The sequence below is a fragment of the Malania oleifera genome, chromosome 7 (genome assembly GCF_029873635.1).
Source record: "Malania oleifera isolate guangnan ecotype guangnan chromosome 7, ASM2987363v1, whole genome shotgun sequence".
Classification (NCBI taxonomy): domain Eukaryota; kingdom Viridiplantae; phylum Streptophyta; class Magnoliopsida; order Santalales; family Ximeniaceae; genus Malania; species Malania oleifera.
This window is the reverse complement of record NC_080423.1, coordinates 98,280,333-98,403,497: the sequence shown is the minus strand read 5'-3', so window position 1 is coordinate 98,403,497 and position 123,165 is coordinate 98,280,333. Positions and strand designations below refer to the sequence as shown.

The 123,165-nt window shown below is 35.2% G+C and overlaps 4 protein-coding genes across 5 annotated transcripts; 3 read left to right on the top strand and 1 right to left on the bottom strand.

Annotated features, from left to right (window-relative positions):
* Window positions 1-24,589: 24,589 nt before the first annotated feature.
* Window positions 24,590-33,382, bottom strand: LOC131159296 (uncharacterized). The gene is made up of 2 exons (XM_058114062.1): window positions 33,065-33,382; window positions 24,590-24,890 (listed from the first exon to the last, which is right to left on the bottom strand). The coding sequence occupies exons 1-2, from the start codon at window positions 33,217-33,219 to the stop codon at window positions 24,770-24,772; spliced, it is 276 nt and encodes a 91-aa protein (XP_057970045.1). The 5' UTR covers window positions 33,220-33,382; the 3' UTR covers window positions 24,590-24,769.
* Window positions 33,383-35,439: 2,057 nt separating this feature from the next.
* Window positions 35,440-53,276, top strand: LOC131159295 (protein XAP5 CIRCADIAN TIMEKEEPER). 2 transcript variants are annotated; one of them, XM_058114061.1, is made up of 13 exons: window positions 35,440-35,571; window positions 35,668-35,924; window positions 36,021-36,086; window positions 36,184-36,248; window positions 36,380-36,492; window positions 45,753-45,831; window positions 45,946-46,022; window positions 46,106-46,167; window positions 46,259-46,390; window positions 46,485-46,538; window positions 47,344-47,409; window positions 52,688-52,762; window positions 53,023-53,276. In XM_058114061.1, the coding sequence occupies exons 2-13, from the start codon at window positions 35,754-35,756 to the stop codon at window positions 53,071-53,073; spliced, it is 1,011 nt and encodes a 336-aa protein (XP_057970044.1). In that variant the 5' UTR covers window positions 35,440-35,571; window positions 35,668-35,753; the 3' UTR covers window positions 53,074-53,276. The 2 variants fall into 2 exon arrangements, with proteins under 2 accessions (XP_057970044.1, XP_057970043.1); XM_058114060.1 differs by having other exon boundaries at window positions 52,688-53,276.
* Window positions 53,277-56,513: 3,237 nt separating this feature from the next.
* On the top strand, window positions 56,514-57,672 carry LOC131159294 (E3 ubiquitin-protein ligase SGR9, amyloplastic). Its single transcript, XM_058114059.1, has one exon. The coding sequence runs from the start codon at window positions 56,583-56,585 to the stop codon at window positions 57,426-57,428; it is 846 nt and encodes a 281-aa protein (XP_057970042.1). The 5' UTR covers window positions 56,514-56,582; the 3' UTR covers window positions 57,429-57,672.
* A 16,079-nt stretch (window positions 57,673-73,751) lies between these two features.
* On the top strand, window positions 73,752-89,883 carry LOC131159293 (2-methoxy-6-polyprenyl-1,4-benzoquinol methylase, mitochondrial). Its single transcript, XM_058114058.1, has 9 exons — window positions 73,752-74,163; window positions 76,523-76,631; window positions 79,497-79,623; window positions 79,718-79,779; window positions 80,470-80,625; window positions 80,776-80,920; window positions 86,180-86,251; window positions 86,962-87,070; window positions 89,439-89,883. Exons 2-9 carry the CDS (start codon window positions 76,538-76,540, stop codon window positions 89,538-89,540), a joined length of 867 nt encoding a protein of 288 aa, XP_057970041.1. The 5' UTR covers window positions 73,752-74,163; window positions 76,523-76,537; the 3' UTR covers window positions 89,541-89,883.
* The last annotated feature ends 33,282 nt before the right edge of the window (window positions 89,884-123,165 follow it).

Genomic DNA, 123,165 nt, shown 5'->3' with positions numbered 1-123,165 from the left:
AAATTATTTTTTTCATAAATTATTACATTATCATACAACTTTCATTATGTTTAATTACATGTCATCCTATTTTTAGATTTTTAGTAAAATAAACATTACCTTATCATTCTTTTGCATTTTCTCTTATTTACCCTTCTTTTGGGAGATCAGTGGAGAAATGATAAGAGAAAATGAAATAATTAAATAGATTTCTTTTCACTATCCTCCTTTGATTGATATAAAGTAGATAGTAAAAGAAAAATAAAAAGAATCAAAAGGGTCATTTTTTCTCTCAATGTTTGGCAGATTTGAGATGGATGGAGAAATTATTGGAAAAGGTAGAAATAGTACCTTTACTTTATATTTATTATTAGGAGAATTTATAATTTGTTTGGCATGCAATAACGGAATAAAATAAGACATTAGCTACGTAAATTTTCATTCTATTACGCTCCTAATCGATTCTATTCTAACATATCAAATATTCAGTTAAAGTTCTAAATTTAAATTTGAATATGTGAGAAGTGGAACAAAATGTAACATAAATTCAATATTTTGAATTTTTGTAAAATTTATGATTGTATTAAGTACATGGGCATCGAATATATTCGATGTTTTTCATCATTATGAAATTTATCAAATGAATGATAGTGATATACGTAGTACAGGCATGCCCAATGCTAAAAAAAATTATTTAAAAAGAAAAAAAAAAGGGTTAAGAGATTGTCCTTTTGGGACTATAGTTGTAGTGAATAATAAGAGAGAGAGAGAGAGAGAGAGAGAGAGAGAGAGGGTAAGGGGCATATATCATTCATGGGGTTTACCAGGTGATGGCATGTATAAAACATGGCTGAATCCCATTGGAGACGTATGCATGGTGGAAGACAAGACCTTTGGTGGGAAGCTGACTCCCAACCAACAAGAAGGGCTGCCTTTTCTTTCTTTCCTTCCTCTTGAGGCAAGTTCAAAAATTATGAGGTTGCAATGTTAATTAGGTGAAGAGAACTCTCTACTTCATTCAATTGGGTTAGTAACAGCTCAGCTCTGTGATGATATGATATTCTTAATTATATTCTTACTTGACATGACTTTTGCCCTAATTGTTGAGAGACTAGCTAGAATCACCCAATCATTTGAATCGCATAATTGAGAAAAGGATACTTGTATATATATAGAATGAGGGATCAACACCCTAGCTTAAAAGGGCCAATAGAGTTATTTTCCAAATTTTCAATATAGAAAATTTACAAAAAAGATAGAATTTTAGTAATTATACAAGCATTGATGCTATGCCCTAATTTAAAATCATGTATTACATGGTACTGTATTGCAGGCGCTATTGGGTTTTCCTATTGGGTAGGTTTCATGCATGTATCCAAGTAGAGTGGAGCATAATTTCGATTAAAAACCAAATTAAGGACCAGTGGTTCGATTAATATATGTAATTCAATCTGTTGGTTTTTATTGTCCTAAAAAATCGATTAAATCGTTTAACTAATTTAATCAAAGAATTAATCAGTGGGTTATTGATTTAATTAGTTAAAATGCTAATTCAATTCAGTTTGGATAATTCAATTTCTTAATCTATAATTTTTAATTAATTCGGTTAATTACCAAACTGAACGTACTAATCGAATGTTCACCCTTACATCCAAGCCTCCCTCGACCGATTCACGCAAAACCTCTCACTTATTAACAAATTTCAAGCAGACAAATCTTTCAAAATATGAAAGGCCACTCAAGAGAATTACAGAATTTTTATTCTATTTGAAACTTAAAAATTATAGAAGAAAGTAAAGGAAATTAATTATGAGAAGAAATTAAATCACTGTTTGGGGCTTGAATATCAAGATAAATGGAAAAGAAAATAAAATGAATAATAAACCAACAAATAAATTTTTATTTTACACATCCTTAATTTTTAACTTTTATAAAAATTTTAATCATATTATTTATTAAATTTTCATTCTAAATAATATTTGCAATAAAAAGAAAAAACATAGTCATATATTTTATTTTCTCTCTCATTTTTTATTTTCTTTCCTCCCACAAAATTCTTCGGTTATATTTGACAACATAAATTTCAAGTCTTGAATTTAGATCTGTATAATCCAGAAATGTATATATATATATTTGTCTAAAAAATTTAACTTCAAATATACTTGGACTTGATTAAAATTTCCAAACATAAAACTAGTATGCATAATAGGTACTATTTCGGAACATAAATTGATTTGAAACTCTAAATTTGAATTTTTGAAAATTAAAATAAAATTTATATAATTTTATTATATATTTTATTTAAATTTACTCTAATCTAAATTCAAATTCAAACCTTAAAACTCAAAGGCTAAAAATTTCCTAGCCAATATTTTTTTTTTTTATTACATAGGAACTCCAGCCACCAACAAGCCTTTTGGACCCCCTAGTGCAGTACCAAATTTACGGATTAGCGTCCTCCCCCTAAGTCTTGCTGATCTGGTAAAGTCCGGAATGCGGACACTGTTTCCGTGCATCAATTGAACGTTCGGCCAACCGACCTCCGGACACATCTCCATTACCATCCACGGTCTCCCATGCTCACAGAGAACTCTCACCATCCATGGTCTCCACTGGCTCACAGAGCGAACTCTCATCATCCACGGTCTCTGCTGGTTCACAGAGTAAATTTTCACTAACCACAAGTATCGCTAGTTCTGTTAGTGTATCTACCTGAAATTGAACTCTTGATACTCCTTTTTACGTATTAATGTCTTTCTACCGCGCCATGCCCATGGGGGCTCTTAGCTAATATTTCTTTCACTAAATTTATGGGGACATCTTAAAAGTAGCAAGGAGGTAGATTACACTTGGATATGATGCCTAGCATGCACCTACCTTTGCAGCCTACCTATTTTGTATTTACTTCCATATACATATATTCATGTATATCATATGAATCCTAGCTAGGGAGTACATATATTAATTAATATTATTTCCTCCTACCTAGCCCCACTACTTCCAATGGTTGAAATAAATTGATTGTCCTGTTTTGCTACAAGCCAATAATTGTTTTGAATTTGAGTTATGGATTAAAGCTGAATAGAAAAATTACTAATCTAAAAAATGTTTTCTAAAAAATATTTATTTTAAAAAGTATTTATTATAAATAATCTAACACAATTTCTCAGAAAATATTTATTTTTCTTAAAAATAATTAATTAAAAAATTTTAAATAAGTACTTCTCAAAATACATACTTATTTTTTTTAAGACATTCTAAATGAAGGGTAAGCATGTAACTGCATTAGATTATAAAAAAGTGAGAAAGAAAATAAAGCATATATATATATATATAATATTAATAAATAAAAATACTTTTTTTTATTTTACATGCCATTATCTTTTTTTTTCATTTAAAAAATTTTAATTATATTTGAAATTTTTTAGCCCTTGATTGCCCAAATTAATTATTAAGACCCTTCATCAGCAAACTTAATATATACACCGCTAGACCTAAAAATCTAAATCATTAACTTTTGAATTCAATTGAATACATAAGCATCAATTATCCACTTAATTATTTTTAATATGGAACAAACTCAGAATTTGAATTTTGAACAGTACTAAATTATTTATTTATTTATAATTCAGGAACTTCAGTCATCATCGTACCACTTTAGATAATATGGTGCGGCATCGGAAATAAAAGTCGTCTATCCATTGACACACTTCTGATAATTTATTGGGATAAACTTTCAAAAAAGAAATGAATCTGTGATCTTAAGATCATCAAAGTTATAAGTCTGGACAATATTAAGGCACCCTTGATCCAACCTGAAAAATATTAAATTATTATGAAGGAGGAAATGGGAAATTGATGTACGCACGCAATCTGCACATAGAATGCGGAGGCAATTAATTAAGAAGCCTCCAAGCTTGCTGAGTGAGAAGGATTAGGTTAAGAAGATGTAGCGGCACTTGCGGTGGGGTTCCAATTGAAGACAAAATTAAGGGGGGGGGGGGGGGGATTGGAAATGAAGAACAGACAACCCAAACAGCCCCTTAAAGAGCATCCAAAAAAAAAGCCAATTCACATGGGCTGTTTGTTTCCTCTGAAAATGTGGACGGGAAAGTGCAGAGAAACCCAATTCAAGAGTAGTGCAGCAGTAGCTTGCTAGGGAGGAATGGAAATGAAGAACAGACAACCCAAACAGCCCCTTAAAGAGCATCCAAAAAAAAAGCCAATTCACATGGGCTGTTTGTTTCCTCTGAAAATGTGGACGGGAAAGTGCAGAGAAACCCAATTCAAGAGTAGTGCAGCAGTAGCTTGCTAGTAGGGCCAAAACCCCCCAACCAGATATTGTTCCAGCACTCATTTTATGTTGGAGCCATAGCCCTCTCTCTCTCTCTCTCTAGATATATATATATATATATATATATATATATTAATGATTATTCATTCTTCTGAGTACACCCCCAAAGGAGAAGGGATAATAATGGATTGAACGAATTATTATTATTGAGGAGAGGAGGAATTGAAGGACAGAAGGAGCGTGCGTGGCTTAAATTCTCACTCCAATTACGCCAGTGGCGGGGAGCCTGGGATATACCTACAGCCTTTAGGGTTTATACGCCTACTGCCCTTTTGTTATTTTGTCCCGTTAACCCCCATTTGTCAGTAAAAATATGGTACGCGGTTTCATGCATGACCCTAAAATTAAGGGTGGGTAAGAAAAATTAAAATAATTAAATTGTAAAATCAAGCCAACCCGATTTGAAAAACTGATTAATTGTTTTTTCGGTACGTGTTTTGATTTAAAATGATTTGGTTTCGGTTTGTACTTTCTGTCAAATCGATACTTTAGCACAACCAATGGTTTGGTTGTTAGTGCTAAATTAATTTTTTTAGTTTGGGTTTTAATTTAAAATGATTTAGTTTGAGTTTATATTTTCTATCAAATCCAAACTTTAGTTCAACTAATGGTTTGGGAGGTACATGGTTTGGCTGCCCATTGCTAATCATAATGGTGGAACTAACCTAAAAAATAAACAAATAATACTGACTTTAGATTAAGAAAGAAATAATCTAAGGGAATCAAAGTGATCACTTTTTTTTGTTGGATCAAAATTTAACTATGGATATATATGTGAAATAATTATGTATTGTGCACTGTCTAATAAGGAAATATCATATTTAAAAATGATTGGTTATTTTGGATTATAACGGGCTTTAATGTATTCGAAACGGTTATGGACTTTTAATGTATAGATACTTTAATGGTTTTTTCCGTTTATTATGATGGGCAAAAACAAAAATATATATGTATGGTCAACGGTTATATATATAGTGGTTATAGTCCTCGGATCACACGAACGGTTATATAATTTCTCTTTTGTCATCCCATCTCCAAAAAGAAAATACAGAGAACGCAGAGGAATTCTCTAGACATTATGTGTTGATCTGAAAGGTCATTTGCACGGCTCAACACATCTTGGAACACTATGGATTTAGGTACGCATCCGCATTCAGTTTAATATTCTTAATGATTTGACATGGCTGATTCTGGCATGATGATGGTTCTCATCAATTAAAAAAATACTCTTTAAGTTCTTACAAGTGGTATAGAGCGGCTTCATGTTGAATCATTGGGAAATAGTTTCTCAATTTTGGGTTGATTTGAATAAATCTTCATTTTTTTTATCTGAAAATTTGGATAAAAAAATAATAATAAGAACATTTTTTTGGAAATTTTGTTCTTTGCGGGGATCGTGAGATATTTAGTTGCGATTTAAATTTAGTTATTATATTTTTGAGATAAACATTTGGTTTGAATTTTTATTTTATCTTTTAGTAAATTCGAATCAAATTAAAATATTGCCCCAACAACTTTTTAACGTAATGAAATTCATTTTGGGTTTGGGTCCAAATCTATTTTTTTTTTTTTTTAAAGGGAGGATAGTCAAAGAAAGATAAATTTTTGACAGAATTGCATGCGCACTTGTGGTAATAAATGCATGATAATTTTTTTGTCTATTTACATGTGAATAATAATTCGGTCCAAAGGAAGATTTATTATACGATATATTCTTATTATCAACATTTGATTACTGCACCAAGATATCACTTACAAATTAATATATTTGTCCAAAGATAAAATATTAACGAAGTACACGATATCTTGAGATGAGAATTACTTGTTTTTTGGAATTTAACGAAGAAATCCTGAAACCCTAGCAGAGCCCAAGATGAGAGAAATTTGAAATTTCCAAGAAAAATGAGCTCACTTCTATTTATAAGTGGGCAACCCAAGAGAAAACCGTCGATGGTTTTCCCTATATCCACAAAACCGTTTGCGATTTTATGGTTGACTCGCCCAATTGACCCAAAATCGGCATCGATTTTTCTCTTGCTTTCTAAAACCGTCGACGGTTTTGGCCCTACCAAACCCAACTCGTTCATTTTCTTTTATTTTTCCTTATTTCTCCCTTTTATACATATTTTCTTTTATTTTATAGGTTCGAGTTCCTACAATGGTGGTGAATACTATGGTAGATATGATGGTTCAGGTGAACAACGTCTAGTGCCATTTGCTATTTCCTAGAGGAATGTGGTATTGTCCCTCAGTACATTATGTTGGGTCTACCCACTATGAATGGTGTTGCTGAGAGATGAAATAGGACGCTTAAGGATATGGTGAGGAGTATGATTAGTCATTCCACTTTGCCATAATCACTCTAAGGAGAAGCACTTAAGACTACAACATATATACTTAACAGAGTCCTAACTAAAGCGACTACCAAAACCCCTTATGAACTTTGGACAGGTAAAAAACCTAGTCTAAACCACTTTCATATTTTGGGATGTCCAGTTGAGGCAAGACCTTATAGGCCTAATGAAAAGAAACTAGATTCAAAGACAGTTAGTTGTTATTTTATTGGGTACTCTGAAAGATCCAGGGGGTACAGATTTTATGATCTCAGAACTAAGTCATTTTTTGAGTCAAGAAGTGCTCGGTTCTTTAAGCCATTTTGAACTAAGTCCAGTACATATACAAAATACTTAGATAAGCTATAAGTAGTACTAAGCTTCGACGCCCGTCTAAAAGCCTAGGACCAGTTTCCTGAAGGACTTGAAACAAAGGTTGTATGTTGGGGTGAGACACTTCTCAGTAAGGTGGAAGATATTACATCAGTGCGTGACAACATGTGTTTATTTCAGTTGAAAGCAGTTACATATAAAGCATATTCTCAATACTGTAATATAGGAGATATTTATATATATATTTCCTGCAATAGATAATTCAGCATTGTTGCAAGTGAGAGTTCCCAAGGTTAGGGTAGGGTACAGGCCCATACACTTTACAATCCCTCCGCCCAGTACTCAAACCTATGACTTTACTTATTTTAATTTTTAAATCATGTATATGCATATTTAGAACACCGTCTAGCTTAAAAACTTCATAACTAATGCCAACACTACCCCGTGGCATGGGTTATGCGATGATAAAGCACTGCTCAAGCCCTACCTTGCGCAGGCACTTGCCAATATTCACCGTTATTATAGCCGACTGAACCTTCTCCATCTGGTCCATTAATTCACCAGTGGCCCTTCTTACTCAACCAACTATCTTGATACCCACACTGAAAAATAGGTGTGTGATTGCACTGTACCTGAATGTAGCAATGGAACCGCGCTTAAGCTTTTTTAGGCTTTATATAACGTTGAGCTTTTTAAGGCTCTTAGAGTAACAGGCTGCGGTCCCAATATCATATATATAATTTACAATAAAAAAACTTAACTTGTTTCCAATTCACAAATCACCTTTACAATTCCAGTATTTTCACAAACTCATTCATTCATATTGTGGTATAAACCGACACACACCCTCTCAGTTTAACCCTTTTTGCATATAAAGCTCGGTATATAACCGACACCTGTTTTTCCACATTTTCAGATAGCAAAATGGAACTACAGTTCCTATAGTTCATATACGTATTTAAACAAATTCACATATTCCATCTCATATCATATGTCACACTCATTTGGTAAAAAATCTGCTATATATAGTATATAACTCGAAAAATAACATTTAAATGGAAAATAAGGGGTTCAAGCATCTCCTACGTTAATATTAATGCAAATAAAGAAGTTTTGAAAAGTTTGGAGATCATACGCCAAAACTCTCATTTTTAGAAAAATTGTAAAATCGTAAAACTGTCATTTTTAACTGGTGAAATTTTGCAAATAAGCAATCAATACATGCATAAAAACATAAACTAACTTTCTAGCGGTTTAATTTTCTAAAGAGAGACTGATGTAAACAAATCCCATTACCTTTCCCCGAACTCTGAAACACGAACTATACGGCTCGAAAATAGCGAACCGAGTTCTCCTAACCTATAAACCGAAGAACAGTACTTCAACACAATCCTATTTACTACAGATCTATCGCACCAAAAACGAACATAAACCCTTACCTCAATTTTGGGATAAAACTCGAAAATCCTCAAAATGAAGATCTAATCCGCTATAATCGTAGAGGTTTTCCTCTGATCCACGTAGTAACGTCAGATTGTGGATTCGGGTGACGAATAGCGAATGATCGAAGAGAGAGAGTAAAATGACCCCAAAAATTGTATGTATGGAAATGTAAAAAAAAAAAATGTTATTAATTAATTACTTATTATTAAATTAAATTAAATAAATAAATAAAAATAAATAATAATTAATTAATAATTAAATAATATAATATAATATAATAATATATCAATATAATATTTTATTTATATATATATATCTGTGTTTGTGTGTGTGTGTGTGTGTATGTATGTAGTTGTAACTTGAAGCTTCAAAAAGAAGCTTCAGGATTTTAGGAAATCCAGAGAAGGATGCGCCCTTCCCCCCTTGAATCTCACTCTTGTCTCCTTCGTTCTCTCTCCCACTCACCTCAATTTCTCAATAGATATTCAATCGATCGGGAAACAGAATGTGTCGTTGAATTCCTAGTTTCACCACCTACATTTTTATTGGAGCGTATTTGTCGTGGGAGCGACGTGGACACCACTCAAGGGAAAAGGTATATTTCCTTTAAATCCTTAATTTTTCCTTAAATCTGCCGTTAAATCGACTATCAGGTACCACTACGGCGTCCTAGTCGTAATTGTCATCATTTTGATGTGAGTAAACTTCCAATTGAAATTTTCTAGGCCCCACTCCAAAGTGAGAGTGAGATTTGGAAAATTAGGTAAATTAGTTATATTTGAGAGTATAATTATTTATTTAGACTTTATGGGCCTAGAAAATATTAAAATAGTATTTTATTTAGGATTGATTTAATGGAATTAAGATTCTTTTTTTTTTTTCTTGATTCAGGGTCAGGGTGAGCGCCGCAGGCATCAGTTTGGGATTTCTGTTGACGTAGTTCAAGAAACTAAGTAAGGGAATAAATTAAGTTAGAATTTTCATGGAAAATACTTATTATTTTACAACATTTTATTTCAAAAATTATGTACAATATGAAATTATGTTTGGAAAAATTACTGTTGTTTATAAGGAATGTTTATATATATATTATTAGGGAAAATGGTTTAATTTGTGTGGCATGGGTATAAAATCTTATGATTTATGTGATGACAAAATGTTATGTTTTTGGAACCTTCATGCTATTATTGTTTTCGGGAAATGGTTAAAACAGTACATGAATAATATTTTTCATAATTTATGTGAAATGACATAAAAGTCGTAATTTATGAAACGGCGCAAGGGCCGTAATTTATGTGAAATGGCGCAATGACCATTGTTTATATAAAATGACGTAAGGGTCATTAATTTATATGGTATGATATGAAATGTCGGCGCAAGGACCGTAATGAAAGATATGTTATTTTTATGAAAATATTATTATGCTACATATTATGGTGAAACGGTTATGTTCAACATATGAAACATAGTATATGATATCAAAACCCGGATGGTTTAGTTTAGTTCAGTTTTCAGGAGCACGGTACTTGTAACGACCTGCTACTTTACACCATTTTTTTCCTCTTTTTTTTTTTCTTCTTTTAATATACGTATATAAAACATATAAAAAATCTATTTGTAATACTATTGAAGACATCCTAGGCCCAAAGGAGCACTGAGAAAACTCTGTACACAATACATTCCTAAACAGCGGTAACCATGAAACTATAAACAATTATATACAATACTAGAAATCTAAAAATCCCAAAATATATATCATAAAAATACTCATTGACGTCATCAAAATCCTGGGATCTACCCCAAACCACTGACACTATAGAAACACCTACCCTTCTAGTAAGGGCAGTGTAAGAAATCCTCTACCTGCGAGCTTGATCCGCTCACCTAACTGGATCACCTGAAAAATGGTAAGTCACTGGGATGAGACAATGCTCAATAAGAGGAAAAATGTTATTACTAGTGTGTGGCGACTGAGTTACACATTTAATATACAAGTATAATACTGATACTATAAAAAAGGTAGGCTAGTATACCGTACAAATCACATTTATTATAGTTTAAAATACAACTGTGTATCTGAGTTTTCTAATCACACATACTTCTAATATTATAATAAAATTTTTGCTGCATGATATATCTGTATATATATACAAAAACAAATGTGATAATACCCTGGGAACTGAATGTCATGATTTAACCCCTCATGACAGGGTTGTGCGGCCCTTAGGCAGGGCTTACTCTGGTTGGCCTATAGAGCAAGTCAATCCATATCTCTATCAACCATCTAGCCCACTGCAGTCTCTCCGGGCATACTCCTACTCTATCTCATCTAACCGGCCACCTCAACCCAGCTTTCTGGGGAGACTCTAATCTTTTCTGGCACGATTAGACGAAATCCACATACTATCTGAGATATGTGGTTGCACTCTATCTGAAATAGCAACGGTACCGTGCTATTTCTTCAAGTACTACATTTTCTATAACTGTAGGAAAGGAAAATATTGAATAAAAAGCCTTACCTTGAATTTGAGATGAAATCCAAGTTAACCCCACTGACGATCCACTCCAGCAGACTTGAAGAGAACTTTCCCAAGAGTGTCATGGTGGCCTCAGATCATTGAACCGGTAAGATACCAACCTGAAATCTTAGAGAGAAGGGGGGAGGGGACGAACAGGAGAGAGAGAGAGAGAAGGATTTTCGCATGAAAAATCTGCAAAAAATTCTAGTTTAAGCTATTTATACACTGGTCTTTGTCGATGAGGTCAAGAAGAAAGTTCGTCAAAGAATGCTTACTCCTCGTAGACGAAATTCAAAACTGAAATATAACCTCTCGGTATCTTCTCGTCGACAAGACACGTGTCTTCGTTGATGATCCCCTCAAGCGTGTTTGTAACGACCCAAAAAATAATAATAATATTTAAATATTAAGAGAGAGAGAAAGAGAGAGATGAAAGCAAAAATAGAAGGAAGCTGCCAAGCTTCGTCGATGAACACAGGGTTTCGTCGACGAAGGCTTTAAGAATTTCGTCGACGAACACAGGGCTTCATTGACGAGAAAATACCAAGAGGGATTCTAAAGCAGCCTGAATTTCGTCGATGAATACAAGGTCTCGTCGATGAAATTTGTGTAGTACTCATCGACGAATACAGGGTCTTGTCGACGAAATCCCCTGTTATATATATAAACGGAATTCGGGATTCATTTCAATTTAAAAAGGTCTCTCTCTCTCTCCTCTCTCTCTCTCTCTCTCTCTCTCTCTCTCTCCTCTCTCTCTCTCTCTCTCTCTCTCTCCCTACTACTTCCTCTCCCTTCTCTCTTCGTTTCCGGCCCCACCAGTTACCGGATCGACGATCTGAGGCTACCACGACGCTCCTGGTGAAATTCCTTACAAGTTTGCTAGAGCGGATCGTCGAGAAAACGAAATTAGATTTCATCCCAAATTCTAGGTAAGGTCTTCTAATGAGTTTTTGACTTTATGGTAGTTATAAGAAATGACATAGGCAGAAAAATAATAATATTTTGTTCTGGGATATTGTGTTTTCAGGAGGTTGATCTAAGAATCCTGCGAGTATAGAGCCAAATTTTTATAGGGGCTTTTCAAAGTTGAGGTAAGGGAAATATGCTTTGCTAGGAGTTTTAATAGAGTTAATAGAGATTTTATAAGCATATTTTTATGTCAGTTTATTATACAGTTTTTATAGAAAATGAGCATAAATGTTTGTGTGGCCTAAGTAGACTTTTCGTGTGAAGAATGAATTTATACAGTTGTTATGAAACATCATACTATACTAAATACAAAGATATAGATAGTATATACATTTGATATGATTTTCCAGCATATGAGATTATACAGAGATAGATTTATATTCGCAGAGAAATGTACATGCATATACAGTTTTACATGAATAGTTCATGAAACGGTTATATACATATATCCAAATACATGTATACAGATGCTCAGATCAGTATTTTATATTACAGTTTATTACAGAACAGTATATACATATATACAGTGTTATAACATGCCATGTTTTTCCTATTACCATAACATACAGTACACATACAGAGTATATATATACATAATACACAGATAGATATATAGAGGTAGCATCAAGATGCTACAAATACAGTGTTTATAGTACAGAAAGACAGAATTATGATAATTTTTGAAACACGATGAAAACAGTAAAAAAGTATATATATATATATATGTATATATGTATATAGTATCAGACCCTTGAGGAAAGTTACACAGACAGATACAGATTACAGAGCACGGTACCGTTGTTAGATACAAATAGAGTGCAACCACATAGCTCAGATAGTATGTGGTGTAAAGACCTAGAAATTTAAAAGGATTAAAATAATTTAGAAAAAAATAAATAAATAAAATAACAGATAAATAAATAAAAGGAATGGCGTGGGAAAAGAAAAGAAAATTAAAATTAAAGAAATTAAATTAAGATAAATTAAATAATTAAATAATTAGTAATTAAATGAAACGTTATTACATTGGAAAAAAAAAACTAAAAACTAAATGAAATAAGATATATATAAAATATATATCTGTAAAGTTAAAAAGTAAAGAAGAAGAAAGAAAAAGGAAGAAGAAGAACAAAAGCAGCAGGTAGCATGCCCCCCCCTCTGAAAAATTTCCTACGTGTTCGTCTCCGTCTCTCTCCTTCTCTCAATTACTTAGCGAGTTTGCGACGGATCGGGAAATGGAAGGTGCCGTTGGATTTTTGGTTTCGCTGCCGACATTTCTACTGGAGCAGATTTTTCATAGGAACAGCTTAAGTACTGCTCATGGGGAAAGGTAATTTTTTCTCATTTTCTCAATTTCGCCGTTAATATGTGGTTAAATCGACTAACGGACACCACCACGGGGTCCTAGTCGTCGTTATCATCATTTTGACGTAGGTAATTTTTCAATTGGGGTTTTCTAAACCCTACTCCAAAGCGAGAGTGGGATTTGAGGAATTTGGCAATTTGGCTAAATTTAAGGATATTAATATTTATTTAGGAATTATGGCCCTAGGAAATATTAAATTAATATTTTATTCATAAATAATTTATTGGAACTAGGAATTTAATTTCAGGGTCCGGGTGAGCGCCGCAGGTATTTTTCGGAATCCCTATTGGCGTAGTTCAAGAAACCAGGTAAGGGAAAAATATATATATTAAATCAAAATTTTTATGAATTTAATGGAAAAAAATAAATTGTGTTATATGTACGTGTAATTTTTTAGTATAGGTAAAATGTCAGCCATTTTAATTATATTTTTTTCCGAGTTTATGGCTGTTTATTAGACATGTATATGTGAAAATGAACTGATGAAAGTGGAAACATATTTTCAGAGTATTTATGTATGAAATAAAAGATATTTTTAGTATATAAACATTAAATGTTGGTTGGCTTATTTTAGAGACAGTGTATGAATTTTATTGCTAAATTGTGTAGCATGAGTAAAATAGAATTTTGTGTGAAATTATGTTATATATATACAAGATGCAAGATATATAGAAAATGAAATGAGCATGAAAATGATATATGAAATATGCTGCATGTGAGTGTTAATACAATCATGGAAACAACCACGATTGAAAAGATACTGACCACGGCTGAAAGGATATCGAAGCTAACCAATCACGGCTGAAAAGATGCCGACCACAGCTGAAAGGATGCCGAAACTAACCAACCACGGCTGAAAAGATGCCGACCAGGGTTAAAAGGATGCCGAAGCTAACCAATCACGGCTGAAAAGATGCCGACTACGGCTAAAAGGATGCCAAAGCTAACCAATCACGGTTGAAAAGATGCCGACCACGGCTGAAAGGATGCCGAAGTTAACCAATCACGGCTGAAAAGATGCCGACCACGGCTAAAAGGATGCCGAAGCTAACCAACCACAGCTAGAAAGATGCCAAGTATTTATGAATTAAAATAAAAATGAGTATGAAATGAAAATGAAATGAAAAAGGGAATGAATGGAATGGAAATGAAATGTGAAATGTGAATGATACAAATGGGAAAGAGTCACTTAAAGTGAAACACAAGGAAATGTTAAGTTATGAACATGAAAGAATGCGAATGATTGAATAACGATGGAAATAATGATGTATTATGATATTAGAAGTATCCATGTACGTAGAACATGTTATGATTGGGCGAGCCGTACCTTTCACCGAAGGGCTTGCTGAGTAAGGCGAGTGCACTAGTAGCTACAGATGTGACAGTAGCCGCATAACGTACTAGGGCAGAGGGAACCTACTTGTATAGGCAGGTAGATTTCCCTATCCTTATTGCCTTCGCCGATAAACTTTTGTATGAACTGTATGAGTACGAGATCAATTTAACACTTAAGGGCTTACTGAGTAAGGTGAGTGTCCTGGTATGCTTAAATTGTGACCTTTGGGTTGCCAAATGTATCAGAGCAAAGGGGTGCTACTTGTATGGGTGGGTAATCACCCCTATCCTCGGAAAATCTCGTGGGTAAACATTTGCATTTGTTTGATTAGGTTCAGGGAATGATTGTGAAAATTAGGTTAAGGATTTTCAAATGTTAAATAATATGTCATTTATAAACTTATGTTGGTCACACACTGTTTTAATATATTGTTTCTTCTCTTATTGAGATGTGTCTCACCCGAATATGAATTTATCTTTTTTTCAGGATTTCCTCGAGATCGAGCTTTGAAAGCTCGAGGGTTTTTATAGCATTATCGGGAAATAGAAAAAGAAAATGGTATATTTCTATGTTAATTATGGGATGCAAATATTTATGTTTTACGTCCTTATATTTTAAGTCTGTGGAGAAAAGAAAGTTGTGAACATACTGAAATGTTTTGGAGATATATGTAATTATGGAAATGCAGGTGTTTGATGATTTATTATAGATTATAGTTAGAATTAGTAAACTCTGGTATTATGTTATATATGGAGATTATGATCATGTTTTTCACTGCGTATGTTATGGAATATGATTTATGAGGATATGATTAGGTATAATGCACCGGACCCGGGTTTAAGGGTTCGGGGTATTACATGTGGGTACCGTCAGCCGTGCTCGGAGAGTATACAGCTCCCCAGTATACTGGGTTGAGGGGGCCGGTTTGATGAGGTAGTAGCCAATCCCAAGCTTAAGAGAGGATGCAGTTTGGCCGGACTGAGGTAATGTAGAGTATGATGACCTATCTGGAGGGCCGACCAGATAGAGTCCAGCCTACGGGCCGCACAACCCTGTTATAAGGGGTTAAATCATGACGTACAGAGTCCCAAGGATAAAGTACAGATATTTATATATTTACAGTTTTACAGTATAGTATGATATTACCAGTATGAAAAGTAGAAAACAGATGATACAATATGTTTTAAATAAAGAAAGAAAGATATGCTTGAAAGATATGATTTACAGATGATTTATTACATTACAGTTCAGTCATTATTTTAAAAGTATCATTAACTTAGTTGCCACACACTAGTGATAGCATATTTCCACTTACTGAGCGTCGATTCACCCCTTTATTCTAACATTTTTCAGGTGAGTCAAATAGGCGAGCAGATCAGGCTCGTGGATAGAGAGAGTGTTTGGTCACCCTGGTTATAGGGTGAGTTTTTGGGAAAATTGTGTATGTTTTTGGGATAGATGATACTGGAGTGGCATTTTTGTATGGTCTGTATATTTTAGAATCTGGTATTGTACAATTTATATATAAATAGTTTTATGATTTGTGTTTCCGCTGCGTAGGAATGTTTATTGTATATAAAAGAAAAAACAATGGAAAATGATAAGAATTTTGAGGTCGTTACAGTGTTTGTCGACGAGACCCTGTTTAAATTCTAATTTTAATTCCTTTTTCTCTTCTTCTTCTATTACTAAATTACGATAATTATCCGGGTCTCTACATTACCGTAGCTATATATGTATTCAAATCATGTTAGTGCTACAACATGCCGCAAGGGACTATGGGAGATTGGCGGTCGATGTGGCTTCAGTGTAGAGTTGTAGACTTCCCCCTGGCAGTCCGGACCATTGTTGGGCGGGCCCATCGTACTTACAGACTTATATTGATCTAGCATGGTCGGCCAGCCAGTGCTAGGTCCAACCTTCGAGCCACACAACCCAGTCATGTGGGGGTAATACATAGCATCAGCTAGCTATCCATTTTGGGATTTATTTCACGTATTATACAGTGATATAAGATGTTTTACATATACAGATATATAGCATGATATGTATGTTACTTTCAAATATATTTATTCAGTATTTATTAGACAAATTTCTCATATATGATTTATGTACAGTATATGCTTATGACACGTGAAATACTCATGTTACCACACACTGATAATAGTTTATTTCCCTTACTGAGAGGTGTCTCACCCCAGCTCTAAAACATTTCAAGGAATCTAGGTAGAGGAGCGGATAGAGCTCCGCGACGTTAGTGGTTGCTTGATCTACCCTGGCAGAAGGGTAAGTCGCTATGCTAGGGTCAGATAGGTTTTTGGGTAGTGACCCTAGGGAACTTTATGATTGTTTGTGGATGTGTGTACATTTATATGACTTGTTGTAAAATTCTGGTATTGTATTTGGACGATTGGTTTGTTATGTATATGATGTATGTTTTCCGCTGCTAGGGTGTCAGTGATATATGACAGGTATATTCCCTAGTACCCAGAGGTCTGGGTGGATTATGTTTATTGTTATTATGATTATTGGCATGCTATTATATGAAGAAAAAATATATATATGGTAATTTAGGCAGGTCATTACAGAGAGAGAGAAAGTTTGCCGATTCTAGAGAGAGAGAGAGAGATCTTTTGTGATTTTTTAACCATTAAGCAACTAAAAATGATATTTATAGACCCCTTAACTTGGCCAAATTCGTCGACGAGTGGTGCCTTCGTCGACAAGCCATGGAAGGCTCTTCGTCGACGACCCTCTTCATTCGTCGACAAACCCTAGTATGATATTTTTCCCTGTCAGTTGGGATCTATTCATTGTCGAGGCTCTGAATTTCGGTGACAAACCTTATAGGGCATTCCTCGACGAGAACCTTGGCTACGTCAATGAGGCCTGTCAAAATTTCCTTTTTACCCTTTTTGATTTATTTCCTTATTTTATGGGTTCGGGTCTCTACAAATGTTGTTGGCATTGATCAAGATTTTATTCCTGACCTTGTTCATGGCACATTAATTCAAGGCAATGTCGTAGAACCTCCCACCCAAGAAATTATTCCAGGAGAACAAACTCTTACTCCTCAAAAAACCTATGCCATTAATTAAGAAGATCCACTAGAAAGAGAAGAAGTACAGTGTCAGATGATTACATTGTATTTCTTCAAGAACATGGGGTAGACATTGAAGTGATGGTAGATGATCCTATTAACTTCTGTCAAGCAATGGAAAGTTCTAATTCTCAGAAGTGGATTGATGTCATGAATGAGGAGATTAAGTCCATAAAGGACAATGACGCGTGGGATCTTGTCCCATTGCCAGAAGGTACGAAACCCATTGGTTGTAAATGGATATTTAAGACCAAGAGGTATTCAAAAGGCAATGTGGAAAGGTACAAGGCTCGTCTTGTTGCGAAGGGCTTTACATAAAAAGAAGGCATTGATTATAAAAAAGACTTTCTCTCCGATTTCTTCGAAAGACTCTTTTAGGATTATAATGGCATTAGTGGCACATTTCAATTTTGAGTTACATCAGATGGATGTAAAGACAACGTTTCTCAATGGTAACATTGATGAGACCATCTATATGGTGCAACCAAGAAACTTTGTGTCACAAGACTCAAAGATAATGGTTTGTAAACTAAAGAAATCCATCTATGGACTCAAACAGGCATCTCGACAATGGTTTATTAAGTTTCATAAGGTAATTATCTCATTTGGTTTTGAGATGAATTCAATTGATGACTATGTATATCATAAGTTCAGTGGGAGCAAGTATATTTTTTTGGTTTTGTACATTGATGACATCTTGCTTGACAGCAGCGATATAGACTTACTGCACGAAACTAAGAGATTTCTAGCTAAGAATTTTGAGATGAAAGATCTTGGTGAAACCTCTTTTGTGTTAGGGCTACAAATACACCAGGATCGTTCCCGAGGTACTTTAGGACTATCGCAAAAGAGCTATATTGAAAAGGTTCTTAAAAGATATGACATGCAAGATTGTAAACCAGGTGATACCCATGTGGCTAAGGGAGACAAATTTAGTCTCAATCAGTACCCTAAGAATGATTTTGAGGTAAAGGAAATGTAGAAGATGCCCTATGCTTCGGCTATAGGTAGTCTAATGTATGCTCATGTTTGTATGCGTCCGGATATTGCATATGTTACTAGGATGTTGGGCAGGTATTTAAGTAATCGAGGAGCAGACCATTGGAAAGCAGCTAAATGGGTCTTGCGGTACTTACAGAGAACAAAAGAATGCATGCTCACATATCGGAAGTCAAATCAGCTTGAGATCATCGGGTATACTAACTCTGATTTTGCCGGATGCCGAGATAGTATGAAATCTACATCGAACTATATTTTTTTACTTACTGGAGGTGCCATCTCCTGGAAGAGTGCTAAATAGTCTCTTATAACCTCTTCCACCATGGCAGCAGAGTATATAGCGTGTTATGAGGCGTTTAATCATGGAGTATGGCTGCGAAATTTTGTCACAGGGCTGCGCATAGTGGATAGTATTGATAAACCACTTAAGTTATTTTGTGACTATAAATCTGCAGTTTTATATTCCAACAACAATAGGAGCTCGACGAAGTCAAAGCATATAGACATCAAGTTCCTAGTTGTTAAAGAAAGAATTCAGAGTGGTCAGTTGTCTATAGAGCACATTAGTACAAACTCCATGGTTGCGAATCCGCTTACTAAGGGATTGCCACCCAGATAGTTTCATGAGCACACTACTCAGATGGGTGTCATATTTCTAGATGATGTTCAGTTTTAGTGGGAGTTTGTAATTGATGAATTTTTTTTTTAGATATAGACATGGTTTTTAGTAATTCCAGTTTATAGATTATTTTGAGGTTATTTTCTGCAAAAATAAAGTTTGGTTTTCACACTTTAATTTATGTTATGGTTTGATCTCACTAAGGTTTAAGGTGGACCAATTGGAAATAAGCATGTTAAGATCGCATTGCATGAAATTTCCATACTACACGTCCACATCATAATCTATGTCATTCAGTTGTATTGGCATATGTGACTATTGATGGGTCGAGTTACGAATATTGTAACAAAGGCCACTTTGATCCTATGTTAGTATAATTGATGGACCGGATTGGTTATAGATACATTTTGGTATGACAGCAAAATTGAGCTCATTTGGTTATTTTTTTGCAATACATAATTATAAGATTACACATATAGTCCAAGTGGGAGATTGTTGAATCAAAATTCAATTATGGGCATATATGTGAAACAATTATGTGTTGTGTACTATCTAATAAGGAAAGACCCTATTTAAAAGTGATCGGTTATTTTGAATTATAATGGGCTTTAATGTATCCGAAACTGTTGTCGACCTTTAATATGTAGATACTTTAATAATTCTTTTCGTTTATTATGTAGGGCGAAAATGAAAATACTCATATATGACCAACGATTATATATATATATATAGTGGTTATGGTCCCTGGATCACACGTACGGTTATATAATTTCTCTTTTGTCATCTCATCGCCAAAAAGAGAATACAGAGAACGCAGAAGGAATTCTCTAAACATTACATGTTGATCTGGGAGGTCATCCACACAGCTCGACAAATCTTGGAATGCTATGGATTCAGGTACGCTTCCACATTTAGTTTAATGTTGATAATTTGACATGACAGATTATGACATGATGATGGTTCTCGTCAATTAAAGAAATACTCTTTAAGTTCTTACATTTTTTTCATATTTTTTATTCAAATTTTTATTGTATTGTATTCTTAATTTCATTGCGCATACCAAACATGACATAAAAGAAAACTATGAAAAGTGTAACATAAGATTGAAGTTTATTTTATGATAAGATAGTCAAAATCTTGTAGGTATGGCTAATACTGGTTTTTGTTCAAGTTTTCCTTTTAAAGTACATAATTTTGCATAACATGTTTGTTTAGACTTTGTTTAGGACTTAGAAAATATTAAGTAAAGGAAAGAAAAATATCAAGGAATTCATCATTTCATATTTGGCTATTAAGAAAAGTGATAAATTTTTTTTAAAAAAAATACCAAATCCATGAACAAAAATTCAATTTTAAGCATCATTAATATTTAACTTTTCTTAAGTTTTAATTATATTAAAACAAACTTTCATTTATGATAATATTTAATAGAGAAGGAAAATGTAAGGAAAAATGAGTTTTCTCCTTATTTTCCTTTCCTTTCTTTTCCTTTTATTAAGTAAAACCCTTGACCCAAACAGACCCTTAATTTTTCCATTTTTGAAAGAAATTTTTGACAGTTTGAAACAATTTTTGAAATCATGAACTTGAATCTTCTAAAAGCTAAAATCTATAGTCCTGTTTTGTTATAGAAAATAGTTTTGCTTTCTACTTTTACGATCCATTTGAATTAAAGATTTTGATTAAGAAAAAGAAAAGGAAAAGAAAATAAGAAGGAAACTCATTTTCCCTTATATTTTTTTTTTTATTAAATACTACAAGAAATGAAAGTTTATTTTAATATGAGTACTAAAAGTTAGAAATAATGAAATATTAATAATGTGTAAAATCAAGATTTTGTTCATAAATTTGATATATTTTTTATTTTTTTCTCACTTTTCTTGATAACCAAACAAGAAAATGTGAATTCCTTAATATTTTCCTTTCTTTTCCCTAATATTTTCTGAATTTGAAACAGGACCTTAGTTTTTTTTAAAGAATTATAAAAATTAAGAAAAGGAAAGGAAAATAAGGAGGAAACTAATTTTCCCTTATATTTTTCTTCTCTATTAAATACTATAAAAAATGAAAATTTATTTTAATATGAGTACTAAAAGTTAGAAATAACGAAATATTAATAATGTGTAAAATCAAGATTTTGTTCATTAATTTGATTTTTTTTTATTTTTTTTCTCACTTTTCTTGATAACCAAACAAGAAAATGTGAATTTATTTGTCTGAATTTCAAACTGGACCTTAGTTTTTTTAAAGAATTATAGAAATCTCACCTTATTTATTAATTTTGCAAGATTTATATTAAAAATATAGAAAATTAAGACAACTTATTTTTTAAATAAGAAATTGGAAATGTGGAAAACAGTAAAAGGTATTTTCTAACTTCCTATTCAAATTTAGAAAATTAAAAAGTACGGTGGCATTTTTGTAATTATTTAAAAAATTAGCAATGGAAAATAAAATTAACTTTTTAAACTATTTTCATCAAGAGAATAACACCAAACAAAAATGATTTTGTTTTATTTTATTTTTATACAAATATTGTAAAACTAAAAAGGTAAAATGGATGAGTGCTTAATTCATTCGTGCAGTGTAATCGTAGTCATGCTTTACGAACCCGAAACTAAAAAGATAAAATGGAAGAATGCTTAATTCATGTGCGCGTTTCGTATTCATAGGATACCTTAAAAGGAAAGTTTTATAAGATAACGACAATGTTAATCATGCTCTACGGATCAAAATGTTAGGCAATTTGAAAATAACATTCACAAAAAAATAAAAGTTTTTAGAATATGAATGTTAAGATGGATGAGTGGTACGATATTAAAAAAATAAATTAAAGAGGAACATATTCCCATTAAGAGGGCTAATTATATGGAGAAAGGGCATGTTTGTTTTATGATTGAAAATTTATCATTAATAAAATTTTATTTTTTTATTTTCAAATAATTAAATTATTTTTTAAAAGAAATTAGATAAGGGAGGTAAGATATTGGTGTCTTGTTGAGAGTTTGCATGCCTTGCAAAATCATAAGCTGGACCAATTTGATTTGGGCCACAATCTTTGCTTGCAATCCAATAAAACATGGAAAAAAAGCTTACTTTAAATTTATATATCTATTTTTTAAAAACTATTACATAATTCAAAGCTATTTTTCGATCGCTTGAAGAAATTGTTACGTTACAATTTCACTTTCAAATTTCATCACTTGTGTAACCATACAGAAATTTCAAGAATTTACATGAAATAGATGTTAAGATAGAACAAAATAAAATTTTAAATATAAAGCATGAAAAAATTAAATGATATATAATTTTAATTTGATTTCATCCAATTTCATTTCATTTTCAAGTTATTGAATTTATCTGATTTTCTCAACAACAAAAAAAAAAAAACCCTAACTCAAACTGTATAGTATATTTAATAATCATATCTCAACTAATTGATGAATATATACCATTGAAAAACCAACTTATGGTGCCTTATTTAACAAGTCAATTGCACAAAAATGCCAACTTGGTTTCATAAAGTCAACGAATATAATACAATTACTAATGGGTTGTTGTCATATGACGTGAAGGTCCCGGATTCGAGACGTGAAAACAGTTTCTTATAAAAATTCAAAGTAAGACTGCGTACTATAAACCCATTATAGTCCATCCCTTCCCTAGACCTGCATACGCACGAGCTTTGTGTACTAGATTGTCCTTTTTCTTTTGGAGATTAAATTTATTAATGAGAGAAGTAAAACACAAATATCTTTCTCTTTGTTTTTTCTTTTAATTAAGAAAAAATAACAAAGGTGACAACTCCGTTTTTCTAATCATTCTTGTCTTCTTAGAATCTTTATCCTTTCTTTAAGTTTTTTTATTTGGGAATCACCACGCAACCCCCATTCGTAAATGCCCCTAGACATGAATCCGGTCGACGATCCCCTAAAGAACAGTGATTAAAACTTAGACTTTTATATTGAATGTATCATAAGTTCGAAATCTAATAGAAATAGCGAGTATGAAATGAGAAATGAACTACATCCTCACGTATAACTCAAGTCCAACGCAAACATTCAACTAACCCAGGAAAAAGAAAAACGAAATGGCTTTGAAAACAAGTGGAAGATATAGAGAGTGTCATTTTCAGAGAAGAAGTAATGGAGGAGACAACTTGCTCAACAAATTGGATGGGAATGGTTGGAATTGCATACAATATAGAATGTGCGGTTGTCCCCTACACATGACCCCTCAACTCTTTTAGTTCTTTTATTTTTCCAATAATCAAATAAAGAGTTGATTTTTTTCTATTTGAAAAAATGAATTTGATCAAAAAATAAAATAAAATAAAATTGTATTATATTACATTTAAATTCACACAAGTCTAAATTTAAGACATGAAATTCATCAAACTTAAATATATATATATATATATATATATTGACAAAAAGAAAAAACAATCTCTCGATGAAGACTCAACTATTTTTTCTTCCTATGAGTTTTCATTTTTTGATGTGACGTATGGTCTATATTTTTACGAGGGACGAAACATGTTTTGAGAACTAAACCATGTGTTGTCACATTGGAAAGAAAAAGATATGTTTTAATATGCCTCCATCTTTCATAAATCTAATTAGTACTTAAAAAATGGTTGAAAGGGAAATGGTACTAAACATTTCCCAAAGAGGTCATTTTTATTTATGTATTACTCAAATAGTCATGATGTTCTTCACATTTGGTTGAGCTGCCTAGATTAAGGTTGCTTTCTCATGCATTAGTCATCCAACAGACATTTTTTTTATTCATTTAAAAAATTTTATTTTTATTTTTATGGTTGTATATTTTATAATTTAATTATTTTTTACTGTCTCTAACAATGCCAATACTCTCTATTCCACCACTAAATTCTTGTTAAGTTTTCCTAAATAAATTTTTTAAAACTTTGGTATTTATAAATAGGTATTTAATACATCAAAAAATAAACACCAAAAGAGAATTGCTGTTCTAAATTAATCATTAATTGTTAATAACTATGGGGGTTGATTATGATATACTTAGTATTTTTTTATATTATATTATTCCCCTATGCAGTTGTACTCTAGGAGAAAAAAAGACACTAAAGTGGAGAATCCCCCTTTCTATATAATATAGAGTAGGCCAATTGGGACATGTATATATATATATATATATATAAAAGTTACACATGTCATGTGATTTTTTCCTCTCCAATTCTCAAGCTAAGCTTCTATCAGTATTTTATGAAAGCTTAACAACCATTCCAAACTGTATATTATGATATGGAAAATTGAAAAAGAAGACAACCAAACCTCCCATTATGATATGGAAAATTGAAAGAGCCACTCAGAAGGAAAATCAAATTATACAGAGGCAGGATGAAATCTCTGCACACTTTTATCTATAGAAAAACGATACATTATTCATCATAGGAAACATGGAAGCTGGTGGTGCACCCTGATGCATTGGGGTCCTCCGCCCCGCAACAGTCGTAGAACTTGGCAGCATACAGAGGGTCATCCGGTCCCAGTTCATAGTACCTTTAATGAAATAAATGCATGCAAAAGAATTATTAAATTATTAGCGATCCGACTATTCTTTCCTTCAAAGAATCATGAATAACATATGAGAGAATGAAACAAATAACTATGTGCAATGAACTGGACAAGATAGAGACTTATGGTGGTGGTGGGGTGATGGTTTTGTGAAATCTAAACAGGAAGGAAGTATATGGTTCATAAATTTCGTATGGTTGAATCTCTTTAGGCCAGAGGTATTAAATCAATATATTTTCCTCATTCCTCTTTTTGGAAGGCAGTTCTTGGTCAAAACCCTTCTCAGAGATGGAGGAGTTCATTGTTTGGGAAGAATCAATCGAGGAAAGGAGAATGTTTTCAGGTAAGAGCACGTGATCATGTTGATATATGGGAAATTCCTTGGACCGCTGACCTCAAGGAGTTTAAAATTAAAACACCTAAACCCAGTAATGTTGATTGTTCAAAGGTTGCAAATCTAAAAACAAGAGGCGGTTTATCTTGGGATCAAAGGAAGCTATAAACTTCTTTCGATCAACAAGAGCTGGAGGCTATTTTGAAAACTTCCATTGCTAGAGAAGGGGGAGTAAATGGATGGATTTGGTTAATTAGAAAGAAAGGGTTGTTCTCTACCAAATCAGCCTATAGACTCGGGCAGACTGGAAAGTAGGGGAATCCAATGCAAAACAATTTGTACAAGTTATATGCTGTTATGGAACTGAATTTGGAACTAAAGGTTCCACCAAAGGCCCAAATGTTTTTGTGGAAATGTGTCGTGGGTATAATTTCAAAATAGAAAACCTAACGAGGAAGGAGCTTGCCATTGCTTAGTTTGTTCCTATGTGAATAAGCAAATGAATCAGTTTATCATCCACAGTTATACTGAGCAATGATTCAGAGAATATGGTTTGCTTCCTATTACAATGCTCGTTTCTAAATCACTTAAGTTCCGGTTTGCCCCAATTTTGCCCCCTTTTTCTTGAACTGTTGAATGGAAGTTGACCTATGTAGACAGAACGATTCTTCTTTCTGATGTGAAAGTTATTTGGTCCATTTGGAAAGCCAACAAAGAATTTAGTCTTAGGGGCAGAAGTTTGTATAGCCTATTATACCACAAATTAACGACTGTTAGATTACCACTTTACCTAAAAGCTTTAAGTTGTTAAGTTGTGGACAAACAATGTATATCAAGCTTTAACTACCCCACACATGCAGCTCGATAGCAAGTGGAAAAATAAACACACGATAAATAACACCCATTACAAAGAATAAAATTTTTTTTAAACAACACACAATAAACGCGGGCAAGGAGACTATAACCTAAGACCTCCTAACAACCAGCTCTAATACCATGTTAGATTACCACTTTACCTAAAAGCTTAAGTTGTTAAGTTGTGGCTGCCAACAATTTCTTTTAAATAGTAAAAGAAGAATTTCATTAATAGAATAAGAATATGCAGCCCGGAGATTAAGATATCTCCTCAATGTGAATTAGAAAATCAAGATAGAAAACACAAAGAAACAACTTGAAAACCAAAAATACAAGAAAAAAACCAACATGAATCTAACACTCCGACACATAACGCCAATTGCACTGAATGTCAGAAAAGCTCACTCACTTAAAATTCCCAAGCCCCAAACACCAAAGAGAAGCCCAATAATTTATCTTTTACCAAACCAGAAAAGAAGATGATTTCTTCCCTAGAAAAATACGCGCATTACGCTCCATCCACAGCCACCAAAAGGCTGGAAAAACACACACACACACATTTCCAGAGCGCTGCCCTTTCTTTTTCTTGCCAAAACCAGCAAAAGAAACAGCTAGAAGGTCCTCCACTGCCCCAGAACTCACCCAACATTCGCCTAAATACCAAACTCCATTCCCTCAAAGCATAATCACAATGAATGAACAAACGGAATGCAGATTCAGAACAATTAAAACAAAGAACACAGATGTCTGGAGATATAACCTTCAAAGGTCTTCTAACCTGCAGCAAACTATTGGCGTTAATTCTATTAAGTGCAACCAACTAGATAAAAGCTTGATTTTAAAGGGGACTTTGGCCTTCCAAATAGATCTATAGAGAGGAAAAGGTAAATTAGACCTATTCAGAAAATTACAAAAATATTTGCGAGAATAAACCCCCGAAGGATCTAAAGACCAAGACCAATAAAGACCAAGACCAATTATCCTCCACTAAAGAAAAATGACAGTTATTGAACAAGACTAGGAAAGAGGATAGCTCTGACATCTCCCTATCATTTAATAAATTTCGAAAGTGGAAATCCCAAGAAGGCAAAGGACCACCTCGATCAACAACAAGAGAAGAAATGGAATCATCCTGTCCTAAGCTCAAGCAAAAAAGTCGTGGGAAAGAGGTGTACAAAAATGCATTCCCCAACCAAGGATCTTTCCAAAAATGAATATTACTACCTCTTCCCACCAGGATTTTAATATGGGGAGTGAAGAGGGGATAACTTTGAGAGATAGCTTTCCATGGACTCTCTAAAGAACACCTAAGTCTCAAATTTCTCCGAGAACATCTAAATCTGAAATTAGTACCCAACCCACTCTTGTTTAATCCATACTTACTTTTAACAACTAAATGCCATAAGGAAGAATCTCTAGCAGAAACCGCCAAAGCCATTTAACCAAAAGAACTGTGTTTTTAGATGCCAAAGTACCAATGCCCAAACCACCCTCCTGTATAGACCTACCCACCACTCCCCAACTAAACAAATGATCCCTAAAACCCCCTACCCCAGACCACAAGAAGTCCCTCGTTATCTTCTCAATCTTACTAGCAACCCCCACCAGAATCTTGAAAATAGAAAGAAAATATAAAGAGATACTAGAAAGACAAGCCTGGATAAGTGTTATTCTACCACCAAGAGAAAAAAGAGCACCTTTCCACCCATCCAGCCTCTTAGAAGCCCTTTCCACAATAGGATCCCAAAATCTAGCAGATCTAGGGTTTTGTGGACGCCAACAATGTATATCAAGCTTTAACGATTGGCCTTCTATTCCTTCATGGGAAGTTATTGATGGAAGAGCACACAGCAGCATTTTCAGTCAGATTGATGGTCAAAAAGAGGAAGTTGTGACGGAAGGAAACTCTCATGTTATTAGGTACAATGCTGCATGGACAAGGGGTTTCACAATGGGCATCATTCCATCATAGGATTGATATGATTGCTAGCTTGTACAAGGAATTGAAAAGGTGATGAGATCTACTTAATCAGAAGGCTAGACAATTAGAGAAGTAGTTGGGGGCAAGAAAGAATGGCCGAGAATGAATTACCATTCTTGGAGATTCCAAAGCAATTGGGGAGGATGTTACTCACCAAATTTCCCCACAATGGGAACTGTTTTCTGTTTTATCCGATAATTGGATGTACTCTAAAAGTTTCAATGCCTGCTATTTTTATTTGTTGGCCGGGCCTGTAATCCTTTAGCTGATTCTGACATTCCATAGCTAAAAGTGTTTTGTTTTGCCAGTAGGCCTTTGAGAAGGGACTAGTTGCTACTTACTAGTCCTTCTATGGAAGGATGCTGTATTTTCAAAACCCATATGGAAGGAGTGATGTAACAACGGAATCTTTCTGCATTTGGAAATGCAAATCTACACCAAAGAAGATTCCTATATCATCCCCTTTTCTTTTGAACAAAGCTTGAAATAAACCAGCACGAATTGATCTTTCCTACATGCTTAGAGTGACCACTAGCAAATCCTATTTAATTACTGTGCGCCGAAAACAAATGTAGCCTAGATATGAGTACACAAATTAAATAAACCTATAAATTTATCTTGAAGAAGTTTTCTTCAAGGCTTTGCCTGTTTTCATTGGAAAACTTTTTCAGAGTGAAAAAAAAGTTCCTTCTCTAATTTTTTTTTTGTGGTTTGGGAGGGTGGGGGGTCAAGATACTGTTTTCTGTAGAGAAATCTTGAAGCCTTGAACCTCTAAGAAGAAGGATTAAGATTCTGTGTCCCCTCAACAAAACAAAGGTTTTAGTTTATTGTGTCTGACAAAGAGGCAAGAAGTTGAATACAGCCATAAAGGAAGGATCAATTTTCCAAGTCCTGCAATTTAAAACTTTTAGGGCTCTCTTCTGACTGGAGTGGGTTCTTCAATCACAACACAAATGACTGAAAAATTCAGAAACAGTGACATTTTTTAATACAAACCTAAACAATGGAGATTTTTTATCAGATTTGCCGCCACAACAACCTTTAAACTGAAAATTGCAACTGGTACATGTCAAGGAATTTTATGGGTGAGAAATTAGTTCAAACTACAACGTGGAAGCAAGCAAACAAGGTGTAATGTGGCTCCTGCATCAAACACTGATGGAGTGCTTCATAAAATTGGTGAAATATATATTGGCTTATTTTATAAGTAACATCACTATGTAAATGAAATGGAATGGCTACATTTTTATGGGATGCTCAAAATGTCTCCCTGGCTCCACAAATTTAGTTACATATCAAAAATTAGAAACTATAAATAGTAAATTGCAAGGACACTGCTTGGTTGAGCTATTCGGCAGGACCTTCAACTTTCAAAAAAGTAAGAGAAGCAAATTAATCCAAAGGTGGCATAATAGAAAATAACCTTCATGTATTTGAAGCAAGCAAGGAAGGCGCACACATCATGTTTGGTAATGGAGTTTAGCAGTGCTTTCATAGAAAAAAAAACAAGTTTCTACTCAAATCAAAAAGTTACATTTCTGTAACAAAAAAGTTATGATCAATCATCACTGCAAACACACACACAAACACACACTCCACTACGTCCCCCTACATCCACCATCACACCACCATTGCTTATGTTTTTCTGCAAATACTTCAATGGTTCAACCAACAACACAAACACATTGCAGCTAGCCTGCTACACCATCACTGTAGGTTTTATCAACCATAAAAATTAATCCCGCTCCAATTGAAGCACCCTCCAATATGGTTTGCACAATGCTCAAGGTTTCCTCTTGCTCCATAACAATTATAAGTAGCAACTTCATAAGCAAGGACCGTTACATCATACAGATAGTAACAGCTAGACATGTGCAGCATCTATTTTTTAGCACAACAATCTTCCATTACTTTTGGAAGGCATATAATGATTTAATATGGGTTTCATATCATTTTATGACGTCATTTTTCATTTAGTCAATAAAGAGTTATAAACTTATAGCTGTTTTCGACGTTTTTCAAGTTCTAATCATAATCATTGTAACTCTAGCCGATCATATACCCTGAGGATGGATATAATTGCTAATTGAATGCCAAAAACAGTGACACAACCACCAGAACCATCTCATTCAGTGTTACACCATGACAGCAGCAACCCCCCCACCCCCCCGCAGATACTGCACAATAGTTGCTATATCAAGATCACAACAACAATACTTTCCTTTTTCTAATGGGATAAGTTTTCATCATGGTATTCTACCAACACATACCTTTGACTTTGACTTAATTCAAAAGGCACAGTGTCTGTTTTTCTTATAAAAGGTACATTAAGGAAGTTTGACAGAACACTTTGCATTGTAATATTCACATAAAAATCAAAGTATGAAAAAGTACTATGGGTTGTTATTGAAAAAAGAAGCAATCTAGCAAGAGAATATGGTGATGACATTCCAGTGAAAGACAGGACCATTGACTGATAAGAGCAGTCGCCTGCATCCTAAGCTTTTTTACTTTTTTCTTTTTTTTGGTAATGTGAAATCCTTGAAAGTATTTGTTGTTCTTAAATGTTATCAGAACATCAATTTAGCAATCACACTTGAGTTATCAAATTTAAAACATAAATTTTGGGATATAAATACTTCTACTACAATCAGGACCATTGACTAGTAAAGGGAAGGGCAGTCACTTACATCTTAAGTTTTTGAATTTTTACCTTTTTTTTGCTTTTTTTTTTATAATATGAAACGCTTGAAAGTATTTGTTACTCTCAGACATTATCAGAACATCAATTTAGCCATCACACTTGAGTTATTGAATTTAAAAAACATAAACTTTGGGATAAAAATATTTTTACTACATTCATTTCAAAACCATACAAATATCTTAAGTATTTTTAACAGAAAATTTCCAAGATAAATGAATACAGCTTAAATATTTTTACAGTAATAATTTCAAAGCAATTGAATCTTATCTTGCAATCATCCTCAACAAGTTTTCATGTTTTGGGATTGTTCCATAATTAACTCCACTTCAAACCAAGAAAAATATATGCATCTCTCTCCATATATGCGACCAAATAATCATCATCACATTCAACCATGCAGCCAATTTTTTGCAAATTTTTTTTTGAAAATGTTCTCACCATAGTTGCCGTTTTGCATCTCTAATTGGGTTCTTTCAATGTCAGTCTCAAAAATGAACAAATTTTTATAAACTTTTTAAAATCCATAAACATGAATAAAAAACTTCCAAATATTTGAATTTGAGCCCCACAGTATCAATTTGTGGGGTTTGAAGATTTAAAAAAATTACTATATATGATAATTGATAAATGTATGAAAAAAAAATTCTCATCCTAGCAGGGGCAATCACCCACATTGCGGTGAATGAGGCTCCACTCATCGTTAATACAAGATCAATAATGGCGGATGGCAACATATGGATCCTCAAACATATTGCGATTACTAAACAAACATCTTGATGTGATAAGATTTATTGGACCACTGATTGAGGAAACTCATTCTCATTTAAGCATTTCTAGGGAGTGGCTGCCTGGATAAATGTGGTGAAAAATGGAGGTCTCTAAAACAAAAAAGCCTAGTTAACTTTCCTCATGTTGTGATTCTTGTTGTCTTTCACAACGTTGATCAAGCCAAAAATCTATTATTTTGTGGCATCAACGTTTTAAAATGCAAAGGCATAATGCAAGGCATTTTAACCTTGATGAGGCAAGGCGTAAGCCTCAACTCATTAAGCATACACCTTTTACAGAATTTTTCTCCTTTTTAAAAAAAAAAATATGACACTATATAAATAAATTACATATCTTTTGATAAAAATAGGGGAAATTGGAAAATTTACAAATAATAAATCGAAAGACATTCAATTATGATTTTTAAACTACTTCTTGACCATTCTAAGCAAACAAACTTGAATATCATCCTAGTAAACCATGCTAAGAGAAAATAATAACATTATAAAATTGCCCATGATCCAATGTGCAACTCTCAATTGTTTTGGAAAGGTCTAGGTTCAAGAATTTAGAGCGTCACTCAGATTAGAGAATTCCTTAATCCTTTCACATACACGATTGCTTAAATAAAATTCTCAACCCAAAATGCACAATCCTCATCTAAAGACCCACAGTTTTTGCAGAAACTCATTAGCTTTACCGTAACATGTGTTTGCATTCAGGAGTTTGCCATTTTAGACAATGCCTTGGGGTGCTTAAGGTATGCCTTATCTTGAAGAGAGCCCCGGATGAGCCCCAATTGAGCCTTTAAAAACATTGGGTGGAATTAAACATGCAAATAAGGATATGGGAGATTTGGCATTAAAGATTGATGAGAGAGAATCACTCTTGAGATTGGTCAAAGAAGCAAATAAGGGCTGATTCATTGAGATTGATATTATTGATTGGTTTGGCATGATTGTAGGTAATTGATTAAGCTAAATTGGTGTAATTTGTCTGTAGAGAATGTGTATAAATAGGAGCCTTTGTATAGTGTAATCTTCACACCGAGAAATATACAATTCTCAATTCTCCTTCTTTCTTTGTCTTCCCTCTATGAATTTCTAGACTCTGAATTTCTACAATCAGTTCATTCTAAAAGTGCTACATGAGTTGCAAACTACATTTCAGATTTTATTCCTTACCACCACAAACACCAAGAGATCTCCATAATTTTAAAAGGGATATCAGCTCAGTATGCCTGTTTTCCTCCCATCCCAACCCTCTCGACTGCACAGACAACATCACACATATTGAAATTTATCTGGAAGTGCACAGAATCTATCGTCAATTTCACCATGAAAATTAACAAAAACTAACGTAAACGCCGGAAATTAATCAACGAACAAGCAAAACTCGAATTTCTCATTCCACACACGGAATAATCAAAATTCAACCACAAGGGTATGCGAGATCACCATCCCAGAGTAGATAAAGAAAGTTCAAAGAGAGATAGAGAGACGGGTCTGTTGGGGTACCTCTTCTGATCGTCGTGACGACGACAGACGAAGAAGGAAGGATGGAAGCGGCAAGAAGAAGAAGTATTAGAGGAGGGGCTGTATGATTGCTTGCAACGCTTGCAAACTTTCTTATGTTCTTCTTCTACTTTACCCTGTCCAGCTTCGTCTTCCATTTTTGGAAGCGAAATCAAACACAGAAGAAAATTCCCGTTTGGGAATTTCTACGCTGTCTGGTTCTCAGGCTTTGGGCTGTCCCAACTCATTAACTCAATCTGTTCTAGAGAAAAAATATAAGTGAAAAACCACACTCGCATTAAAAAATAGTAGCATTTTTCCTAAATACTTTTAGCATAGCAATAGGCTCGTTTAGTATTGTTACTATTGTTTGTTTTCTATTCCTATTTTACGCAAAAAAAAATAAATTATAAAAATACATTTATTTTTATTTAGGACTTATTCGGTATTATTATAGTTTTTAGTTTTCTATTTTATTTTTAAACAGTGAAACATAAATTATAAGGGAGAACAGTTCGTTTTAACAATGGGAGTTATTATAGTCAGGATTTGGGAAAGAGATCAAATTTTAAGAAATAGTGAATGATCTTATCAATACATAAATGAATAACTCCCCATGAATTTTAATTGCGTGAAAAGCCTCATAGCCCGGTGGTCAGCATAATAATAATGATTTTTGTCGATATGCCACGACTTGTTTACTAAGATCATAATAGATTATTAATGCGTGCATTCCATTATCATGAAAATATTCTCCCATGGCACACCTAGAATATGGGGTGGACTTTTAACCAGTTATGATGGCAGCAACACAACGTTAATATTTGACCTGAATCAGCTCGTAGTTTTTCTTGGATTGTAGTTTCAGTGAGATTGGCTTGGTTTAAAGTAGCGTATGATTCTCGATCTTCTAAAAAGGGGGCGAAGTCACTAACTAGAGGAGGGGCAACTAGAATAGAAGGTAGGGGTGAACAGGTGCCGAAGTCACAAAACTATTGATATCAAACTTTGGATTACTATGACAACCCTCCATACTCTCTCTCGAGTGATATGGTTCAGGGCCCTATGTGCAAAAGCCCTTTCGAGAGAACACAAGTAACAAGGAGCGTGAATACCCATTACCGCAAATGGACAAAAAGTACAAAAGCTAGAGAGTCCCACTTATTCCTGTAAAGGAATAGAGTAAGGGACTTCCAAACTGAGAAAGAGTCATGCTATTATTGTCAAGGAATAGAGTATGAGATTTTTGAAAAAGGATGTGCCTTGAACTATATTATCAGTGGAGTTATTTTCCATCTCTCTCTCCTTCTTCATTGTCTTGTCCAATAGGCTGTTTGTAGGAAATGCATATTTATGTCGTTAGTTTTAATTTTTATTATCAATTTTCAACCGTTTGCAAAAAAAAAAAGTTGAAAAAAAAATGATTTTAAGATGGTTGCCAAAAATTTTAATATCCAAAAATAATTTTTTAAATGAAATCATTGATTTTATACACCTTTAAATTAAAATTAAGACAAAGCAATCATATGAATTTAAATATAATTAAAATAAAAATATACATAAATTTCAAAAAAATAATAAATTAAATTAAAAAATATTTTTACTATTTTTCAATTCCCATGTCCTATATAATTTGTATTTTAAAGTAAATTATGAAAGTATAACAATTAAAAAAATAAAAAAAAAATATTTTTATTATAGTATTTTTTTTAGTGTTTATTATTTAAAATTTTATTATTTTGATCGTATTTTATAGTATTATTTAATTTAAAGATGAAAATGACTTTTTTTTAATTAATTTTTTTTATTTGTCTAGGTTTATAAATGTTAATCAAACAAGTTACTTATAATTTGTATGAAATTGGATAAAATATAATATAGAATTATATTAAATTTTTTTTAAATCAATGAAACTCTAAATTAAAATTTTGAAATCCATCCTTTCAAATCGAAAGTAAGAATATATTTTGTTTTCTAAAAAAATAGAAATACAGGTGCTTGAAAATATAAATAAATTTCTTAATAGTGGTAGAAAAAAGAAGTAACCTCAAATTGAATCAATTTGCTATTGGAACCATTTTTGTTTATGACTTTTTTCCGAAAATTCCATATTAGAAATATCCTTTAATTAATAAAAAATGTATTTATATTATATTTTGAGGAAAATTTCAAATCAGGAGCAGCTGGAGTGCTGGGTATTGGATCTCCGGCAAAGTAGTCATTTGAAAACTCGGTTTAAGGGCTAACACAACGAAATCGTGTTTCAATGATTTATTTTCTTGGGGTGAAAGTCTAAATATTTTGTTAGGTTCGGGGTGAGGTTGTTATTTTCAAAACTTGTTTGCCATTTCAGGATTTTTTTAATTTACGATTGAAGTCTGCTATTTGTAGTTCGTACTGCGAAATGGGTTTTCCTCTCCGATAGGCGGAAGCCACAAACTTGCTGTCAGCGATTACGAAGAAGAAGAAGAAGAAGATCGTGCTGTTCTGGTGCTGTCTTCAAGCTGCAGGTATGGTTCAAACCCTTACTATGTTCTTCTTCTTCTTCTTCTTCTCTCTCTCTGTGGGGGCTTATTGCCTATTTGTCTTCCTTTCGCTGTGTTTAGGGTTCCTGCACGAAGGGAAAAGGAAGGAGGGACTGAAAGAGCGGACGAAGTGAAGGAAAGGGGAGGCTGAAAGAAAAGAAAGGAAGATGTCGGGCATGGGGGACGGATACGTGGGCACAGCCCAAGACGCCGTTAGAATCCGGAGACTTGAGAAGCAGAGAGAAGCGGAGCGCAAGAAAATCCAGGAGCTCAAGCACAAGTCCGCCTCTGAAAAAGGCCAGCCCGGCCTCCTCCAATTCGGATCCAGCACCTCAGAGGTCCACATTTTCAATCAATTTCTAGGGTTTTTGAAACCTATGGTCCCAAAATCCCACGTTTAAATGTGCGATTATTTATTTTTACGTGTTCTTCAGATTCTGGAGACTGCTTTCAAGAAGGAGACTGTTGGTTTGGTGACTAGAGAGCAGTATGTTGAGAAGGTAATAAATTTTGTTTTTGTGTTATTTTGCAATTTTTGTTTATTCTGTTCGAGAATCTGATGCCTAGTGGAGGGTTTTGTTGTGGTGCTTGTTGTAGCGGGTTAACATTCGTAACAAAATTGAGGAGGAAGAGAAGGAGAAGCTTCAGAAGCTGCAACAAGAGTGAGTCATTATCTTGTTATTCCTGTGTGCTGTTTATGAAAATAAGGGCACTTTGATAGTCTTTATTTTCTTTTATTTTATTTTATTTAAATTGCTGCATGGTTATTTTTATCTGCTCCTCGACATCGTAGGGAGGAGGAGCTTCAACTGCAAAAGCGTAAAAAGAGGAGGATGAAGGGATCTTCACGTTTATCCTTTGTTGATGATCTTGGAGATGGAAGTGAAGATGAGGATGGGGAAAGCAGTGAGTTAGTGCTTTAATGCAAAGCTCAATCTCTTTCTTATAAATTAATATAATGGTATGACTTATTTTTTGTGTGTATTTAATGTAATGAACCTTTGGTTAACTAGGAAACTGAGCACCAGGAGGTGACACGGACATGACACGAATACTTAGACGATGATATGACAATTTTTGAAAAAACTAGGACACAAAACAGTAGAAATTCGTCAATTACTAAATTTAGGTTATGGAATTTGGGCTAAATAAGCCTACACATGTATAATCTTACCTTTTAGCTCACTTCAGGCTATCAACCCCAATTCAACATTATGAAATTAGCCCATCAGTGAGCCAATCCAAGCTTATTAAGTGAGCCCGCTCACGAGCCGAAATGAGCCAGCCCATTCATGCTTAGGTTTGGCTCGTTTATTAAATGAGCTTCATAATTGGGTTTGGGGTCACTTATTTATATAATGAACAAGCTTGAATGAACTCTTGCCGAGTTGAGCTCCTAAGCTGCCTGTGAGGGGCTTGGTTTTTTTGTAGCCCTACCTGAGCCCATCGGTGACTTTCCGGTGATGAAGTTTGGAGTGAAGGTAGATCAAAGAATGCCAATTGCATTGATGGTGGTGGTGTGCAGAAATAATCCCAAGAACTTAGGGATTTCAAAGGGGTGAGGCAATGGTTGAGGGGCTACTGTCCAATGCACGAGGCCATACAGCTGGCTGGAAGGTGATGAAATTTTGGGGAAGGCCTTATTAGGGTTTCATTTTTCATTTTTTTAATGGTATGGGTAGGGTGTGAAATGTTGGCTGGAAATTAGGGTTTGAATTTGAGGGAAGAAATTAATTGCAGCATGGGAAATAGAAACAAGACATAGAAGAGGCTGCAGCAGTGTAGGACAGAAACTAGAGAGAATGGAAATTAGAAGGCAGTGGAGAGTAAGAGACAGAACTGAGAAGAATAGAAAGAGAAGAAGGAAGGAGGACAGAGACGAAGAAAAAGAAAAAAGAGAATAGCGAGATGGAAATATTGGGGATTGAAAGTGGAAGAATGGTGTGATCGTGGTTGAGCTCTGATACCAAATGATACAGGACAGCATTATGGAATTTCAGCCAACACATAATTTAGGAGAGAGAGAGGAGACTGGAGTGGAGGGGAAGAAGAAATTTGAAGGAAGAAGGGGTGTGGTCATTTCTATACCATTTGGTTATTGGCAAACTGGCTACTGCATTGAACTCTTTGGTTTTAAAATTTTATAAAACTGAAACCAAGCCATACACTGTCTGTTAATAAGAAAACAAAACCCCCTGTTTGTTGATCAGTTCAGTTATTCAGTTTAAAATTTTTTTTAACTGTACTGTTGGATTGAATGGGAGGGTCGGTTATAAATTGGACTTGCAATCCATGGGCTTTGGTCTTAACTGGGCCTGCAGCTCAAACCCACAGCATGAGGTGGACCTCTGAGGAGGGTGGAGATTGTATTTGTAGGAAGGGAAATCTTTTTCCTTCCCATGCACAACTAACGTGGAATGGGAGTTTTGGGAGGTGGGGCAATTGCAGCTGGCAGGCAGGGCAGCCCTGCTTTTCTGCTGTAGAGGGGCAATTCTCCACTTGGCTATTTGTCCCACATCGAAAATTTACAAGCTGGGGGAGCCTCACCATCTGTATAAAGTGTCATGCCCCAGGGTCCTTCCCTCAGTTAAAATTTGCTTATAGTGAAGTATTTAATATTTTATTATTGAAGCGAGGGCATTATGAACTATGATAAATGATTAAATAATTATGAATATGAATATACAATAGATCTTAACATTAATATCATATAAAATTACAATGTCCATAATTATTAAATCGGATTTTGGTTTTTAGGCTTGGTTTTGGGACAGAGAATGGCTATTATTGTCTGCGCTGTTGTAGGCCCTGCTAGATAGAGAAGATTGTTTATGGGACTATCCCAACTTCAATCTGAAGATTTGAAAATTTCACATCTTTGATTTTTAGTAATTTAGGACTAATGATTTTAAAAAAATTGAAAAGTCAGATCAGCTTATTAAGACTTTTTGGCATAATTGAGTATTTAATTTTTCTTTTAAGCACACAGGTCTTGTGTTACAATCCAATCCAGTGAATCAGATCATGACGAGAATAAAAATGTTCTTCTATGAGAAATAAGATCAGCTAGGGAACAAGGACATATCTGGTATGGCCTTGAGATGCACATGCCAGCCTTTGTTGATGATATGCTCTGGAACCACTGTAGTTTATCTGGTACCTGTTTGCTTTAAATTTTTTCTTTTTTTTAAACCACTAAATGATGGTATATATTAAAGGGGCATCAAGGGGATGCCAGCCCAAGATAAACCAACCACCCCGAAGGTTGTTGCAAAAATAAAAAATTACACTGAGATCATTTGCTACAAGTTCACTATGCCAACTAGTAACTGCAGTAAACCACTGCTCTTTGCTGAACTGAAGCAATGAGATTGAATTTTCAAAAACTCTCCTGTTCCTCTCTTTCCAAACACACCAGAAAATTGTGAGAGGAATGAGAGACATAGACTTTCTCTTTTCCTTTTGTTGCTCAATTCCCTCTCCAGGCCTAAAGCTCCCCCTCCCACAGAGCTGGCGGTGACCCACAGATGTCTGATAAGGGTCAGAGTCAAATTCCAAAGATTTCTGGTCCAGGGGCAATGGAGAAGGATGTGCTAAACTAATTCTGCTGCAGCCATGCAAAGGGCACATCTATAGGCATCAGAGAACCCCCTTCTCTGCTAGTTGTCCAGGGTCAAAATCTTATTGTGAGTTGCTTCCCAAGTAAAAATCAATCTTTGTAGGGGCAGTTATCTTCCATATCTAATACCAATGGGAGTGAGTACTGTTCGACTCCAAGAGGAGAAAGGCTCCTGTAGAAGGATCTGACAGTGAAGCCCCTCTTCTTGTTTAAGGTCCAAACAAGATTTAGAGTGTTTTTTTTGTTTGGAACTTGTAATGATTACTGTAGAAATCAGTGAGCTATTGGAGTTCTAATCTTCCACATTTCTCCTCGGCCGTAGACCCTGGTGAGAGCCCATTGAAATTGTCATACAGGTTTTTGAACGAACACGAGATAGAATAAGGGTTGATGGAATGATGCAGCATCTCCATAACATTGAGAGATTGTATATAACAATGCATTACCTGCAGCACCAAGGGAAACCCAGTTGTAGGTCTCCGTCCCCAGAGTTCTTTGATTAAAAGATGGTCCAACTTTTCCACTTTGGTTTCCTGTAAGCAGACAATGATGCCTCTCCAATCCTTGAAAAAGGACCCGATTAGACTTCTTTTGGATTTATTATCTAGCCCCACATTCCGCAATATGATTTTCCTTACATGATTTAACACTGCAACCCAACTGCGACTTGCATCCACCAAATCTGTACATCCTCCCGATTTATCATAATTAACTGAATATTCCAGGCGTTTTAGCTCCCTGTTTGTATCCAATTCCCTGTTTCTGCCCAAGGGCTTTTTAAGAATTAAGTTTTGCCTCCTCTTTTCTCTTTTCCCCAAAAGCCATATAAGAGCATTACAAATGGAAAATAAGTGTCTGTAAAGCTAGCTTATATTCTAGGACTGCAGGTCTCCCTGTGTCCCCCACACACAAGTCTCTCTCTTATTCATTCTTGTGTCCTTTCTTGCTCTCTAATCCTATCCTCACCCCTAATATTAAGGGTTGGATTCAACATATAAGAGAACCTATTGTTCCTTATAAATATACGATATAAAAGGAAAAAAAAATGCAGTTGCTCTTGGTCTTTGTAATATATTAAGAGCATGAGGTTAATTTCATTAAAAAAGAGAATGAAGTGTGTGATAATACAATTTATATATAGTTGGATAGAGTATTCCTTTTTTTTTCACCCTGGGTTCATTGGGAGGAGAATTTTGGGGTGTATTGGATACATGTGCATTGTGCACATTGCTCACCCTCAAATGAAACTGGTGAAGTAAGATTGTCCCATTGGCCAAAAATATCTTCAAAACAATTAAACTTCAATTTTGTTCCAGTTTGGAGTTCTACAGCCAAATGAAATTCAACGACATCCATACATTTTAAATTTCCACACTAGACCCCATTGCTTAGTTTTTTTGGGTTGACTTTTCTAGATTCTTGCTAAGCCAAGGAAATATTATACTATGGCCTCCAAATTCTATAAGAGGGTGACTTCTGAAGTTAATTGCTTTTAAGTATTGTTTACCCTAAGTTATCAAATTGTGGGTCATATATATATATATATATATATATATATATTTGTGAAAAAAGAAGATGTATTGAATAGAGATAAGAGAAGTTACAACCTAAGGGGACTGGAAGTCTACCAATTAAGAAACAAAAAACAAACCAAAATAAAAAGAAAGAACACAAAAACAAAAAAAAAACAACGAAATAAAAACCAAACAATATTAACCAAGAAAGCCCATTTTCAATCTCTTTAATCGTAATTCACTGAGCACTTCAAATTCGCTAATCCCTCCTGTCCCTTTGTCACTTTATTTTTTACCCCCATCAAGGTGTACTTCATTTCCTCTAGGATCACACATCTTTAATTCCATTTTATCAAAAAACAAAAACAAAAACAAACCAAAATAAAAAGAATGAACACTAGAACAAAAAACAATGAAATAAAAACTAAACAATATTAACTAGGGAAACCTGTTTTCAATCCCTTTCGTCGTAATTCACTAAGCACTTCAAATTTGCTAATTCCCCCTGACCCTTCATCACTTTATTTTTTATTCCCATCAAGGTGCATTTCATTTCCTCCAGGATCATACATCTTTAATTCCATGTTATCCAATAGATCTTAAGCTTCTAAATCCTTCCTACGAATCTCCTCCATGGGTGTAGGCACAATCCCATCCTTACACTGCAGCTTATTAACCAAACCATCATCTTCAAAAATAGAAACCCCCTCCAATCCTTCCAACAGGGATGAATGTACATATGATTAATCCCCTAGTACATCAGAAGAATAAAAAGCATATCCATATTATTACCAAGTCTCATCCAAAAGCAACCCTCCATCACAATCAAACTCACCAAGATTGTACTATCATTATCTGAAATGTCCCCTTATTTCTTACCTCATTTCTTTTGCTAGCCCCATCACTAGATACACCCTTCTTCTTAGCAAGCAGATCTCCCACAATACATAACTCTCCTTTCAAATCTTATGGGAGTACTGTATCCTCTCTTCATATAACTTCCTAATTTCTGCACCCATCAAAATCACTTTCTGGCAAGCATAAATTTATGACCCTTAGATTTATCAGAACTGAACTCTAACACACCAGGTCCCCCCCCCCCCCAAAAAAAAAAAAAAGGTAAAGAAAAGAAGGGTAAAAAAACACCAACATCATCTCTAGTTTTATTGTCCATATCTTCTAGTCACTCTACGAAACCATAATCATCAACCAAATATGTAACTGTTGTTTTTATCATCTTTGTTGCCACGAACCTGCTTTCAAACCAAGCTAATAGCGTCCTGAATTTGCTCCAAAACTAGATCTGTTCCACGCATTCCTTGGGGAACTGGAGAAAGGATTTGGGCTTTGTTAACATAGTGTTAAAAATTCACCTTCCCCTTGCTCCACTTCTGTAATATAATATTAGGAATTTGGGCCTGCCCATTAACAAGGTCCAACAAGGAAGCCAGCCATGTCACCATTTTATGACTAATGGGCCTGTTTAAAAAACTTGGCCCAGTTGTGGCCCAATTGAGAATAACCAACCTTGATTCCAAAGAGTTTGTTCAGATCATTATTTCCACTACCATGGGCTTGTTCAATTAAGTGGCCCAACTAAGTTAAAAAACAAACTATACCTTTTTAATTTACGTGGCCAGGTCCTAAATGAGAAGCAAACATGCTGGCCCGGTTTTTTTAGCCTCCTCTTCACTGGATTAAGCTCTGCTAGTATCGCAGCACCTTTCGGAACCCTAAGCATGCTCACTGTGTGAACATTCAACTCCAATCGAGCTGCAGTGGTTTCTGGCAACAAACCCGAATTCCCTCAATTGCAACTCAGCCCCACACTGAAGACACAACTGTTCTTTCCCATACAACACACTCTTATTACCTGATTGGACCCGATTTCTGCAACCTTTGCCTCCACCTCTCTTCCCTTCTGTCACTGCCTGACTCCACAATCTAGGAGTTGAAGGGCTTGCTTCATCTACACCTCCAGCTTCTTGACAAAATTCCTTAGAAAATGTTTTTGTTGTTTTTAGTTTAATTTTTAGTTTCTATTTTTTCTTTCTTCTGTTTTGGAGGAGGTCTTATTCTCCTTGGTGCATTCTTCTTCTTTTGCTATCAAAAAAGAAAATTAATAAGAAAAAAAAAAAACTTCGCCATCCACCACCTTTTGCTCCACCTGGTATAAGCACTAAGATTTCTTACCTCTTCACCTCAGACCCAACTCCAAATAATTGCCTTTTTAGAGAATCCCCCTCACCTATTATGAGAAATATTATTCTTAAAAACAAACAGAAAAGGAATCTGCCCCACCTTGTCCAATCTCAGATCGAAGGTCTCTCCTTCAATCTGAATCGAACCTTTAACATCGTGATGTAACAAAGAAGAAGAATTTGGTTGGTTGGTCGCAGTTGGTACAATTTGGTTTGAAGCATGGATCTTCTAGCTGTGGCCTGCGGGAGAACAGAGAGCAGAGGGAGGGGAGGGGGGGTGGGGGGGCTGGGACGAGCACATATAATTACAAAATAACCCCAACTAAAACATGTAATTGCAAAATAGACCTAAGGTACATAAAATACACAAAAAAAAAAAAATCTAAATTAACTAAACTTCTACAATAACCAGAGTTTTCCCAAAGGATCCAAACTAAAATTTATTCGGTTGGTTGGTCGCAGTTAGTACAATTTGGTTTGGAGCATGGATCTTCTAGCTGTGGCATGTCGGAGAATAGAGAGCAGGAGAAGAACCTTGGGGGGGTGGTTAGGGGGGAAAGTACTTATACACCCAATACTACAACTAGCACGTATAATTACTAGTAACCCCAACTAAAACATTTAATTACAAAATACCCTAAAGTACATAAAATACACAATACAAATCTAAATTAACTAAAATTACCAGAGTTTTCCCAAAGGACCCAAACTATAATAATAACAAAAAACCTAGCTACTATAAACATTTAAGCTTCTCCATGAGAGAGAGAGAGAGAGAGCTAAAAATCATGGTTTTAAATCGCGGTAGCGGGTTGCGTAACGTAATGGTAACAGGTGTAACGGGAAGCGGGAGTAGCAGATGTTACATAACGGGAAGTGGGTGTAATGGCTGTGAATTTTTTTGAAGCATGCACAACCTTGTGCATATTAGCGTACTTGCATGTTTGAAGCTTTTAACCCTCCTTAGAAAGAGTTTTAGTGTATTTTGGATCCTTTAGTTCGAGTAACTAAGTTATTTGGTAAGGGCAACAAGTTTACATTTGTTTTAAACCACCATTAATAGAAAAATTACGTGTGTGTGCGTATTTATACTTCTCATTGTTCTTATCTGTGATAAATTCTTATATGTGCTAAATTAATTAATAAAACAAAATACATTAGATACTTCATTAATCTATTAGACACATAAGACATATGAATAATACAAATATAAAATAACTAGAAAAGAAAGAAGGTTGAAGTTGAAAAATATAAAACATAAATATCACATTACTAATATTATCAAAATAATTTATTTTCCTAACAAGTTAGTATTTTCAAATTGTTAAATTAATGCATCTATTGTGAGCATTTAAAGAAATATTAAATTTTGTATCATTGTCATCCTCTTTATAATCTTTTCCCCCTCTTGCCACTTGGTATATTGAGAATGATATATGAAAGAGAGGGAAAAAGTGAGAAGAAAAAGTAAATAATAAAATAATTTTTTGGTGTAATACTCCTGTATTGGTTACGTAACGGCTGTAGCAGCCTTTACATAACAGTAGGGGTCTGTAATGGCTGCTACGGCTGTGATTTTTCTTTCCACTGATTTCGCAATGTGTAACGGTATCGGTAACCCAAAAAACCGTTACGTAACGGTCGCAGCCTTTATTTAAAACCATGCTAAAAATCCAAATATATGACAACTGTTCTAAATTAACTCCTAAAATTTACACAAATTTATTTGGTTTGATTGGTTGTAGTTAGTACAATTTGGTTTGGTGCATGGATCTCCTAGCTGGAATAGGATAATGAATCTCAATTCCAATTAATTACCAAATCTTCTTCTTAGATATCCAGGCCAGATCTGGTTCAGGTGGTTGTGAACAGTGGGGTTCATGCTATACAAGAACATATATGTGGAGAAATTCACCCTTCGAATTAGTCAGTACTAGAAACAACTTAAGCTCCAAATGTTCAAACTGCACACATTTAATAGATACTCCTGTGACCAGCTGAAACATGGAAAACCACAACTTCTCCGCATTCTCACTCTGACTGTTGATCCTCCTCCACAGTACTATATCCTCATCTCAGTCCCAAACCCCATCCTTGTTGCCTATCTATGGCACCCCCAACTCAGCCAGTAGAAAGGTATTTCTGTGTGCTGGCTTTCGTCGGAGCAGGTGAGGTTGTGTGGATGGAGATTGTTCAACAGCATTGAGTGATCATATACCACCCCCCTCCCCCCAAAAAAAAAAAACAAAAAACAAAAAAAATTCCCCAAACACACACATGCACACAAAACCCAAAAAAACCTTAATTATTTATTGGGCTGTTCTTGTTGATATTAGTCTTAACTCTCAAGAAGATAACTCCATAACTTACTGAATGCATACTCCAAAATTTTGTGTGACAGCACTCATCAGATCATTGTTTTATCATTGTAGATATCTTAGGAAGAAGCAATTTTGGCAATCAGGCTGATGAATGGGTTCATATGCTGTAAAGGAAGTAGTGTCACTATCTTGAGATGATATTAAGTAAGCAGGATGACATATTTTGATAGCATAGTTTCCCTGGTCTTTAAGCTAGAGTAATGAACCCTATGTGCTAAGAACAATAAAATGGTTCAGAATTTTCATTGTTTAATAAGGCAAAATACTATGATCAATCTGAGGGTTGTTTTCACCAGAATGCCCTACGTGGACTTTTTGTGGCAATTACACAGTAACATCACTCTATTGATATTTTATTTTGATGAAAATTTGTGTATGAATAATGCCATTGTATTGTGAGATGGGTGATGGAGAATGGCTAATCCATGCGCTGCTCTTATACCTTCTGCAGAAAGCGAAGAGCCAAGCAGTTTTAAGCACGGAAAACTTGGCAAAGATCCTACAGTTGAAACAAGCTTTTTGCCAGACAGGTGTGGTGTCTTTCTCTCTCTCTCTTTTCTATCTTCCCTGCCTCCACTCTCTCTTTCTCTCGTTGGTATTAGGATTAACATTTGGACTTAGGGGTGCTGAGGATGCTGTTTCAGTGAGAGGGAAGCAGAGGAACAGGCTGAGCGGGAAAGGTTGCGGAAACGATGGCTTCATGAGCAGGAACAGATACGAAGTAATTTTGTTTTCTGACTTTGATTCATTTTCTTCTAGAAGATAAAAAGAATATCTCATCCTAAGATCTCCCCTGTATTTCAGATGAGCCTCTTGAAATCACTTACAGCTATTGGGATGGGGCAGGGCATAGACGAGTGATCCAGGCTAGTAAAAGCTACCTTTTGTTGTGTGCAGTTCATTTGGTGCTATCTTAGTTTTATGTATATCATTTATTCCCCTTGTTTTATTTTTCAGGTTCGCAAAGGTGATACAATAGGCGAGTTTCTTCGAGCTGTTCAGCAGCAACTAGCACCTGAGTTTCGCGAGATTCGAACAACTTCGGTGGAGAATCTGCTTTATGTGAAAGAAGATCTTATCATTCCTCATGTAAGAAAATTTTAAAGTCAATTTTTAGTATCAATTGTTATATTGCTATGTTGGACGTGTGTTAATTAATACTGTACTTTTTTTGCCAATTCAGCAACACAGTTTCTATGAGCTAATCATCAACAAAGCCAGGGGCAAAAGTGGACCGGTACTTCTTGTTTCTTTGAAATTTAGTTTTGTATGAAATGCGTATTTTTTTATCTATTGATTTTCATGTGCACATTATTTTGTCTATTGATTTTCATGACATGCAATTTTGTTTTGCCATCGAGAAAAAGTGAAATGTTCTACTAAACCAGGTCTTATATCACTATGCTGTTGTGAGACCAATCAAATGCTTTCTTATTTTTATTTTTATGTATTCAGATTTTCTTTCTAGTAACCCAACATTTGAATTAGTGGATTTAAATGTTTCCTAGATTAGCTGTCCAGGCATCTTTCTTCTAATGATTGCAATTCCCTTTATATTTTGAGTGATGTTATATACCTTGAACCTATGACCATCATGGGCTCACATGGTGCAAGAAAAGAGGAGGATACGAGTGGGTACCATGCTGTATGCTCCTCTCTGCTTGCGACATGCAGGCTAATGATGTCACAGGTTTGTGACACTAAAGGTTTCTCTTATATATTTGGCTTCTATTTTTTTTTTTTTTTGGGGGGGAGGGGGAGGGATATCATAACCATTCATCTCATGAATGGAATGTGCATGCTTGCATGCATGCATGCTCGTGTGTGTGTGAGAGAGAGCGAGACTTGAGAATACCATGCTGAAATTTTTGGCATAGATATGCTGTGCATGCTGAATTTTTTACATGGATACTAGATATGTTGTGCAAACAAATCTCTACTTGGTACTGCTATTGCTATCATATTAGCCCTTTATCATCCATTGAAGGTATCTGAATTTTGTGTATGTTCCTTAAGGAATGTTTTTACTTTTTGCCGTACAGCTTTTCCATTTTGACGTTCACGAAGACGTGCGTACTATTGCTGATGCAACAATAGAGAAGGATGAGGTACAATTTCTGCAAATGATGTTCAACTCCCAAATTAAGCTGAATGTTGGTAGAAGTAAAATGGTTTTGTGCAAAAATATTGACAGTAAAAACAAGCTTGACATGTCCAAATTAAATTACATAATTTTTGATCTTGCATGTAAAACATGCATTATTTAATATCGATAATATTCCCTGAACTTACTGCTTGTATTATTTGAATTGTCCAGTAACTTGTGATTTATATGCTGTCAAGGGATTTTGTAGCACATAACGAATATTGACCTGCAGTTGAGTGTCACAAAGAAATAGAAATTCTTATATACTGTAATTAGTCAGAGGGCATAATAATGGTTCACATAATATGACATCAAATCATTAGCTAATTCTCAAGTGACAAAATTCTTATCTTTGTGATGATGATAGACCACCCTGGCTTTAGATATTTTTGCACGCTTATTGCCTCACTGAATCCTTCCTCTGCTTGCATAATAGATCCAAGGTAACTTAATCTACTAGTGTTGTTGATTTCTTGATTATCAAGTCTAATCTTATCTTCAATATTCCTCCTTACATGGCTGAAATTGCAATGCATATATTTTTTCTTGTTTCTATTGATCCTAAAAGCTTTAGACTTAACATTATTTTTCAAAGTTCTAACTAAGAATCTAGCCTGCTCCTACTTTTATTAATCAAAACATCATCTGCAAACAACATACACCATGGGATCTCATTTTTGGATATTCTTAATGAGTTTGTCAATCACTAAAGCAAACAAATAGAGGCTTAAAGTAGAGCCTTGATGTACTCTTGAGATTAGAAATTCTCTAGACTCCTCCCCCTACAGCCCTAAGGCTAGTCATTACTCTATCATACATATCCATAATAATATTAATATATCTGCTGCATACTCCCTTCTTTCCTAAAACTTACCAAAGAACTTTCCTATGTACTATCATATGTTTTCTCTAAGCCAATAAAAATTATATTGAAGTTCCTCTTCTTTTCCCTGAATTTTTCCATTAATCTTCGTAGCAGATAGATAGCTTTTATTGTTGATCCCCCACGTATAAAATCAAATTAATTCTCTGAGATCCTCGTTTCTATTTTTATTCTTTGTTCACTTACTCTTTTGCATAGTAAGTTAAATTATGTGATTGTTATTATAATTTTGAATATTGACCTTTGTTTTTGTATTTGGGTAGTTGGATACTAGTGTGTTTTTCCTCTATTCTTCCGACATTTTCTTGGCTTCTAAAGTAGTGTTAAATAGACTAGTTAACTATATAATTCCTTTATCCCCTAGACATTTCCAAACTTCAATAGTATGCTATCTGGTCCTATAGATTTATTGTTTTTAATTTTTTTAAAGTCATCATATGACTCTAATTTTGCAAATAAATCTCAGATTTTTAACCTTTTTCCTCATTTGTCACTTCTAGGTTTAAGCTTTTAGTTCGGTTTTCATTAAACAACTTGTTAAAGTATCCTGGTTACTTCTTTTTTAATTTTCTTCTTCCTTTCCCTTGACATTATCATTCTCATTCTTTATACATATTACATTATCTAAATATTTGCACTTTATTTCTCTAGCATTAGATTGCTATATATATATATATATAGCAAAAGAAATTTCATTAAAAGGGAAAGAATTGACAAGGAGGGAGAATAAAATATCTCCTGAAGAAGATCTAGTTCAAACTAGAAAAAGGAACTCAAGCAAAAGAGAGAGAGAGACACCAGACCAGTCAGTTCCTCCAATCCCCATGTAAATCCTGAAAACTAGCTTCCCTAAAAATCCCAAACCTGACGCACCATAAAGAAGCCATATACTGAATCTTTTCCCACACTAATGACCAATTTAACTTCTTCCCAAAAAATATCTCTGCATTATGCTTTAGCAATTATCCCATAAGACTGCAAATATGCCACTCTTCCACAGAGCTGCCTTTCCTTTCCTTCTTCCAAAGCCAGTGGACTAGATGGCTAAAAAGTCTTCCACTGATTAGGGGCAAACCCAACTCTCTTCCATAATTCTGAACAGTTTGTTCCATATCCTCCACACAGAATCACAATGCAAAAAGAAATGGGAAGCTGTCTCAAAATTCCTGTAACAGAGCACACAAACATTTGGAGAGGGAGCCTTCAAAGGTCTCCCAATCTGCTGCAAGTTATTGGTATTAATTTTGTTAAAGCACAATTAACCAAGTAAAAGCTTTTATTTTTGGGAAACTTTGACCAATACGATAGAGGAAAAGAAGAATTGAAATTGGTCAAGAATTCATAGAATGATTTGCGAGTAAACTCCCCTTACTTCTTAAAGATAGGTTGCAATTATTCAATAAGGACAAGGAAGACAACTCCACCATCTCCTATTGTTTAGAGGTCTCCCATGATGGAGATTCTGAGAAACCAAAGGGCTTCTCAAATTTTAAAAAAAATAGTAAAAAAATAACTCTATTTGGCTCAGAGAACAATTTAAAAAGACGAGGAAAAGAACCGCAAAAAAAAAAACAAAAAAACATTCCAAGAGCTCTAATCAGATTATATGTCTCTTTATGTTTAGCTTCACTAATGACTCTTTTGGCCTCTTTTCTAGAATCTTATACTTTTCAAAGTTTTCCTCCTACCAAATTCCTTTTGTCTTTATTGCTTTTTGGATATCTTGAACCTACCATCAAGTCATTGACTTTCTTTGGTATTAGATATTCTTTGAATTCACCTAAAATCTCCTTTGTTATCTTTTTAATAGAGTTAACACACTATTCCAAAGGGTTTGAATCTACTTTATCCCCTATTGTCCAATCTTCCTCTCTAATTATTTTATCTTTAAATTTTTTTATATCTTCTCCCCCTCAATCTAGTAGAGGAAAATGTTCTTAAATAGGTGAATTGGAAGAAAAGAATTCATGACCCCACCTAGTGGGAGTTAAGGCTTGTTGTTGTTGTTGTTTCTTCTCCCCTCAGACTCCGCCACCTCATTCTCTTGCATTGATTTATGTTGTTCATTTTCTTCCATTTTTTTGTACAAATATTTAATACTAAAACTCTATTCCTCCATTTGGTTTATGGAATCAAACTTGGTATGAAATCAAATTTTAGAAATGGAATTGCATTCTTGTGTTTGGTTTGTGGAATCATAGGTGGAATAATATTCTTATCAGAATATAATTTTTGCAAATGAGGGAATTGTGATTTTAGCCGAGATCGGCTGGAATCAATCTTCATTCCATGGAATCAAACTAATTTAATAATAAAAAATATTATAAAGGCCACAACAAATACTAATATTAGAAATTATTATTTTTATTATAATAAAATAATAATTATTATTATAATAACAATGATATTTATATTATAAAAATAGTAGTAGAAAAAAAACAATACTAATAATAAAAAAGGCCAATATAATAATAATTATTTTAAAAATTATAAAAAAATAATAAAAACTAATAATAATTACAATGGCAATTATGTTTATTATTATAAAATAATAATAACAAGGACAATAATGATAAAAAGGAAAAAAATAATAACTATAAGGATAATAATTATTATAAAAATAATAATTACACTAATAATAATCATTATTATGAAAATAATAAAAATAATAATCAAACAAAAAAAAACAAAGCAATAATAATTAATAAAAAAGGAAATAATAATTATTATTTTAAGGGTAATAACTAAAATAAAAATAACTACTAATAATAATTACAATGGCAATAATATTTATTACAAACAAAAACAACAATAATAAAAAGTAAAAAATGACTTTTCTTCAATTCCATTATAGAAGCCATTGAAGAAGACTAAATGTTGGAAAGAAATTGAAACTGGATTCCTACTGTTATTTCATGTTATGAACCAATAACAACAACAACAAGCCTTAAGTACCTGTAGGTGGAGTCTACTACATGAATCCTTTTTCGCCAATTCACCTTACCTCTATTAGATTAAGGGCTATTAAATCCTTCCTCTTTCCAAATAATTTCATGTTTTGAACCAAAAGCAGGAATTGCATTCCAAAAGCAATTCCATTCCTAGATTCATTCCCCTCCTTTCTTGATTCCTTTTCTACTTTAATTTCATTTTGCAAATCAAATGGGGGATATGTTGTGAAGTCAAGCTTCCCCCTGGCATAACTTTACAATCCTTATAAATGATCTCCTTGCCTATTTAAGTTTGTTTTTATTTTGTCCACTTTTAAAAGTTATTAGGTGTTCTCTTTTCTTGAAGCAGATTTTCATTATAACAAGATCGTATGCCAAGGCAAAATCTAAAATTATATTGTCGGGCTCATTTTTTTTTTTTCTCCATATCTATGACCTCCGTGTATCCTCTGATAACCTTTATTATGCTGTTCAATTTGTCCTTCAAATCGGCTCCTATGACTGTTTTTCGTGTAATACTATTTATCGTTCCAAAATTGCCTTTCAAGGCGTTTTGCTAAGCCTAGTTGGGTATTGGATGGACTGACAAAATTTATTATCTCTCAGCCTAAGGCTATCTTGATTCTTATGATTCTATCTCCAATTTTCTTCATGTCTCACATTCTTATTTAGGTCTCTGTCTGCCATGACTCTCACCGCATTTTTATGTTTAAATCTTGATTTTATGATTTCTATAGCTTTCTTCCCTGCCCACTTAGTCTCTTACGCTAATTTTTCTCCTAATCATGCGCTTAGAGTTCAAATAGGTCGGGTAAAATGGAAAAGTGCTTCAGGTGTATTGTGCGATCGGAAAATACCATTAAAATTAAAAGGAAAGTTTTAAAGGATGATTATGAGACCAGCCATGCTATATGACTCAAAATACTGGGCTACTAAAAAATGATATGTTTAAAAAGTATAAGTGGCCGAAATGCGCATGCTAAGGTGGACGAGTGATATAATATTAAAAGATAAATTAAAGAACTAATATATTTATAATAAGTTAAGCATAGCACCAGTAGAAGACAAACAAGGGAGGGGCGACTTAGATGGTTTGGGTATTGGAAATGCAGGCCAAGTAATGCAGCAGTGAAAAGGAGTGAGCTAATTATTGTTAATAGTACTAGAAGATGGAGGAACAGAGCTAAAATAACTTGGAATTAGGTAGTGAGGAAGGATTTAATAGCTTTTACTTAGTCGATAAAAATGCTTTTGATTGAGTGAATTGGTGGAAAAGGATTTATATTGCCATTCCCACTTAATGGGACTTGAGGCTACTTCTTGTTGTAGTATCTGCATTGGAATGTACAGTCAAACATCAAAATTACTTCGATGTGCATGCTCACGTTTTCTCTACCGTGCAACAGTCCCATGCTGGAAAGGTTGTTGAAAGGCACTGGTACGAAAAGAACAAGCATATATTTCCCGCTTCAAGATGGGAGGTGCTCTCTCTCTCTCTCTCTCTCTCTCTCTCTCTCAGATTTCTTCAGTTCTCTTTTGTTTATGGCACTTGGTATGTCAACCTAGGCTCCAGACTGTTAAATGAGATTGTTTTTTGGTTCATATTTAGTGTGGGGTGATGGGTGAATATGCCTGCTTGGATGTTATTGTAATCCAGACCATGGAGATGTTTATTGCTTGTAGAGAACTTGTGGCTTTGTATGTTTCTTCACCAACTATTTTTCTGTGTTTGTTGTTGCAGATATATGATCCGACAAAGAAATGGGAGCGTTATACTATTCACGGGGACTGATTTCTTTGAAGCAAGATATTATATTTTTGCAACATTTAATTTATATGTTCTTTATAGTTACTGAAACCCTTTTTCTTCAGCTTTTATGGGTGCAAGTTTTGTGTATCTTTGTACAATTTGATTTAGGAACTTAAAAAGGATAATTGACCTGCCACTCTCCATTGAAGTGTAATGCTCATTTAAACAAACCCTGTTCCACCAAATTAGTATTATCATTTTGTTGTTGTTCTGTGTCCTCAAGGTTCCATTAGGATTTGGAATTTTGTTGGAGTAAAAGGAAGGGAATAAAAAATTTAAAAAACTTATATTTTATTGCATTTTCTCCATATTAAATATCATTAAAAATGAAAAAAAAAAAATTTTAATACAATTAAAAATGTAGAAAAAATTAGTTGTTAGTATGTATACAATTAAATTTTTGTTTTTTGATTTATTGTACGTTATTTTTTTTTAATAACCAAACATGAATTTTTGAGACCCAGGCGTTTAGTTGGCAAATTCCAAAAATTTAGCTATTTTTTCCTTTTCTTGTTTCAGCTTAGTTTTTGCTTCAAAGGAAAAAAAAAAAAAAAATTTGTATATATTCGATTGTGAAGCTTGATCTACACATTGCAGCAACAGAAACACATATCAAGGGCCAGTTTCAACTTACAAAGTATTTTTTTTTTTTTTGGATCCTTGTATTTCCTAGCGAATTCACTAAACCTTCAAATTTTAAGTAAATAAATAAATAAAAGAAGTAAAAGCAATTTACATATTTCAAGAAATAAGTAAATTGGAATTCCAGTGGATGTCGATTCTTACCATGAGTGAAATAATACACAAGTTTTTTTCACCCCACTTTTAGGTTGAGGTTAAACTTTTATTGGTCTAAACAACAAGCCTTCCAAGGAGAAGACAACAAAACAATCAAAATCTCTTGACTAAACCCAACATAACTGGCATCCTATAATGTGCAAATTTCCCTTCACAAACTATCGCAACCATTAAAAATGTTTTTAAGCACCAAAGTTACGTTCAAGATTATGAATTTCTAGTTCTAGAGTTTGATATAAAGATATGAGTGTAATTTAATTTAAGTTAATATTATTTTTTATTTAAATTCACACAAATTTAAATCTTATATTATCAAAAACTATTTAGTACTAAAATCACCGATTATATCTACATATCTATTGACCTTCAGATATTTTTTTTCTTCTACTAGATATCAACAAACACTATATCATTAGGATTGTGCTATAACTTTAAGATTTTTAAGGAGATTTATGGGGAGTTATAGTCTTATAGAGATGATAACAAGTTCTTCCTATTTTTCTATGAAATAAAATTTATTAATTTATCAATATAAACTTTTGTAAAAATTAACCTGCCAAAAAAAGGAAGATATTTTGGGAAGAATGGAGAAAGATGCATGTTGCAAAATTCTCCTCTAGTCATTAATTAATAGTAGAGATGTTCACAAAATAATAATAATAATAATAATAATAATACTAATAATGAACAATTGTTATCTTATTATTATTAATTTTTTACTTTATCTTTAAAGGGTGAAAGCAGTCTTGCATAATTGCAGATCCCACTTTTGGTTGCCCAAGCTGGGCATCACTGTGTCTATTGTGGAAAGACAGTTATGACCTTATATTCCTCAACATGTTACCTGTTCATATGCACCTATCCTGATGTTTAAAAAAAAAAAAAAAAAAAAAAGGATGAAGGCCTCGGACCTTAAGTTTCAAAAATTTTATCGACCTCCATGAAAGTTTAAAAAATACCATAAATCTCTCCAATTTCTTTTCAAAACACTTTTTTTTTCATTAAAATACAAGAGGAGATTTTTGTCTTTTTAACAAATTTCAATAGAGTTAATGTTTTTTTACCAAACCTAGAAGGTTAGTATCTTGTACCCTATTTATCTAAGGAATTTAAGAGAAGGTAATTAGTTCTTAATATGAAATTAACTTTTCATTTTTTTTTCTTAATCCTCTCTTCTTTTCTTCCCAAACGATGGCTATGAAGTTGTGGGGTAGATGGCACATTTGGGGACAATGGATTGATGCGAAAGAAATTGACTTTATGCCAATATCTTGTTATCAATCGAAAGCAATCAACAAGAAAAAGACTTTCAAGGCTCTGGATGAATTTCGAGGGATCTCTTTAATGTGTTGATCAGAAGATAATTTGTGTATTAACAAATGTTATAATTTAGGGGTAAGAATGAGTTTGGTTCTTGTTGTTTCCCCCAATTTCTTTTTTTTAAAGATAAACATTTTCAACTTTTAAAAGTTAATTTTAATTTTTTAAGATAATTTTTAAAAATTACATATTTAAAATTTTTAAAAGCTAAAAGTTAGTTTTTTCTCCAACAAAACATTCTATTTCATTCTTGTCCTTAATTTTTTCTAAATATTACAAAACTATCAGAGTATTAATAATATTCCCTAAAAGTATATATTCATTTAAGTCGTTTTACATACTTTTAGATAGTTTGTGTAACTTTTTCTACCACATACTCAGAGTCAAATTTTCTTTCAGTTCGGTCGGTTTTGAGTTTAGTTAAGTATGAAATTTCGGTCAATTTGATTAATAAATTTTTTAACAAAATTTTTTGATTAGTTCGGTTAATTGACCGAATGCTTGCCCCTACTTGGGGACGAAATGTTTTTCAAACAATATCAAACTCCCTTTCATCAACTCCTTTTTAAAAGGTCATTTTAGAAAATTGAGAAGCCAAACCAAGCCTAAGACGAATGCCTTCTTAGTATCCATCTCTTAGGTTTCAAAACTATAACTTGAGGAGGGGTAGATGCAATACTCCTAGTAAAGATAATATAGCGTAATACGATTAAAGAAGCATTTTACATGATTCATTACTATTAGGTTATGTTCAGAAACATAAATTTCAGAAATTAAATTTAAATTTTGATAAAATTCAACACAATTATGCAACTGATTTTATTCTAATCAATAAAGATCTGATTGGAGATCCAAATTGCGAATCCCCAATATGAGTAGGAATTGCCCAAACCCCAGAGGGATGGAGCTAGGAGATCCGAGATGGAAGGGAGCATAAGCATATGCAAGTATGCATGAAGGGTGACAAAATGACCTTGATAGAAGAGCAAGAGAGAGAATGAATAATATGCCTAGGGACTTGCAGTAGTGTGACTAGTTTTACTTAACTTTTATTATTTTAAAGTGGGAGATTTGGAGGAGGGCAAGAGGAAGACGCCAACTCATTCTTTCTTTTCTTTATGTGGTTGTTGTTATATGCATTGACAAGAATAGATAGGGTTATTTTGGAACGTGCATGGTCTGGACAGGTGCCCTTGTCTTGGACACCATACCCCCCAACATTTGGACCCCCTCCCCTCTCTTCCCACTATGAGAAAACAGGATGCCCAAATATATATATATATTCCCCAATCCCCATGGCAAAACCGTAACTCGCTTGAGTTGGCAAAAAGCCCAATTAAGCAATTAGCACAGCATCCCACTCCCATACAGCAATGGAAGAAGAAGAAGAGCAACAGGGTAGTGACGAGGAACAAACCATAACGGTAATAATGGCTGCACTATCCGCCCTCTCTCCTCCCCACCTCCTCCGCCTCTCCCACTCCATCTCCGCCCTCTTCCTCCGCCACCACCGCCGCCTCTCCTCCCTCCTCTCCTCCCCTTCCCTCTTCTCCCTCGCCCTCCTCCGCCTCCGCTCCCTCTCCCTCCCCTCCAAGTCCCTTCTCCTCGCCCGCCACCTCCTCTCCTCCCTTGTCCCCGTCGCAGTCGTCGCCACCGCCGCCACCCCTCCCCCCCCCTCCTCCACCCTCCTCCGCCTCCCCGACTACGACGCCGTCTTGCTCCTCCTCCTTCTCTGCGAACTCCATCACTACGACCCCCACGCCCTCTCCCCCGCCGCCTCCCACTCCGAGTGGCGCGCAATCCTCTGCCGGTATTACTCCGACTCTATCCTGTCCGTCTCCGGCATCGGCGGACCCGGAGCCTCCTTGATTCTGTGCATCCAGGCGGCGGCGAGGTGCCGGAGGCTTCTCGGAGCAATGGGCTGCAAGGCCGGGAGGGCGGTAGCGGCTTCGCCGGCAGCGGTGGTGGCGCTGCCGTCCGTGGCTGCGGGCGGCGGAGTGGAGTGTGCGATATGCAGGGAGGAGATGTGGGAAGGGAGAGACGTGTGCGAGCTGCCATGTCAGCACTTGTTTCACTGGAGTTGCATTTTGCCGTGGGCGAGGAAGAGGAACACGTGTCCCTGTTGCCGGTTTCAGTTACCGTCCGACGACGTTTTCGGGGAGATCGAACGGCTGTGGGAGGCTCTGGTCAAGATCGGCGGTCGGGGAGACTGTACCTGATGATTAGGATGACCACGGGTAGCATCGATTATGATGCCACTTCTACGACCGTTTGTCACGAGGGGTCTCACTTCGCACAAAACGAAATGAGGTGGGCCCAGTGAAATTGGGCCTGGGCCAGGCCGCTTGGGGACCAGAAATGTGTGGACTGGATGTTTAATGGTCGTGAATATTGATTTGTACTCGGTCGATGGTAAGCAAACAAATGAAGTCAAAATCAATTAATAAATGTTCTTGCATCCTACATGCTTTTATGTGGTCTAAATTTTTTATTTTAGTTATTATAGATTTATATAACAAATACTAGTTGAAGAGCATACCAAAAAATAAATAAACAATAATTAATATGTCCATAGTGATGTCACGACTAGTAATACTACCATGATAGGCCCCTGACAACTCTGAGCTCAGGTTGTAGCAAGGAATTATAGATACATGTGTCCACTTTTCCCTTTCTTCCACTTGCCTCTCGTCACATGACAAACTATGATCAAGAGCATTTTATTTTTTGGTACAATAGTTGAATTAGCTCTTAAACTCCACTAAGAACTCAAAAAATATGAAGAAAAAGAAAAAATAAATGTAAAGGAATCCTTATGTTATGGTTATCCAAAAAAAATGAAAAATAAAATAAAATAATATACCAAATCTATACATAAAAATTTGATTTTACACGTCATTAAAAGCATGCCTAGACCAGTAATGACGCGGATCAACATGCCTAGACCAACAATGGTTCATCTGATGAGTACCGCTCATGAGGCCCCAAAAATATGTTCAATTGATTAGCATGACTCACGAGAAAACAAAGGAATGAACACAACTCACCAGTAATGACTCATGCGATGAGTAGAACTCTTTAGGCCCTGAAGACCTACCCACTTGATGAGCACTGCTCATGAGACAACGAAGGAGTGAGCACGACTCACCTATAATGATCATCTGATGAGCACAATTCATGAGGCAACAAAAAAGAGAGCACGACTCACCTATAATGGCCCATCTACACAAAGGAGTGGACACGACTCACCCATAATGGCCATCTGATGATCACAACTCATGAGACCTTGAGATCTTGCCCACTTGATGAACACAACTCATGAGGCATAGAGGAGTGAGCATAGCTCACCTGTATTGGGCCATTTGATGAGTAGAGCTCGTGAGACCCTGTAAACCTGGCCATTTGATGAGCACGGTTCATGAGACATAGAGGAGTGAGCACAATTCACCTAAATGGCCCATTTGAGCCGCCAGGTAGTTCTCAACCAGCATGGCTTAGAAGGAAACCATATAACTTGCTCTCTAAGTCACTCGTGGACCGGTTCATATTACTACTTTCAAATAAGATAAATTTATTTCAAATATTCAAGAGTATTTGTAATTGATACACCCAAAATTGATAGGTATGCCCATATGAGCGGATAGTTGTTAGGCCAACATTGGACAACATTTGATAACTCGCATAACCGCCTTCAAGTTATTAATAACCCCTGATGCGGTTATAAGAGCTACTATTGATGTACTGCATAACAGTTTTGAGTCACCCATAACCCCTCTAAGTATAATGATGAGTCACCCATAACCCTCCTAAGCATAATGACACACTCATAAATTTCAAGTTGACGGGGAGCCTGCCTTCACCACTATATAAAGGGGATCTCAAGAGGAGGTAAGCATCTCATTCTCACTCGATCTTCATTTATTGTTGCAATTTAAACCTCTTATTCCCTAATATAGGCATCAAAATGATCCCTCGGAGTACACTCTGAGTCCTCCAAGTCATTCTTGTTTGATTCCTTTTAGGTGGTCGTGGTCAAATAACGGTTTTACAAAAGCCATAGGACTCTTGGCAACAACAATACCAAAGTGTCCTTAATTTGTAACTTTGTATGCTTATAAGCATAGATTTGTTAAAAACATACGTAGAATATGACATAATTTTTAATCAATAAAAGTAACAAAATGCTCTAGTGTTGCATTAATTCATTTCTTTTAGGACATTGCTAAGTAATATGATAATCTTTTTCAATGAACTCTTAATTGAATAAGCCAACATTATAGGTTTAATTTGTCAAAAATGATCAAGTGAATATTTCAAAATTATAGGTTTAGATAGAGAAAATAAAGAACAATTTATAGCTTCTTCACTAGTATATGTGCAATCTTAAATACTAATATGAAAATTAGTCTGAGAAAAATATTCGTAAATGGTTCCAATAAATTCTAATATTACCTCAAACGTTAACATTTTTATCTAAACTCATAAGTACATATAAGTAAATATAGTGAAATTAAGGTTACGTTTGATTCGTGGAGTATGTATTCTTAGATAAAAGGATGGTTATTGTGAAAGAATTAGTAGAAGACCATGCGATGCACAAGAATGATTTCAAAAATAAATCTTAAATAAGTTTATTATACTGTAAGATTAAAAAAAAAAAAAAAATTTCAATCTTATGCATTAAATTAAAAAAAAAATTAGTCGTATAATTAGGTCTACACCAATAAATTTTTACAACATTTTCCATATATTTTAAACATTTTCTTTAAATCCACTTTGGTAAAAACGTTTAGTATTGAGTTGCTTTTAAAAAAAAAATACTTTACTTAATTTGAAATTGTCCAATAGTATGTATAGTATGTATAATTTATTATGTAGGTTAATATTTTGAAACTGATCCAAAAATAAAATTTAAAATATTTCGAAATTGTAATATTATTTTTAGTTTAACTTTTGTATCAACTAATGATATATGAATTAAAAATTGAAAAAAATTACGCAAATGGCCTCAGATTTTCAGTAAAAAAAAAATAATATGAAGGTATCTTACAGTTTCAGATTAATTATGTTAGTCTCATTAATTTTTCTTGGCAAAACATGTTAATAAAACCAAAAGATTCACGCAACAGTAATTAAATTTTGATACTAACTAATTTTATAACTATTAACGAAAAGTTTGCAGCTTACTCCCCCATTGCTTGTGACAAATATGCCAAATTAACGCTCAATTTTATTATCAACCACGGAAGCTCATGTTACGGTTAACAAAATCTTAAATGCTGGGTAGATTTTAATCTAACTAATTAATAATTTTTTAATTTACTTAATGATTTTATGAATGTTTTGGTCCTTTCGATACCTCTTATTTGTAAAAATAATAAAATTACTATTTTATATATTTTTTAAAAGCATAAGAAGATTTAGTGGTCATAGTGAAACTCCAAGTTACCTTCTTATTTTTGAGTCAAACCACAAAATGATATCTGTAATCTTGAAATTTTCTATTACCATCAATCATAGATGAATAATTTTTTTGTTACACTCTACCATCCTTGCTAGATTTTTTTACTTTATTAATGGGAGCATAACTTTATTTACAATTATTATTTTTAAACTTATCCATAAATTTAATGACGATATATTATTTTGAAACCACCTCATAAACTCAAAATTTAATTTATTTGACATTTAATCAACGTTTAATTAAATTTATGTAACTACTAATATATATATATATATATATATATATATATATTGATGATCCATATTACATTTTTATTTTCTTAATGAGAGTATATCTTTATTTAAGATTGTTTATTTATGTTCTTAATGTAGAATATGTGATTTATAATGACGCTAATAACTTAGAGTTTGAAATATATTTACTTATAGTTATTCGTAATTAAATTTAAAATGAATGAAGAGTTTATATTATCATGGAAAATACAAATTTTTAACATAAAGTTGTACAATGTTTAAATAAATTAATTATACAATATTTTTAAGGCAATTTAACCACATAATTAGACATTGACTTTGAAATTTTGGTAATATTTTTAAATTTTCCTTAAACCCTACTTTGGTGAAAACATTAATTGTTGGGATACTTTTTTCTTGATTTTTTTAATATGTTGGCATTATCCAATAAATTTATAATTTCATAAAATAAAATTTTTTGAACTAACACATAAGTAAAAGTATTAATTATTTTAAAAATATAGTATGAATTTATGATTTTATTTTTGTTGCCGCTGATGATAATTAAATTAAAGTTTTCTATAACTGCTAGCCATAATTGAAGTAAAACTTGTGTAACTGTTTACATAATTTGATATCCACTATCCTTAAAACTATCCCATAAAAATAAAATGAGTAATCTTTTGAAATCACTTTTTAAATTTATAATTTAATTTATCTGACAAATCATAATTGAATTAAAATTAATGTGACACTAGTCCCTACGGGCATGGCGTGGTGGAAAGGCATCATCACACAAAAAAGAGCATTGGAGGTTCAATTCCAGGTAGATACACTCAAGGAACTAGTGGTACCTGTGGATGGTAAGAATTTATTCTGTGAGCCAGTGGGGGGACCGTAGATGGTGAGAGTTCGCTTTGTGAGCCAGCAGGGACCGTGAATGGTGAGAGTTCTCAGTGAACCAGCGGAGAACGTGGATGGTAATGGATATGTGTCCCGGGGGTTTGATTGGCCGAACGTCCAACTGATGCACGGAATCCGTGTTCGTATTCCGGACTTTACCTGATTAGCGAGACCTAGGGGGAGGTCGTCGATTCGTAGGTTTGGTGCCGCACTAGGGGTCCGAAGGGCTTGCTGGTAGCTGGAGTTCCAATGTAATAAAAAAAACAAAAAATGGAAAATAATGCGACACTAATATACATTACTTTTTTACTCTTCTTATTACATATTTTGTTCTATTAATGAAGTCAATTCCTATTTCTATGTCATTAATGTAGATTTTAATTGTTCACAAGCTAATCTAAAATGATGAGACATGGAGTTTTACCATTGTTAAATACAAAATTTTGAAGTGTGAGGAGGTAATTACTTGCATGGTCTAACACGAAAAAGGAGAAAAAAAAAAAAAAAAAAACTCATTCAAAATGTGATTTAAAAATTGTAAAATATTCAATGAATTTTAAATTGAATAGGCTAATTATAATTTGAAACTAACCCACAAATAACGTCATTAATATTTTTTTAGACTTTTATAAGAGTTAATGATACTTCAATTAAAACTTTCTATGATTCTAATTGAATTAAGATTTTTTAAAATTACTAATATAACATAACAACACCATACTTGCCGGGTACGAAAGCTAGTAGTTCCTAGTATAAATTATAGAAGTTAATAGACTCAAAATTTTTGTGTATTTTAATCCAACAAATGAAAAACAAACATATAGTTTGTTTATATGATTTTATATGAGAGACTATGCATTGAATATTAATAATTTGGAACGTGACCAAAAAGTAAATTAGCAACTTAATCTATTTCTTGGGTTGATTAATTCGGCCCATTTAAATGAATTGAGTGACATTAGTATGACATCATAATTATATTATTATTTTACATAATTTTAGAAAAAATTAAAAATTACAAAAAAAAAAGGGAAAAGAAAAGAAAAAAATGCTTTTGATATTTCTACTTTGCCAATTCTAATATGTATGCAGTGGAGAATTTGAAAGGTCATATACCAATGCGTATAGGGAAAGATGGAGTTCATTCATTTGGAAGGTTGATCTCAATTCTCAAACAATGATAATTGTTCCTCTTATTACAAGATCATATGCAAATGTATGAGATTTTTGTCCATACTATTGACCACATGTTGTTCTTGCTCTCCATGGGATTAGTCTTGGTGTGCACCCTAACTTGGAGATTGGATTAGGGCATAGGAAACCAAAAAACTCTTGTTGAGCAAAAGAGAACTTGACTTTTGTTTGGATTGGGCCATTCAAGTCAACTCAGTCCTTGGTTTGATTTGATTTTCACCGAGTTAATAAAATTCTAAATTAAACCTTTGACTCAACCTGAACAAAGATTCGATTCTCAATTAAATCAAAATTGTGATATACCCAAAATTAATAGGCATATTTATGAGGGATCATAATTAAGAAACCGCAATTATACCCCCAGCATAATACCCTTAAATTATCCAAAACCCCCCACAAACATATTAATGAGCCCATAAATATTAAATTAAAAAGGGCATGCCTCTACCACTATTAAAGGGTACTCAGAGAGAAGGTGAGCATCTCATTCTCACTATTATTCTTTACTCTTGTAATATAAACCTCCCTTGATTCCTAACTTAAGCATTAAAGTGATCTCCCGGAGTACATATCGGGTCCTCCAAGTTATTCTTATTTGATTCCTTTCAGATGGCCACGATCGAAGGTTGATCCTCGAAAGTCATTCAATTTTTAGCTACAATAGTTGACGCTATTTGTGAGAATTTGGGGAGGGGGGTGGGGTTTCATCTTTGACCATGGCCATGTTGCATAATTTCAAATCAGAACCCGTTGTGGGAGACCAATCGCCCCAGTTAAATCATTCTACTCTAGAAAACAATTTAAATGTGCCACTGAATGAAATTTTGACTTTCCAGAAAAGAGTAGAAGACATGTTCACTATGATATTGCACCAGAGAAAGGATCATATGGAACATGGTCCAAAGGCTACCCTAATAGAAGTAGCATCTGACAGGATGGCAGCAGTGCCACAAGAAGCCAATATAAAGGTCTCAAATCCAACAAAAAAGATAGAAGATGTAAATAGTGTGGGTATCTATGAGCAATAGTCCCAGGAGTTGGAAGAAAAATTCAAACAAATTGACCAATTGGAAAAATTGGTGAAGGAAGTGCACAACTATCCCTCTATAGGGGAGTCGTCAACCAAATATTTGGACCCTCCTTTTATTAAATATGTAATGGAGATTCCTTTGCTAAGTAAGTTTAAAATTCCAAGTATTGAAGGGTATGATGGGTTGTCCAATCCTTTGGATTACTTGGAAACCTTTAGAGTATTAATGTAATTGCAAGGCGCGCCAAGTGCAACCATGTGATGAGCATTTGCAACTACCCTAAATGGGAATGTTAGGGCATGATATCGAGCTTTAAAGCCTGACTTCATTAGGTCCTTTTCTAAAATGGAGCAACAGTTTATAAGACATTTTGTCAGTAGCCGAAAAAGGGAGAAAACTTTAGCCAATCTGATGAGTCTTTTCCAAGGGGAGAAGGAAACATTAAAGGAGTTCATGTGTTGTTTTGTCAATACTACTTTAGAAATTCGAAACATAGATCACGATGTAGAAGTATCAGCTTCGACGACAACTCTTCAACCGAGGGATTTCCTAAATTTGTTGGGAGAAAAAACTCAACAAATATGGGAGAATTAATGACACGAGCCAAAAAATACATCAATTTAGAGGAGTAACCATGACAAGGAGCTGGATCAATTTGAAAAGGAAGAGCCCAAAGGACATGGATAAAGCAACTAAGGGGACAAAGAGGCAAGAAAATAACAAAAATCTAACAGTTTAAAAAAAGGCAAGACTCATGTTTACTATATAACTACCTAATCGAAAATGAAATCAGATCCTTACCTCGATTTTAGGGACAATCTAAAAAATCTTCAAAACGATGACATAATCCGCTATAACTGTAGAGTTTCTCTTTCTGATCCACGCTGAAACCTCTGATCGTCGAAAGGGACGACGAACGGCGAAGAATCGGAGAGAGAGAGAGAGAGAGAGAGAGAGAGAGAGAGAGAGAGAGAGAGCTGGTTCTAGAGAGAGATATATATATATTTTGGGTTTTCTTTACTCTTAAGCAACCAAAAATGATATTTATAGAGCCTTTGATTGAGTCAAATTTGTTGACGAGGCAGCGCCTTCGTCGATGAGCCAGCCACTCAGTTCGTGTAAGAACCCGAACCGTGAGATGTGGGTTTATATTGTAAAAGAGGGGTAAAAATGGAAATTCTGTAGACTTCGTCGATGAAGTCATAATTCGTCAACGAAGATTGAAGGCTTTTCATCGACAAAATTTAGAGGTTCGTCGACGAAAAAAAGCCGAGCAGCGGAAATTAGAAATATTAGGCTTCGTTGACGAAGTCTCTGATTGCTCGACGAAATCCCTGACTTTTCATTGACGAAGGCACCTTTTCGTCAACAAAATCCCTCGGGTCAAAGGTCTATAAAAGGATCTTTTGGGTTTCTTCATTGCTAAGTTATGGATTATCTCTCTCTCTCTCTCTCTAGATTTTGAAGCTCTCTCTCTCTCTCTCTCTCTTCGATTCCTTCCCCGTTTGTTGCCGGATTCACAAATCCAAAGTTACTGCGAGGATCAGTGAAGGATTCTCTACATTTCTACTAGATCGGAATCTCGTTTCGAAGGATTTTAGGTTTCGGGCCAAAATCGAGGTAAGACTCGGTTTTCATTTTTGATTTGATATATGTATAGTAGTACGGATTGTAAGTATGTTTTGTACTATGGTTTGTAGGTTTTGGAGTTTCGGTTCATAGTTTTGAGGACCGTAAAGTTCGTAGTTGGAATTCAGGTTAAGGTAAGGGTATTCTGTTTATATCAGTCCATTTTTGAAATCAGGATCGGTAAGCTTGTAGGCTACGATCGTATGTATGTTTTGGCTACTTATTTGGGGAAATCTATCGGGTAAAAATGTGGGATTTTTGTGTTACAGTTTTCGAGAAAATTGGGGATTTCGGATATCATCTCTACTTTGTTTGGAAAACCACTTGTCTTGTTTAAACTGTATTATTGAGGTGACCGTAATTCATATTTGCATAAACTGTATACTTGAAATTGTAAATGATATGATTTTTCATAAACCAAATAAGTGTGATATGTATGGTTGCATGTATTTTGTTTCAGATATTTGTGAAACACCCATGTGGCGGCTAATTACCATACGCTGAAATGTATAGGAACGTGAGTTCCAAAATGATTCCAGGTTTTGTGAAATCGGCTAGGGGCGGCTAATTACCGTACGCCGAGAGTGATCGGCTCTATATCCGAGGGTGTGAAATATCACCAGTCTAATTTTGGTTGGTCACCGAAGTGGTGTGAGCTATATGCTACATCGTATGGGGCAATGGATTCACTGTGGGCCTAGGTCGTCGCAGCGTAGTTTTGCATGTGGCAATGTAATCGGGGTGAGACTAGGTGACCTTGTGTAGTTTTGTATGTAGCAATGGATTCACTATTGGGCCTGAGTCGTAGATCTTCGTAGTTGCACGTGTAGTAATGATTACTATGAGACTAGGTGACCTTGTGTAGTTGCGTATGAAGTAATGGATTCACCATTAGGCCTTGATCGTCGCAGCGTAGTTGTGTATGTAGCAATGTAATCACTGTGAGATGAGGTGACTTGGTGTAGTTGTGAACTAGTGTGATGACACTGACCGTATGTATGTATGTATGTATGTATGTATGTTTGGTATCGTATGAACTGGAATGGTTTTCTGAAAATACTGGAACTGTATGTATTTGTATGAAACTGTACGAATTGTTTCAAATTGTATCGTATGTATAGTGTTATGAAGTATGTAAAATGACACTGGTATGCCACACACTAATATAAACTATTTTCTTCCTTACTGAGAGGTGTCTCACCCCGAATGTACATACAATATTTTTCAGGGCCTTCAGGTAGCGGTAAGTAACATCCTAGCATCTGGAAGTAAGGTGTCGTAGCTACTGCTAGTACCTTCTAGGTACAAGTTTTGGTATCCAGGTTGTCAGGATAATTTTTGTAGACACCTGGGGTATGTTTTGTAATATGGGAATATATATCCTAGATTGTATAGTATAGACTCTGGTATGGTATCATTTATGTATAAAGACTGTTTTCCGCTGCGTATGTTGGATGAGTATGGATGTATGTATGTATGTATGAGGGCATTCGTTCGCCCCATAGGGTTGGACCCTCTTTATATGTATAAAGCTGATCGTGAAGGGACCTAAAGTAGGGCGCTTGTTTCCACTCCTTTTGCTTGTTCTAGCACGTTCTCTAGTTTCTTCTATTAATTCTTTTGCTTGTAATAGTGTTTTAGATCTTAGTATGGTGTGACATCATCGTTTATGACATCCCAATACTTAGATCTTATCTCATTTATTGAACTCTGGTTTACTTGGTAATAAAGAACGTTCTTCTTTATCTCTTGAGTGTGCCTTTTGCAAACTTGGTAAAAGCAAGACTCTTCCCTTCCCCTTGCATGCTAGTAGAGCTTCTCAATGTTTTGAGTTTATCCATAGTGATGTTTGGGGACCTTCCCCGATTAGTTCACATGAAAAAATACTATGTGACTTTCATTGATGATCATAGCAAATTTACTTGAATCTAATTTCTTCGCTCTAAATCTGAGGTTTTTCGTACTTTCATAAGTTTTTAGCATATGTTAACAATCAATTTTCTGCTTCTATTAAGACATTACGCACAAATTCTGGTGGTGAATATGTGTCTATTGAGTTTCAGGCATTTTTGGCTTCTAAAGGCATTATTCATCAACATTCATGTCTTGCTACTCCCTAACAGAATAGAGTTGCCGAACGGAAAAATCGTCATCTCCTAGATGTGGTCTGTACTCTCTTTCTAGAATTCTCTGTTCCATCCTTGTTCTGGGCTGAGGCTCTAAAATTTGCTACTTACTTGATTAATCATTTACCTTCTCAAGTCCTACTCATGGAGTCTCCCTATTTCCATTTATTTGCTAAGCGACCTAGTTACAATAACCTCCGTACCTTTGGTTATGTATGTTTTGTTCATTTACCTCATCATGAGTGACATAAATTATCTACTCAATATGTTCGATGTGCATTCTTGGGATTCAATGTCTGTCAAAAGGGTTTTGTTTGCTATGATCCTACATTTCATCGTACACGCATCTTTAGGAATGTTATTTTCTTTGAAAATCAACATTTCTTTCCTATATCCGCTGTACTCTCCTCTTCTACTATGATTCTCCCCTCCTTTGAGGACGGGTCTTGGATCCTCATCCAATCAGTTCTCGTTTTAAACCAAGTATTGTGTATACGCGGCACCCCCGCCTACAGTTTCTTCCAGTAGCTCATCCGATATCTGATCCTACCATGCTCCAGATTTAGTCAGTTGCAGCACCTCCAGAGCCTTTGGTATGTCGCTCACATGCTGCCAAGTAGGATTGTAGGCGACAAGCTATGCAAGAAGAAATTGTCGCTCTAGAGGCCAATCACACCTGGGACATTGAGCCTTTTCATCCCCCCATTGTTCCTTTGGGTTGTAAATGGGTTTACTCAGTCAAGGTCCAATCTAATGGAAGTATGGATCGTTACAAAGCTTGCCTTGTTGCATTTAGGAATAATCAGGAATATGATGTCAATTATGAAGAGACCTTTGCTTATGTGGCTAAGATGACTACTGTTCGTACGATTCTAGCTATTGCTACTTTCAGTGAGTGGCAACTACATCAGATGGATATCAAGAATGCTTTCTTCACAGGGATCTTAAAGTGTGTATTTATATAAAGCCACCCTCAGGCTTGTTTCCCTCTTTGACTTCACATGTGTTTAAGTTTCATCGTTCTCTTTATGGTCTCAAACAAGCTCCGAGGGCCTGGTTTGATAAATTCCGCACGACTTTATTACAATTTTCATTCAAGCAGAGCAAGTATGACACTTCATTGTTTCTTTGGAAATCAGACATGGGTATTGTTGTTCTTTTGGTTTATGTTGATGATATTGTGATTACTGGTTCCAATTCTGCTTTACTTAACCAGCTCAAGACTCATATCTCATAATCCTTTCATATGAAAGATCTTGGCTCTCTTATATATTTTCTTGGTCTTGAGGTGAATCATAGTCCCTCAGGTATTTCACTCAATCAACATAAGTATGCTAGTGACTTGGTGGTCACAGCTAGCCTTCGGAAGGGTATTTCTGTAGATACTCCCATGGAATTAAATGTCAATCTTCGCGAAGAGGAGGGTGATTTACTTGCTGATCCTAGTTTATACTAGAAATTGGTGGGTAGTCTAGTCTATCTCACCATTACAAGACCAGACATTTCTTTTTCTATGTAGCAAGTCAGTCAGTTTCTTCAGGCTCCTCGTCATCTTCATTTGGCTGCTGTCCGTAGGATCATATGCTATGTTTAGGGCACTTCTCCTCGTGGTTTATTCTTCCCTGCAGGAAATTTTACTCGCCTTGCTGCTTATAGGGATGTTGATTGGGCTGGTTGTGCAGATACACGTTGCTCCATCACTGGTTGGTGTGTGTTCTTAGGTGATGCATGGATCCCTTGGAAGAGTAAGAAGCAAGACAGAGTTTCTAAGTCATCGACGAAATCTGAATACCGGGCAATGTCTCTTGCTTGTTCTGAAATTATTTGGCTTCGAGGTTTGCTTGATAAGCTAGGTTTTTCTGAGACCAATCCTATACCTCTACATGCCAATAATATGAGTGCTATCCAGATCATGGCCAATCTTGTCCATCATGAGCGCACGAAGCATTTTGAAGTCGATTGTCACTCTATCCGTGAAACACTTGAAGCTCGTGTTATCACTCTTCCACACATTTCCACTGAATTACAAATTTCGGATATCTTCACCAGGGCTCTCACTCGTCATCGACATTGCTTCCTAAGTAGCAAATTGATGCTTGTTGATCAACTCACATCAATTTGAGAGGGGCTGTCAACGGAACAACGAACAAAAAAGCAAAAGATTTCTTTCCTTACTTCAGCCCACATTTATTTCCTTATATTTCAATTCATTATTTTGCACAATCAGCATATATTTAGTTTACATGTGTAGGGCTTGACAGATTATAGTTTACTTGTATAGGGTTAGAATCATGTTAGACCTTATTTACTTTCTATGTATAGCATTCTTGTAAATGCTATATATAATATACAGAACTCAAGGCCAATTCATTCCGCCATTCAAAAAATATTCGACACTCATTCCATCAAAACAGCCCATTCTTTATCCTCATTTTTTAAAAAACGAAGCATGCATTTACTTAAATAGTTAAATGTCACTTAAAGAAAAAGTAAATGGTGAAATAAACCCCATTCTAAAATTAGATGACTTTTGAATCAACCATTAAACACACATTAAACAAAAGAAGGATGGCAGCTTATAGCTATGGGTTATTAATATGAAATATTTTAAGGTATATTTCTTCTCTTCCTGTTTATTTTGGGGGGAGGTGGGGGACTGAAACAAAATCTACTCCAATGAGATGCTTCTTTATCACTTAAAATCCAAGCATGATGACATACACATACAACAATTGTCCTGTGAATGCATTAAATTTCAAGCTTTTTTATTTCTAATATTTTAGAGTGATGATTACAGGCAATAAGTCCACTCAGTTACCCATTAAAAGAAGAAGCAGAAAGAGAGAAAATACGGTCTATTTAGTATCCTTTAAGGGATTGTTTGGAGCCATTTATAGAAAAGTATTTTTTCTGAAAAAAGCACTTATCTGAAAAAGCCCCTGATTGTAACACCTTAAAAAATAAGTACTTTTTTCAGAAAAAGTACTTATTTAAATACCTAGGTCAATAAGTAGTGTTTTGTTCACACTCAAATAAGTGCTTATTTCAAAAAGTACTTTTCCAAACTACTTTCTTTTTAGAAAAATAAGTAATTTTGGAAGAATTATTTTTCTGAAAAATGCAATGATAATAAGTAATCTCAGACTATTTTTAGATAAGTACTTTTACAATAAGCACCATTTCCAGAAAAGCACTTTGTCAGAATTTTATTTTTTGTTTTCTTTTATTCTTTTATTTTAAAACTTTACATAAATAATTTTTAAACATATTAAATATACAAAATTGGTCTTGAAAATTATAAGTTTAAAGTATATGCGCTTTAAAGAAAAAGATAAAAATGGCTTATTGTAGGAGCAATAACCTGCTGATGCCGGACCAGCGCCCAGCAATCTTCATTATTCAACAACAATCCAATTTGTCACAATCTTATCAGAACTTACTAAAACAAATTTTCACCATTCAACAGCAATTCAATTTTTCAGAATTTCAACAATGCTACAATAATTACCACGAACAATTTTTCAACAACAAATTTTCTATAACAATTATGTTATTGTAGTTAAATAGTAACAAGTCAGCAAGAACATAATCTTTCAGAAAGAACAGTAGCGCATCATCATATAATGAATGAATTCATCATATAATTTTGTTTTTTGAAGAACAATAGAATTTCATCACGTAATGGATGAACAGCATCATTTTTTTTAGTAAAGTAGTTGCAAGTCTGCAAGAACATCATCATTTAGTAAATGAACATTTCATGAAAAAAAAAAAATCATATAGCAATATTTTTCACAAATATTCTAATGGAATGTAAGATCCTCAAATATGTAGCAAAAAGAACTTTTTAATTTAGATGGAAATGAAACCAAGAAACAAATCCGACAAGAAGGAATGATGATTGGAAATGCTAGAAATTATCAGCCCAGTAACAGGAATACAGAATTACAAATTATTTTGATACCTTCATTCACAATAAACACACTGATCAAATTACTAACAAGCACACAGACTCTCAAAAAAATTGGCATGGGGGTGGGGAAGAGGGATCCTTAGATACGAATGGGACAAATTATCGTAGAGTTCTGCTTTTACCAGATGACCGAAACAAAGCTCCCACAGACAGCTACAAATCACCACTAAATCTAAGAACCCCTAAATCTCCAAATCTCAAAGCACAGGAAATCCAAAAGGAAATGGATTTTTTTTAATAAGAAAAAAAAAAAAATGGAGACTGCTGGAGCAAAGAAACATGAAAGAATAGAAGGAGGCAAGTGAGACTGTGAGAGATAAGAATGACCAGGTAATCATCGTCTTTCCCTTCCTCATTAGCCAACACATTCACCAGTCAGGGGATTGTTTGGGATATTCTCATGAATATGAATGCTTACAATTGGGAACTTAATACTCTTACAGATTTTTTCAGCAGTCTCTGTAAGATTCAATGTCAGGCCAACATTGATAAGCTAAAAAGGGTTTCGAGCGAGGATGGAAACTTAAACAGTCCGCGCATTCCACAAACACCTTAGCTCCCTGGCTGAGAGCAGCACCAACTTCCCCTGGAAACTTATTTATAAAATCGCAGCTTCTACTAAGGTTGCTTTTGCCACAGGGGAAGCAACTCTTTGGAGATCCTTGCCACAAACAATCCTCAAAAGAAGGGCTTCTTTCTTGTTGACAGATGCTTTTTATGCATGGGGCAGGCAAAAGCAGTTTATCACATCCTTCTGCATCGTTCATGGACAAAGAAATTGTGGAACTTAGCCATTTCCATGGCCAAACAGAAGTGGGTCGCTGCAGCTACAGTGGAAGGTGAACTGTGGGCTTGGAAAGGGATCAAAACAAATACGGTAGAAAATCTCTCTCCCCCTCGTTCCCCTCGCCATTTTTCGGGCAGCGTGGAGAGAAAGGAACAAAAGAGCTTTTGAAGGAACTATTACTCCCATTCAGGCTGTCATAGATCATTGGATTGCTACAATCTCTAACTGGCATCCTGGGCTGGTTGGCTACTCCTTTGCAATCCTTGATTTTCTTGATACTTTTCAAGTAAGGGATGTTTCTCTCTTCTTGTTTTTTCCTTTGTACTTGGGTTTGGGTGGCATCCCCTTGATGCCCTCTTCTTAATAAAAGTTCTCTTCGCTGATAATAACACACAATTTGAATCTGATTAATACATTAATTTTTTAAAATTTAAAAGAAACAATTACAGAAATTTCGACTAAAAAAAATAAAAACAATGAATTTATTCATAGTCGGGAATTTTACCCAGAAAAAAGAGAATGCAACCACAAAAAGAGAAGAGAAGAGGAGGCATATCATATCGCTTTTAAATGAATTTATGGATCCCAACAGGAATAGGTCAGGGGAAGAAATATTCACGGAATTTGAGTGTGTGCGTGAAACTTAATAACCAAAAACTTCTATTCAATAAAATTTATGCCAAAAATCATATTACCTTACTCTAATTCTGACCTCAAATCAAGATTTCAGACTGTAGTTCGGTTTCCGACTTGGAATCAGTTGAAAGCAATTAGGGCTTTCTTTCAAGTTTCAAACAAATTAAAAGAAGGTGCTATAAAAAAAATTAAAAAAGAGGGAGAGAGGCCGAACATATGCCAGGACAATCTAATTTTAAAATGGGGTTTATTTCACCATTTATTTTTTATTTAAGAGACATTTAACTATTTAAGTAAAAGCATGCTTCGTTTTTTGAAAAAATGAAGATGAAGAATGGGCTGTTTTGATGGTTTGAGTTTGTTTATGTTTGTCACTAGACCTCGCAAAATAGATAAAAATCTATTAATCCGAACACGTCTGACCCGTTTTAACCTATTTATAATTATCCGTTTGCTAAACGAGTTGAATATGATTTTTCATTTTCATATCGGCCCCCCCTTACCGGATTTATCCGGCGGATATCTGCCAACCCGCTTACATTAGTAACCTAGGAAAACCAACAGGCTACAGCCAAAGTCCAAAGACTCCAAACCCAGCCAGCCTAGTGAGCCCACGGCCCAAGTGCCCATGGCCGCACGGCCCACACGCCCTACTTGGCCCCTCCCACTCCAATCCCAGGCCAACCGGCCCAACCCTAAATCCCTAATCATCTAATGCCCGCAGCCCTATTCAATTCGAGCTGTGACTGAGTGAGAGGCCCTTCATTCTGGCCTTCTTCTTCGACCCTTCGAAGCCCTCTGCCCTTCGTGAGTTGGTCTTCCACACTGCGAACCAGCAGGAGCCCTTCGCGAGTTCGGTACTTCGTCAGGAGCTTCGCGAGTTCATCGTGGACAGTTTCAAACCAGAAGGAGCTCCTCGCAAGCTCGTCTTTGAGCGTTTGTGAGTTCGTGAGTTCATCTGCGTCGAAGTTCAAATTTGTAAGTATTCTTCTTCTTCTTCTACAAATCTGCTTTTTGCTTTCCATGTTCATCAGTTTTTTAGTATGTTTAGCAGCATTGTTTGGGATTTTCACTTTTTGTTTTAACCTTAATGATGGGGAGCTTGAGGAACTCTCTCACGTGGTTCTTGGATTCTTCTTGTTATTACCATTGTGGGGATTTTAGAATTGGTGTTTGGATAATTATGGTGTTTTCTCTTGTAAATGATTCTGTACTCACCTGAACACATCTTATCATTTTTTTCATCTTGCCAATAAATTGTGGAGAGCTAAAGTTCCTTCAAAGTAAAGGTGTTGTGTAGATCACCATTCTTGATAGGTTTAACACCAATGATTTGTTGTAGCCTTGCAGGTTGAGAGACCTTATTAGGCTTTATGTTCAGATGTTTGTGTCATGTGTAGCTATGGTAATAAGGACCGTGCTCATTTATTCTCAGTCCTGTGGCTTGGTGTCTTTGGAACAAGATTTTTGGCCTGTTGGGAAGCGTTATGGGTGCCCTTATTCTTTGGAGGATTTCTTGGTGGTTGAATTTAGAGATTTTGGAGGGCGTGGAATTCTACTTTCATTGTTATTTTGGTTATTTGGTTGGAGAGAAATGCCCAGATTTTTTGAGACCATGGGTCTTCTGTGGACTTGATTTGGGACTAGATGCTCAATTCAAGGTGTTTTGGCATTACTGGTGTTGCTGAGAGTCACCACGATCGATTGGCTCAAACCTAGTTTGGGTGGTCTTCTTGTATTAGCATTTTCTATTTCTTTTCTTCTCTTAAAAAATTTCACTTTTTACAATATCATTTTGGTTACATGTTTGTTAAAATGTCCAAGTGGTGATTAGTCTCTATTTTTTTTTGTTATCTAACCTCCTGGTCAACTGAAAAACAAAGGCAATTTATTACTAATATTATTCTATATTCTAAATATAAATCCATTTTCTCTTTAAAAATTTAAGCTAGTAATACTATTGCAATTTTTTTTTGGCTTTCTCTGCTCTGTTAAATGGAGCCAAAGGTCTTATTTTGAAGAATCCTCAATTTGAAATGTCATCATTTAGGCATTTCCATGGGCATAAAGGCAATGTGCCTTTTGAGTGCAAAATTTTTAAATAGAACTAAAGATCTTATTTTGAAGAATTCACCTTTTGGAACATCATGTTTTCTTGAATGAAGCTTGTTAAAATGCATAAGTGGCAAATTATTCTTTAGAATTGGCATTGTTGTGCCTTTTGATTGCGAAATTTTCAGAAATTTCTTGGGCCTAATTTATTATGTTTGAGTTTTTATTTTGAGTTGGATTGAATTTATTATGTTTTATTGTTTACAATTTTACTTGCATGAATCAGGAGTTGTTAATTAGTATAAATGATTGAATGATTGATATAGTTACTAAAAAAATTAATACACAAACTAATTGCAAGTTACCGTATACAACTTAAATTATTATGTCAAAAAATAAATTATTAATAAAATTATATTTGAGAATGACGGATTATCCGCCCATCCGCCATGAATTATCCGACCCGAAACCGCTTAATCCGCCACTTAAACGAGTCGAATATGGATTATGATTTTTTCACCCGATAATTCGCCTTATCCGCCACGGATAAACCGACCCGATCCGCTTTGCCAGGTCTATTTTGTCCCCTCTACCATGAAGTCTATTGGAAAAGAACTAAGTGAAGGAGGAAGTTGGAATTTCAGATGAGACTGCGGGGGAATGTCCTTCATAGTAAATTTTGGTAGAGGTCTCTATAATAGAGAAAAAAGTTCAAAAAAATTAAAAATTAAAAAATAAAAAAAGAAAAGAAAAGAAAACCACCCATGTTCTTATCCTGTCCATAATGGATAATAGAACAAATGCAAGACAGGGGAAGTTTTACTTCTGAATTCTGATCAAGTCAAATTCTAATAGGCCCATTTCACTACAAAACAAACACATCCTTAGTGGTATTGTAAATTTGTATCTGAAAACTGAAATATGAGTAATGTACAAATACGGCTGAAGAATTTTTTATTTTGTAAATTCTGTCTCATTTGTGTATGTTCAATTTGTCTTTTTCTGCATGCTATGGTCATGTCTTATCATGTTCTTCTTTTTGCATCATCTTGATGGGAGCAGGAGAGGGTTATTTTTATTTTATTTTATTGTGATTGTTAATTTCTCATTGAGCTTCTCTTTGATTCTCATAAACCTGGCATTTGATTCTCTGGTTCCTATTGACTTCCTCTTTTTTAATCTTGCAGTTGCAGTTCCTTTTCTTTATTTTTTCATATTTACTTGTAGAAACCCCTTTTCTTTAATTTAATTTGTGATGAGTTTGTATCTGATTGCAATTTGACAGATTTAAGCAGTGTTCATGGCATTGCAAACTGCTGTTAGAAATCTTAAAGGCAGGCTCTTACCTGTGCTCTTTCAAACCTCCCTATTGCATTCGCATGCCACCAGCTTTGGTAACCAATCTCTCTCTCTCTCTCTCTAGCAAATATTACTTGCACAGTCTCATGCCCCAGAATTTTAAATTTCCCTATTTTGAGAAGTCTGATTATTACATTTGCTGGTCTTTAATCATATAACAGTTGAGCATGAGTCCCAATTATTTACTTTTGTGGTCACCATTTTTTTTTTAAAATCATTTCTTTTTCTTCTTTTGAGACTGCATTTTATTACTATTGATTGGATCCCTATTCTAACTTGAGTGAATGTTAGCACTGTCATTCCTCATAATGTTGTCTGGATAATGGAAATACTGTATAGATTGAAGTAAAAGCATTCTATAGTTTTCCATAATAGGTAAAAATCTCAAAATTCAAAATCTTGCCTAGACCTTCAAAATATAGGATATCTTTTGCTTCTGCATTGCTGTTACCGTAAAAGAGGATGGGATGCCAAACCTCTATTTCAGTTTATCTTGCTGTGTTTAAAAGTGTTGTTAAACCTCCATGAGGTTTGAGGATATTTGAATTTATCTCCTTAATTTTCCCAAGAAAAAGTCATTGAACCTTCTTAAAACTTCGGTCAATGTGAAATGCTTTTTGTTCAAATTAAGAGAGAGAAGCAAGGGACTCACACATGGTTTCTACTTTTAACAGGGAGATGTAAAACTTGTAAAGCTCAGTTAATTTTTATTCTAGATACAACAACAAACCAAGACGTAAGTTCCACTTTGTGGGGTCAGCTACATGAATCCTTTTCCACCAATTTATGAGATCATGAGCTATTTCCTTCGACAAATTCAGGGAAATTTTTTTCTAGATGATTGTGACAAAAAAAAAAAAAAAGTATTGCACTTGCAGATTAGTTTTTTTATTAGAAATTGTGCATGGTACATGTATTTACTTAATTTTGCCTTTGAACAGTTGAACTTGACATTATGCATGGACCATTTGGGAGATATGAAGCAATCTGTGGCTTCCTGTCAATTGAGATAGATGATTTGACGCTTTCACTTTAATCCAAGCCATAGGCAGGCTTAATGTTGCTTACAAAATGTTAGAGAGGTAAATTGAAATGAACAATTGCTATTTGCAACCTATCTTTTGAAGGGATGTTTGTTCTTGGTCTTAGGATCAGTCGGGAGTGTTTACTTCTAAATCATTCTATGAATTCTTGACCTATTACAATTCGCCTTTCTTGACCTATTCCAGTTCTCCTTTTCCCGTAAAATTTGGAAGCTCAAAGTTTCCCCAATTAATAAAGGCTGTTATTTGGTTGGTTCTGCTTAACAAAATTAATACCAAGAACTTGCTGCAGTTTAGAAGACCTTCGAACTCTCTCTCTGCAGATGTTTGCGTGCTTTGTTATAGGAATTCTGAGACAGCATCCTATCTCATTTTGCATTGTGATTTTGCATGAAGATATGGAACACACTGTTTGGTATCATGGAAGAGAGTTGGGTTTGCTCCTAGTCAGTGTAAGACTTGTTAGTCATCTCATTCACTGGCTTTGGAAGAAGTAATGATAGGGCAGCTCTGTGGAAGAGTGGCAAGTTTGCAGTCTTATGGGGTTTATGGCTGGAGCATAATGCATGGAATTTTGCTGGGAAGAAGTTAAATTGGTTACTGGTGTGGGAAAAGATTCAGTATATGGCTTCTTTATGGTGTGTTGGGTTGAGATTTTTATGGAAGCTTGTTTTCAGGATTTAAATAAGGATTGGAGGAACTGGTTGGAAGGATTTAAATATGGCTTCTTTTTGTTGTTTTAGTTTTTTGTTTTTTTTCCTGGTCTGAACCAGATTTTCTTCAGCAGAGATATTATTCTCCCTCCTATAAAAGAAAATTGAAATGACTTCAAACTACAGGGATCACAGGGAGCTAAATAGTGATTAACCCTTTTTGCTATCTGGGATACCATTTCATCCCATTGGGATTGTAAATGGAGCTTGCTTGTTGAGAAAGTAGTTTATTAGAAGTGGTGACCTGATCAGCAAAATCTAATAACAACACTGGACATCTACACCAGTCAAACAAGATAAGGGATTTGGAGAGGATACCATCAATTGTGACAGTATAAAGATGCTAGGGAAGTTTATATATTCTACCTTTCTAATTTATTTCATTGTTGAGAGCAAAAAGCTCTTCACAACGATGATCTTATTGTATTGATTTAAGGATGCAGTTTGATTTTTTCATTTATAAGAATTAGAAGAAATTTAATAGAGCATCCATTATCTTTGACTGTTATTGGAAACAGCCCTAATGGTTTTGCGTATACGAAAAAGGTGTCCCTTTTGGGGGCTTTAATATTTTTTCTGGGTGCTGCCCCCTCTTCCCTACCCCTCTCTTTTCCCAAACATTCAAAATTGTTTTATTTCTTCCTACAAAAAATTATTCCTTTTAATGGAGGTTGTAATACGTGTCTATGCTTCCCATTTGGGGGCTTTAATATTTCTTCTGGGTGCTGCCCCTCTTCCCTACCCCTCTCTTTTCCCAAACATTCAAAGTTGTTTTATTTCTTCCTATAAAAAATTATTTCTTTTAATGGAGGTTGTAATACGCATCTATGTGCCTTGGACTCAATTGGATGGATTCTATAATCCTACAATAAGCAGAAAAGTTTCCTAGCTGCATACTAATTTAATCATTTAATGAAGAGTCAAATTATGTTGTTATCATGTCTTGCTCAACAATTGTCTAGGAAATCGTTATACAGTTTAGGAACCAGATGGCCCCATCTTGGCCCCCATTATCCAAAATTCCTAAACTTAATTTGAAATATTTTCTATCTTTGGAAAAAGAATATACTCATACACTAGATTTTCTCCTGAAGTATGCACATTGAGGTTGTTTAGCAATTTTGCTTGATTGTTATGTTTTCAGGATATAAAGAAGTTCAAGAAGAAGAAAAACGTCGAATGGTTGGTGATGTCTTTACCAGTGTTGCTTCAAATTATGATCTGATGAATGATTTGATGAGTGGAGGATTGCATAGATTATGGAAGGATAGGTTAGTGTGCTGATACTGCAGCTGAACAAGTATTTAGCACTGCCACTTTTTATTTTTTGCTTCTCTTTACTAATTTGTTTCCAGTGCTCAACAGGATGGTTTCAAAACTACATCCATTTCATGGGATGAAGCATCTTGATATGGCCGGCGGGACCGGTAAGCATAGTTTGTACAAGTAGTACATTCTGCATTTTAATTTTTTTTTGCTTTTGTTGGCAAGTTAGACAAAGTTATTGACTGGGAAATTGCTGGAGGGAGAGGGTGAAGAGGCAGACCAAAATATGGTGGTAAAAATTAACCCCCCCCCCTCCCCCCACCTTTTCTGTTTTATTGTTTGGATGAAAAAGTAAGTGCAAGACATGAGTTAGTTTTGGAATTGAGATCTTTTGTATCTGATGTATAATTATCATTAAACTGTTGATGGCTAGTTGTTCTCTTGTAATATATTTATGTGGCACTTTGGCTGAGAAGGATAAAGGGAAATAGGTGGGGGAGGATATTTCACAGGGCAGATTTGGGTTATAGTCCTCCCATTCCAGATCCACCCATCCACTCCATTTACATTGTTAATGGCTTAATGGCAAAATAAATTCCAAATCTAAGTAATGTTTTAAGATTACAGTCACTCTCACAATGAATTTCTGAGTTAAGACAGATTTCAATTTTATATTTTTGTGTCAAGTTTATTTAAACATCAGTTTGCTTCTTCAAAAATGCATAAGATTTCTGCCTGTAATAGTTGTAAGTTTACTTGATTTAGTGTGACATACTTCATCTTCTTTGCAATTGAAATTGTAAGTCATACATTGTCTTTTCTCTAGTTTAAATTTTCTTTAATTTTTTTAGGGGATGTTGCCTTCAGGATATTGGAAGCTATAAAATATGAGAAGCTTAGAACCATGCAACATGTCCTTGAGGATGTACAGGAAGAAACTCAGATATACGTATGTGACATCAACCCAAACATGTTAAATGTTGGTAAAAAGCGAGCCATAGAGAGAGGTAAAATAAATATTTTGATGAATTTGACAGTGAAAAAATTACCAAAATTTCCCATATGAATGAATTTGTTTTCGACTTATTTTTTTCTTTGTATTTTATGGATGGTGCATCCTATTTTCTGTATGAAAGTTTTTAAATCTTCATGTGCAGGTCTTGGAAAAGATCAATCTCTTGTATGGCTGGAAGGAGATGCAGAAGCTTTGAGTTTTGAAGATAATTCAATGGATGGTTACACAATTGCATTTGGGATAAGAAATGTTACACACATAGAGAAAGTTCTTCATGAAGCTTATAGGCAAGCACCAGACCATTTTTTTATATTCAATAATAGCTATAAATAATTGATTCCAGTAGCAGGGAAGTGCAGTTATATTAGATTTTGATAATACACTAAAGTGGATTTGATATCCACTTGTATTATTTCATCTTTTATACAATTTGAAGTCAAATACAATTATTATTTGTTAATTGTTTGTCAAACAACTGCAACTAGACATGCTAATTTGTTTTTTTGATAGATAGACAGGTTACAATGTATCAAATGTCATATTTTTTAGTATTAAAATATCAGCAAATTAGAATAACCAGTCATGAGTGAATATCATATGCCTTGCATCAGTGAAGAGGTTGGGACCACTCAATTATTTGGGCAACCTCTTTTACGTTTTCAATTGTTTAAAAGCAATGCATTTTTTATTCTTACATTTGTTAATGGTTATTTAGTAATTTAGCATTATTATTGATTGTTAGAGTTTGTTTTTTAATAAATGTAAGTTAGTAAGGGCATTGTGGTCATTCCTATTGTACTTGACATGTACTATAAATAGAGGGAGAGACCTATCATTGAGTTTAGGTCTTCCATTTTACCCAATTATTTAACATGGTATTAGAGCATGATTCTGAAACCTAAACCCAAAGTGTTACCACCACCATCAAACCGAAGCCTGAACCCAAAAGCCGCTGCATGTCTATCATCATAGAAGATTTTCCGGCAATACTATAGCCCTAGAAAACAGCCAGCAGCAGCAGAAATTCAGACCAGTCGCTGGAATTTTCTGGGCGACACGGCCAGTTCGAGAACATCAAATCCACTATAGATTTGTCAAAACCAATACTATAGTCACCCACAGACACTGCCGATATGCCCCCCTCTGAAATCCCACCTCCAGGCAGTGTCCCATGCGCCCTCATGTGCCGGATGAAGGCTGCCAGGGCCAACCCCACGCGCCGGCGCATGAAGCCACTTTCAGGCATGGTCTTGACCTGAAATGATCCAGCAGTGATCCAGTCTCTCTACTAACATGTTTTTGGAGTTTTTTGTGATGTTTTTTGCCCAAAGATCTCAAGTGCGGCACCCAAGGAATGGTTGTTTGATGCTTCATGAAGCAGTTTATTAATGGTTATTGAGTTTATTGGGTCTGCAACAGTGGGATTTGCTGTGTTTTTTTGATTCAATGATCTAATTCCTTCCATATATCAAAATATCAAGCTGTTAGACATGTGTTTTGCTCAAAGATCCGATCTTTGTTTAAACCATGCACTCGTGGTAATTCATCAGTTGTTGTTCGGTGTCTGTAACAGTCATTGGTGACTTTCTTGGAGCAGTGATAGTGCTCATAAGCTTTTTTTTGTGAGGCTATGGCAGTGTTATATAGGTTAGTTGGTGGTTTCTCCATGGTAGTTTCAGTGGTTCACTTCTCAATTGTTTCAGTGCTGTGAGTTGCTTTCTTGGGACTTTGTCTATTGTTCCAACAATTAACCTTATGGTCATTGGTCTGAGTTTGTGAATGTTGGGATGGAGTTTGCAAATCCCAATAGTATGGTTCCTTTGTTAATCACTTGTTTGAGTGAACCACGTATTGTGACTATATCAGACGAGGAGTATTCAACGTGGCTATAGTATCAGTTGTCTCAACAAGCATCTTCTCATATTGCGTCTTTTGCCTAGAAAGGTAATCCTACAATTTGCATGTCATTTGGTATTCTTCCTACTAGTCCTTGGGTTATCGATTCTGTTGTCACTGACCATATAATAGGTGCAACCAACTTCTTTTCTGATCTCTAGTATTCTAAAAATCTACCTCAAGTTATGCTTGTTGATGGGTCCACTATTATTGTTAAGGGGATAGGAACAGTAAATCCTATTTCTTTCATCTCTCTTTGTTCTGCTTTATGCATTCCTAAATCTCTTTTCAATCTCATGTCAATTAGTAAGCTGACAAAGTCACTAAATTGTTTCGTCACATTCTTTCTTGATTCTATTGTAATTGACGATCTAAAGACGAGAAAGACATTTGGCACAGGACATGAAGCTCGTGGACTTTACTACTTTGAGTCTCCTTCTCCACCCATTGCCTACACAGTCGCAGCTACACCACTTCGAATCCATTGTCACCTTGGTCATCTGTCCATGGACAAGTTGAAACAACTGGTTTCTACATTGAGTTTTGTGTCTAATCTTGAGTGTGAGTCTTGTCAATTGGGCAAGCATCATTATGTTCCCTTTGCTTCCCGGGTCGACAAACAAGTGGTTTGTCCTTTCATGCTAGTCCATTTCGATATTTGGGGCCCTAGTCGTGTCAAATCAAAGTTGGGGTTTCGATGCTTTGTTACATTTGTTGATGACTACTCTAGGATGACTTGGTTATATTTAATGAAAGATCGTTTTGAGTTGTTTGATATCTTTTGTGCCTTTTGGTCCCACATAAGGACTCAATTTTATATGCCAGTCAGGATACTTCGTAGTGATAATGCTAAGGAGTACTTTAGTACCCAATTTAGTACTTATATAACTAGCTTTGGTATGATCCATCAATCCTCTTGTGCCCACACTCCACAACAAAATGGGGTTGTAGAGTGAAAGAACAGACATATTCTTAAAGTCACTCGTACCCTATTGTATCAAATGAATGTCCCCAAAGCTTTTTTGGAGTGATGTTGTGCTCACAGCTTGCTACGTCATCAATAAAATGCCATCCTATGTCTTTGGCGGCAAAATCCCATATTCAGTTATCTTCCCTAAGGCTCCTTTGTTTTCCCTTCCTCCTCGTATATATATATACTCAGAAAGGATATCGATGTTATAGTCTTACTTACATAATTTTTTATCTCTGCTAATGTCACCTTCTTTGAGTCTACACACCATACTTCTATGATTCCTTGAGTTTTATTGACCTTGATGAATCCCTTCCTCTTCCTTGCCTTCCAGATCCAAGCCCAGTATTTATGCCCAATCCTCTTACATCTTCATCCAGTTTGAGTCCTTCTTGTCGCTTGGATCATCCCAATTTGCAGGTCTACACATGGCAACTCAATGGGGAAGTGCCTACTTCAACTTCTACTACTCGGTCTCTAATCTCTCATCGAATCATCTTATTTCCCATGATGTTGATCCTCCTATAGCTGTTCGAAAAGGTAAATGCACTTGTGTCCAACATCCGATCTCTAATTTTGTTCGTTATGATTTCTTGTCACCCTTTTGTTACTGTTTTGTTAGTACTTTGTCTTTTGTTCCTCTTCCAAAATCTATTTCTTAAGCCCTATCCCATTCTGGGTGGAGGACAGCAATGGTTGAAGAGATGCATGTGCTACATGATAATGATACTGGGGATTTGGTACCCTTGACTCTTGATGAGTTTTTGGTTGGTTGTCATTGGGTGTATAACTGTGAAAGTCAATCCTGTTGGTTTTGTGGCTCGTTTGAAGGCCACCCTCTTTGCTAAGGGGTATGCTTAGGTGTATGGTTTGAATTATTCAAACACATTCACTCTAGTTGCTGAACTTGTCTCAGTACATTTGTTCATTTCTTTATTCACCTCTTGTTATTGGCATCTACATCAGTTAGAACAATGCTTTCCTACATGGTGATCTTCATGAGGAGGTATATATGGAGTAACTACCTGGGTTTGTTGCTCAGGGGGAGTCGAGTTCAGTATGTTGACTTAAGAAATCATTGTATGGATTAAAACAATCTCCAAGGGCATGGTTTGGCATCGGTGTGCAGTGGATCACTTTGTTTTTTATCGTCATGCTCCATCTAACAGGATTTTGCTTATATGTGGATGGCATTGTGATCACTAGTGATGATGGTCTACCCATCCAAGACCTAAAGCTTATCCTATAGAGTAAGTTTCAGACCAAGGACTTGGGAGTATAGAAGTATCGAGATCTTGTATAGGAACTGAATTGTCACAGAGAAAGTATGTTCTTGATCTTTTAGATAGGATGGGGCTGTTGGGATCCAAACCTGTTGATACAATCATGGATTCCAATAGTAAGTTAGTGCTAGATATGTGTGATTTGTTGCCTAACCCAGGTCGATATAGGAGACTTGTTGAAAAGTTGAATTATCTCACAGTCACCTGACTAGATATATCCTTCGCAACAAGTGTTGTGAGTTAGTTTCTCGACTCCTCGAGAACAAGTCACTGGGATGTAGTAATTTTCATTTTGAGATATCTCAAAGTTGCATCAGGGAGAGGTCTTTTTATCATGATCGGGGTCACACTCATATTTAGGGATATGCAGATGCAGATTGGGTTGGTCACCTTTCGACTGAAGATCCACGACTAGGTATTGTATCTTTGTCGGTGGTAATTTGGTGTCTTGGAAAAGTAAGAAACAAATTGTGGTGGCTAGGTCAAGTGTTGAGTCAAAATACAGGGCTATGCCGCACATTACATGTGAACTTGTTTGGCTGAAGAACATGTTGAAAGAATTAGGTTTTTCCACATTCTCAGCCTGTGGAGTTCATGTGTGATAATCGAGTTGCTATTCATATTGCCTCCAACCCTGTCTTCCATGAGTGGACAAAGCACATTGAAGTTGATTGCCTTTTTATTCGAGAGAAACTTGTATAGAAGCTCATTACAACCACCATGTGAAGTCCGAGTTTCAGCTTGCTGATTTGTTCACTAAAGCCTTGGGAGGTGCTTGTGTGAAATTCAGCTGTAACAAGCTAGGAACATGTGATATATATGCTTCAGCTTGAGGAGGGGGAGTGTTAATGGTTATTTAGTCATTTAACATTATTAGTAATTGTTAAGAGTTTGGTTTGTAATAAGTGTAAGTTAGTAAGGGTATTATGGTCATTGCATTTGTACTTGACATATATCATAAGTAGAGGGAGAGACCTATCATTGAGTTTAGGTCTTCCATTTTATCCAATTATTCAACAACATTCACTAGTTTCCTGGGTAAAAAGTCTGAGATAGACCAGAAAATCATGGTTAGTTTAATTGAACCTGTCTATTTGTTGGGCTTTTAATGCTTGTAAGTTGCATGGGTTAAGCATACATTTCTGAGTCAGGGATACAAGAATTGGTTTCACAATAATTTCTTTGTTGATTCAGTAAATAACTACATATTCTTGGTTAGCTGCTGGAATTGGAACAAATATTTTGTAGTATCTAGCACAATAATTATTTAGAAATATCATCCAAAAATAAATGACAGTTATTTCATTTTTTATACAATATTTGCAGTAGATTCTCTTTAAGCTGAAGTTTTTGCTCTCATATATCATGCCATTTTTATTGGTATTGCTTGTTTATAGGGTACTTAAACGGGGAGGCAGATTCCTCTGCCTTGAGCTAAGCCATGTGGAACTTCCAATACTTAAGCAACTGTAAGTATCTCTGATCTACTTAGCTTTGGCAACAAATCAGATATAACTTATATGCACCCAGATCTATTATAAATGACAAGTGCTTATATTAATTGTTTTTTAAGAGAATTTATCTAACCTTTTTCTTTTAGACTAATGTTTTGCCATCTGATAAATTGGGTGCTTTCCTATATTGTTATTCCATGTTTTCTTTTTCCTTGATGAAATCGCCATTTTTCATTACTATGATTCAACTCTCGTGATCCTTTTTGCAAATCCATTAAAATTTTGTTCTGTTTGTTGAAATTGTAGGAATTGCCTGATTGCCATGATTGTCTACTTTATGGTATGCATGTGGGCATGAGCTTTTGTACATTAGGAAAATCATTTTCATTCCTACCCCAACTATTTGCCGTTTGGCCTTTGGCTACACTAAAAAATTATGTTTCTGCAATGTGCACCATCTGGGGCCGTGTTCTCCTATTTGATAATAGGCCAATATCTGTTCCTCATGAACTCATCTTTGGAGTATCTTTCAACTAAACTGTTTAAATAACTATATTTCAAGCTTTATTCTGCATATTTTCAGCTAACAATTTTTCGCACCAGTTTTGTTGAACCCATTTATAATATATATATATATATATATATATATATATTATATATTGTTTTTTCACTTTCATGCACATCCTTCTATGATGGGCATATAAATTGGGTTTCTTGCTCTGCAGGTATGACTACTACTCATTTTCAGTTATTCCAGCCATTGGGGAGCTAGTTGCGAATGATCGAGCATCATACCAGTATTTAGTTGAGAGTATCCGCCGTTTTCCCTGCCAGGTTATGGTCCTTGAGATTCCTCCATGCTGTATTTCCATCTCAGTTGCTTTTTTATTGAAATGCATATGCCTACTAGACAACAGTGCAATGCCTGGAAACTGAATAGGCAAATGAGAAATGATTAGTGTTTCTTATTTATCTCCTTTAGCTCCACTTTTTGTCCAAGATATTGTAGGAAACTTTGAATCTTGCACCTCCCTCCAGAGCCTGTTACGACTCCTTTGCAAAGTTTTTATTTAGTTAATTATTTTTCTTGGCCTACTTGCATAGTTATACTAAAGTGGGTAATGGCAGTGAGGTAAACCTCAAATCTCTCCTTGTACATTGCTTCCTCAGCAGTTAAATGAGAGAACTTCGTTGGTAAACCAACTTTATGGAAGTTAGAGGCCATTGTTTGTGCAGTGGTAAACATCTTGAGCTTTCGAAGTGCAATTGCTGAGGTTCAAGTTGTGAGAGTGTTCACTTTTGCAAAAGCACCACCATTCAAGGTCACATGCAACTCAAGCAGCTCTATACTGGCTGATGGCCTTTCTAGTAAATGTCATCAGGTAAACATAAAAATAAAGAGGCATGATGACTCACGTCAGTGTTTCAACTTGATGTAGGCTAGTTGTCTGAACCAGTCTAATTGTCACTCAGGACCTTTGCTGGGTACAAGTCACCTATCTTCAGATTGCTCAGCAGCCTTAGTGTGGTTGAGTAGGAGTCCAGTATTTGTGTGGGAGAGATGGTTGTCATGATTTGACATTCATCCAGCCCCCATCCCACAACAATAAAAAAGAAAACACTGCACACACGCACGCACGCACATACACACTCCTAACATTCAGTGACTGAAGGGAGGGGAAGGGATAGAAGACAGAGATGAATGAAAGTGTGAAGAAACTAAAATCCTCTTATTTGAACTATATAGATGCTTGGCATAGAGGAAATAGTACAGAAAGAGGGCTTCATTGGAGGTGTTAGAAAAGGGCAGTCTGATGGGATAGACTGCATAGAATGAAAGAAGGAAGGCATGTAATTTATAAATTATAAATTGAATGTCAGCTAGATAAATCCTTTTTTTTCCCTCCATTTTGTATGATTTAGGACAACATCCTTTGAAAGCCATAGTGCTATTAAATCCTTTCATACCATCTCAGTCCTAGTTATTGTAGGTCCGCCCCACTCTGTCCGATGGACTCTAAATCCTTTCACTAGTGTATCTGTTCAATGTTCTAAGTATCCGAGCAATCTTACCCACCTTTTTCCTTATTTCATTTCTACAAGCGCTGCTTCTAATTTACTTTCTCCTTCAGTTTTCATCATTAACCTAAGGTAACAGAATCTACCATTCGCAGAAATTTCTTGGCTATCAATATTAGAAATAAATCCAGTGTATGGATTGTTCCTTTTTATATTATTACTGAAGGGAAATGCAAATATAATGTTAATACAATAAAAATTTAAAAGCAAAAGAACAAAACTTTCAGGTATTCATTACATCCAAAATGAGGCAGGCTTCTCTCAAGCATTCTTTCTGAAATCCCTTGTTAAGTATTCATAGTTATCTTCATCTGTTATCTATTTTACATTTGTGAAGTTACATGTTCAGTTGTTCATTCAGTATATGTGAATATAGCACTATGCCAGAGAAACATTCTCATTATCTGTTCAAATAAAATCTAGACAATAAGTTTTCTGACCAAGCAATTTTGAGAACTGTTGTGGGATTTGTTGCACTGAAATAATCCCATTGCTATTATCACTTGCCTATAACCTGACATGTGCATTAGAAAGTTTTGCTAGCCAAAGTAGTCACATACTTTTTTGTTAGGGCATGGGTTTGGCAAACAACACCTTGCAAATTGAATGCAGATATTGCCATTTTTAGATGTGGATAAAAATGAAAAAATTGTGTACTTAAACCACATCTTTTAGCTCGAGGTAAATTTTTTTTTATTGGAGTCTATGGTCACCACTAGCCTAGTTATCATTTTGTTGAATCATACAATCAAAGATATGAATACTGCTACTTTTTAGTTTTTTTAATGATGCAGAATCCTGTTGCTGTTGCTATTGTTGTTATTGGTGGGGATGGTGGTGTTATTTTTCTTTGACAAGATGATGCATAATCTATCTTCCTACTATAATGGTTTTCATCAATTACATGGGATAGGGAAATCCCAATGCATAGCTCTGCCTGCAAGAACTGTGCATGAGGTTCCTGGGGTGATTTTTTAGGTAACTCATGCTAGAGCATCCCCATAAGCATGGATTGTCCCATTTCACAAATTAGTCATACATTTTTGTTTGGACAATGTCATTTGTGTTAAGCTAGAATTTATTATGAACCATAACTCTTTTCTTTTGTGGTTGGTGAATGCAGGAGAGGTTTGCTTCAATGATTGCAGACGCAGGGTTTCAGAAAGTTGAATATGAAAATCTTGTTGGGGGAGTTGTCGCCATCCATTCTGGATTGAAATTTTAGGAGGCCATGCTCAAATTTTGACCATGGCTTGTTCTTAATTTTAGTTCTCACATTGGTTGACACCCTTGAAGAAAAATTTCATAGGCGATGGAATATTCATGTTTTATTTTTGTTTTTTGCTTGGGAATAATAGTTGCTTTCATCATTTTTTTAAAAAAAAAAAAAATGTGTATTCTTGTTTGTTCTCTTGCAAATAATGTAAAAGTTATGCTTGAGGTACCAAGTAAGCTATTATATGTTTAGTCTCTCTCTGTTACTCTCTATCTCAGCTGCTTTTCGCTACAGGGAGTACTAAAGTGTATCCTGAATTAAATGATCAATCAGCTTGCAGTTCTGTTTCCAATTTCACATTCCATTTTTTAGCCTTTATATTCTTACTGGATCAAAATATAACCTTAATAATATACCCAACTAATTAACTTGAACAAAACATAGATCTTGCACTGGAAAATTATTATGGAATATATATGAACAACCTGGTGTCCAACTTCTGTTGCAGATTATTGAGTTGCCAATGTTGGTTGGGAGAAGAATTCCAGTGGCTTTACACATGTTGATGTCTGCTGAGTTCTTTTCTAATGTTAAATTGGGTGACACTGAAGAAAACAATATGTTGTTGACATACTAAAATCCATTGAGGAATCTTTCTTGATGAATTTTGTTGTTATTCTAATATTTGGTCCTTCTTGAAGCCTCTTGGATATGGATGGTGGGGTTTTGACATTCTTCCAGCAGATTGCACTAGTGAACTGGGGCATATTGGCGAAATGCTGTCAGCACTACAAGCCTTACACATTCTAGAGCTCTTCCCCTAAAAAGATCGTCGCCAGGTAATCCTTTAATGAGTTGCAACTGAATGGGGTTGGCCTGGTTTTTTGTCAAACACTCAGCTTCATGGCTTCAGTAATTTGTTAAAGGGCTCTCTAATATTCCTTTATATTAGGTCCTTCTAACTGGGAACTTTTGTGAAGGCAAATCATATGACCGCACATTGGGCAGAGCTGAAAAATCTATACGATAAGGGCCAAGGTATGTGTATAACTAAACTCATTGGGATTTCTGAAGAAAAACTCATGTCACTTTGGAAGGGGGCAAATTAGAAAAATGTATGTGCAAATTAAACAAAAATGGAAAAACCCAATGATTTTATTTGAATTATTGTGTTCCAGTACTCTTTTATTTCATATTGTTAGTTTGATTTTCCTTAATGTAGTTATGAATTCTAGGAATTTTTTTAAAATAATATATTCATATATTATTTGTTGCCTTATACTTTGTTTCCTTTTATATATTTTTGTTGTTAATTTTCAGAATTTTTAATGCTTTATGATAGTTGTTGCTTGATGGCATTTATGTAACAATAGTTCGGGAATTTTTATTTTTATTTTTTAAATTGTTTTTGATTTTTCTTGAAATTCAGAAAAACAAAAGGGGATTGAATGTGTCCAATCACAGATATAAATTATAGCCATATGCTTTATAGATCCACTTTGAGAATCTCATTATACCAATGTGTATCACTGAATGATTTCTAATTTTCAGTTAAATTTCTAGTGCATTCTTTATTGGAAATGTGTTTTTTGATGTCCAAATATTGATAGAAAAATAAGTATGAAGAGGATTCTATGGTCATATTGGAAAGATCCTTGTAGGGAGTTTATATGTATGGTGGTGGTCAAAATTCTTGGGACGTGAGGTGCATTTTTTTAGCTTTCTAAAATTCCATGTAATGTATTATCCTTTTTGATCTTTAGTGCGTGTGTCCATCATGAAGTTTCTTTCCTGATAAATTATTTATTCCTCTGGAATTGAAAGCCTTACAATAATCCATCTTATCTATCACAATGGAAATTTCATTTATGTGAGGTTGAACTCCTCATATTCGTTTTTATCTTTAAATTTTTTTTTTTAAACTTCTTCAGCAACTCTTCATACAGGTGCAAGGCTTCCATGTGAGAGTAAGTTGGAACAACAGAAATCATTTTCTTGTGGTCAATTTTTATTAGACATGAAAAACAAAAATTGTGTATTCCTAATTCGATTATGTGTTTTTTAGTCCTTGAAACAACCACTGTATTTGTGAAGGTCTATTACTTACAGAAATGGGGTTCTAAACATACTGAGCAAAACTATATTTGGTTGATCGCCTAGACTCTCGAAAATATTTCACTTATATTCTCTCTCCCTCTCTCTGTCTGAATAGATTTTAATATCAATTTTAGATTTTGCATTTGCTGATTTTTATTTTCATTTGGGGTTTACAGCATTTCCTGTGGTTGATATATGGATTCAAATTTTCATTAAAACTTTGGGTACTTAACTATGCATATAGGTTTGACCATGACAGTTTGTTGTGCATGGTGTGAGATAAATCAGTCACATACACGCAGGCATATGCACATGCACGTGCACATATACATGTAATTTTTTTAAAACAAAATTTAATTCATAGAGAATTGTACTTTTGTTTTGTTTTGTTTTGTTTTTGTAGGAGCTAAGGATCAAGCCATGTCTTAGTCTTCGTTACATTTTCTTGTGATCCAAGAGCATGTATACAAAGTTTTTCAGGTAGATGTATTGGAACTATAGACATCACATCATATTTTGAGTCCACATGTATTAATTGAGATATTGTAAAGATTTAATTGCTTAAATTGTTAGAGGAAATTGCTTATAATCTTGTAAATTGGTGAAAAAAGGATTCATACTTGGCCAAACTTTCCTTGTGAAATGTAAGGCTTAGTTTGTTGTTTGTTTTATGTATAAATTGCCAACTCTCCTTGTGAATCCCAATGGTTTGAGAATGCTTTGTTTCTAACTTTGCTTTAGAAGCAATAGGTTTTATGATGCTGATTATTGAGAGAACAGTGATGCACAACCCAAGATGATTGCATGTTCTATTGTAGTCCCAATTTTACACGCTTTGAAATATAATGCTAATGAATTGTAATTATTAACTTTTGCCCTCCTTCAATTATGAGTCAATGATATTTTATCTTTAGCATCATTTCTGTAGTTTGGGTCATAATTTATTTCTATTGAGCTTTTTCGTCGTTTTATATTCAAATGATCTAATCAGAGGAGATGCTGCCAGGTGGCAGCAATCAAGTGTGGGCAGATGGGTTTGATAATGTGTGTGCATGTGCATGTGAGGTCATATGGGTGCAAGGTGAGTGGTGTGAGTGAAATATGATGAAATTGTGTGTAGTGATGTGGGGTTATGTGGGTGTAAGGTGAGTGATACTTAAAATTTCCCTAGTGTGTAAAATTGTGCGCGAAATTGTGTGGAATTATATGTGGCATTAATTGGAATTAAGGATGTGGTGAAATTAGATGAAGTGCGAGTCCAATTGAGCTTAATTTAACTAATTGATTCCCAATTTTGAAATTAATATCTAATTTGACCTTAATTTCAAAACTAAAGGCCAATTAGGCTCTAATTTCAAATTTTGGGACTCAATTTGAAAATTTAAACTCCATCCTACCTTGATTTGACGAGTCATTTCTTCTGGTGGAATTGATGTTCAATATTCAAGGATTTGGGTTTGAATTTGGATTTTGTGTAAATTTGTTTTGTTATTGCTTTTTGTGCGAGTTTTTCAGTTTGGAATTTGATGATTTTGCTATGTTTGTTTGTGTTTTGTAGAAGGGTTATAGAGACGGAAGCTCGAATGAGTGTAGATTTGTTGATCAATTGTTGTTTTTTATTTGTTCATGTTTTGGTTTATGATGCAAATGGATACGAGTGTGTATTTGTGAAGTTCACATTTTGAAAATAAAGGTGTAACACACATAGCAAAAAGGAAGAATCCATTTTTTTTTGTTTGATTTTTTAGTGAGATGGGAGGATAAGAGATTAGATTGGAGTATAATTCTGCCACTCAAAGGATGATTATAAAAATTATCCAAGAGATGTGAGAGTTTGGTAGGATGAGAGATGAGAGAAATAAGAGCATGCAAAAATGAGATAGAGAAGACCTTAGATGGCAAAAGGAAACTTATTTAGGCTGTAAAAAGGTAAAAGCTAACCACCCTTTTAGAATTTTTTTTAAAATTCTTGACTCAAAACCCTAATTGTGTTTTTAAACATTAAATGGAAATAAAAATGTTAAATTTTATTATATGATGCCTCTGATAAAATGGGGTGACAATACCTTAGATGGCAAAAGGAAACATATTTAGGCTGTAAAAAAGTAAAAGCTAACCACCCTTTTAGAATATTTTTTAAATTCTTGACTCAAAACCCTAATTGTGTTTTTGAAAATTAAATGGAAATAAAAATGTTAAATTTTATTATATGATGCCTCTGATAAAATGGGGTGTCAATAGTGTTGACTATGGTATATCTTATAATTTTATGCTCCTACAACTTCACAACTAAATGGAGTAGTTGAGGGAAAGAATAGAACTCTTATTTAAATGACCCAAGCTATATTAAGCTATAAATCTTTGTCCAGATAATTTTGGGTAGAAGCAATCAACATAGTTTGCTACACATTGAATAGGTCCTAATTCAATACATTTTAAGAAAAACTCCATATGAATTGTTGTTTGATGGAAAAACTAATGTAATATAATTTTGTGTTTTGGTTGCAAATGTTTTATACTCCATATGAATGTAAGCAAAGCATACAAAGTGTTCAACAAACAAACCCTCAATTGTAATGGAGAGCATTAACGTTAGTTTCATGGATGATGTGTTAAAGATACTATAGAACTTGATAGAGAAGAAGCAGATGACGTACATTTGAAAATCACTACAAAACAACATGTTGAATGGATTTAGAGACGCATCCCCATAGGCGTCTATAGATGCATCCATGTACACTTTCACATATGCATTCACAAACACATTTGCAGACACATAAACGTGTTTATAGATGCAAGAACTGATGCAGACCCAAATGCATATCGGGCAAATTGCTTCTTCACAAATGTCTATAAAAAACAATCCCAATCATCCTTTTGATTTAGTCATTGGTGACTTAAATGTTGGGGTTAAAACCAGATTTTACCTAAGAGAATTATGTGGAAATTATGCTTTCATTTCTCAAATTGAACCTAAAACCTTTAAGGGTGTAGAAATATGAATATTGGATGATGGTTATGTAAGAAGAGTCGAGTAAATTCAAAAGAAATCATGCGTGAGACTTTGTGCCCAGATCTAAGAATTATATAATAATAGAAACTAAATGGTCATTCAAAAATAAAATGGATGAATATGAAAATATCATACGAAACAAAGTTAGACTAGTAGATTATACTCAAGAAAGGAATTGGATTTTGATGAAAGCTTTGTACCTATTGTTTGACTTAAGGCAATTAGAATTTTTCTTGCATGTGCATGCTACATGAACTTCAAATTGTTTCGAATGGATGTTATAAGTGTGACAACCCAAATAAAAAATGGAATTTAGATAATAAAGAGGAAGGGAAATGAAACTAGTAACAGAAGGAGTAAGTCAACTTTGCGTTCGTCAACGACATTGCACTTTGTAAGGAAAAACCAAGGGGAATTATCAGGAATTTGTCGACGAATATAGGGGATTCGTCAACAAGGGCTTAAGAGAATTCGTCGACGAAGACTGAATTTCGTCGACGAAGAATTACCGAGAGAGTTCTGAGCTGACTGATTTTCGTTGATGAAATTATTGAAGGATTTGTCGACAAATGACGTGGCTCGTCGACAAATCCAATTCTATAAATATGAAAAATCCAAATTTTTATCTTAATTCTTAAGCAAACTCTCTCCTCTCTCTCTCTCTCTCATCAATTTTGGGCCAGTTTTACGCCAGATCGACAATCCAAAGTCACCACGACGCTTTTGCGGAAGTTCTCTCCAAATCTGCCAAAGCGGATCGTTGGTGAAAGCAAGTTGGAAATCATCCTTGAGTTAAGGTAAAACTTTTTAAACCAAATTTGGTCTTACGATAGTTATAGGAAATGATATACACGTATAAATACTGAACTTTAATACTGAAAGTTTTCAGTTTCAGGGTATTGATAAGGAAATCCTACGGGGGTTAGATCAGAATATTTAGGGGCTTTCTCAGTAGTCAAGTGAGGGAATAAACTAAAGTAGTCATTTTTCATGCAAATTATTATTAATTATGAGCAAATTTATTTTCAGAAAAAGCATATGTTATATTTTTTTATTACGAATGAAATGTACGATATGGAAAATACTGCTATGATGATAAAATGTATATGTATATATGAGATGCTAGAAAATCACGAGTTTAGAATATAAAGTACGACTTTAAATAGCACATGTGTGGTATGAATATTATTTTACGTGAAATGTATTATGATATGAAAAATTTTACGAGCAAAGCATGTTTTCAAGTATTATGAAAAGATGAGTTATGTTGTGATGATTTTGACGAATATATGATAAATGATTTATTTTCATAATGTATATACCTGAAACAATGTCGGTACGAGGCCGTATTTATGTTATTGGCACGAGGCCATATTTATGTTATCGGCACGAGGCCGTATTTATGAAAATGAACGGCACGAGGCCGCTATTATATCATTTATTATATGTTATCAAAACCCGAATGTTAGTTTAGTTTAGTTCAGGAGCACGGTATTGTAGCTTATAGATCAGATGTTTATGATCAGATTAGTGCTAACCATCCCACGAGGGGATAAGAGATGGATAGTCGATGTGACTTTCAGTAGAGTGTGGACGTCCACCTGGCAGTTCAAACCAGGGTGTGGCGGGCTCATCATACTTACAGACATATTTGATTCGGTAGTGGTTGGCCAGCCATGGTCGGGTCCTGCCTTCGTGTTGCACAACCCGTCATTGGGGGGGGGGTAATACATGACATTAACTAGTTATTCATCCTGGGTATGTTTTCAGTATAATCAGTATAACAGATGTTTTATGTATGATACGACTTACTAGAAAATATGAAAGCATGTGATTACCAAGTATGATATGATGAACGTTTACAAAAATATGAAATGTACTGTATATGTATAATTGCATTAAATGTTCATGTTGTCACACAGCTGTATTTAGTTTATTTTCTCTTACTGAGATGTGTCTCACCCCCAACATTAATTAAGTTTTCAAGAGACCTTGAGTGACTGGCGGGTTGTGTAACGACCTGCTCCTTTTTCACATATATATTTTTTTTATATAAATAAATTATCATCACATCATACATTCCAACTCAGCAGGTCACAATCCACCTAGGCCCGTGGGCACCAGGGATATAACAAAACATACAGCAGAAGCCTACGCAGCAGAAAGTATAAAATCATATACATCTCATCATAATGTGCATAACACATACCAGAGTCACTACAATAACTATCTCACAGTATATACATCTCAAAAATGAAATCTAGGGACAATCCTCACAAAACCTAACTGTCCCTACCAAAAACTTACCCTTTCAAAGAGGGCAAACAACTGATCTAGATCAGCGGGGCTTTTCCCGCTCTCCTATCAGGGGCTCCTGAAAATGTATAAGATTTAGGGGTGAGACACCTCTCAGTAAGGGAAATAAACTAATATCAGTGTGTGGCAACATGAGTATTCTGTGTTCTACATATACCGTACATAACATATTCAATACTGTTTATCAAATATGGGAAACCATATGCATTTCAACACATAGCAGAATATACCGCATTTTTATAAACATATCTCATCTCATACACTAATAATAACATAAAACAATCCTAGTAGGTTAGCTGGCTGTTGTCATGTATTACCTCCACATGACTGGGTTGTGTGGCCCGAAGGCGGGACCTGACAATGGTTGGCCGACCACTGCCAAGTCAAACAGTAGTCTGTAGGTCCGATGGGTCTACCCAGACTGGTCCGTACACCAAGGGCGATAACAGCACACTTCTTGACAATAACCACATCGACCATCCAATCTCACACCACTCCGTACAGCGGCGTTAATACAGATATCATGATCACGAGGACCATGGACACATAGCAACGGTACCGTGCAAGTGTTAGCCTAGACCAAGCCAACCAGGTTCTGATATCATATACATATACTAAAACCGTGATACATAAATATCTCATATCATTTATTTTCACATCAATCATATCATTTCACATATATACGTGTATCATGAAAATCATCAGCCCGTACGTCGGTATTAAACATTTTAACATAGCACGACCCGTATGCCGGCAAATCACATAGCACAGCCTGTATGCTGGCAAACTACATAGCACGGCCCGTACGCCGGCAAATCACATAGCACGGCCCGTACCCCGGAAAATCTCATCCACATAGCACGACCCATACGCTGGCAAATCACATATACATATAAAAATATCTCGGCCCGTACGCCGATTTTCCATCATAGAAATCCATATCGTCCCCATTCCCAAAAAAAATAGTGTTTCACAACATTTTTATACTCATGCCACACTAAACAAATTTTCTACGTATTCAACATATCATCATTTAAACAGTATTTTCCAAATATAAATCATATATATAAATATATTTATTTTTCCTGAAACCAAATGCTACATATATATACATACATTTTCTCAAAACGAAACTAGCTTAGTTTATTCCCTTACCTGATTCCTGAAAAGCCCCTAAGAAAATCTTCCCCGTACCCACAAAGTTCTCAACTCAACACTCTGAAAATGAAAACTTGCAGAATTAAAGTTTAGTATTTTCGTACGTACAACATTTTCTATAACTACCACTAAGTCAAATTCGACTTAAAAAGTCTTACCTCAACTTAGGGATGATTTCCAACGTTCCCAATCAACACCCTGGAACTGAAAATTTTCAGTATTAAAGTTCAGTATTTTTACGCGTATATCACTTTCTTCAACTGTCAAAAATCCAAATATTGAATATAAAACCTTACCTTGGATTTGGGATGAAATCCAACTTTGTTTTCCTGACGATCCATTCCGGAAGACTTGTAGAGAACTTCGCCAGGAGCGTCGTGGTGGTTTCGGTTTGTCGATCCGGCGTAAAACTAGCCCGGAATCGAAGAGAGAGAGTCGTAGGAGAGAGAGAGAGAGAGAGAGAGAGAGAGAGAGAGAGAGAATGAACTCACATCCACCAAAAATCCAATTAAATTTGGATTTTACCTTCAAAGCTTCTTAAAGAAGCTTGTGTTAATTTAATAATATACATATAATAAACCTTAAGTAAAGTAAAGTAAAGTAAAGTAAAGCTTCTTTAAGAAGCTTTCATACCTTTTATACACACACACACACACACACACACACACACACACACACACACACACATATATATATATATATATATATATACATGCTTTAATATTTATATATATATATATATATTTGTTCCTTATCATACTGTTCATTTTACTTATTAATTTAATTAATTAATTTTATTTTATTATTTTATTATTATTATTATTATTATATATATTTTTTTCCGATTACTACATTCCTCCCCCCTTAAAAGAATTTCGTCCTCGAAATTTACTGTTTCCATACTCGCCATCCTTTAATCAGGAAAAATGGTCTACTCATTTTATTACCTATCCTCACTTATGGCGGAGGAATACCGTGGTTACATCTCGAGTCTTGGAAGATTACATATACAAAAGAAAACCATTCTCCCAAAACTAAAGTACTACACTATTCAACCATTACATGTACCTGCAACAGAAAACTACTTAACTATTTACATTTATTCACTCAGACTTCTTGAAATAAATGCGGATACCTCTGCTTCATCTGCTCCTCAGACTCCCAAGAAGCCTCTTCTACGACATGATTCCTCCACAGAACCTTTTACTTGAGGAATCGTCCTGTTACGTAGCTCTTTCACTTTCCTATCCAGAATCTGTACTGGTACCTCCTCATATCCCAGGGAATCACTAAGCTCCAACTCATCATAATTGATGACATGAGAAGGGTTTGGGACGTATTTCCTCAACATAGCAACATGAAATACGTTGTGAATCCTGGACAATACAGGTGGCAAAGCTAGCCTGTAGGCTACCGGTCCTACTTTATCTAGAATCTCAAATGGACCGATAAACCTAGGACTAAGTTTACCCTTCCTCCCAAATCGCATAACCCCTTTCATCGAAGCTATCTTCAAAAATACGTGATCACCTACATCAAACTCTAAATTCCTGCGGCGATGGTCAGCATAACTCTTCTGTCGGCTCTGAGCTGCACTGATCCTATCCCTGATAAGACGAACTTTATCACATGCCTGCTGAACCAGCTCTGGCCCCACTACTCGCTGCTCACCCACTTCATCCCAAAACAAAGGAGAACGACACCTCCTACCGTACAGAGCCTCAAATGGTGCCATGCCAATGTTAGATTGATAACTGTTATTATACGCAAATTCTACTAATGGCATGAACTGGGTCCAACTACCCTCAAAGTCTAGTACACACACTCTGAGCATGTCCTCTAATATCTGTATCGTCCTCTCAGTCTGCCCGTCTGACTGAGGATGGAATGCCGTACTAAACGATAACTGAGACCCCAGAGCCTCCTGCAGACTCCTCCAAAATCGTGATGTGAATCGTGGGTCTCGATCCGACACAATAGATACAGGCACCCCATGAGAATGTACTATCTCCTGAATGTAAATCTCCGCTAAACGGCTGAGGGAGTAGCTGATCTTGATGGGAATAAAATGGGCGGTCTTCGTCAATCGATCAACAATCACCCAGATAGCATTATGACCATGTAACGCCGTCGGTAGTCCTGACACGAAGTCCATCGATATGTGATCCCACTTCCACTCCGGGATGAATAACGGCTGCAACTGCCCTGTCGGTCTCTGGTGCTCAGCCTTTACCTGCTGACACGTCAAACACTGCGCTACATACTCAGCAATCTCTCTCTTCATACCACTCCACCAGTATGACTCTCGCAGATCTCTATACATCTTCGTACTACCGGGATGAACTGTATACAAAGATCTGTGAGCCTCTTCTAGAATAGTCTTCCTGATCTCAGTATCGGCAGGAACACATAATCTGGAACGGAACCGCAAAGCTCCGTCATCTGCGATACTGAACTCCTCCCCCTGCCCACTCTGTACTCTGTCTATCACCTCCACTAGCTCTGGATCTTCCTTCTGGGCAGCTTTAATTCTCTCCTGCAGGGTAGGCTGTACCACTAGGCTGGCAATACATACTGGGAGATCACTCTCCACCAACTCTATGCCGAGTCTCTCCAGATCCATTATGATCGGATGCTGGATCCCCATAGCCGCCAACACTGGCTCCCTGGATTTCCTGCTCAACGCATCAGCTACCACGTTTGCTTTCCCTGGGTGATAACTGATGGTACAATCAAAATCCTTAATCAGCTCCAACCACCTTCTCTGCCTCATATTCAGTTCTTTCTGCGTAAAGAAATATTTCAAACTTTTATGGTCGAAGAAGATCTCACATTGCTCACCGTATTGGTAACGCCTCCAAATCTTCAGTGCGTGTACCACTGCAGCCAACTCAAGATCATGGGTAGGGTAGTTCTTCTCATATTCTTTCAACTGCCTGGATGCATACGCCACTACCCTGCCATGCTGCATTAATACACAGCCAAGTCCCTTCAAGGACGCATCACTGTAAATGGTATACCCTTCACCCCCACATGGGATGATCAACACTGGTGCTGTGACTAGTCTCTGCTTTAGCTCCTGAAAACTCTGCTCACAACTATCGTCCCACTCAAATCTAACATTCTTCCTCGTCAGTCGTGTCAAGGGCCCTGACAAAGCTGAGAATCCCTTAACAAAACGACGGTAATAGCCTGCTAGCCCCAAGAAACTCCTGATCTCCTGGACATTTCTTGGTCTAGCCCAATTCACTACAGCCTCAATCTTGCTAGGATCCACAGAAATACCGCCTCCAGATACAACATGCCCCAAGAACAGGACCTTCTCCTGCCAAAATTCACATTTACTGAACTTGGCGTACAACTTCTTTTCCCGAAGTGTCTGCAAAACCTGCCTCAAGTGCGTCTCATGCTCCTCATAGTTCCTAGAATAGACCAGTACATCATCAATAAAAACAACAACAAACTGGTCTAGGTATTGGTGGAAGACTCTATTCATCAAGTCCATAAATACCGCAAGAGCATTCGTCAAACCAAACGGCATCACTAGAAACTCGTAATGCCCATACCTAGTCTTGAAGGCCGTCTTTGAGACGTCTTCTGCTTTCACCTTCACCTTATGGTAGCCAGATCTGAGGTCAATTTCGAATACACCCTTGTACCCTGGAGCTGGTCAAACAAATCATCGATATGGGGTAGAGGATACCTATTCTTGATTGTCACTTTATTTATCTCCCTATAGTCTATACACATCCTCATAGTCCCGTCTTTCTTTTTCACAAATAAAACTGGAGCTCCCCACGGAGATACACTGGGCCGTATGAAGCCCTTATCTAGCAGATCTTGCAACTGATTCTTCAATTCTGCTAACTCCACTGGCGCCATTCGATAAGGTACTTTAGAAATCGGCGCTATACCGGGAGGTAGATCAATAGAGAAATCCACCTCACGGTCGGGTGGCAAGCCTGGTAACTCATCTGGAAAAACATCCACAAACTCCTTCACTACAAGCGTGCTAGTAAGTTTCGACTCATTCTCTGACATCTCTTTCACAACCGCCACAAACCCCTGACAACCACTCAGCAGTAGTCTCCTGACCTGAATAGTTGAACTAGCTGAGGCGGGGATTGTACGTGCGACCCTACAAACTTGAATTCTGCTTCCCCCGGGGGTCTAAATATCACCTCTCGTGCACGACAATCTATGCTGGCAAAATTAGCTGCTAGCCAATCCATGCCAAATATAACGTCAAACCCATGCATGTCTAACAGTATCAAATCAGCAGACAATGTTTTCCCCTGAATCTCTACTGGGCAGTCGCGGAGTACCTTACCACACCTCACTACCGACCTAGTCGGTGTAGATACCAACAGTTCAACATCTAATGATTGTGTTTCAGCCTCACATAATTTAATACATGCCAAGGACACAAACGAGTGTGTAGCTCCTGAATCAAATAATGCAATAACTTTAAAAGAAAGCATAATGACCATATGTCACCACGTCACCTGACGCCTCAGCCTCACCAGCCGTCAGAGTAAACACCCTGGCTGGAGCCGTATTCCTCTTCTGGCCCCCCCGTGGTGCTTGATAACCTCCCCTGTATGGTTTATAAGCTGGAACTGCATCTGGTGGAGTAGGGCAGTCTCGTACCATGTGCCCCGATCTACCGCAGCGATAGCACACCGAAGCTGCATCTGGCGGGGTAGGACAATCTCGCACTATATGTCCCGATCTACCGCAGCGGTAGCACACTACACCACCAGCTCGACACTCTCCCCAGTGCCTCCTACCACAAGTTTGACAAACTGGAGGACCGTGCCCTATCTGCACCTGGCGTCCTCCCGTCTCCTGTCTCCGCCCTCTACCATGATTACCTCTCCTCCACTGACCCGGCCTGTGACCCTGCTGGTAGCTCGTAGATGCAGATCTCTTCCTCTGTCCTTGCTCATCCGCATCAAGACGCTCACCAATCTCTGCCAAGTCCGCCCTGTCGACCAACTCAGCGAAGTCCTGGATCCGCAGCACCACCACCTGCCTAAATATACTCCGCCTCAAGCCTCTCTCAAGCTGCCTCGCCTTCTTCACCTCATCAGGAACAATGTATGGGGCGAATCGAGAGAGCTCGATAAAACGTGCTGCATATTGCTGGACGGATAGCTGTCCCTGCTTCAGACTCAGGAACTCTTCTACCTTAGCCTCCCTCACAGTAGCTAGAAAATATCTGTCAAAGAACAGATCTTTAAACCGCTCCCATGTCATAGCTATTGGAGTCACCCTCTACTGCTCTAATAGTCTCACCACTGTCCACCACCTCTCAGCCTCTCCTATCAATTTATAGGTGGCAAAGAGGACCCTCTGTTCCTCAGTACATTGCAGCACAACCAAGATTTTCTCAATCTCCTGCATCCAGTTCTCAGCGGCTACAGGATCAACTCCACCTAAGAACGCCGGAGGATTCATCTTCGTAATTTTCTCTATAGTGCACCCATGACCTGTAGATGGACCACTCTGCTCCCTCGAGCTCCTAGCAATCTCAGCCATTACTTGCTAAGCCACGCTACGTAATACCACATCAGAGTCGGTCCTAGCTGCACCTGATGGTCCTGCTCCATCACTGCCACTCGCATGGGCACTATGTCCTTCTGGATCCATCCTGGAAAATAGCAGTTGCAATTCAGTAATCCCATCCTCATAATTTACCCACCTATCCTCACCACTCATCTCAACATTTCTAACTCATTATTAATCCCCAGTTCTACATTCTAGGAACACAACCCAACAATAGCTTACTATGATTTTCCTGAAATCGTCACCCAGGAAAAACACAGAAACTACCACGGAAGTCCTGCTTCTAGACTGTAGAACAAAACCTCAAATCATTTCCTAAACTCTGGTATTGTTCCTGCTGCACTCTAAAGTCTACAGAACCTAGCAACCTAGGCTTTGATGCCAACTGTAACGACCTGCTCCTTTTTCACATATATTTTTTTTATATAAATAAATTATCATCACATCATACATTCCAACTCAGCAGGTCACAATCCACCTGGGCCCGTGAGCACCAGGGATATAACAAAACATACAGCAGAAGCCTACGCAGCAGAAAGTATAAAATCATATACATCTCATCATAATGTGCATTACACATACCAGAGTCATTACAATTACTATCTCACAGTATATACATCTCAAAAATGAAATCTAGGGACAATCCCCACAAAACCTAACTGTCCCTACCAAAAACTTACCCTTTCAAAGAGGGCAAACAACTGATCTAGATCAGCGGGGCTTTTCCCGCTCTCCTATCAGGGGCTCCTGAAAATGTATAAGATTTAGGGGTGAGACACCTCTCAGTAAGGGAAATAAACTAATATCAGTGTGTGGCAACATGAGTATTCTGTGTTCTACATATACCGTACATAACATATTCAATACTGTTTATCAAATATGGGAAAACATATGCATTTCAACACATAGCAGAATATACCGCATTTTTATAAACATATCTCATCTCATACACTAATAATAACATAAAACAATCCTAGTAGGTTAGCTGGCTGTTGTCATGTATTACCCCCACATGACTGGGTTGTGTGGCCCGAAGGCGGGACCTGACAATGGTTGGCCGACCACTGCCAAGTCAAACAGTAGTCTGTAGGTCCGATGGGTCTACCCAGACTGGTCCGTACACCAGGGGCGATAACAACACACTTCTTGACAATAACCACATCGACCATCCAATCTCACACCACTCCGTACAGCGGCGTTAATACAGATATCATGATCACGAGGACCATGGACACATAGCAACGGTACCGTGCAAGTGCTAGCCTAGACCAAGCCAACCAGGTTCTGATATCATATACATATACTAAAACCGTGATACATAAATATCTCATATCATTTATTTTCACATCAATCATATCATTTAACATATATACGTGTATCATGAAAATCATCGGCCCGTACGCCGGTATTACACATTTTAACATAGCACTGCCCGTATGCCGGCAAATCACATAGCACAGCCCGTATGCTGGCAAACTACATAGCACGGCCCGTACGCCGGCAAATCATATAGCACAGCCCGTACTTTGGCAAATCACATAGCACGGCCCGTACGCCGGAAAATCTCATCCACATAGCACGACCCATACGCTGGCAAATCACATATACATACAAAAATATCTCGGCCCGTACGCCGATTTTCCATCATAGAAATCCATATCGTCCCCATTCCCAAAAAAAATAGTGTTTCACAACATTTTTATACTCATGCCACACTAAACAAATTTTCTACGTATTCAACATATCATCATTTAAACAGTATTTTCCAAATATAAATCATATATATAAATATATTTATTTTTCCTGAAACCAGATGCTACATATATATACATACATTTTCTCAAAACGAAACTAGCTTAGTTTATTCCCTTACCTGATTCCTGAAAAGCCCCTAAGAAAATCTTCCCCGTACCCACAAGGTTCTCAACTCAACACCCTGAAAATGAAAACTCGCAGAATTAAAGTTTAGTATTTTCGTACGTACAACATTTTCTATAACTACCACTAAGTCAAATTCGACTTAAAAAGTCTTACCTCAACTTAGGGATGATTTCCAACGTTCCCAATCAACACCCTGGAACTGAAAATTTCCAGTATTAAAGTTCAGTATTTTTACGCGTATATCACTTTCTTCGACTGTCAAAAATCCAAATATTGAATATAAAACCTTACCTTGGATTTGGGATGAAATCCAACTTCGTTTCCCTGACGATCCGCTCCGGCAGACTTATAGAGAACTTCGCCAGGAGTGTCGTGGTGGCTTCGGTTTGTCGATCCGGCGTAAAACTAGCCCGGAATCGAAGAGAGAGAGAGTCGTAGGAGAGAGAGAGAGAGAGAGAGAGAGAGAGAGAGAGAGAGAGAGAATGAACTCACACCCACCAAAAATCCAATTTAATTTGGATTTTACTTTCAAAGCTTCTTAAAGAAGCTTGTGTTATTATATATAATAGTAAACATTTATTAAAGTGTAGCTTCTTGAAGAAGCTTTTATACTTTATACACACACACACACACACACACACACACACACACACATATATATATATATATATACATGCTTTAATATTTATATATATATATATATATATATATTTGTTCCTTATCATACTATTCATTTTACTTGTTAATTTAATTAATTAATTTTATTTTATTATTTTATTATTATATATATTTTTAAATTAAATTTTATATTTTTTTTTCTGGTTACTACAGGTTGTGACCGTCGTTGAGTCAACAATATTACCCCGTTAGAAGGGTAAGATTTTGTACTAGGATCAAGAGTATTTTGTGTTTGATCCTACAGTTATTTTGGTATTTTTAAGGATGTATATAAATACAATATTATGATGTTGTAGTAAACTCTGGTATTATGCTTGATGGATGGATGGTTTCAATTTTATGATTGTTACTGCTTAGATTTCCACTGTGATTGATAGGTGTCCCCATTACCCACGTGTTCGTGTTGACTATTTTATTTATTATGTTACATTTTATGTTAAGGAATTTAGGGTCGTTACAATAAGTGCTTTCTGAATGGTATTGCAGAAGAATAAGTTTGTGTATGTCAACCCCCTCACTTTGAATGTTATACCCATTCTGAGCATGTGTATAAACTCAACAAAGTCTTATATGATTTGAAACAAGCTCCCAAAGTCTAATATGACAAACTAATCAATTAGTAATGTTGAATGAATTCCACAGAGGGATTGTTGACAAAATCCTATTTACGAAATACAAAAATAATCAATTGCTTGTTGTTTAAATTTATGTTGATGACATTATTCTTGATGCTACTGATGATAATTTGTGCAAAGAATTTTCTAATTTGATGAAAAATGAATTTGAAATAAGTCTCATGGGAGAAATAATTATTTCCTTGGTTTACAAATTAAATAATGTTTTGAGGGAATTTACGTTAATCAAGCTAAATCTGTAAAATAAGTTGTAAAGAAGTTTGAAGTTGATAAATTCAAATCTTTTATTACACCTCGAAGAACTGTAATAAAATATGACATAATTGAAAAAGAAAAGAAAGTGAATCATAAGTGTTTGTCTTAATGGCTATATAAAACTGTCACTAATAATTGTCTATTTTTAAAGTATTAGCGAGGGTTTCAAAACTTTCACTAATAGTAGAGTATTAGTAACGAATTTCAAAACCATCACTATTAGTAGAGTATTAGTGACGAATTTCAAAATCGTATCTATAACTGCGGTTACTACTGCTTATTAGTGACGAATCATAAAAGTGTCACTAATAATAGAATATTAGTAACAGATTATAACCGTCACTAAAACCTTAATACCGTCACTATAAATTCTACATTGGCTCAACTCAAATTCGTCACTAATACTCTACTATTAGTGAATGTTTTGAAACCTTCACTAATACTTAAAAAATGGACAATTATTAGTGACGATTTTAAAACAGTCACTAATAATTTAAAATTAATAATTTTTTAATCATTAATTCCTATGAAAATCTATAATTACATTTTCGCATGCATAACATTAAACCATAATTACTAAAAAATTCATAAATTATTCAAAATTATAATTCAAATTTAAATACAAATTCAATTAAAATACAGAAATTTCATCTGTTTAGATAACAAAAAAAATACAAAAAAATTCAAAATTTAAATTCAAATTCAAATACAAATTCAAATTAAAATATAAAAATTCCATCTATTCAGATAACAAAAAAAAAAAAATACAAAAAAAAAAAAATCAAAAGTTGCATTCGACTGTAGTGCATGACATCGTGTTGATATTGTGACAGCAGCAAATCCTACAAATTAAGAATTATAAAAAAAAATCAGTATACAATTTTTGAACATATATGTATACGTACTATAAGTATCAATGATTTGATAGCAAAATAATCAGACATTTGGACACAGTTAAAAAAAATGATACAATTTAATAGCTAAGTTTTATCAGTTTAGAAAAATTTTGACAGCATTTCGTCTGTCAAAAGGACATTTTACATAGAGATATGCTTTAAACATGGATGTTTACAATAAATAGTTCCCAATAATCCAACGAGTAATGAATTTTATGAGTGTACAAGAGTTTCATATAATAAGTATTCAATAATGTAATGTGTTCATGCATCCCACAAACAATTTATATCAGAATATAATTTTATGAAAAAATAGAATGTGATGTTAATGGTTTACATGACTTGGTTAGGACTCAAAAGCAACTATAATAATTAAATAATGCAAATGAGTTCATGATTGATAGAATTTTCACTTAACATATGCAAAAGTAAATTTAGAGATAAAGTTCAAAATTCATTTGAACATCACTCATCCTTTCAAGAATGTTTTAACATTCAGCACACTATAATAATTCTCATAGGTTGAATGGTTTCAACCTAAGCCATTTTTTAGAGTTGTTGAGAGGTCATTAAGTGTGATTTGATGAAGCTGTTTCATGAGTTTCAAGCTAATGTGGTGATTCCTAAAAGTATCTCAACTTTAATCACTTTGGTTTCAAAGAAAGACCACTTTGTTAATGTTAGTCATGTCCATCCTATTAGTTTGATTATGAGCAAATTTAATATCATTGCAAAGGTCCTCACCAAGAGGATCAAGATGGTGGGGCTCGGAGGCTACGTGTTTAATTCACCTGTTTCTAATACCATATACCACAATTCATGCAGTGAAAATAAATATACAACTTCAATATAAATACCAGAGTCTATATATAAACCCCGATATACAACTGCATCCATCTGTTTATATTACATCACAGTATTTAAAACATAACTATACATAAACTGCTATCATAGACACTCCAAAGTTTACCAAAAATACTACCCTGCCCAGAACTCTAAGCTCGATCGCCTGATGGACCTGAAAATATAATCATCCATTAAGGTGAGACATATCTCAGTAAGGAAGAATAAATCATAGCAGTGTGTGGTAGAGTGTTTAAATAATACAGGACATATATTCATTTGAATTTCATTGTCAACAGCTGTAGAGACCCGAACCCGTAAATAAAGAAGTAAATGAGAAATGAACAGAATAAAGGGGTTTAAATAGTAGGGTTCGTCGATGAAGACAGTAGGTTCGTTGATGAAGTTCCTTCAATTCCTTCTCGACGAAATTCAGAGTCTCGTTGACAAGGGAATACCGAGAGAGCCAAGAAATATCCGGATTGGGTTCGGCGACGAAGGTATGGCTTCGTCGACGAAGACGCCACCTCGTCGACGAGTTTGACTTGGTCAAAGGCCCTATAAATATCCATTTTGGTTGCTTCAGGGTTAAGATTACTCAAAACTCTCTCCCTCTCTCTTTTTCTAAACTAGTGAAATTCTCTCTCTCTCTCTCTACGATCCTTCGTTGTTCGACGTCCGTTTCTAAAAACGGAGGTTCCCGCGTGGATCAGGGGAGGAAGCTCTACAACTCTAGTGGATTGGATGTATTTTTGGGTTTTTCCAAAAATCGAGGTAAGATTCTATTTTCGATTTTGATTAGATAGTTGGATAGTAGTCGGAATTGTAGTAAGGTTACGTTCTATGGTTTTTAGGTTTTGAGGATCCCAGGTTGTCGGTTTGGACCGTTTCGTACTTGGTTTCGTTCCGGGTTTAAGGTAAGGAGAATTTGTTTACAACAGTTCTTTTGTAAAACTAAACCGCTAAGAAGTTCGTTTATGTCGATATGTATAATATGACTGCTTATTTGCTAAATTTCATCGGATAAAATGCTGGTTTTTACGATTTTACGATTTTTGGTAAAAATATGGATTTTGGCTTATGATCTCCAAACTTTACAAAACGTCTTTATTTGCACTAATATTATTGTAGGAGATGCTGGAATCCATTATTTCTTATTTAAATGATGTTTATTGTATTATGTATTATATAGCGGGCTTTTGATCAAAATAGTGTGACATGTGCATGGAAATAGAATGTGAGAGTCTTTTACAATACTTGTGTATATTGTGGGAACCGGAGTTCCAATTTGCTATACTGAAATGTGGAAAATAGGTGCTGGTTATATACCGTGCTTTATACCTAGAAAGGGTAAACCGAGAGAGTGTGTGTCGAATTGTACCCAAAGTAATTGAATGAGTTTGTGAAAATACTGGAATTGCACAGGTTGATATGTTTTCATTATAAATTGTATATATGATACATGAAACCACAACTTGCTACCAAAAGAGGTTGAAAAAAATTTCAGTGATGGGGTTGAAAAATACTCTAAACTTCCATATGCACGGTTTCGATGCTAGCAGTACAGTGCAACCACACATGAGGATCAGTGTGGGTACGTAAGATAGTCGGCTTGCAAAAGTTTGTAATTACTAGTGAAATAATATACCAGGGGAGGCAGTCAGACTATAGAATAGGTGCTCGGCAGTGTCTGTACAAACAGGGCACGTCAGAGTTATCAGCGCACAACCCGTGTCACAGGGGAAAATAGGCAAACTTGTCATACCAAGCTGGTCGTTGTTCTAATATTCATATGCATGATTTAAATACTAGAATGTGCAAATAAATCTCATATGTTGCAATATTATAAAGAAATGTTCTATATATATATATATGGGTTTTTATTGAAATATGCGTACGTTGTCACACACTGTTGTAATATCTTCTTCCTTACTGAGAAATGTCTCACCCCATTATACAACCTTTGTTTTTAGGTCCATCAAGACATTGGTCCTAGTAGCTAGAGGGACTCGGGAGGTTGTTTTTGGTTTAGCTTACGTAAGCGTTCTAATCATGTATTAAACTTAGTTGGAGTTCCTTTTTGGAGGATTGTAATAACAGATTCTATTCAAAGTTTGGATATAAGTATTTGAGTGTATAACAGTAAGCTCTAATATAAGTCTAGTAGAAATCCCAATGAATGTTTATATTTTTCAGCAACATTTACATTATAACTATGTACAATTTACACCTGTTTGTCCCTATTTAGGGCAGGTTGTATATATATGTTTAGCAGGTACAGATATTCTGTATTTGTGTTAACGGTGCTGGTCCATATAAAGGGCTGGGTCGTTACAACAGCAGCTGAGAAAATGCATCATTAATAACAACACTGAACTCCTCAGGCCTGCCAATGTTATATTGTGATACACATGAATAACCACACAAAATGACCCATACACACACATCACATTGTTCAACACATAGTATTCTCAAGCAGCCAGTATTTACAACCAATCTTTATTCACAAGTAAACTATACTCACAGCCAGCCAATGTTCACAATGCAATAGTATATTTCATCATTCGGTACTCACAACAGCTAATTAAATTATGAAAGTTGTATTTCTACCACACAATTTTATCCCATATATATTATATGTAACGTCCCAAACCCGTGAACCCGGTTCGGTGCGTTATACCTGATTAACTGTGTTTTGTGGCGCCCCGAACCCACCTTGTGGGACTCGAGTGCCACGTCATTCATTTTCTTGTACCTGTTATTCCATTTATAATTACGCAGCGGAAAACATAATTACAATCCTCAATTAGTATAATACCAGAGTTTCCTATATCTATCTACTTCCAACATAAATCATACATCTACCTATATCCACATATATACATAACTCCAAAAACATAATCCACAACTTCCAGTATTCACAATCATCCATTTCTCAGAAGACTTAAAACATAAGACATAAAACATAAATTTGTACAACCCAAAAGTATCATAAAGTTTATACCCCTTTTTCCTTTGTATAACCAAACATGCTATAGTAATCCCGAGCTCTCTAAGCTCGATCTCATGGAGGTCTTAAAAAATATAAATTTGTATTCGGGTGAGACACATCTCGCTAAAGGAATAAACAATATATTAAATCAGCACGTTGATTACGCGCTTAAATTGTATAATTAGGTGTTTTAATTCATGTATTATGAATTATATTTTTAATTAAATGCCTAATTAATCTCAATAAATTAACATTGTGTCATGTTTATAACATTTGGGTTTTATTGAGTAAATTATGAATTTTTGGTATTTTTTATCGCAGAGCGATTATTGGAAGCTAAAAATCAATGATACTTCGTAATCTGTGTGTAACTCTCTCATCTGACCTCCGATTCCAATGATTCAAGATGCTGTAAAAAGATAAGAAAACGTTTTACAATTTTCATATTTCGTGTTTTGAGAAATACTAGCTGCATCAAGGTCGAAATTGGACGTGAAGTTACCATACGCTATTTTATGGATTGTTTCGGCATTACTCCGTAATCTAGGCGTAACATTCTCATCCGAGCTTCGATCAAGATGATTCAAAATTCTGGGAAAATATGAGAAAGAGATCTACAAATTTTTTGTTTTGATCTTTGAGAGATACAAGTTTTAGTATGGTCGAAATCGGACTTGTTCCCTGGGGGACAAAAACTTAAAATGGAGCAAACAAAACAAGAAATTGAAGAAATAAAAAGATGTGGGCCGGGTCCATTGATGTGACCCGGCCATGCAACTTAAGCATTTGCTGGGCGCACAAGGCAAGGGTCAGAGGGTTGGAAAGGAAAAAGAAAAAGAAAAGAAAAGGGAGAAAAGTCAAAAAGGGGGGCTCTTTTGGGTTGTGCAGCTGCAAGAAGCAGAGGGCAGCAACTACGCTATTGTGTTGAAGAAGCTCACATTCGGCCATCCCCTCCTCTCTCTCTCTCTTGGTGTTATTTTAATAATTGTTGGTGTAGTATTATTAAATTCAGAGGTCATTATTTCATTTAATGTCATTGTTGATTTTAAACTTTGTTTGGTTTATTTATATTATTTGCTTTTACTCTCTCTCTCTCTCTCTCTCTCTCTCTCTCTCTCTCTCTCTCTCTCTCTCTCTCTCTCTCTCTCTCTCTCGAATTTAAGCACTTGTTTGGATTATTTAAATTGTTAAGTTCAGTATTTCTTTAGAGTAATTGTCGAATTTACATTCTTTCTGGGTTATTTATGTTGTTAAATTTAGTTTGTCTTTGTTTTTTTTTTGAAATCATTATAGGAATTAATATTAGTTGAGTATTTTTGTTATTGAGTTCACCTTGCCTTTATTTAAAGTTAATGTTGAAACTAAATATTTGTTTAAGTCCCTCTCTCATTCTCTCTCTTTCCCTTGTGGTTGTTTAGTTGTTTTGTTCTAGTTAATGTCATGTTAAATGTCTTGTTGGAGTGTTAATTAGTCTAAATCTAGTTATCCTTATTTAAGAGTTGTTTGAGTTTATCTATTGTTAAGTCTAGTTTATTTATTTAGTTAAGCTTTACTTATTGTTTAGTTTAACTATTTTTTTTATTTAGTTGAAATGTTGCATGATCCTTATAATTCATTCAAGTCATCATTATGTTGAGTGGGTGTTTAATCTTAAGTAATTGTTGAGGTTTAATTTTAGTTTATCTTTGTTTAATTAGTGAGTTGTTTGGTTGGTTTATGCGTGTTAAATTTTTAGTTTAGGTTTTGCATCATTTCAATTCCATCACAAACTTTCAAAAATCCCAAGATTTCGAATCTGAACCATGTTTAGTAAAATTTGTTTTCTTATTTTCTTTGCCTATTTTGTGCTAGTTTAGAACTAATCTGCATTCCCCGTGGAGACGATCTGACCTATTTAGGCTAATTATTACACGACGTAACTCCTATACTTGGGATAGCCCTAGTGCTACTCATTTTTAGAAGTGAGTCACGTGTGGCCAACATGAAATTATAATCAATATAATATTCAACATTTGCAGATCTTTAACATAATTTCTGAAATCATTTTCTGAACCTAATTAATCACATGCAAGATATTTTATCCACGAGAAAAACCTAAGGATAGGGGTGATTACCCGCCCATACAAGTAGCACCCCTTTACTCTAACACTTTAGGTAACCCAAAGGTCACAACTGAAGCATACCAAGGCCCTCACCTTACTCAATGAACCCTCAGGTGAAGAAGTAATCTCATACTCACACAGTTCATCCAAAGGTTTACCAGTGAAGGCTCCCGAGAATAAGAAAATCTACCCGCCCATACAAGTAGTTTGCCTCAGCCCTAATACATTATGCAGCCTACTGCTACACTTGATACTAACCAGGGCACTCGCCTTTCTTAGCAAGCCCTTGAGCAAAGAGTCTACCCCGCCCAAATGTAACATGTTCGACAAGCATAAATAATGATACTACCATAATACATTATTTTGTCTGTCAATATTCTGTAATTCTCATCTATTCATGTTCTCAGCTTTGACATTTCATAACATTTCACTTTATGTGGCTCTTTCCTATTTCACATAGTTCACATTTCACATTTCATTTCTATTTCATTTCATAATATACCTAGTAGCTTTCAGCTGTTTTTGTGTTAGTCCACATAGAAATGTGCTAGTCTACTACCCAACATCTTTCAACTGCTTTTGTGTTAGTCTTAGCATCTTTCAACAAGTAGACAGGATTCATCGACGAGTCCAGAAGGAACTTCGTTGGCGAGAAGATTCATTCGTCGACAAGTCTTTAAATCTAAAATTTGCTCATTCGTGATCTTCTCGTCTACGAGGAACTGAACTTCATCGATGATCTTTAGTAGAACACTCGTCGACAAGGTTTACTGTTCCCTTCTTTAAAAATTTTTCCCTTTTTTCCCTTATTCCTTATTTATCCATTTCATTTATCATTTTCCTAATTTTTTAACCATTAAAATTTTCCAGGTCATTACATTATATATCAAAAGACATCATTTTTCCAAATGTCTAGTCATTCAGATAAATCATACTTATATATATATAATTTGTATACTCAAAGTAACCAATTTAAAATTAATAAAAACCTACTATAATTAATTCCCCTTACCTGGTTTCCCAGATTACGCCCGCAAAGACCCCAAACTATGTTTGCGGCACTCACCCGAACCCTAATTCCAGAAACCCGAGTTTATAAACTCAAATCTCAATTAAACTCTATTTATCATTCCCTACACCCTATATACTCCATATTAATAATAAAACTTAAAAATACCCTACTTACCCTGATTTTGGGACGATACTCCGGAACCTCAAACTAAAAATCTGCTCCGTGTAGGTTGCAGAGAATCTTCCCAGAAACCCCGTGGTGATTCCTGATCGTCAATCTAGGCTTAATCGGAGTGAAAATCGAAGAAAAATGGAGGAAGGACCATAGGGTTTTTTAGAGAGAGAGAGAGAGAGAGAGAGTTTATTTATTTATGTTTACTACTGAACTCTCGATTTCTTTTATAACTTTGAGTATTACTGAGAAAACAGTCGCTGGTTTTCTCTATCTCTGAGAAATTCTGTTGCCGGTTTTCTATTTAACTGGCCAAAATTTATCATTTACCCGTTACTGACCTGCGGTAAAACCCCAAAATCGTCGTCGATTTTTCTATTAACCGACTTCCTTTCCAAAATCGTCGCCAATTTTCTGTTCCCTCCAGAAAACTGTCGCCGGTTTTCTCCTTTTCCAGCCAAAAACCTCTTTTTCTAAATTATTTTTATTATTTAATTTTTCCGGGTCTTTACATTCTCCCCACCTTATAAAACTTCGTCCTCAAAATTTGTTATTCCATAATTTTTCACAATTTAAAAGTTAATTAACCACATTCACATAGTTCAATCTATTCTAACGTATAAACCATCAAATCACCTAAAATCAATCAAGACTACCACTTATGTAATTATAAATATATTATCCTAAAATCAATCAAGACTACCACTTATGCAATCATAAATATATTACCTGTGCCTTTAGCACTGTCCCCCTCAGCTGTACCAAGCATATAGACACGCGCTAAGCCGCCGCCGCCGCGAGGTACCGGATTGTTTCTCCTATTCTGATCAGGAGCAAGTGCACTGCTTGGTGGAGCACGACAATCATAAGCTATGTGGTCATGTCTACCACACCTATAACACACGGTATTTCCACCCCAGCATTCCCCCTAATGCCTCTAATTACATTTGGCACAAAGGGGTGAAATGAATTCTCTCGATAATCTTGATCAACCCTATCTGACGTTTGACCCCCAGCATCACGATCTCCCCTTCAGGAATCCTATCAGACATCAGTATGTGAGCTGGAAGGTATGGATCTCTTCTTCTGTTTCGCTTCTACCTCACTTTCCTGTATACTGACCTCAACTACCATGGCCATGTCCACTAGCTGAGAGAAACTCTAAGTCAATAATGCCACCACTTGAGCGTGTATCCCCAACCTCAATCCTTTCTCAAACATTGTGCAACAAAGCGTGATAACTCCACAAAGTTGGCTGCATATTGTTGCACCGTCATGGACCCCTGGGTAAAATGTAGAAACTCCTCTACTTTTGTCACTCGGGTGGCAACCGGGAAGTATCTGACAAAAAAGACCTCCCTGGAACGGCTTTAGGTAATAGATGTATACCCTAAACGCTGCTCCTCCACCAGCTTTGCTGACCTCCACCACCTCTTGGCCTCCCTAAGCAATTTAAAGGTGGCGTATTATACCTTCTGCTCTTTAGTACAGTGTAGAACAGTCAGAAGCTCTTCCATCTCTTGAATCCAATCCTCAGCTACAATTAGGTTCACACCTCCTTCAAAAGTCAGCGAACTAGTTCAGGTGAACTACGGAAAAGTGTAGCCCCCGTCTGCCAATGGCTGACCCTGCTCTCTCCGAGCTTCCTTCTTAGCATGACGTGCTATGTTACGTAGCACCGCTGAGACGTCAACGTCATCCTCACTGGAGGTATCCACATGTATATCTACCCTAGTATCAACTTCCTTCCCCCTAGGATCCATCTTGAAGATAAAGTAAAACTAAGCTTAAAATTCCTCATTTATCATAACTAAGACAAGTTTAACACGAAAAGTTTCTATAACATATAAGTTCTAATCGACAATTCATTCATACCGTCTTAGTACAAAATCGTAACACTAACCTGACAACGTGCTCAACCGACCCATCGTTCTGACTTACGTGCCCAAGCTCTAGTCTCTCAACTCAGAAATGAAACCATTAATGGATTTACCGTAGTTTTCGTCACCCCTAGAAAAATACAGAAGACCATCAAAGGATTTCTGCCTCCAAGTTTGCAGACCACTATTCCGCCAAACCTACCCACTCTTATCCTTATCCTAACTCAAACCTATAGTCTAATATTAATCATCCTTAAAGTTTGCAAAACCGTTAGGCTCTGATACCAACTGTAACGCCCCGAACCCACCAAGTGGGGCCCAGATGCTACATGTTTAATTCACCTGTTCCTGATACCGTACCACAATTCATGCAGCGGAAATAAATATACAACCTCAATATAAATACCAGAGTCTATTTATAAACCCCAATATACAAATGCATCCATTTGTTTATATTACATCACAGTATTTAAAACATAACTATACATAAACTGCTATCACAGACACTCCAAAGTTTACTAAAAATACTACCCTACCCGGAGCTCTAAGCTCGATCGCCTGATGGACCTGAAAATATAATCATCCATTAAGGTGAGACACATCTCAGTAAGGAAGAATAAATCATAGCAGTGTGTGGCATAGTGTTTAAATAATACAGAACATATATTCATTTGTATTTTACTGTCAACAACAGCTGAGAAAATGCATCATTAATAACAACACTAACTTCTGATATCAAACTCACATTCATAATTATTTTTAATGATAATACCCGAGAATAGGGAAGATTACCCGCCCATACAAGTAGCTTCCCTCTGCTCTAATACTAATATAAGGGCACTCACCTTACTCAGTAAGCCCTCAAGCTATGTATATAGGCAAAGTCTCCAAGAATGGGGAAGATTACCCGCCCATACAAGTAGCTTCCCTTTGCTCTGGTACTACGCTGAAAATAACTAGGGCACTCGCCTTTCTCAGCAAGCTCTTGGCATAAAGTTTTACTTTGCCATAAATATACATACAATTTAATTCATATACCATTTATCTTACCGATCACATTCCACATAAGTTATCCACGCTAAAGAACACAGTCCACATAGGACTCACATCCATACAGAATGCACGGTCCACACAGGGCTGGTCCACACACGACTCACATCCACAAATAATACACGGTCTACATAGGACTCACATCCACACAGAATACACGGTCCACACAGGACTGGTCCACACAATATTGTCACACATAATATAATGTGACCCACACAGGCACCAGTAACCACCAGTACCAATCCCCATGACCTACCCGTAGTATATCAGTAAAACAACCTCCTCAGGCCTACCAATGCTCTACCCCAATATATAATGACAATATACAAACTCCTCAGGCCTGCCAATGTATATCATGATTACATCTAGGCAATATAACGAACTCATCGGGCTTGCCAACGTTATATTGTGATACACACGAATAACCACACAAAATGACTCATACACACACATCACATTGTTCAACACACAGTATTCTCAAGCAGCCAGTATTCACAACCAATCTTTATTCACAAGTAAACTATACTCACAACCAGCCAATGTTCACAATGCATTAGTATATTTCATCATTCAGTACTCACAATAGCCAATTAAATTATGAAAATTGTATTTCTGCCACACAATTTTATCCCATATATATTATATATCAAAAGACATCATTTTTCCAAATGTCTAGTCGTTTAGATAAATCATACCTATTTATATATAATTTGTATACGCAAATTAACCGGTTTAAAATTAATAAAAACCTACTATAATTAATTCCCCTTACATGGTTTCCCATATTACGCCCGCAAAGACCCCAAATGATGTTTGCGGCACTCACCCGAACCCTAATTCTAAAAACCCGAGTTTATCAACTCAAATCTCAATAAAACGTCATTTATCATTCCCTATGCCCTATATACTCCATATTAATAATAAAACTTAAAAATAACCTATTTACCCTAATTTTGGAACAATGCCCCTGAACCTCAAACTGAAAATCTACTCCGCGTAGGTTGCAGAGAATCTTCCCACAAACCCTGTGGTGATTCTTGATCGTCAATCCAGGCTTAATAGGAGTGAAAATCAAAGAAAAATGGAGGAAGGGCCGTAGGGATTTTAGAGAAAGAGAAAGTTTATTTTTTTATGTTTACAATTGAACTCTCGGTTTCTTTTATAACTTTCAGTACTACCAAGAAAATCGTCGCCAACTTTCTCTATCTCTCAGAAAATCCTTCGCCAGTTTTCTATTTAATCGGCTAAGATTTACTGTTTACCCATAATTGACCCGCGGTAAAACCCCAAAACCGTTGCTGGTTTTTCTTCCTCTCTAGAAAACTGTTGCTGGTTTATCTATTAACTAGCTTCCTTTCCAAAACCGTTTCTGATTTTCTATTCCCTCATAAAACCATCGCCGGTTTTCTCCTCTTCCAGTCAAAAACCTCTTTTTCTAAATTATTTTTATTATTTATTTTTTCCGAATCTCTACATTCTATATCACATTTTTAGTAAACTTGTGTCAAAATCCAATATTATTTTCAAAATCTCCTTAGGATTTTCTGTTCTCCTTCCTTCAACTTTCCTCAATGATCTAATCCAAGTTCCAACCCTACTCTCATTAGCCATTATTGAGAAAAAATTGTTATTCTTATCACCCAGACTCAACCAATTTGTCCTTAATTTCTCTCTTACTAGTTCCTCTTCAATGGACAATAAATCTACCAATAAGAGCATCACTCCATTTTTCATATCCAAGAGAAAACACATGAGTAGCAGGATCAATAAGAACTTTCCCATCCACTTTTTGAGGTCCAACTACTGCAGATCATCTTCACCAATTTCTTCAGTTTAAACAAAATTTTCCATTTCATATTTGAAGGCTACCCATTGAAGCTAAATTTGTGCTTATTAGAATTGAGCTGAATGGCCAAAAGCACATCAAATTCTGCCCCTGGACACTAGTTGGTTTCATCAACCAAAGAATTAGAATTCATTTTACCTTAAATAGGATTATCAAGAAACTCTATAGTGCCCAATTAGGTGGAAATCAAGAATGATGCATAATATTTCAATCTTACTATTGTTTGCGGAGAGCAAATTGAATATTCTTGTATTATGAGATGAATTATTACTAGTGTTAAGTGTGAATCGATGTGCATTTTAGTTATTTGCTTTGGAAAATATTAAAAAAATTATATTTTTATTATTTTTAGACATCTTTGCCTTTACTAAAAAACTTTCTGGATCTGCCATTGTTTACAAGCACATGCACTTATTCGATGTACATAAATATACATAACTTTAAAACCGTGCAAACTTTACTAGCTCTTTTATTTACTTTTCTTATTTTAATTTTTTAACTTCTCGACACACTATAGATTTTTAGGAGGACATTTATTTCACAGCATATTTCAAGATTCTTGAAAAATGTGATGTCGATGACATCTCATTCACATGTTTAATTATATGGAAATATTTTTTATACAACGAATCTTTTCTACTATCCAAGTAATTTTTTTTTTAAAAAAAAACTCAATTTAATGAAAAATTACAAAATGTGATATTTTTTTCTTGAAAAACACATTTATCAAGGTATTTTAGAAGGTCAAACATTGGATGAATATAATCATTCAACTTTTATTATAGTAATTTATACTTATGACCTTTTCGAACCCTATATTTTTTTATTAAACAATTTATTTCCATTCTCCTTAATTTACTGCTAATAGCTACAAATTTAAAAATTAATAATTTATTTTCTTTGATAAGTATCTGTTAAAATTTATTAAACTTTAAACTCTATTCAAACATAAGGTAAAACTAATGTATTACTATTAGGACATCTCATAATAATAAAACAATATAGCATCATCATCCAATGCCCACCTAATAAATGATGTCCCAAACTCTCTATTCTAAAATCTAGAAAGGAGCAACCTATGAAGTATGTAGCACGCCAAATAAATTTGCAACTTAAAGAAATTTAACCCTAGTCTTAAAGTTTATTTATTTTTTATAAATTTTTTTGAGACAATTTAACCCTAGTCTTAGGTCACCTATTTTACATTCTCATTTTCAAATAAGCTCTATCAAGGACATTTTCGGAACATGGAAATAACATGTTGCACATAAAAGCCGCTCACCAAGATTTTAATTAGAAAATATTAAAATGACAATTAAAAATATTAATCAACATAAATTTTAGTTAATTTTTTAACTAGAAATATTAAAAAATTTAATTACAAATATTAATAAAAATCTTAATTAATTTTTAATTAGAAAATATTAAAATATTTATTAAAAGTGTTACTATTTATTTTAATTAACCTTTTAATTGACATTTATAATTTTTTAAATAAAAAAGTTACTATTTGATACACCCAAAATTGACAAGTATGCTCATAGGGGCGGTTAGTTGCAAGGCTAACAATGGACAGCATTTGATGTCTCGCATAACTGCATTCATGTTATTCATGACCCTTGATGCGGTTATAAGAGCTACTATTGATGTCTTGCATAACCGCTTTGAGTAACTCATAACTCCCATTAAGTATAATGACGAGTCACTCATAACCTCCTTAAGCATAATGGCGAATCACCCATAGCCCCTCTAAGCACAACAACACGCTCATAAATGTCAAACTGAAGGGGAGTTTGTCTCCACCACTGTAAAAAGGGGATCCTAAGAAGAGGTAAAAATCTCATTCTCACTCACTTTTTATTTACTGTTGTAATATGAACTTCTCATTCCCTAACTTAGGCATCAGAGAGATACCCCAGAGTACACATCGGGTCCTCAAGCCATTCTTATTTAATTCCTTTCAGGCAGTCGTGGTCGAAGGACGGTTTGACAATAGCCATACGATTCTTGGCAACAATAGTTGGCGCCATCTGTGAGAACCCTGGGGAGGTTTTCTATCCTTGACCATGACCACATTGCATAACTCCAAATCAAAACCCGCTAGGGGAAACCAATCACCCCAGTCAATTCATTCTACTTCAATAGATAACCCAAGTGTGCCATTGAGTGACTTTCTAGCCTTCCAAAAAAGGCTAGAAGACATGTAGTAACCGGGAAAAAAATAAAATTTTTAAAAAATATAATAATAAAATAATAAAATAAAATTAATTAATTAAATTAACAAGTAAAATGAATAGTATGATAAGGAACAAATATATATATATATATATATATATATATATATATACATAAATATTAAAGCATGTATATATATATGTGTGTGTGTATATATATATATATATAAGTAAGTTATTATGATATACATTTAATATATAGGTTAAAGGTATATATATATATATAAGTGTGAAAGCTTCTTCAAGAAGCTTTACTTTAATTAATGATTATTATGATATTAATATATATATATACAAAATGGTGTGCAAGCTTCTTCAAGAAGCTTGCTTAGATCTTTTTTTTGGAAGTACTCTCTCTCTCTCTCTCTCTCTCTCTCTCTCTCTCTCTCTCTCTCTCTCTCTCTCCTACGACTCTCTCTCTCTTCGATTCCGGGATAGTTTTACGCCGGATCGACAAACCGAAGCCACCACGACGCTCCTGGCGAAGTTCTCTATAAGTCTGCCGGAGCGGATCGTCAGGGAAACGAAATTGGATTTCATCCCAAATCTAAAGTAAGACTTTATATTCAATATTTGGATTTTTGACAGTTGAAGAAAGTGATATACGCGTAAAAATACTGAACTTTAATACTGAAAATTTTCAGTTCCAGGGTGTTGATTGGGAACGTTGGGAATCATCCCTAAGTTGAGGTAAGACTTTTTAAGTCGAATTTGACTTAGTGGTAGTTATAAAAAATGTTGTACGTACGAAAATACTAAACTTTAATTCTGCGAGTTTTCATTTTCAGGGTATTGAGTTGAGAACCTTGTGGGTACGGGGAAGATTTTCTTAGGGGTTTTTCAGGAATCAAGTAAGGGAATAAACTAAGTTAGTTTTGTTTTGAGAAAATGTATGTATATATATATAGCATCTGGTTTCAGGAAAAATAAATATATTTATATATATGATTTATATTTGGAAAATACTGTTTAAATGATGATATGTTGAATACGTAGAAAATTTGTTT

What these genes read in the sequence shown, in the direction of transcription:
- LOC131159293 (XM_058114058.1), top strand. Translation starts at nt 76,538, where the DNA reads ATGGCATTGCAAACTGCTGTTAGAAATCTTAAAGGCAGGCTCTTACCT. An exon ending in AAAGCGAGCCATAGAGAGAG is followed by an intron (nt 80,626 to 80,775) that starts GTAAAATAAATA and finishes CTTCATGTGCAG; the next exon opens with GTCTTGGAAAAGATCAATCT. An exon ending in CTTCCAATACTTAAGCAACT is followed by an intron (nt 86,252 to 86,961) that starts GTAAGTATCTCT and finishes CTTGCTCTGCAG; the next exon opens with GTATGACTACTACTCATTTT.
- LOC131159295 (XM_058114060.1), top strand. Translation starts at nt 35,754, where the DNA reads ATGTCGGGCATGGGGGACGGATACGTGGGCACAGCCCAAGACGCCGTT. An exon ending in GAGAGCAGTATGTTGAGAAG is followed by an intron (nt 36,087 to 36,183) that starts GTAATAAATTTT and finishes TGCTTGTTGTAG; the next exon opens with CGGGTTAACATTCGTAACAA. An exon ending in AGATGAGGATGGGGAAAGCA is followed by an intron (nt 36,493 to 45,752) that starts GTGAGTTAGTGC and finishes TACCTTCTGCAG; the next exon opens with AAAGCGAAGAGCCAAGCAGT.
- LOC131159294 (XM_058114059.1), top strand. Translation starts at nt 56,583, where the DNA reads ATGGAAGAAGAAGAAGAGCAACAGGGTAGTGACGAGGAACAAACCATA.
- LOC131159296 (XM_058114062.1), bottom strand. Translation starts at nt 33,219, where the DNA reads ATGGAAGACGAAGCTGGACAGGGTAAAGTAGAAGAAGAACATAAGAAA. An exon ending in CGTCACGACGATCAGAAGAG is followed by an intron (nt 24,891 to 33,064) that starts GTACCCCAACAG and finishes ATTTCATTAAAG; the next exon opens with GTACTATGAACTGGGACCGG.